This window comes from Balaenoptera ricei, chromosome 8 (assembly GCF_028023285.1).
Source record: "Balaenoptera ricei isolate mBalRic1 chromosome 8, mBalRic1.hap2, whole genome shotgun sequence".
NCBI classification, from domain to species: Eukaryota; Metazoa; Chordata; class Mammalia; order Artiodactyla; family Balaenopteridae; genus Balaenoptera; species Balaenoptera ricei.
Window position 1 is genome coordinate 111868110 of NC_082646.1, and position 115633 is coordinate 111983742.

Below are 115633 nucleotides of genomic sequence, written 5' to 3' on the forward strand. Positions count from 1 at the left end.
GAAACCCGAGGTGATAAGCAGGGGTGGGGGGCCTGGGAGCTGGCAGGAACCGGGAGAGGGCGGTGACTGCGTACCAGATACTTTGGGGGTGCAGATGGCTGGTGTGTGTGGGGTGGGGGGAGGAGCAGGGCTACTGGGGGATGGGACAGTGAGGGGGGCTGGGCAGCCCCAAAACAAGCCCCCCTGGCTGGGCTCCTGCCTTCCTTCCCAAGGAGCCCCCATGGGGCCCCCAGGTCCCACACCTGTCCCTGGGCCCGGACAGTCTGAGCGCAATGTCCCAAATCACTTGACTTCACCAGCCCTGGGGGTTCCCTCCTCCCCCAGACCAGACCCTCCCCGCCTCCTGCTCTCCAGCCCTGCGACACACCAAGGGTCAGGCAAGGCTCCCCCCTCCTCACGCTCCCCTGCGGGAGGCCGGCCCAGGAACAAGCATGTGCCAGACCCTGCCAGCCAGTGCCCAGGGCCAGGGTGACCCAGGTGTGTCCTGGAGCCCTTCTGGGCCTTCATTTCCAGCTGGCAACTTTCGCATCTCAGCTGTCTGGCTGAGTCAGGAGCCAGCGTTCCCTGGCTGGCAGTCCTCGGCTGGCCCGTCATTTGTCCTTGTCACAGACTTGTCGTCCTCCAGACCCCTGTGCAGCCTGGGAGCCCACGGGCCTGTAGGGGCCCTGAGGACCAGCTCAGCGGGAGGGCAGCTCACGTGCCAGGGAAGGAGGCCCCACCTCAGTAACAGAACCATCGCAGATCTGCTCTGTCCTCCTCAGGCTGGGGCCAAGCATTAATGCACGGGACGCACCAGACCCCACGAGGGACCCAAACCCCTGCTCTGACCAAAGCTCATGTGTCCAGCCATGAATGTTTTCACCAGACATTTACAGGCTTCACTCTGTGTTAAACCTCCTCGGGGGCCCAGGAGATACAGGAAGAGCCGGACACCCCCCGCCGTAGGCCTGCAGGATAAAGACTCAAAGCCAGTCATTAACAGAGCGATGCAGTGAGCAGGCTGGACGGCTGCAGCCAGATGCAGGGCGGGAAAGGCGTCGTGAGCTGCGCGCAGGCTGCTGTGATCATCAGGGAAGACCCCCCACCTCCACCTCCTGAGTGCAGCTCTCCTAGGGACTTCCTGCTCTCACCCTCTTAACCCCCACCCCCGCCTGTGAGTAAGGACTGTGACGGCCCTGTCGTAGCCGGGGAAACTGAGGCAGGGGAGGTTATGCAGCTAGTGCTGCATAACAAGTTGCCACCAACCTACCAGCTTAAAGTGCCCCCTGCCACGGCTATTATGTCCTGGAGCCAGCGGTCCAGGCTTAGTTGGGGCCTCTATTCAGGGCCTCACAGACAGAAATCAGGGCACCTGCCAGCCGGTTCCTTCCGCAGCCCTGGGGAAGAGCTCGCGTCTACGCTCATTCAGGCCGTTGACCGAACTCGGTTCCTTGCAGCTGTAGGACTTAAGGTCCCTGTTTCCTAGCTGGCCATCAGCAGGGCCACCCGAGTTTCCTACCACGTGGCCTCCTCCATCTTCGATCCAGCCACGGAAGCCTGCCTCCTGCCCCAGCCTCCTCAGTCTCTGACCTCTGGACCCAGTAGCCAGACCTACCACACTCATCGTTTGAGTAACCAAAGTCGACGGACCAGGGGCCTCAGTGATGTCCACAAAGATTCCCATTGCGAGGTCACGTGACATCATCACAGTACAATCTTGCTCACTTGTAATCACAGGTGCCACCCACACTCAAGAGCAGGATATTATGGGAGGGGGCGTTGGATCGTCCTGCAATTCTGCCCATCCCAGGGGTTCAGTAACGTTCAAGGTCAAACAGCTAGTAAGTGGCAGAGCTGAGGTTGCCCCCAGGGGGTCTGGCTCCAAGGAATCATCCCTTCAGGGAGGGGAGGGCTTCTTCCCAGGTAAGAGGGCACCTGAACTAGGGCCGCTGGCACATGTGTGGCAGAACCCCGGGGGCCAGCATCGGAGCAGGAGAGAGGGCCTGCAGAGCAGGGGAGGGGTCAGGCCCTGCGGGGAGTGCGTCATCCCTGCCGCAGGACGGGGGCATTCAGGGCCTTCCCGTCTCCCCCATCTCAGACCCAACAGGAGGCTGCACAGTGAGGGGCTGGCCAGACACCCCCGGGGCCTGAGCCGGGGAGAGGCCCCCGTCCTGGGCCGAATCCCCAGGGGTCTACAGGGGTCAGGAAGAGCACAGCTGCAGCTGCTGCTGCCCCTGAAGTTTGGGAGCGAGCAGGATTCCCAAGGTCCACCAGGGCAGCCTGGTAATGCCACTGCCCTGTCAATGCCACAGCCTGGTGGACTGACCGACTGCCAGACCACCACCCCGCAGCCCACCTGCAGCGCAGGCGGGGCTCCCAGGGGCCCCTCCAAGGCAAACGACAGCCAGCAGCCTGGCCATTCCCCGCGGGTCTGGCAGCCCGCACACCCTGGGACAGCAGAGGCCACAGTCACAGAACTCAGCGCCTCCTGCCCGGGCCTGGGGGCTGACCCACCGCTGGCGCCGGCGCCCTGCAGCCCTCTGCAGCCACAGGCCTGCTCTTAGCCGTCCTTGTCAGGCGTGTGAAGGGGAAAGTAGGTCGGGCCGCCTCCTGGCACAGACAGGGCCTGTCAGCTGCCTTAAATTACAGCTCACCCCACCCAGCCGGCAAGACCTGTCCCCTCCTTCTCTTCCTGCAGAGACTCTCACTCATTCTTCTCCGCCCTGACGGGGTTCCCTGCAATGTCCAGAGGGCACGGGACACAAGGTGTGGACCATTCCCCCACTCCTTGGAAGCCAGCCCCCTCCCCTTCTCGAGCAGGGGGCGGTGAGGGGAACACCCACCAGTGGAGGTCAGCGCATCAACGTGGAAGTCATGAGCGTGCCAGGCCCCCGGCCCAGGGCTTCCCACACACGCCACACTGAACGTGTGGTTGACCGGCCTCTGCAGCCACATTACAAGGCAGTGGGAGGAGGACTGGAGAACCGCACGGGCTCCACGCCAGCCTGGAGCGGCGCCCCCCCCCCCCCAGTCAAGACGGAAAACCAGCAAAACCACCACAGAGAGCTGGGGGGTTGGAAGGCGGACCAAACAGGAGGCTGCCAGGAGGCCTCCCTGGAGGAGGCGGGCGGCCCAAGGCCTGCAGATCCCAATAAGCCCCCACCCCTTTTCTCCTGCACCTGAGATGATTCCGCTTTCCTCCAAGATGGAAAAGGGGCTCTTTCTGTTTGGCCAATCACAGGCCACGGGGTCAAAGGCCAGAGTCACTCCTGTGCCACCAGCATCAGTGCCCTTGGGACACCTGCTCTCCACCTGAGACCCCTGTCAGAGCCCCGGGATGCCTCGATCTTCCCACCTGCACGATGGGTATGTATTAGTTTCCAGGGGCTACCGTAGCCGAGCACCACAGATGGCAGCTTAAACAATAGACATCTATCCTGTTGCTGTCTGGGGGCTGGAAGTCCAAGACAAACGACAGGTAAGGTTCCTGTCGTAGGAACAGGACATCTGCAGGGTTGGTTCTTCTGGTCCAGGCCCCTCCCCCAGCTCCCGGTGGTTTGCTGACGATCTCTGTGGTTCCGTGGTTTGTAGAGGGATCACCTGATCTCCACCTGGTGTCCCAGACTGGCTGCTTCCTGCAGGTGAGCTGAGCCGGCAGGTGTTAGTTGCCTCCTGGTCGTTCAGTGGGGCTCCCCTCTGCCAGACCCAGACCCATACACCCACAGGGGGACTTCCGGCCGGTTATAACAAAACCAAAAGACTCGAGCCCTTTGAGAAGCCCCTGGGTGGTCCAGGCTCGGGCCACCGTAGCCCTGGACACCGAGGCAGGACCAGCCTTCCTTGTTCTTGGCCCAGGGGATATGCCACAAGTTTTTCCTGCTTCCCCATCTCTCCCCAGAACATCTTCCTTTCTTCCCAACAGGGGTCACCGTGGAGCAAGGGTTTTGTTGCATCTCCACGTTTTTGGTGCCAGCACGGGGAGAGGTGGACTGACGGAGGGATGGGAGGACAGGTGTGGGGAGAGCTGAGACCCGAGCTGTCCCGGCTGGAGCCAGAGGCTACCATGTCCACGATGTGACCGCCCATGGATGGGGAGCTGGGGCAACTCTGTGAGTTAGTGAGTTAATGAGGATCGCTGTGAAGGGCCAGCACTGGGGCTCTCCCGCATCCTGACCGCTAGGATTAACGGAACGTTAATGGAGTACCTCCTGCATGCCAGGCACAGGAGCCCGCCGGTCACCGGCATTCCCTCACTTCACCCTCCTAAAGACCTGGACAAGAAGGTGTGATTAAAATCTCTAGAGATGGGGGAGACTGAGGCTCAGAAAGCCTGAACAAACTGCTGCATTGTCTACTAGACTGGCCTTTCTCCACCCCCTGTCTCCACAGCTATTCTTTGTGGGAGGAGATGGTGATCATACATTCCTTTTGGATCAGAATGATTCAGCTTTTGTTCCCCAGTAAGAATGCAAAGCTTCTTAATGAAAGATTTGAGATAAGCCACTAGCAACCACTCACACCCTAGTATGAATTAGGAGGACGTGCTGTTAGGACCAGTTTGCAGCAGAACAGGAATCAGAGCAGTGGCTATCCAGAGGCCCTTAAGCACAAACAGGGAACCCCATCCTGGATTTCAGAGGGGGCTCTCTAGGTAAAGGGTACACCCTGCAAGAGAGCCCCGGAAAGCAGCAAAAGCCCAGCTGGCTGGCCCAGCCGAAAGAGGAAAGTCGACCCTCAACCCTGCCCACCATGGGACAACAAGTATCTGGGGCTGGGGTGCAGGTGACCTGCGGGAGAGCCCCCTTCCTGCTGCCCCTCTCGCTCACCAGAAACGCAGAGGCCTAACCTCCGGTGGCGGGAGGTCAGGGCTAACAGTTCCAAGAAGACCTCTGCCCACCTTTCCTTCAGCCTCCTGTTTGTCAGAAAGGATCTCACGGAGGGTCCCTACAGATCTACCCTGGTCGGAAAGTGCTGGAGAGACCACATGGGCGGGTGGGAAAGGGTGGAGCTGGCCACAGGCCTGGGGGCCTCCCTCCCAGTTGCCCGGTCGGGGCCCCCGGCCATGCCCCCTTGTCCACACGGCACTGGGGCAGTGTGGCCCCCAGAGATTCCAGGGCAGTGACTTTCTGGGGCAACAGACCCCCGATGGGTCCCTTGACTCCTCCATGAATTCCTCCCCGCCTCGGGTCTGGAGCTGAAATCCCAGTGGCCCCCAGGGGTGGCAGAGATTACTACTCAAGTGCTTTGCTCCAAGTGACCTATTTATCTGGTAGAGAGGCAGGCGTTGGTGCATGTGTTGGGAACAGGGGCCACGTGCCCTCACCCACTGGACTTCCTGCTTCTGTGAAAGGAGAGCCACCGGGCCATCCCCCCTCCCCTGCTCCTTCCATTCTGAGACCCGACCCTCTGGGGGTCGGGGAGACTTCTCAGCCCAGAACCTGAGTGTCCAGCGCTCGGTTCCCTGGGCTGCGGCCCCGGCTCAGCAGAGGAGCCCACCACGTGAGCTGAGTCACTGGGGTCCTGCCTGCCACGTCTGGGGGGGGGGGGTTGGGAGCTGCCCCAAGGGACCCAATTCATCCTTGCAAGTTCTCCACCCCACTATGCATTGGCCTCATCTGGGGCGCTTGTAAAACTCCTGAGGCCGGGACCCTGCCTGCCCCACGGCCAATTAAACAGGAATCCCCGGGGACGGGAGGGAGACCCTCTCCCGCTGTAGCTTGGGGAGTGGCGGGGGGGTGGTCTGGGCCGCGCCTGTAGAAGGGGCTGAGGCTGTTGAGGGGAGGGGCTTTATGGAAGGAGGCAGGGGCTCCCAGAGCACAGGAGGCCGATGACCCGACTTGGAAAACAGGCCGAAAATAAGCAGGAGGGGGCAGAAGCAACCATGGGGATTGGGGGGCTCTAGAGAATAGCCGGTCAGTTCCCACACAGGCCACCACCCTGCCACATCCCACCTCCCCTCGCCCCCTTGCTCAAGGTCCGAAGACCCCGCTGGTTGCCAAGCTACGGACTGAGCCAGGTCCCTGAGGGAGGAGGGGAGACCCAGTGGGGAGGCAGGTGCCGGGGGGCTGCTGCACAGCTAAGACGTGCAGAGGTCCCCCTCCCCGCCCCACGTGATCCCCGTGCACGTGGATGCTGGTGCCTGCCCACCCATGGAGGGCAGATTCATATTTACACAACAGGCGTGGACAAATGGAAAAAAACCTCCCCAACCAGAGAAGGAGGGTAAAAACTCCCAAGGACACTGGGGTCCCCTCCGCTCTTCCCCATGCCTGCTGGACACTGAGCCCTTCAGACCCTGACAGACAGACCCAGACAGACAGGCAGCTGTCTCCCTGGGGCTCACGGCCACATCCGCTCAGCTCCAGGAGGCTCGGGGGAGGTGACTGAGCTGGGGGATGTCCAGGAGGGCTTCCAGGAGGAGGCGAGGCTGGAGCCAAGTGGGCTGAAGGAGGAGTGGGCTTACTAGTAGAAGCGGTGCAGGCTGGGAATTGTGTGGCCCTGTGGAGGGGGGCACCAGGTGCAAGCAGGGCTGAGGGGCGTGCCCTTCCAGTTGTATAATTCATTTTCCCTGAGTGTTCTTGACTCACGTGCAAACCAGCCCTGGAGTTTAAGCTCCACGCTCACACCCCTTGGCTTCATTCTAGGAGCGGCAGGTTCCCAAACAGCTCTGCCCATTCCCTTCCTCTCTCAGAGCCCCGCACGGTGCTTCCTTCCAGAACCTTCTCTTTCTGGTCAGCTGCCCTCTGGATCCCTGGATCTTAGGTTGACTAAGCATAGGATACTGACACCCTGGTCCCCTCCAGAAACCAGTGGGTCTCCCCAGGGACCCTGGAATCTGCATTCGGTGGCTCTGTGCTGGTGGGCCCCCAGGTCTTTATAACCGAGGCCGCATCTCTGCAGCCCCACATGGGACCGTGTCTGGTAACCAACGGGCATCAGCCCTTCTGAGGAAGCCAGACTGGTGGATGGACACAGCTGCCCCACCAGGCCTCTGCCCATGTGCAAATATTTACCAAGGTGGGTACGCAAAGACCCCCAATACTGCCCCCACCGCTGATCACAGATGCTTGTAGTAGAGCCTAGGGCCTTGTCACACTTTCCCAAGGTACGGAAAATTTCCACTACTTAGAGTGAATAAAACTGGAGTTCTTATGGTTAAAGTAAGGGAGCAGACCCTACATTGGCCCACCTGGCCCAGCCCAGCCCTCTCTTTATTCTTTTATGAGTACATCCACAGTCTTCAAACACTAATGTAGCAGATGAGCTAATTTTTCTGTATGATTTGCCCATTATGTTATAAAATTGCCGTCTACTCCAAAAATTGCATTTCACCGCACAGGATGCTGTCTGTAAGTGGCCTGTCCTTCCCGTCTCCCAGGCAGTGTCACTCCCCTAGACTTGACCACTCATCACCTCTCGGCAGCAGCGGGTTCCAAGGACGACCCAGCAGCCCGAGGCACCTGTCACCCACTCCTCTGTGGGGAAGCGGATGCAAGAGAGAGACCCCGGGCAGCTAAGCACGGATGCTGGGGTCACGGTGTCTCCAGCAGCCGATCTCACTGGGGATTTCAGGCTGTGCCATCATGTTCGCCTGGGCGAACTAAAGCTAGCACTTTAACTGAATTTTGAAGCCCACCGCACCGCCACCAAGATGCGTGGCAGTGCCTGGGCCAGCAGTCCTTGCCCAGTGACAGGACAGAACCGCTTACCCCCTGGAGCTAAAAGCGATTGACCAGGCAGGACGACAGCAAAGGAGGCCACAGCAGACGCACAGGGTGTCATCATCAGACACAGCTGCAGGGAGGCGGCGACGGGGCCCAGCCAGGTTCCCAGTCTCCTCCGTGTGCCCTCAATGGACCTTGCCGAGGACCACCCTACTGGACCCCCCCACCCCTACCCAGGCCTGAGATCCACACCCGGAGGCACACGGCTCTGGCTGACGCCTCCCAGGGAGCTTTTCCCCCTCGCCCCACAGGAAGGCCCTGATGGCCCCCTGCCAGGCTCACCCGCACCCTCACTGTGTTGCGGGTTCTACAGAGAAGCAGAAGCAGTGGGATGTGTGTAGGTCCGCGTAAGAGGACACCGAGTGTAGGAATCAGCTCACGCGGTTCAGGAGGCCAAGTGTTGCATCATCCACTGCAGTGACGTAATACAGCCCGAGCCTGAAAGCCCGCGAACCAGGAGGCCCGGTGTCCGAGGGCAGAAGATGGACATCCCAGCTCTAGAAGAGGGTGACTCCACCTGTCTACCACCTTTTTGTTTCATTTGGCCCCGATGGATCGAATGACGCCCGCCCACATCGGTCAGGGTGATCTTCCCTCAGGGTACAGAATCAAATGCTAATCTCTTCCAGAAACACCTCCCAGACACACCTAGAAGTCATGTCTTACATCACATACGTACATACATTCCTCCAGCCAGGGGTCCCCAACCCCGCGGTAGCAGTCCGTGGCCTATTAGGAACTGGGCCACACAGCAGGAGGTGAGCGGCAGGCAAGCGAGCAAAGCTTCATCTGCGCCTCCCCATCGCTCGCATTACCGCCTGAACCGTCCCTCCCCCGCCCCTCCCACCCGCTGTGGAAAAACTTTCACACACCGCGAAATCGGTCCCTGGTGCCAAAATGGTTGGGGACCGCTGCATCGAGCTATCTGAGCAGCCCTTAGCCCAGTCAAGCTGACACATAAAATCAGCCATCAGGGTGGGCATTTGTGACATCTTTTCTTCCCCACCTCCCCCAGCCTAAGAGCACCTTGAGGACGCAGCTGTGTCTCGCTCCTAGGTGTGTATAGAGCAAAGAGCTCATGAACAAAGGAACGAATGAACACGTGAGTGCGTGAAGATGTGCCAAGATGGTTAAACGCATCACGCATTCCACGGCGTCGTGTATGGTCTCGATTTGCATTTCCCTGATGACTAGCCGTGTTGAGCATCTTTTCACGTGCTCATTCGCCATTTGTATATCTTTCTTGGAACAATATCTATTCAAATCCTTTGCCCACTTTTTAAAAATTAATTTATTTATTTTTTTAATTTATTATTTGGCTGCGCTGGGTCTTCGTTGCTGTGCACAGGCTTTCTCTAGTTGCAGCAAGCGGAGGCTACTCTTCGTTGAGGTGCGTGGGCTTCTCATTGCGGTGGCTTCTCTTGTTGCAGAGCATGGGCTCTAGGCGTGCGGGCTTCAGTAGTCGTGGCACGAGGGCTCAGTAGTTGTGGCTCGCAGACTCTAGAGCGCAGGCTCAGTAGTTGTGGTGCACGGGCTTAGTTGCTCTGCGGCATGTGGGATCTTCCCGGACCAGGGATCGAACCTGTGTCCCCTGCATTGGCAGGCGGATTCTTAACCACTGAGCCACCAGGGAAGTCCCCTTTGCCCATTTTTGAATCAGGTTTTTCCTGCAGAGTTGTAAAAGGTTTTTTTTGTTTTTTTAATCTATTCTGGATATTAATTCCTTATCTAATTTGCAAATATTTTCTCCCATTCCATGGATTGCCTTTTCACTCTGTTGGCAGTGTCCTTTGATGCACAAAAGTTTTTAATTTGATGAAATCCAGTTTATTTTTTCCTTTCATGCCTGTGCCTTTGGTGTCATATCCAAGAAATCATTGCCAAATCCAATGTCATGAAGTTTTTCCCCTGTTTTCTTCCAAGAGTATTATAGCTTTAGCTTTTACACTTAAGTCTTTAATCCATTTTGTGTTAATTTTGTATATGGTGTGAGGTAAGGGTCCAACTTCACTCTTTCACATGTGGAGATCCGGTTTCCCAGCACCCTTTGTTGAAAAGACTGCCCTTTTGCCTTTTATTTATTTCTTTTAAAAATTTTTATTGAAGTCTAGTTGACCTACAATGTTGTATTAGTTTTAGGTGTATAGCAAAGTGATTCAGTTATACACACATACATATATATTCTTTTTCATTATGGTTTATTATAGGAAATTAAATATAGTTCCCTGTGCTCTATAGTAGGAACTTGTTGCTTATCTGTTTTATATATAGTAGTTTGTATCTGCTAATCCCAAACCCCTAATTTATCCCTTCCCCACCCACTTTCCCTTTTGGTAATCATAAGTTTGTTTTCTATGGAAAAGACTGCCCTTTTCCCCTTGAACAGTCTTGGCACTCTTGGTGAAAGTTTTTGGACCATAAACGTGAGGGTTTATTTCTGGGCTCTCTATTCTAGTATGTTGGTCTATGTGTCTGTCAGTACCACAGTATTTTGATGACTGTAACTCAGTAGTGAGTTTTGAAGTCAAGAAGTGTGAGGCCTCCATTTTGTTCTTTTTCAACATTGCTTTGGCTATTCTGGGTCCCTTGAGATTTCATATGAATTTTTGGATGGATTTCTCTATTTCTGAAAAAAAGCATTTTGATAGCATTGCGTTGAATCTGTAGACTGCTTTGGGTAGCATTCACATCTTAGTGGGTAATTCCTTTCTGCCCCGGACCCCTTCCACCTGCTAACCGGGCACAGAGTCTGAAGGCAGACAGGTCACCGTGGAAAAGCAGAAAGTGCTTTTCAGAGTCCAGACCTGCGCTGCCCATCAGAGCAGCCACTGGCCACACAGGGCTGTGTAAACTGACACCTTCATGAGCTAAAATTCAGATATTCAGAGGCACGAGCCACTCTAAGCATCCGGCAGCCCATATGGCCAGTGGCTGCCACCTGGGTCACATAGCGTATCAACATTTCCCTCATTTCAGAAAATTCGGTTGAACGGTGCCATCCTAGATGTTTTTAAGTGGCAAGAGGCCTGAGGCAGAAATGTAAAAATCCCAAATCTGAATGAGCTGAGGTTGTTCCCACAAAATAGGGCCACAAATAGAAACCAAGGCCACTGTGGTCAGTTGTGGGAAAGCAGAGCCACAGTGCTGGACGGGTGTCGACTGCGGGGAACATGTTAGGGAGTGGAAATGAGAGGGTGTGATGGGGGCTGGTGCTGTCCGGGCAGGGCCTCCCCCCCAGCCCCCTCCCACCCCGAGTCCATCAAGGCCCAGCCAGCAGCTGCAGGCCCAGCCCAGCCCCTCGTGCAGCCAGACCAGGAGACCCAGGCCCTGCCCGCCCTCCACCCAAGTAAACACTGTCCTCGAAGGCCCCACCTTTTTCTTCAGCAAATGGATTGGTGAGGAGCCCCCCTTTCTCCTGTGCCCCCCTCAGGCCACCACACGCCCGCTCTTCCTGGCCAGCAGCAGGAGGTTTTGACAGAGCTGGCCTGTCCCAGGACCCCCCCTACCCACACCCCTGGCACCGCAGCTCCGGAGAACAATGCCTGGGCAGGGCCTGGCCACTCGGCCTCGGCTGCTTATACCTGCCCCTGGGAACGGAGCCAGAGCCTGAGCCAGGGCCTCCGGGAGGACAGCCCCACACACACACGGGGCCAGAGTCCTCTGGAGAGGGCCAGACAGGGGGCCCCTTGGGCCTGTGGTGACAGGGGAAGCTCCCCTCCCAGCCCAGCACGAGGCCATGGTCATTTCCCTGCCAGGCACCCTCTCTCCAAGTTCCAGGGACCTTGAAGACACCCAGCATCCGTGCTCATCCAGCTCCCGCCCTGCCCTCTGGAGGCCACCGGCAGCCCCCCCAGGCCTGCTGGCATCGGCAGGCACCCTTGTCCTGAGCTGGCCCGACGGCAGGTCGCACCAGCCTCAGCTGTTAACCGACGTCTCTGGGCCCACCCCCAAGTCCTGGGAGCCATACCTTCGAGGGCTTGGATTCCCAGCCCCACCCTGGCAACGAGACCCCAGGCACACCAGGAACAGAAGCATCTCTGGACGGGGCCAGGTCTAACCATACACACACTGAGCCACCGCCCACCTCTGTGCGCACCAAGCCCATTCACACACACATCCCTTCAATGTACAGGTTGCCTTTCTTTACTTTCAAGTCGGTGCTTACCACGTATATATACCTTTTTCAATGCCCCATTGATATGTTTTTCTGAGGTGTGATTATATTCTGTAAAGCTCAACCTTTTCAGTGTGGGTTTTGGTAAATGAATACAGTTGTGTATCCACCACCACAGTCAAGATAGAGAACAGTTCCAACACCCCCCAAATTTCCTGGCATCTCTTCATGGTCAGTCCACCCCCACCCCCAGCCCCTGGCAAAACTGATGGGTTTTCTATCCCTAGACTTTTGCCTTTTCCAGAATGTCTTATGGATCCTACAGTGTGTAGACCTCTACATCTGGCTTCGTTCACCAAGCAGAAGGTTTTGAGATTCATCCATGTTGTTGGTGTATCTGTAGTTTGTTCCTTTGATTGTTGAGTACTTTTCCACTGAATGGACGTACCACATTTTTTTACCCGTTCGTGTTAAAGAACATTTGGGTTGTTTTAGTCCTGAGCGATCATGAATGAAGCCACTATAACATTTACACACAGGGTTTGGGTGGATGTAAGTTCTCATTTCACTTGGGGAAACACCCACGGGTGGAACGGCCTGGTCCCACGGTCAGTGTATGTTTTCCTTTACAAGAAATGACCAAGCTCCCAGCCAAAGTGGCTCTACCGTTTTGCATTCTCTCCAGCAATGCATGAGGGTCCTGCTGCTGCACATGCTGGCCAGCAGCGGGAATTTATTGTTTGTGGTGCTGGTGGTGGCTGTAGTGGTAGTTGTAGCCATTCTCACGAGAGGCAAGTGGTATCTCATCGTGGTTTTCATCTGCAATTCCCTAATGATCAGTGACGTTGAGCGTTGTTTCACGTGCTTATTTGCTTATTATCTTCCTTGGCAAAATGATTGTTCAGATCTTTTGCCCATGTTTTATTGGGATGTGTATTTTCTTAGTATTACATTTTGAGAGTTCTTTGTATAATCTGGATACCAGCCCTTTATCAGGTATGTGTTTTGCAAACACGTTCTCCCTGTCTGTGGCTTGTCTTTGTATTCTCTTAACACTGTCTTTGACAGAGGAGAAGATTTTCACTTTGAGGAAGTCCAATTTATCATTGTATTCTGGTATGGATTATGCTTAGGACTATTATATCTAAGAAACCGTTGGCTAACCCAAAGTCACAAAGATTTTCTCCTATGTTTTATCTAGAAGTTTTATAGTTTCACATTTTACATATAGGTCTATGATCCATTTTTAGTTAAATTTTGTTTAGGGTGCAAGGTATGAGTCAAGGTGTGTGTATGTTTGCATATGGACATCCAATTGCTCCAACACCATCTGTTAAAAGAATTATCTTTCCTCCATTGAATTGCCTTTGCATCTTTGTCAAACATCAATTGACCATATATGTGTGAGTCTGCTTCTGGACTCTCTATTCTGTTCCATTGATCTCTGTGTCTATTCTTTTGCCAATACTGTACAATCTTGATTTCTGTAACGTTAGAGTGAGCCTTGAAATCAAGTAGTATGAATCCTCCAATTTTATGCTTTTTCAAAATTGTTTTGGCTATTCTAGTTACTTTGCCTTTCCATATAAATTTTAGAATCAGCTTGTCAATTTCTACACCAAAAAGTCCTGCTGGGATTTTGATTGAGATTGCATCGAATCTATTGATCAGTTTGGGGCAAACAAACATCTTAACAATACTGAGTGTTCAAACTCGGGAACATGAAACGGAGCAGGACCCTATGGTCCTTGCCCACCCCGTACCCCATGTCCTCAGCCTGTCTTTTTGTTTGTGGAAAAACTTCAGCCAAAGAATAAGTTTAATCAGAGAGGCGAGAAAATGCAGAAACAAAGGAAAACAGTCAAAGGAGACCAAATAATAATAATTTAGTCATTAAGCGAAGTCATGGACCTTTAGCTCCTCCTCAGGGGCTAGAGATAATATTCTGAGCCGTATCCTGTGAGCTGACTTGTAGATCTGAAACGCCCACCAGGTGGAAGAAGTTAACTGCATGATGACCAGGCTGTAGCCATGACATAAGCTGCCACAATTCCGAGATTTGGCCTCAAGGAAATGGGAATTAACTGACCCCGGAACTGAAGACTAACTGTACTTAAAACAATCAAGATGACGCTGGTGAGACCACCTCATGATTAGTTTCAAGATGACCGTCAGAGCTGACCGTGCTATGTCTGCGTGTAGCCCCTTCCCTCTGCCTATAGAAGCTCGTGCCCACTGATTGTCTGCGGGGCCAGTTGGCCTTTGGACAGGAGTCCACCTTCGCCTTCCCTGCACCCCGTTGCCAGCCCGCAAAATAAAGCAAACTTCCCTTTCCACCAACCTTGCCTCTTTATTGGCTTTTGAGCGGCGAGCAGCCAGACGCCACTTTTGGTTACATAGTATGTCTATCCATTTATTTAGGTCTTATTTTATTTCTTTCATCAGTGTTTTGTGTTTTCAGCAGATTTTTTGCATATTTTATTACATTAAATTGAAGTACTTCATGTATTTTAGTGTTATTTTAATGGTATTATGGTACTGATATTTTATTGATTTTATTTTACTTCCAAGTATTCATTGCTAATACGTAGAAATACAGTTCGTCTTTGTATATTGACCTTGTATCCTGACATCTTGTACGACTCACTTACAGGTTTTTTAATCTGTCCTTTAGAATTTCCTACACAGACAAATGTGTCATTTGTGAACACAAACAATTTTATTTCTTCCTTCCCAAGCTGTATACCTTGTATTTCCTTTTATTGTCTTATTGCACTGGCTAGGACTTCAGTATGCTGTTGAATAGGAGTGGATAGAGTGGAGATCTTTACTTTGTTCCCAATCTGAGGGGGGAAGCATCGAGTCTGTCACCATTAAGTATGATGGTAGCTGTGGGTTTTTCACAGATGCCCTTTATCAAGTTGAGGAAGTTTCTAATACTAATTTTCTTAGAGTTTTTATCATGAATGGATGTTGAATTTTGTCAAATGCTTTTCCTGCATCCACTGAGATGATCATTTGGTCTTGCTTCTTTGGTCTGTTGCTGTGGCAAAGTACACTGATTGATTTTCAAATGCTGAAGCAGCCTTGCATTCCCGTGATGAGCTCCAGTTGGCGATGCTATGTTTTCCTTTTTATATGTTGCTGGATTGGATTTGCTAATAGTTTGTTGAGGATTGTTGCATCTATATGCATGAGAGTTCATAGTTTCACTCACCTGTGAAGCACCTGCCTTGAGCAAGGTGTGGGGAGACCCACTGGGGAGGAGGTCAACTCTGACCTCAAAGAGCTCATGTCTGACCCCCAGGGTCACACGGATTGTCTGACCTCATTGCAGAAGATGATGTGGCTCAAAAAGGAAAATGTGCTTCCCATCGGCTATCTCTCTGGAGTCTCAGTACTCCTTGAGAGCTGGGAGGTACATTATCATCTAAGGACAAGGTGGGGGTGGGGGGGACTGAGGCACCAAAAGATCATAGACATCTAGCTGGGGGCGGAGCCAGCGAGAACCCCAACTCCTATCCCAGCCCCTGCTGACTTAACTGCCTTTGACTGGAAACCTCTGCTGTGAACTGAATGTTTATGTCCTCCCAAGTTCATATGTTGAAATCTTTCCCCCCATGTGATGGTTTTAGGAGGAAAAGAGGTCGTGAGGGTGGAGCCCATATGAGTGAGATTAGTGTCCTTATAAAAATGACCTCAGAGAGCTCTCTCTCTTGGCTGTGTGAGGATACAAAGAGAAGGTGGCAGTCTGCAACCCAGGAAGAGAGCCCTCACTTGACCCTGACCATGCTGGTACCCTGATCTCAGTCTTCCAGCCTCCAGACTGTAATAAATACATTTGCTTAGAAGCCACCTCATCTGTGGTATATTGTTATAGCACCCTGAGTTGGCTAAGACACCTTCCCTCCCCATCCCTAAGGCCATAGGCTTGGGTGGATATCTGTTTTTCTTACTTTCAAAATATACCTGAATCTCCCCACCTCTCCCCACCTCCCCTTCTACCATCCTAAAGTAAGACTGGACGACACAAAATCTTTCTAAAAGACACCCTGCCTCCATTCTTGAACCTCTATATCCAGAGACATATTTTTTAAAAATCAGATCATAACATTCCCTTCTCAGAACCCCCCTGCAATGTCGTTTCCATCACAATCAGACTAAAATCAAACTCCACACATGACACAGAAAGCCATGCATGAGGGGCCCCCGCCAGTCTCCATGGCCTCACCTGGTACCCCTTCTCCCTCACTCTACCCCCTGGCACACTGACCTCTGGCCATTATGTGAACACACCAAGCTCTTGCCTGGGCGCCTGCTAGTCCTCTGTCTGGAAGATGCTCAGCCCCGAGGTGCCAGGGTTCAGTCCTTCACTCCGCACAGGTCTCCTGCTCAAAGGTCCTGTTCTCAGAAAGTCCTCCCTAGCTACCCTCTCCAGAGAATCCCCAACATCCCATGCCTCCTACCGGCCCCTTACACGACTACCTGTACTTCATAGCATGGGTCAGAGCAGGGGCTGCCTTGCTAGGGTCTGCCTTCATGCACTTGTTTTCCATCTTTGTTTGTGAGCAACATGCAGGGAGGTGCCTTGCTTTCCCATTCACAGTGGACTCGCCTGTGCCTGGAACACTACTTAGCACTTAAGAGATGTGCCATCGATATTCAGTGAGGGAGAGGAAGGATGGAGGGGCCCACTGGGAGCATCCCAAGTCCGAGAGACAGAGCTGAGCGGTGGTAGAGGCCATGCCCATCTCTGCCATCTCCTGCACAGGCCTGGCTCATCCCCACCCAAAGTCTCAGTCCCAGCAGCCTCAGTCCCACACGGAGGAGGGGGGCCAAGCCGATGGGGGCGAGCATTCATCTGGTGGCCCTCTTGCAGGCACTGGGGCAATGTTTTCACATGCAACTCACCTGCACCCAGATGGCCGTTATTTCAACGCTTGCTCTACATGACTGAGAGGATTAAGATAGTGTGGACAGGCACCTATCCCCGTGCCTGGGGCTTAGTGGGTGGTCAGTAATCGTAACTAGTATCGTTACAAATATTCCCAACTAGCAACTAACAAGTGGGGACTAAGCAAGCTTGAGCAACTTCCCAGGGTGTCCATGGAGCCAAATAGATTGGCGTTCGGAGCCCGCTCCGTCAGGTGATTTTGTTTAACTTGTATAAGCCTCAGTTCCCTCACTTGTAAATATGGGTAATGATGCCGACTTCACAGAGGTCTCTGGCAAGTGGAGATAATGACTATATATCACTTACTACAGTGTCTGACACATAGCAGATGCTCAACCAAGGGTAGATGTGATCGTGATGATAATGATGGTGATGGTGGTGGTGACACTGGTGGCGTTTGTGGTGCGGTGGTGATAATGATGGTGGTGATGGTGATGGTGTTGGTGGTGGTGACAGTGGAGGTGGTGGTGATGGTGGCCATGGTGATAAAGATGTGACAGTAGTAGACGAACAGGTGAGGATGGCAAAGCCTAGATTCACACCCTGTTCTGACTCCACTCCTGTTCCGGCTTTTTCTGGAATCTTTTTACTCCACCTTCTGGCTTCCTCTACATCAGTGGTTTCCAAAACTTTTAGTCTCAGAATTCTTTCCATTAAAAACAAAAATTATTGGGGCCCACAAAGATTATTTGTTTCTGTTGCTTAGTCTATCAATATTTACTCCAAGTTTTAAAAAATATTTATTTACTTATTCCTTTAAAAAGAACAATGATAAGCCCATTATGTTAACACAAATAACACATTATTTATGAAAACCAACTCTCTATTCCAAAGTAAAATTATTTAGTGAAAAGAGTAGCATTGTTTTACATTTTTTGAGTCTTTTTAACGTCTGGCTTCGCAGAAGCCAGTTGGATTCTCACATCTGCTTCTGTATTCCATCTATTGCAATATCACACATATGTAGCCTCCAGAAAGCTCCACTGTTAAGTTGTGAAAAAATAAAGGTGAAAAAGGAAAATAGCATCCTAGTATTTTGCTAACAGGAGCTTTCACGTCTTGGACCCTCGCAGGGTTTTAAGCTCCCACTTTGAGAAGTGCTGCTCTAAGACCCTCCAAGTCGAGTGGAGGCGTTCTCAGCTTCAGGTGTCCCGGTGTTCCCGCAGGGCGACAGAAGCGCCCCGGAGCCCACACATGCTCCAGTGCAGACTTGCCATGTGACCTGGGTGATGACCTTCCCACCTCGAGCTCTTGGTCACCTTTGCATAATATTGCTGGGCTTCTCCGAGTTCTGCCTGCTAACCAAACCCAGCCCACAAGAGAGGGACTGGTTGGTGGTGGGAGCAGGGTCCGAGACCACCGCCAGACCCAGCCCTGCAAATCTGCAGAGCATCCCTCCAGGACGAGTTTCCACATCTTGAGAAGAAATGGCAGCGTGGCCGCTCCGCACGCAGGTTCCCGAAAGCAGATCCTGCCGTGGAATCTTTTCCTTTGTTTCCGTGGCATCAGGCAGCAGCCCCAGGCCCTCCCCCAGATACCGGAAGGGAGAATGTGCCAGAGTCCCCATGGTCCTCCCAAAGTTAGGCTGGAGAGAGCCAGCCCTCAGCCCCAGTGTGGGTTTGCCAAAACCCTACGCTTCGGGATGCTCCAGGCGGGCTGGAAAGGCAGCCCCCAGCCGAGGCTCAGGGCTTCGGCGCCGGGGGGAAAGCCCTCACCGCCCTTCCATCCTCTGTAACTGAGGGCAGGGGACAGGCTTCTGGCTTGGGGCTCAGAGACAGGAAGGGGCAGAGCCTGGATCAGCTCTAGTCCACAGCTTTCAGGACCCCGAGGCTGTGTCCTCAAACGAAGACTCAGAACAAAAGCACTTAGAACAGGGAAGAAGTTCAACAAACTTTGGTCTGGCTCAGCAAAGCAGACCGCAGGTCTTCAAAGGGAAAGCAGATGCAGGATGCCCGAGGGTCCCTGTTGCAGTGGGCGAGTCGTGTCCGGCAAAGATACATCCGTGTCCAAACCCAGTACCTGTGCGTGTGACCTTATTTGGACATATGGTCTTTGCAGATGTAAGTAAATTACGGACTTCCATACGAAATCCTGGATTATCCTGGTGGGCCCTAAATCCAATGACCATATCCTTTTAAGAGAAAGGAAAGGAAAATTCAAGACAGGGACACACAGAAGTAGAGGACTGTGTCAATGAGCCAAAGAAGGGGGTTGGGTGAAGAGGGGCCGGTGTCAACTGAAAAAAATGCACAACCTAAAAGTAGAGAACTGTGTTTTATTTGGCGAACTTGCTGAGGACTTAAGCCCAGGAGGCAGCCTCTCAGATCGCTCTGAGGAACTGCTCTGAAGAGGCAAGGGAGGAACTAGGATGTACAGGGGTTTTTGCAACAAAAACCAGGTGGCAGGAACATCAAAAGACTGCTGTTAATGAAAGAAAAACCAGACATCTCAAGTTAATGAATTTAGCGCTTTTCTATGCATGGGAAGATGTAAGATTCTGGGCTCATCGGAATCATTCCTCTGATGGCACCTCAGCTATCTGGGGCCAGCATCCTGCTTTTCTCCATCCTGAGTCCCCTCAGGGTGCAGAGTCGGGTGGCTGCAGTGGCTGACAGCTTGGTGGCTGCGACACCTTTGTTTGCTGATATGGCAGGCGACATTCTTTGTCCACACCACGGGAGCGAGCTGCCCCTCCTCTCTGGGGAATGTCCACCTCATTGGACCTCAGGGCATTCCCCAGGCACGTCACCCCCACTCACGGCAGTGCCCACCACGGCCCACGCAGGAGGGCTAGAAGCAGAGGCTGATGGCCCGGATTTCACCTCTGTGAGCACGGGGAGGTCTGGGTGTGGGCACAGTGGCATGTCCAATGGCATCCGGCACCATGCGTTCCCCACGGCCACCCAACAGCCACTTCAGTGCTTCCTGTAAAGTCCCTGGAGGACTTGCCCTGTAAATAACATCTTCCTGTCCCTCTAGGTAGGAGATCAAGTACTGGGACCACGAGAGAGGGAAATTCCATGTCTTTATCTTTATTTACCATCAGGGGTTTGCCTGAATCAGGGGTTTGGATGTGACCTTCTGGAGGACAGGTGTGTGTGTGCATGTGTGTGTGTGTGACACAGAGAGACAGAGAAGCAAAGAGACAGGGAGAGAAAGAGACAGAGACAGAGACAGAGAGACGGAGCCATCAGGCAGCCGGCCTGCTCAGGAAGCCCCAGCCCGGTGTCCACGTGACTCAGAATTCCAAAGGGAGATTCTCCAGCTGAATTTCATAGGTTCCTCTGAGAAAGAACAGAAAACAGCCACTGCTCGGTCCCCACACCTGGCTTGGTGACTCAGCCCGGGAAGACATCACCAGACAGCGTCTCCCCAACCAGAGGCGGAGGAACAGGTCTGGGGATACAATGCCTCCCTGTGGGAGCTGAAGCCACAGGGTCAGGGCTGGAGGACGGCTCTTCCCCACGTGCCCAGCCCCGAGCGCAGGGAGGCTACAACTCCAGGCGTTTAGTCCTGCCTTGGCCACTCCCCAGCGGCCTGGCCTGGAGCCGGTCACTTAACCTCCATGGGGCGGGGAACGGTGACCCCGCCACCAGGCGGAGGAGGGGACGCAATCCCGCAGGCGCAGAAAGTGGGAACATGGTGCCCGGCACAGGACGAGTGATGGATAAATGCCGCGATTGTTTTTACAATTAGCTGCTGTGCTCTGGAGACCTCCACATACCCCTTGTGGGGAAGTTATCTCAGCCCTGCTGCACAGCTAAGGAAACTGAGACCCGGGCGCTGAGATGTTCTGGAGTTGTCCCTGAGAGTCTAGTCACACCACTGGGATGGATTTGCCCTCGGGCCGGCAGGCGACAGCGGGCCCAGGCTCACCTACCCTGGCTGAACCCCTGAGCCGCCCTGCTGCCACCCTGGGCCCAACTAGGAGTCAGGGATCCGGCTGCACCCCTTACTACTTGGGGCTCAGTTTCCTCATCTGAGAAACGGAAGAAATAGTCACTGCTGCTTCCGTTGGCTTGGCAGGTGTGAAAGCACCTGGCACCTGCCTGGCTCGGGCCCCCCACCCCAGTGGACTGGCCCAGCCAGCGCTGGCCCTGCAGGGGTCCAAGCCCCCGCAGCCCACCCGGGAGGCGCCCTCTCTGAGACGGGCGTGTGTGTTCCAGCGTGTTCTGGCTTCCCGCCCTTCCCAGTGAGGCAGCCAGTGCAGCAGAAGGGGCAGGGCCCCCCAGGGGTTCCCCTCTGAGCCTGTGGGTCTTCATTAACGGAGTGGCAGAGCACAGAGGCTTGGAGCACAGCTCTGGAGCAGGCTGCTGGGGGACGACTTACTTTCGGCTCTGTGCCTCTGTTTCCCCGTCTGTAAAATGGAGCCTGTCAGGACCTGCCCTCTGGGACTGTGGGGAGGATTCGAGTCCATATGTCTAGAGCCCCTTGCCGTGGAATCGGGGACAGGGTGGGGGATCCCTCAACAGGAGGCTGTGGGTCTCCCGCAATCCCCAAGGACCGACCACCCAGAAGTAAGGAGCAACCCTAATGGTGACAAGTGCGCTCACTCTAGAGCAGGGTTTCTCGGCCTCGGCACTACTGACATTTGGGGTCTGATCCTTCCCCCTGTGGGCCCCCGTCCTGGGTGTGGATGGGTGTTTAGCGGCCTCCCTGGCCTCCACCCACTAAATGCCAGTAGGACCCCCAGCTGTGACAACCAAGGATGTCTCCGGACAGCACATGATGTCACCTCCAGAGGGGAGGCAAAACTCGCCCAGCTGAGAACCACCGTTCTCCAGACTTGGATGGAAACAGTCTTAACTTTAATTGTATTCCGCCTGAGAAAGAGTAAAGTTCTCTGTATTTGCAAAGGCACTTTAAAAAAAATCTTACCTCTCACAGACAGATCATATGAATTATCATAAATTCAGAACCGAGTGAGAAGCCAGTGGCTATACTTCAGAGACGGTACCAGCCACTTCTTCCCCTGGGTTCACTTGGGGAGCCCGTCCTCCCGCCCCGGGGACTCACGGCAGCCTGCAGGGTGAGATGCTCTTGTGCCCCGCCCCCCTTGACAGGTGAGGAAACCTAAGCACAGAGCTTCACGAACTTGCCCAAGCCCCGGCAGCTCCTAGATGGTGAAGCCCACCCAGTGCGTCCCCAGAGCCATCACCGACAGCCCCCCCACTCTGCCCATCTCTGTGCCTTTTCTGTCCCATCCCTGCACTTGGCCACGTGTCCATTTGACCTCAGCAGTGTCATTTCATAAACTCAAGCTCGCTTCAAACAGCCAGCATCAACAGTGACTGGAAACTTTCCCTACTTTGGCCCTGAGACCTCCACCCCAGGGGACAGAGGCTTTGTTTTCTTCCTCAAATTCCCTGTGGATTGGCCCTGACAACCAGCCATTGGCCAGGCTGCCAGCAGCCGCATCCAGCTCCGTGCAGGGGCTTCAAAGGGCATCCAGGCAGGTCTCGTTGGCCCCGCGCTGCACAGACCCTCCCCTGAAGAGGCGGAGGGGTCCCACCCTGGCCCTGAGCATCTTGTCTGAGCAGTTCTGCATCCAAAGGCCTTGCAAGGTGACTGTGGGGTGGGACCGGTCCTGGGGGTGAGCCCAGAGCCGCCGAGGCAGCACACCCCACCCCTTAACCCGGGGTGCTTTGACGCCCTGGGGGAACCACCACCTGGCCCAACGGGGTGGGCACGATGCTGAGGTTGCGGGCAGTTTGGTCCGGGGCCACCACGCGGCTGGCGGGGGCAGAGCTAAGGTAGGACTTCCTGCAGCCGCGCCCCTGAGAGCCTGCTCCAGCTCGAGGGGCTGGAAGGGGCCTCCCTGGGTGGCCCCACGCCCCGCCTGGTGGTCAAGCTGCACCCCGCTGACCACCAGTCTCAAGGGCTGCCCTTAAGGTACTCTCCACCCAACATAAGGTGCTGGGGTTCTGCTGAGGGTCAGTCCTGCCCCTTGGAAGGGAGCAACTGACAGATTCCGTTTGGAAAAGTCCCCGCACCCTACCTGGTCTGGGATGCCTGACAGTGGGTGGGCGCAGCTCCAGCTGGTCTGCCCCTGGGGAACAGTGGCTGGAGGAAGTCCCCGCAGGCTCTGCAGACCGAGTCCCAGGGCACCTGCCTACAGGCGGGGGGCTGGGGGAGAGCCCCAACCTCCTCGGCTCCTACCTGCGGTTGTTTGGCGGAATTAGAGTGTCTCATCTATACAGGAAGGCTTCAGGGGTCTAAAAAGGTCCCTGGGGGCAGAAGGGGTGAGGGGAACACACAGGAGGAAATCCACAAGAAGGTGGGCTCCTGGCCAAAAAAAAAAAATCCTGAGAAAGAGGTGCAGTGAGAAACATGGGTGTGAGGCAGGGGTCCACACGTGGGACAAGGACAAAGGGCTCGGGTTTCTGGGTTCCCTCTTGCGTTCTGGTGGCTTCTACCTGGGAGAGAAATGGTGACAGTTTCTTGGGCTGAGAAAGAGAGGGGGTCCACCCCCAACTCTGGCTAGGGTGGGCTGGAGGCCTGCAAGAATCTGTGATCATGTGCCCTCCCGCACCCCTAACCCATGGAGGCTGACCCCACTCACCACGGCTCGCTCACCCCGTTTCCGGAGGAACGTCCGACCCCCGGGCGCGCCGCGGTGCGCGGGAGCCGCAGAGCGCGCCAGGAAGAGGGCGGCGAGGCAAGGCCGCGCCAGGCAGGGACTGGGGTCCCGGCGCGCCCGCTCCGCTCGCCGATCCCGCCCGGGTTTTGCGGCCGCCGCGCCCTCCGCCCCTCCTCCCCGCCTCCTCTCCTCCCTCCTCCGCTCCCTCCCTCCGCTCCCGCGGTTGGATCAGTCTTCTGGCATTTCCTGCAGCCGGGCCGCGCCGCCAGCTGAGCCCCCGCGCGCCCGGCACGGCCCGGCCCGGCCCGGCCCGGCCCAGCGCGCCCGGCTTCTCACGGTAGGAGCGCGACTGGAGGGCAGGGGGCGGCGGGGGATGAGGAGGGGGCGGGGAGGGACCGAGGAGGGGGCGGGGAGGAGGCCGCGGCCGAGAGGGCCGGGAGCGTCCAGCGGGCCGCAGCGGGGGCTGCTGAGGGGGCTGGGGGAGCCCCGCGCCGGAGTCCGCAGACCCCCGGGACTGGGGCGTAGCCCGGCCGACCCCGACGGTAGCCGGTGCTGGGAAGCCGCGACCCGGCCCGTCGCTCGGGGAGCCCGGGGTGATGCGGCGGGCGGGTTGGAGCGCGGGTGGGGCCCGAGTGTGGGGAGCGGCGGGAAACCGGGCTCCCCAGTTTTGGGGCTTGAAGGAGCGGGGAGGGGAGGGAGGGTGGCTGGGTCTGTGTCCCCAGCTCCGCCCAGACCCAGGGGGTCTTGAAGGGGCAGGGTCTGCGGGAAGGGGACCTGCTGCCGCTGGATGGGGTCTGGGATTAGCGTCTGGCCTTCCAGCTTGGGGCTTGGTCTGTGTCCACAGAGTGAGGGGCTGCGTGAGCTGAGGGGGAGGACCTCTGCTGTCACCCCCCCCCCCGGACCCTCCATCTCTAGGCCACTGAGCCCCTAAGACAGGGAGCCTTGGAAATTGTTCAGGGGACATGAGTCTACATGAGGATACTGTGCGCTTGAGGATTCCTGCGGGTCAAGGGACGGTGGGACGTGGGGGTAGCGGGCTGTCAGCAGTCCTGGGGGCCAGCCACTGCCCCTTGGAACCCCCAGGCTGGGCTGTGTGCTGTCGGAAGACCCTGGAATTGGGATTCTGAATGGCTCCTGGGGGTGTGAACAGGTCCCACCATGGGGAGGTGGGCTTCTCTGCCCCCGCTCACCCTTAGTCTGAGCCAGGCCCAGCCCAAGCAGCTGGTTGGATTTCTGCTCTTGTGCCACTTGGGGGTCTGTCTACACCAGAGATCTTTTATATGTGTGTCTGTCTGTCTGCCTGAGCCTTCAAGGTACCTTTCACACCCTGTGATGTTCCCCCAGGCCAGTTCCAGAGGCAGGCCCGGGCTGTCACAGCCTGGGCCGTGGGCACAGCCTTTGGGTTGGATGTGTATGCCCTTGGGTATGTGTGCACCAGGTGGATCCGGGCCCGACAGCAGAAACCCTCCCCTCAACAATGGCAGGCCGAGTGGTTTGTCGGGTGGCTTTTACCCACTTTCTTGGCTGTGTGAGGCCTTGCCGCTCCTTGAACTTGACAGGCTTGGCAGGCAGCTGGCAGTTCAGGGGCGTCAGGCATCAAGCTCCAGATCCGCAATCCCATTGTCTGCTTGCACGCGTGTGGGGCAGGTCCCGGGGTGCCAAGAGGGTAGGCACTGAGTGTGTCTGGCTGGTCTGTCTTGCCAGCTGTGTTTAGAGATGGTGACAAAGCAGATGGGCCAGGCAAAGGCCCTCGAGTCCGGGCCTCGTCCTGGGGAGGGTGCTGTGCAGATGTGGACCCATGGGCGGTGCTTCCTGGATGCCAGATGGAAGCCCCTCCTTCCTGGGCCCGCGGTCAGGCTGGCCTGAGTTGGGCCAGGGATCAGCTAAGTCCCCAGAGGTTTGCTCCCGGCTCTTTCCAGAATGCCGACTGCAGCCCCTCCCCTAGAATGGTCGTTACTGTGCTCAGCAGTTCCGGGATCAGTTTCTCTCCTGAAATCTCTCTTCCTGGAAGCTCCCTGAGCTGTGATAGTCATCTGACAAGCTGCACTTGGGGGTGGGAAGAAGGACTGCGTGACAGGCCAGTGGTTTGAAGACTGTGGTGTGTCTTTGGCAGCTGTGTTTGGGGGACTTGCACTTTCTGCTGATTCTGTGCTTAAGCCAGTGTGGGCGCACATGCATGCCTGCATCGTGCAGACACACACACACAACGCACAGGTAGACGAGAACTCACCCCAGGTGATGGAAGCGTGCCTGCCCCCCTTCCCATTCATTCAGGGGGCAGGTGTGCGGCCACAGCTGGGAAGCAGTGTAGCTCACGGTTACGTGGGTGAGACCTGAACCCCAGGACTGGGGGCTGTGCAGGGGCGCACGGTGTGTGTCAAAAGGATCCCCGTCGTCTGGACTTGAAGGGAGGTGTCGAGTGCGGGTCCCACCGTGGGGTCCACGGGTCGGGTGGAACCGCCTGGCGGCTCTCAGGAGGCGGAAGCCCAGGTGGGCGCTGTCACGGGTCGGGGGCCAGGGGTTGGGAGGCGCAGAAGGACAGTGCTGTTCCTCCCAACGGTCACCAGGCGTGCCTCTCGCGGCTGTCACCAAGGAACGGAGTATTGCTGTCCGTGCCGGATTTGCCCCGTGAACCCGCAGGTCGAGGAAACAGAACTTACCACGGGGGATGAGCTCTCTGTGGGTTTGTGGCTGCCCTTGGTGGCGCGGTAACCTTCACCAGCTCCCCAGCCGTGTGAGCAGATAAACGTCTCCAGGGGATGGTCGTGGTGGTTCAGGACAAAGGACTTGGACTTTGGATTATGTGTCCTCTTAGCGTCACAGTTGCTCCAGGCCAGGGCTCCTGTGTGCCCGTGGGTGTGAAGTTGGCATATATTGGCGTCCATGCTGAGGGCAGTGGGCACCCGCTGTGTGGTCAGGACCTGCCCCATTGAAGGCCAGGCTTGGATGGGTCTGGGATACGAGGTCTCTGGCTTAGAGCTCTCTGTCCAGTGAGGTAGCTGGGGAATAAGCTGTCAAGGTTAAGACATGCTGCAGGACCGAGATGTGGGGCTGCCTGGAAGTGCCCCAGGAATACCCAAGAAGGGAGTCCCTGCGCCAGCATCACAGACCCTTGGGATTCAGAGAGGGCGGCTCAAGGACCATTGGGAGGGGCCTCGGAACCACCGGGCCAGGCCCCTGGGGAGGTGCAGGGCCATCAGAGAATTGCCAAGGTTATCTGGGTCATCCAGCCAGTGAGAGACCGTCCCCACCGCTCAGGACATGAGCCTGGTTGGCCCGCTTCAAGGGACTCACAGGGCCTTTGTCGAAAACCTCAGAGCCAGTACTTTGCTAACTCCCAAGCCCACCTCACACCCACTCTTCTCTCCAGACTGGCCTCTGCTCCTGACTGAAGCCTCCATTCGAAGGTGCTGGTTTCATTTTCTTAGCCCCGTGATCCGTGCATTTCTAGAACCATCTCCATCCTGTATCTGTTCAGTCGAGTGGGCGGGCGCTGCTGGCACACGGGTCGTCCTTCACTCATTGCCTGGATGTCTGCTCGGGGCTCTGTCCCCCGGGCCTGGCACACAGTAGATGCTCATGTGAAGCTGTAGAATTGTCTTCGCCCCGGGGATGCCCCATCCTGCATCTCCCTCCGGCTCTGTGGACCTCACCAGCATTGACAGGCAGGACACCTGACCAGCCCGTGCCCTCTGTCCTAGATGGATAGATGTGAGAGTGTGCAGAGTGGCTTACCTGGGAGGAACGCCTGATGTTCACTGGGCGAATGGAGGTGGCCTAGACTGTCCGGGCCCTCTCTGGCCCTGGCTGGGATGAAGGGCTGCAGGAGGGTGTCCAGGCCTCACAACGGAGCAGCTGCCCCTATCCCAAGGAGAGGGATATTTTACAGGCTTAATGAGCACATGAGGAGGGGATTTGGGGCCGCCCCGTCCCACAGGCTGCTGACCCTTGTGACCAGCTGGGGGTCACTTTCCCTTATCCAAGGCCAAGGAGGGGTGGAGACCGGGAGTAGGCAAATCCCCAGGAAGGCAGAGGGAGGTCATGGCCCAGCAGGGACGGGCCAGGCTTCTGAACCAGGAGGGAGGGAGGCTGCCTGGCCCTCGGCCAACAGTGGGCAGGGGCGGTGGCTGGCTTGGCCACAGCCATCATGAACCCGTTTTCAGTGGCTTCCACTCGAGGAAAGGCAATCCGCCAAGGGGAGGGAACACGCGGCGGTATTGATGTGCCCGCCTATTGGGGTGAATGCGGCGCAGGGGAGGTGGCTTAAAGGGCCAGGCCTGCGCTGCGGCGCAGGAGTGGGGAGGATGGGGCGGTGGGGGATTCGGTGCCCGCCTATTGGGGTGAATACGGCAGAGTGCATTAAAGGGCTGGGGGTCTCCCTGGGGTCTGTCACCGGGGCTGCGCCGAGGCTGCTAGGGCGGCTCCAGGTGGCTGTGTCCTCTCCCGCTTCCCCAGGAGGCCAGAGGGAGGGGCCGGAGGGTGAGCAGCTGGGACAGGAAGGCCGACTGCCTGCCCTGTAGGATGAACCTCATCCCCACTCAGGAGTCACCCAAATCCAGCCCGGGGTGGGGGAGGGAGGGGGGGGGAGTGTGCACTGTGTCTGAGGTCTGCAGACTTGAGGACCAGACGTTCTGGGTCAGAGAGACCAGGGACAGGCTTTTTGTTATTTACCGACACGTTTACCGAATGTGTTTTTATCCCTTTGCTGCTTTCATAGACCAGAAGGATCTCTGGACCCGGGGTGGGGCGGGCTTCACGGTCAGTCCTCAGCCGCCCTTGGGGTGACACCCAGGGGTCGGGGGCCCTTGCAGGTCCTCCCATGGGCCCTGGGCTTGTGGGCTCCTCACCGCAGCCGCAGGAGACAGGGGATGTGGGCAACTCCACGCCTCCCAGTTGGAACCTAAAGGCCAGTGTGACATCTGGGGCAGGGCTCTGAGAATGTGGTCAGGGGTGGCCGTGGACAGAGCCCCTGCCCGTTCAGGACGCCTCTGCGTCCACCTCTGCAGTGGCCCTGACCGAGGCCCTCTCTGGGTCAGCACTCAGCCCCCCAGAGCGACAGGACAGACTCTTCTGCGTAACCCTGTTCCCGAGGGGAACCTGGATGCCCACCTCCCCCTCTGCCGGCCCGGCCTGGGCTGAACTGAGCAGGCCCCTGGTGCCCTGGTACAGGCCTGGGGCTGGAGGACGGCGCAGAGGCTGGCCAGGGCCTCAGGGATTGATGGTGTCAGGGATCACGGTGGATTTGGAGGCCAGGCCAAGGAAGCGGCTCAGGGATTCTTAACCCCAAGTCCTGGGGCCAGCAGTTTCTCTACCCGCTAAAGCTCTGTTTCCCTCTCTGTAATCCGGGCCCACAGCAGTCCCATGAGAAGTCACGAGACGGGTGACCATCGGCCCCGTGTTGGTGACTCTGGCTTAGCTCCTTGTGGGTTAGGAACCAGACCTCCTTGTAGGCCCGAGGCCAGGTGCACGGTAGGGCCTGAGGGTGCTGGGGAGGGAAGGGGGCGCTGGGGCTTCACATTAACAGCCAAAGATGAGCTCAGGTGGAGTGAGAACCCCACCCCCAGGGCTGAGAGCTCCAGCCCCCAGCTGACCTTTAGCATGTGCCCATCTCCTGGGCAAAAACTGACCCACGGAAAGGGACCTCGGTCCTGATGCTTTGTTCTCTGGCTTCAGAGTGAGTGCAAACTCTCACCTGAGCCCTCTCGTCTCCCCTGCCCAAACAAAGCCGAGGTTGAGGTCCAGGGGCTCACAGGGTCCACCCAGCTCCCATTAGAGAGGCAAGGAGACTGCAGCCCAGAACATGGCAAGACCACCGTGCTGTCCTCACTGGGCCTCAGTTTCCCCATCCGTAAGGCTCCCCGATCCCTGACATCCTGTGTTCCACATTCCTGTGCCCCCCAGCCAGGTGGTGATGGGGCAGGAGCTGGGAGGGAAGGGGCGTCCAGAGGCCCAGCTCATTGCCCGAGGCCCAGGTTCTCTGGAGGTCTCAGGTCCCCAGCACCTGCCCTTCCAGCTGTTTTACAGCCTGAAGCTACACAGCAAGTTTTTGGTGTTTTTTTTTTTGAATTTTTGAATTTTATTTTATTTATTTTTTATACAGCATGTTCTTTTTTTTTTTTTTTTAATTTTATAGCTACTTTATTTATTTATTTATTATTTATTTTTCGCTGTGTTGGGTCTTCGGTTCGTGTGAGGGCTTTCTCTAGTTGCGGCAAGTGGGGACCACTCTTCATCGCGGTGCGCGGGCCTTTCACTATCGCGGCCCCTCCCGTTGCGGGGCACAGGCTCCAGACGCGCAGGCTCAGTAGTTGTGGCTCACGGGCCCAGCTGCTCCGTGGCATGTGGGATCTTCCCAGACCAGAGCTCGAACCCATGTCCCCTGCATTAGCAGGCAGATTCTCAACCACTGCGCCACCAGGGAAGCCCCAGCATGTTCTTATTAGTTATCTATTTTATACACATCAGTGTATACACGTCAATCCCCATCTCCCAATTCATCCCACCCCACCACTTTCCCCCCTTGGTGTCCATACGTTTGTTCTCTACATCTGTGTGTCTATTTCTGCCCTGCAAACCGGTTCATCTGTACCATTTTTCTAGGTTCCACATATATGCATTTATTTACGATATTTTTCTAACTTACTTCACTCTGTATGACAGTCTCTAGATCCATCCACGTCTCACAGCAAGTTTTATACGGAAAAAAGTTTCCACCAATTTTTAAATGTGTGAAAGCCACAGGAATTCTCTGGCAGTCCAATGGTTAGGACTCCACGCTCTCACTGCTGGGGCCACAGTTCAATCCCTTTTCGGGGAACAAAGATCCTGCAAGCCACACAGCACAGCCAAAAAAAAAAAAAAAGGGTGAAAGCCACAAGACTGACGGTTGGAAATCTCTCCCCCTCTCCCTCAGGCACCACACATGACTTCCTGTCACCAAAGCGGCTGCCTGCTGCTGGTCCCTCACCCCTGCCTCCCTGTAGTCCGCCCACACGGGCCACCCGGCATGAACCCTTTGTAGAACCTGGTGCCACTTCTGGCATCCTCCGCCCCCTCCTCCTGGAGCAGAGAGAGAGCAGCCCACTTTGAAGGAGCCCTCGCCCACTCCAGCCCACCCACACCGTTTCCGCTGTGGGCTCCTGCGACAGAGCACAGGTGGCCCCTGCCCTGAGGCCTCCGTGCTGCCTCTGGACTGCAGCCGCCCCTGAGGGGCAGGACCCCTGGAAGGGCAGAACCCGAAGGGTAGGACCCCAAAGGCTGCCAGGAAGAGACCCAGCCCTTGGTCCCACGAGGCTGGGTTAGTTTGGGTTTGCAAGAAGATGACACCTTGACTCAGAATGTAAGACTTCAGCCCCACTGTGCGATCTGAGATTGAGGCCGCCCGGGGACAGGGCCTGGGGGCTGATCCATTCCAGTGGCCACTGTGGGTCATCCTTGCTGGTCAGCAGGCTGGCTCTGGAGGCTCGCAGGGAGGCGGGTAGAGGCGGTCCCCTCCGAGGGGCAGTCTCAGTGCTGGGCCTGGCCATTGGGACCCCCTCCATGCCCTGCATGCAGCCGTGCAGCTTTCTCTCCCTGGCAGTGGGCATCTACCATCAGCAACAGCCAAGGCCCGTCCTGCAGGAGAACCTTCCAGCTGCCCAGAGCTGGCCAGGCTGGGCCGGGTTTCCTTCGCCTCATCAGAGGGGAGAGTTCCTCAGTCTCGGGGCAGGGCCCCGCCCTCTGCTCTGCTCTCCCAGGTTGCCGGGCGCTCACCCTGATGTGACTCGGCACCTCTGTGCCTTACCATATGCCGATCCCTTGCCTGGAAAGCCCTCCCTCGGCTCCGTCTCGGGCGCTGACCCTCGGGCACAGTGGGGTCGGCAGCCAGCTGTTGTGCAGGGAACACCAGGTGCCCGGCCAGCGCCGCCCTGGCCAGCACTTTGTCTGTGGGCCCTGCATGGGTCCACCTCACCCCTTATCTGCCCTTCTTTTTTTTTTTGCTAGAAGATACTATATTTAATATTTTAAAGATTTTTTTAAATTGAGGTAACGTTGGTTTATAACAGCATGTAAGTTTCACGTGTGTATATAATGTGTACATTGTGTTTCGAGCTCTGTATACACTGCAACGTGCTCACCGCCAAAAATGGTCTGCATCCGGTCCCATCCTGTTGATCCCCTTTACCCATTTCGCACCCCCGTGCCTCTCCCCCCTACCAACCACTGCTCTGTTCTCTGTATCTACTTGTTTGTTTGGGTTTGGTTTGCTTTGTTCATTCATTTTGGGTTTTTTGTTTGTTGGTTTGTATGTTTTTTGGATTCCACATGAATGAGATCCTACAGTACTCGTGTTTATCCGTCTGACTTGTTTCACTTAGCATAGTGCCCTCGAGGTCCATCCGTGTTGTCTCAAATGGCAGGATTTCGTCTTTTCTCGTGGCTGAGTAGCCTTCCGTTGTGGACACACCACTTCTTTGTCCTCTCAGCCCTCTTCTCATGGGCTGGGGTTGGGTCTCCAGGCGGAGACCCAGGCCAAGCCCTCGCCTCCTTCCACTTGCTGGGAAAATGTCACTTGTTTTCCTGGCAAGTCAGTGAGCTGCTGCTTCTGTTTGTTTGGTTTGGGTGTTTCGTTTTTAGGCGGAGGCAGGCGGGTCGCGGGAGCGGGTTGCGGGAGCGCGTTAAGCCAGATGCCCGAGTCTGTAAACAGCGCCTCTGGAAAAGTGCTCCTGATCTGCCGTGGGGGCTCTGGAGCCACCCGTCTGACCACATGGACGCCGAGTGGCATGGTGGTTAGAGCGTGGGCTCAGTGGGAGTCCCCCCCCACTCGGACACGTCACTAGCCAGGGGGCCCTGGGCAAGTCCCTTAAGCTCCAGGCCTCAGTTTTCCCATCTGTGAAATGGGCATGGCAGCGCCGGCCTCAGAAGCAAGAGGAGGATATGTTTGAAGCCCAGAGCCGGCCCCCAGAGATGCTGCAGCCTCCGGCCCTCATCTGGCCGAGGCTCTGCCAGCAGGGAGGAACCATCTCCTTATCACTGATTAAAGCTTTGATTAATGATGAATGAGTGGGAAAGATTTACACATAGAAACCACAGAAAAGAAAAAAACTGATCCCGCCTCATCAAGGTCCTGACCTCTGGCTCTGCTTGCTTCGGGCTGGGAGCCCAAAGTTCCAGCGCAGGACAGGCCCCTGACCGCCCTCCCCCCGGGGGTTGCCAAGCTGACATCCCAATGTGTTTTTGTGCTTTTGCTATATATGGATGAATCCACAAACAAATACAGGACCCTTTGGCTCCTTGACAGATGTCGCATGACTGCCGCTCTCCCTTCACGCCCCTGCTTATTTCCCATAACTTCGGAGTCACGGAGAAGTTGCAAAAACCCGTATACGCAGCCTTTTGCAACTTCTTTTGAGCCATGCAGTTATGAGTGCCTATGCCTCGTTCACTATCCTTATTTTCTATAAATAAGTCAGGACTTATTTCCACTCTTCTGTCGAAGGACGTTGGGTTGTTTCCGTCTTATCCCTGGAGCATGTCCTGCGTTGGGTCTCCTGGGGCACGTAGACGGGTGCTTCTCTGGGATATTGGCCTGGGGTGGGGTCTCGGGGTCCCAGGGTGAGCACGTGAGCAGCCCACTGGATGTGGCCAAGCGGCTGCCACTGATGCCCCAGCACATGTGGGGGAGCCGGCCTTTCCCCTGGAGCAGATGGAGGAGGAGGGCACCCAGTGAGCGAGAAGTAACACAGCTCCGAGCACCGGCGTGGGGTGGGGCGCTCTTCCCGGGACCTGGCCCAGGTGGCTGGGCAGGGGCCGCGTCTCCCGGTAGGGCGGGGTCCTCGGCTCACCGTGCTGCCTGGGGTTGAGACGACCTTTCTTAGCCAGTCCGTCGACTCTCCTGGCCTTGGGGACCCGCCTGCTGTGTCAGTCCTCTTGAATCCCACTGGACGGACGTCTTTCTCCCCACCTCTGCCTGGGCTGCAGGCTGAACATCGACTCCCAAGGGCACGCGGAACAAAGATGTTTGCCAGGGTCTCCCAAGGGGTCGCTCAGCGACCAGCACGTTCTGTTCATTAAAAACAAGAACTATATGTAACATGATGTCTGTAGTTGAGGACTCTATTGTATAATTGAAATTCACTAGGAGAGTAGAATTGAAATGTTCTCACCAAGAGAAAGTAAATACGTGAGCTGATAGATGTGCTAATTAACTAGGTGGGAGGAATCCTTTCTCAGTGGAACGTGTTTCAAATCAGTGTGATGTACATTTTCAATATTTTACCGTTTTATTTGCTGATTATACCTCAATTAAGCTGGAAAAAAAAATAGGCTGAACCTGAGACGGCAAGGGTCCGGGGAGGGTGGGTCTGGCTGAGGATCTGCAGGTCCTGCCTGGAGCTGGTTAGAGCACAGAGGTGCCCAGCTTGAAACACAGCCCCACCCCCACATGCCAAAAATGGGGCACAGATGGCAGCCAAGTCCCAGACCACGGTATTTCCACGTGGCTGTTACACAGAAGCAGATCACTGGCCGGAGGGCTGCCGCCTGGTTGTCTGGTCTCCTGGGGCCTGGGTGCAGAGACCATTGGTGATGCTGGTGCACCAGCCCTGTGGGTGCTTGGGGCCACCCTGGTCCACAGCCACCAGCTGGAAAGTGGCCCAGGCAGGATTTGGGCCCGTCTGCCTGGCATCCATCCTGGGAGAGAAGCTTCATCTCCTCCATCCCCCAGGTATGGCCAGGGAGATGCCCCTTTTCCCAAGGGTGCTGACCCGTCCATCTCGGGGAGGCCTGCTTGTGTGCGTGTATAGGTCAGCCAGGGCTGCTATAATAAACACCATAGCCGGGGCGGCTTAAACAACAGACATTCATTGTCTCCAGTCCTGGAGGCTGGAATCCCAGATCCAGGCGTGGGCAGGGCTGGGTCCTCCTGAGGCCTCTCTCCTCGGTGTGTAGATGGCCGTCTCCTCCCTGTGTCCTTACAAGGTCGTCCTTCTGTGTGTGTCTGTGTCCTGATCTCCTCTTTTTATTTATTTATTTATTTATTTGGTTGCGCCGGGTCTTATTGCGGCTCGCTGGCTCCTTAGTTGCAGCAGGCGGGCTCCTTAGTTGTGGCATGTGAACTCTTAGTTGCAGCATGCGTGTGGGATCTAGTCCCCTGACCAGGGATCGAACCCGGGCCCCCTGCATTGGGAGCGTGGAGTCTTATCCACTGCACCACCAGGGAAGTCCCCTGACCTCCTCTTCTTATAAGGAACCCAGTCCTGTGGGATTAGGACCCACCCTAGTGACCTCGTTTCACCTTAATCACCTCTTTAAAGACCCATCTCCAGAAACAGTCACATCTGAGAGACTGAGGGTTAGGACTCTAGCAAATGAATTTGGGGGACACAATTCAGCCCTGACGGTGGGTAATGGGGCGGCCATAACCTTGGGCGCCCAGCACAGTGGGAGGGCTCATCAACGGATTCCTGGGCTGCGATTCTATTTTTATTTCCTGTGAGGCCCACATGTTTGCAGGGAGTAGGATTTTAAGGCCATCAGAGCCTTTAACACCCATAAATGTGCAGAAATGTTTTCAGATTTCACGCCCTTGGATCTTGACTGTTTTATATCTGCCCGGGCGCCCTTGGCCAGCATTTTCAGCGCGTGCACCTGGGATGGAGCCAGAGGCCCACACCACATGGTACGAGATTCACACACACAGACCCAGTTGCGCTTCCCTGGGTCTGAGCGCCACCTGTGGGCAGGAAGTCCAATCAGGCGAGTTGTGGGCGTTTGTAGGGTCAGCACGCCTGTGGCCGTCAGGTCCTGCTGCCCTCTGGCCTTCCCACCTGACAGGCCATCCTCTCCCGGACACAGCATCCCAGGCCCGGATCAGTTTCCCCATCACCATTGCCCGCTGTCCAGTTCAGCAGACACCCTCTGTGATGGCCCTTGGGAAACCAAATGTGGCCTTTCCTTCAGGCTGGGTGGGCAAGGGGCGCTGCAGCAGTGGGCCATTCGTTCTGACGCTCACAGACCTTCCTGTGCCAGCAGCTGTGTGCAGAGTCCTGAGCGCTGGCCGAGTCTGCCCTCCTGCCCTGTCCTCTACAGTGCTGGCGGGGGTCCTTCCCAGGGGTCCCCTGCCCCTCCCTGTTACCAGACCTGATGGGTGCCCGCTGGGCGCCGCGTAGGGCGCGTGGAGACCTCCACCCAGAACTCCGGAGCAGGTGCTCAGCTGTTGGTAGCAGGTGCTGTTTCAGGAGGTGGTCCCAGGGGTACCTACTAGGCCTGACCTTATGGGCTTCCTACTGAAGCTCCAAATGCAGCAGAAAAGGGAGGAAAGACTTCTTCCACGCCAAGTGGGTCCCTGAGGGGCTTCCCCCATGTGCGGCCACCACCAGCCCCGCTGAGCGCCCCGCCAGCTCGTGCCCCCGCCGTCCACCGGAGCTGCAGGCTGGGCTGGTGGTCAGTTTTTAAACTACAGTTTAACAAATAATGGGAGGAAGACACACAGGCAAATGACTCCCCTCCTGCCTGTTCATTATTTTTAAACTGTGTCTGCTTTTCAGTTTATTTTTAAATCTCGAAAGCACAAGGAACATGCTGTTTATCCCCGGCAAGCCTGTTCTCTCCGACGTGACCGTTCATCACTTCCCGGCCAAGTCTGGAGCATCCCACCTCTGGCCGGGCCCCAGTTGGCCTGCTGGGCAGGAATAACCCCGTGGAGCCCATGGACCCCGGACGCCCGCTCCTGCACGCCATGGGGGCCTCTCCCTGACCAGGGCAGCTTACCCGGCTCAGCACCTGACCTTTAAAAACCTTATCGTGGGGCTTCCCTGGTGGCGCAGTGGTTGGGAGTCTGCCTGCCAATGCAGGGGACACGGGTTCGAGCCCTGGTCTGGGAAGATCCCACATGCCACGGAGCAACTGGGCCCGTGAGCCACAATTACTGAGCCTGCGCGTCTGGAGCCTGTGAGCCTGTGCTCCGCAACAAGAGAGGCCGCGATGGTGAGAGGCCCGCGCACCGCGATGAGGAGTGGTCCCCACTTGCCGCAACTAGAGAAAGCCCTCGCACAGAAACGAAGACTCAACACAGTCATAAATAAATAAATAAATAAATAAATAAATAAATAAATAAATAAATAAAAAAAAAAAAAAACCTTATCGTGTTCAGGGGAAATCTTTCTACAGTGCTTTACCCACATGATGCCTTGCAGGCTTAAGGTATAAATGAGAAATAATTTAACCCTTTTCCTGGCGACTTGGGTCATTACAACGATTAATTTTTTATAATGCTTAACATTTTGTTGAAGGCTCTTGAAATGATCTAGCTCCTTTAATCTTTTTTTTTATTATTATTTATTTATTATTTATTTTTGGCTGTGTTGGGTCTTCGTTTCCGTGCGAGGGCTTTCTCCAGTTGCGGCGAGCGGGGGCCACTCTTCATCGCGGTGCGCGGGCCTCTCACTGTCGCGGCCTCTCTTGTTGCGGAGCACAGGCTCCAGACGCGCAGGCTCAGTAGTTGTGGCGCACGGGCCTAGCCGTTCCGCGGCATGTGGGATCTTCCCAGACCAGGGCCCGAACCCGTGTCCCCTGCACTGGCAGGCGGATTCCCAACCACTGCGCCACCAGGGAAGCCCTCCTTTAATCTTTAAAACCACCGTATGTGGTACGTTCTGTTACTACCCCCAGTTCACAGATGGGAACGCTGAGGCTCAGAGAGGTGAAGAAGCCTGCCAAAGTCACCCCCCGCCCTCACCGTGGTACATGACAGGCCGGGATTGGAGCCAGCTCACCTGATGGCGCTGCTGGGACTCCGAAGCCCTGGAGGGATGCTTCCTCGTGCAGGGCTGTTTGTCCCCGTGCTAAAAGGCCCCAGACACCTTTTCTTAAACTTCTTGCTGGAGGGGTTGCCAGTTATTTCCTTTCTTAAAAAAAAACTTGTTTCTGCTTCTAGTTCATCCTTATCTAGGCTGGACTAGATGAAGGAGATTGTTAGAAATGTGTGCAAACCAAGAGTGAGGAGGAGCTGAAGCAGGGCCGAGATGTGTCAGGGAGTCGTGGGCAGAACTGTAGCCGAGATGCTCTGTGATGCTTCCCTTTGCGGCTGCTGAGAGGCTTGCTTTCGTCTGTGCTCTGCATCTCGTTCAAAACCCAGTAGGGGGGCTTCCCTGGTGTCGCAGTGGTTGAGAGTCTGCCTGCTAATGCAGGGGACACGGGTTCGAGCCCTGGTCTGGGAAGATCCCACATGCCACGGAGCAACTGGGCCCGTGAGCCACAACTACTGAGCCTGCGCGTCTGGAGCCTGTGCTCCGCAACAAGAGAGGCCGCGATAATGAGAGGCCCGCGCACCGCGATGAAGAGTGGCCCCCGCTCGCCGCAACTAGAGAAAGCCCTTGCACAGAAACGAAGACCCAACACAGCCAAAAATAAATAAATAAAAATAAATTAAAAAAACAAAAAACAAAAAAAACCCAGTAGGGCTCCTTTGGGTTGTTAGCAATAACTGATGGGTATCAAGTGCCCACTGGAACCCAGAATTTCGGGGTATAGGACAGGCACCCCCTCAGTTCAAACTCAGGACAAGCTGTGAGGTGCCTGGCAGTGCCATCTTCGGGTGTGAAACCAGGGCTCAGAGACGGTCCATGCCTTGCCCGCTCCGCCAGCTGGTGAGTCCAGAAGCCCCTCGCAGGTCGGACACCGGGTGCCCCAGATCTATTGAAAGGCAAAGGAAGGGAATGAGGGGGACCGCAGATTAAGAGACTTAGAAGGGGGACTCACAGTTGGACCCTCGGGATGCACCCTGGATGATGAAATCGTAAAGATGAAGGTGAGGGCCTGGGAGGGCGGGCGGCGGGGCCGTGGCCGGGACTCGTGCCGGATGGGCTCCTGGGGTGACTGGGCAGTGCTGGCTTCTGACCTGGGTGATGGTGGCAGAGTGTTTGTCTAGAGAAGCTCATGAAGCCGAACGTCTGTGTGGTTTTCTGTATTTACATTTTATTTTATAATAAGTGAAGCTTATAAAAGAAGCTGCTCTGGGTGGAACCCTGGGAACGGGACCCATGACAACCCAGGCCGGGTCCCTGCTCTGGGTGAAGGGACCGCAGGGGCCTCCTGACCAGGATGGGCCCCCTCGGAGCAGCTTCCCGAGTTCCACCTCTGTGGTCCAAAACCACCTATACTGTTATTTTAGAACATGGTTAAGTCCACCCACTTATTTTTACTTAAATAAATGTGTATCTAAGAGAAACTTTAAATTGTTGCTGCAGTTAGAAAGTCTTCCTCACATGTAATAAATAGCAGGTAATATAAAAATGCACAAGCGAGCGCGAAACACCAAATTGTACCATCGGTCGCTCTCCTCGTTTTGTCTGCAGTAGCTTTGTGCCCGAGGCTGCCCTGCTTCTGTTAAGTAGAGAGATTCGCGATGATGGAGCTGCAATAAAGACCCAGACTTCTCTCCCTTGACACCGTCAGGAGGCTGGAAAGAGAACTGAAAACAGAGACGCTTTCCCACTGAGACCAGTGGTGACTAATGCACCCCTGCATCACCTGGCTGCATCCGGTGTCTGCCCACGTTTTAGAAACGTGTGCCGTGCTTATTTCAGGTCTGGCTCAGGACGCAGAGGGGGCTTCAGTGGCCGATTCGAGGGGCTTTGAGAGCTGGCTTTTTCCTAGGAGTGGGCAGGGTGGGACGGAGACCCTGCCTCTTGGAGACTGGGAGGTGACCTCAGCGACGGGGCCGCCAGGGTGCCCAGCGCAGTGTGGCCGCGTTGCCTGGAGACCCCTCCCCAGGGACGGGCTGGCATCTGCCGAGTCGTGGGCCCTTCTCCAGGGAACACCGGCTTCCTCTGTTGGGTTCGTGCCGGGATGGTGTGCCCCCCCCCTCAGCGTCGCTTCTCGTGGGGGACAGACAAGGCAGGGGCTGGCGTGGACGTGCCCCAGGTGGGGAACAGGGAAGAGGCGCCCAGGTCAGCTTCACTCGAGGTCTGCACAGTCTGTTGCATGGAGCAGTCACTCTCCTGCAGTTTCAGCAGTGCCCAGGGGCACACGGTCCCCTCAGCGGCGTCCTTGAAGTGTCCACACTCGCCTTTGGTTCAGGCCAGTCTTGAACCCCTAGTGTGAGTGTCCGGGGCGGCTGTAACAAAGGACCACTCGTGGGACAGCTTTTTTAAAAAAATATTTATTTATTTATTTGGCTGCGTCGGGTCTCTAGTTGCGGCACGCAGGATCTTCGTGGCTGCGTGAAGGTCCCACACGCGGGGCGGCTTTAAAACGACAGAAACTTGTTCTTTCCCGGTTCTGGAAGTCAGATTCTGAAATCAAGGTGTGGGGAGGGCCCGCTCCTTCTGAAGACTCTGGGCGAGGAACCTTCCTGCCTCTCCCAGCTTCTGCGGAAGCCGGGCATCCCTGGACTTGTGGCCGCGTCCCTCCAGCCTCTGCCTCTGGGGTCACCTGGCCTTCTCCTGTGTCTGTGTCCTGTTCTCCTCTTATAAGGACACGGTCACTGGACCAGGGCCCACCCTGCTCCAATGCAGGCTCATCTTCACTCGGTCACATCTGCAGAGACCCTATTTCCAAAGAAGGTCACCTTCACAGGTCCCAGGGGTTGGGATGTCGACATACATTTTGGGGGCGGGGCCATCATCCCACCCGCCGCACCCAGGAGTGGGTGGCCACGGTGGGCAGTGGCCAGGAGCTTGCTGAGACCCCTGGAGACGTGGTGGTTGAGAGCTGGGCTCTGACTGACCGAACGGTGGGAAGGAGAGGGGATGGCACTCCGGAGACACAGGGGTGACCTCACGGATGTGGCCACGTTGTCCTCCCAGCGATCCTGGATGCGGGGTCAGAGGGCTGCCTTATTATACGGATGAGATCGTTTGGGCCTCCGGAGAGGCAAGGACCGCTCGGGTGCCTGGCTGAGCTGGGTGTGACTGCTGGGGAGACCTCCCCGCCAAGGGATGGGACGTGTCCTGCTTCCCCTGGACCAGCGTTTGTCCAGTGAGCTCTCACAGCACCCACACCCGCGGGGCACAGGTCGCTGGCCCCGGCATCAGGAGGTGGGACATCGTGGTCCTTGGCCTCCTGGCCGCTGACCTGCCCCTGAGACATGAGCCCCTCCAGGCCCACAATTCCCTGGGTCCTGCTAAAGCGGTCGGCCAGGCCTGGGTGCACCGGGCATGCCCACCCCCGGGCCAGGTCCTCGTTTCGCGCTCAAGGGCCCCTGGTTCCTCCCCTCCTGCGAGGCTCTCAGCGGGTCCCAGGCCCTGGGGAGTGAACCCGGGGAGAGCAGCTGTGCTTGTGTCACCTGTGTTTACCTGGGAACCGAAAAACACTCTTTCAAAAGAGCCTCTTAGAAGGCAAAAAAAGTGCCAGCTCCTTCCCTGGGGCCCTGGGACTCTGGTTCCTGAGGGCAACTCCAGGCTGCCTGGCTGCGGGTAGGAGCTGCCCTGGGCACGCCTCTCCCTGGTCCTGCAGCCCCTTCTGCCCAGACCTGGGCTGCTGGCACCCCGGGCAGCAGGGACCACTCAGGAGGCTGGGGTGACACTAGCGGGGGAAACATTAGCTGATCGGGTTCAGAGGCCTACGTCATCGTGTGGGGGGCGAGGGGTGAGCACTCAGGGTGGAAAAGGGAGACAAGGACCTCGCACAGTTGTGTGCCAGCACCTGGCACTTAGGGCACACGCGGCAGGGCCCAGTGACCAGGCTGGCGGTACCCCAAGCTGCCTGGCGCCCGGCCAGGGCAGTGACTGCCCGTTGACACGTCGGCGAGAGCCGGGTCGTTTTGATGATCAAAGAGGAAGAAAGGGAGCAGGGTTGGGGGCTGCCTTCACCTTGGGGGCACACAGGCATGCCCGAGGGCTCGAGCCACCCGACCCGCTGGCCGTCGGCTCCGGTCAGCGCCTGGCCTCACCTCTTGGTGGTGGGGTTGCCCCCTAGGAGGTCCCAGAGGACGTAAACCCAGGAGCCTGGGAGAGGCGGCAGTGCGCGCCCGACCAGAGCGGGTACAAGCGTGCTGTTTGGCCGTGAACCATCCGTACGGGCTGCGCGGGCTCCGAGCCAGCTGACCGGCCACCCGGCAGCCCAGCGGGCAGGGCCGAGGAGCGGGGTCCTGGCGGCGGCGGTGGTGGGGAGGGGAGTGACGAGGGGCTTGCTGCCAGAGTCCCCTGCCCCAGCACGTGTCACAGTGGTGTCCAGGCCGCCCGGCAGGGCAGCCTGCTGGAGAGGTGGTCTCCGAGGGGTGACCGCCCCCAGCCCAGGCCGGTGGGAGCTGAGGGCGGCACCCAGGCCACCGCCCCCAGCCTCTGCCAGGTTCCCGGCTCGGGGCCTCTGGGGGGGTGTTGCTGATCTTGGGGGGCTGTTGTGAATCAGGGGATACGCCCTGGACAGCCGGGAGACCCACATCATCAGGCCGGAGCCTCTGAAAGGCCTAGGGCAGGGCTGGAGGGCCCCAGGCCGCTCTGCAGTGGGCGAGGCCGGGGGCCCAGCCGCTGGGGGTCCACGCTCTCTGGACGCTGCAGCCCACCAAGCGGTGGGCACTGGGGACCCGCGGCTCTTCTTCCCGCTCGTTACCTGGCTAACTCTGAATCTGGATCACCTCGAGGCTCTAACCTTCCGTGTTTCTGGGAGGGCGCTCTGGCTTTTCCCCGGGGTGCAGCCTCTGATCGGCTGGCTGTCACCTTTTCGGTGTCCTCAGAGGCACCTGGCTTGTTTTTAGTCTTTTAAGCTCTGAGCCTTGTTTGGGGGGTGGAGTGAGGATGGGACTCTAATGTTATGTGAATTTCTTCTCTCGCTTCAAGGCTTTTATTAAATTCTCCCTTTAAGCTTTCAAGAGAGAGCTTTGAGCCTCTCCCTTTTGACTCTGTATCAAGGAAAATGTGAAATACGAGGGCGGAGAGGACGGCGTAACAGAGGCTCCCTCGACGCCCCGCTGTCCCCAGAGCCGACCCCGGACGGGCGCCGCTGCACCGCATCTCCCTGAACTCGGGTTTAAAATAGACCTTCGTGCTCACCTCCTGACCTTCACCCCCCGCGTCCTCCTTCTTTAGCCGCCTGCCTTCATAACCGCTGTCAGAGCGCGTGTTCAGGGTGGAGGTGTCCCCAGGTTCCCCTGCAGATCTGTCTGTGCGGGGTTTCCAGGACAGGGCCCTGTGGCCATCCACACACCGCGCTGGGGAGCAGAAGGCAGTGGGGAAGGTTCTGGAAGGTCACACCCCGGACACCTCCGTGACCTTGAGGAACTCCTGGAGGGGTCAAGGCCACCTCTCCCTCAGGAGAGACTCCAGGCGCTGTTTCCTCCCTGCCTGGCGGAGTCCCGGGATGGGCCTCTGGGCCGTGCGTCCCCAGCCTCTGCCTCTGCTGTGCTCCCCCGCGTCCCCCCTGCCCCCAGTCTGTTCATGGCCCCTTGGAGCAGCTCTGAAGGTGGAGAGGTCACTTCCTTAGTCGGCCGAGTCTGGTTCCTGAGCGCCTAATGTATACACATCCCACTCGGTCAGATCCCCCCCACCTCCATCCCCCCCCCCCCCCAACCCAGGAGCATCACCGTTAGTACCTGCTACCTGCCGAATGCTCCCCGGGCACTGGGGCTGCAGGGACAAGCCGGGTGCCCCACCTGGGGTCCTGCCCCTAGGAATGGAGGAGATGCCGCAGCAGAGGTTCTGAGACCTGGGGGGTGGGGGTGGTCATGTGAAGAACAGGAAACGAAGAGCTAGGATGGGGGGAACAGCCCAGGGGAGTGGCCCCAGGCCAGACACCGGCCCTGCCAGGTGCTGGGAGCTGAGGGCCTCTCGGTGAGGCTGGGGCGGCCGTGGGCGTCTGGAGAGCAGGCTCCGGTCCACTCCGGCCTGGAGGTGGAGGGGCCGTGCAAGTGGGGGGAGTATGGGGTTGTTGGGTCCCAGAGAGGGGGTCCAGCTGGGCAAGAGGGACCCCAGGCCTCCCCACGCTCCTCCAAGGCCCTCGGGCCACCTGACCTTGCAAGACCACGTTCCCCCGAGTTCCCCGAGTCCGGGACAAGAGCTCCTCCCGTCCCCCTGGAGGCCCAGCATCTCTTGCTTCTTCTTGTTTATTTTCGGGCTGCTGACAGCTCTGCTGGGGGCGTGCTCCGCAGTAAAAGTGGCGCGCGCTCTTCGTGGAGACGCAGACGAGACAGAGAAAGTCGCATGGACTGATTTGCACACTCGCGGGTTGACGGTTTCCGTCACCGCGTCCTGGAGTCACTGAGGCACAGCCCACTCCTCGGCATCCCTTTCGAGTCCGCAGCGTGGTCTCCGTGGCCACGTTTAGCATCCGCTGCACCCACATCCCTTCGTTTACTTGGCACCTACCTGTCGACGGGTATTTTCACTCCTGAAAATAGCCCTGCAGAGCGAATCCTCCCACGTGTCTCTTGGCACAGATATTGATTATATGGATTTTACGCCCCATAGTAAATTTCTGGAAGTCGGATCATTAGCTCAAGGGACGCTCGTGCTTGACACTTTGATTCACGCTCACAAACGACCCTCCAAAGAGGCGGTGTGCCTGGCCCTCCCTCCCTCCCTCCGTCCATCCTCAGGGCTGTGTGCTCATGGGGTGTCCGCTGGGCTGACCCACAGGGCACAAAGGAGCAGCCTGAAAGCAGGGTGCTTCCCGCCGACCAGCAGACCATAGTCTGTCACCCTGGGCCGGCCTCGGTCTGTGACTGGCCCTGCCTGAGCGCTCAAGGTCAAGTCAGGCTGTGCTCAGCCCTTGGGGACACAGCGTGTAAAACACATCCGACCCCGAGGGCTGCAGCCGAGCGCCCCCTCCTCCTGGGACCTCTGTCAGGATCACCTGGGCGCCTCCAGGCCCCTGTCCAGCCCAGCCCCTGGAGCGGGCCTGACCAGGCTGGCCAGACCTTTGCCACTGGAGAAGGAAGGCTTCGCTGAAGCTACACGGAGGGCAGGCTGCCTGAGGCTCGGCTGCAGGACGACACCCACCCCCCCGTGCCCTGGGGACCCCGCGAGTCGTACACCTGGTCACACACGCCCGGCGTCTGCGCAGAAGCCATCTTTCCTGTGACCGCGACTCATTTTTCTCACTTTGGAGCTGGGGAGAGGGCTGTGCCCGTGGAGTCCTTCTCCCTGAAAACTGAAGCCTGGGCAGGATCCCCGGGGGCAGAGCTGGGGCCTGGACCCGCCCCACCACCTGGCCTCCCCCAGCCCCGGCCCGCCGTGCATGCCCGTCCCCTCTCTGAGGAGCACGGTCCTTACTCATCCCTGGGCTTTGCTGGGCACTGGAGCAACAAGACCCCTCTGTCCTCAGCCGAACCGCGTCTAAACTCTCAGCTCCCGCCGCAAAACAGGGGCGCGGGGGACACATGAGCAATAGAGGTGCCAGGCCCCCTCGGTTTACGGGCTCCATGCCCCTGATACTCTCGCGGTCCGTGCTTCTCTGTGCCAGGCCCTGCAAAGGCCAACGCCATCCTCTCCCGGGCCTTGGAGGGACCCCAAGATCAGCCCCCTTCCCGAGGAGAAACCTGCCTGCTCCCCATCACCACATGCCGGCGGCCCAGCGGTTCTGCTGAAGACACATAACCCAAAGTGCAGCGGAAGCCGAGGGCCCAAACCAGCCGGACGGTGGGAACCAGCCAGACGCCCTGTCCCCGGGTCCAGCAGCCATGCCCGTCGGGGGCCCCGGCCACCATGTTGTTGCAGCCCAGCCCCCTCTCAGGCTGGGGTGGCCACTTATATCTTCTCTCCCCCTCCCTTGCAAGGGCCCCCAGACCTTTAGAGACCCCTTGCCCCCCTCCCACAGGGCACACTGCTCACCTCCCGGGCCTCCACCAGCTCCAGGTGTCCGTCCGGGGTTCCCCGATGTAAGCGTCAGTTAGAAATGATCATTGGTTGCTCTGGGCTCTGGGGCCGATGCTGCTGGGGCTGGCGTGACCCAGGGGGGCAGCGGGGACTCCCCAGACAGCCCTCAGCCCACCCGAATCATCGGGGAGCACCGCTGGGCGGCGTGACTTTCCTCCAGTGATGACACAAAGCATGTGATGGACCACCGCTCGTTCCAGAAGGGCCACAGGCCTGGGTTCCATTCAGACCCCGTCAGTCTCGGGCCCCCCTCCCTGCCCAGGCCTCGCCTGTAAAATGATACTCGATTCTTGCCGGGTCGGGGTGGGGGGCTCGAGTCTGTGATAGCGCCTTGAGAAGTCGGCCCCCGAGAACACACCCCTGGGATGCTCGGGCTCCGGGGGACATGGCCCTTCCCAGCCTCGGGGTCCCCAGCCGGTGCTGGGCCGGAGCCAGAACAGATCTTCGCAACCCTCGAGAACCCTGGTGGTCCAGTGGTTGGGATTCCGCGCTCCCAATGCAGGGGGCCCGGGTTCGATCCCTGGTCAGGGAACTAGATCCCACATGATGCAACTAAGACCCGGTGCAGCCAAATAAATAAATACTAAAAAAAAAAAAAAAAAAAAAAATAGGAAGCAGCAGTTGGGGGCAGGACCAGCTTGCTGGAAGGCTCAGGGTCGGGGGTGACACCAAGCTGAGTGCTGGGGCCGGTGCCAGGTCTGGAGGGGGTGTCGGGCAGCGGGGAGGCACCGCTGGCCCAGGGACCCGGGAGACCAAAGGCAGGGATGCGTGAAGCTGCCTGGCATTTGGGACCTGGTACCAGGGCCGCCTGCATGGCAGGAGAGCTGCCACCTTCCAGGAGCTCGCTGGGGGCTCCGTGGTGGAGGGGCGGGGGCGCGAGGGTCTGAGCCTTCATCCAGGGATGGAGCCCTAGGAGGTTAGTCAAGGGGGTGACAGGGTAAAAGGTGGCTCTGCTGAGGGTGATGGGACAGTGGGAGGAGCTGATGGGTGTCGGCATGACCCAGGTGAGCGGGAAGGGCAGGTGCAAGCGGAGGGGACAAGGGGACGAGGGCCACTGGGACTCCTGCAGGCCAAGGGGAGCACTGCATACCTTCCCGTGGGTGGCCGCAAGGTGCTGATACGCCTCATCCCCACCCCAGGTCTCTGCTGGGCTGGGTGCCCCTGAAACTCCCTGCAGTGAGTTGAATGGTGACCCCCAAAAGATATGTCTTAAGTCCTAACCCCAAAAGCCGTGAATGCATCCTTACTTGGATTTAGGAATTTGCAGGGGTAGTTAAGGGAAAGGTCTTGACCGAGGTCATCCTGGATTATCTCGTGGACCCTAAATCCAGTGATTTAGGAGAAAGGGAAGGAGAGGGAGGTTTGAGACATGGACACGCAGGGGAGGCCACGGGAAGACAGAGGCAGAGACTGAGGGATGTTTCTGTAAGTCACAGAGTGCTTGGGGCCCCCAGAAGCTGGAAGAGGCAGGAGGGAGTCTCTGAGGGTGTGGCCCTGCCGACACCTTGATTTCAGACTCTGACCTCCAGAACTGGGAGAGAATCCGTTTCTGTTGTTTGAACTGCCCAGCCTGTGGTCCTCTGTTCCGGCCGCCCCAGGACACTGATGCAGCCCCTCTCTGTGGAAAGCTGTTAATTCTCTCCAAAAAGCCTCAGGACCCAGTGAAGCTGCCACTGTCACCGGCCACCTCTACAGTCAGCAGGTGACAGGGGACACTGTCTGCTGTGACCTCTAACCTCCAGAAGGAAGAAGGCCCTTCTGGGTCCAGCCCTGATGGGTAAAGCCACCAGTCCCTCTGTCTCCTTGGACTGGCCTTCACTGGCTGGGGGGCAGAGGGGGGATGTCAAACCTCCTCCCCAGTCAGAAAGGACAGCCTGGCGGGGGTGGCCCTGTGGTCTCAGCATGTGGGCCCCTCCCACACATCAGATAATCCAGGAGCCTGACCTCTCCTGGGGCCAGGGAGGGCGCCGCCCGCGGGGGCTGGGACGGGGCTGTCTGTCGAAACCAAGGGGAGGTGTTTTAGGGCGAATGATGGGGCCCAGAGGGAGCGCCGACTGGCAGGCTGGGTCCCCTGGGGCGTCCCCGAAGGCAGGCATAGACGAAGGGGCAGCAAGCTGTCTGGACAGGTATCTGTAAAGCTCATCCCGACCCAGAGGGACACGTTTGACCCCGAGCCGGCCTCCAAGCGGTCGCTGTGTCCCCCGTCACGCTCGGTCTCACTTTTAGCTGTCACTTTCTGCTCACGAGGCGCCCGATGCAGCTTCACGCTTTAGAGCTTGTCATTTCATGGCGTGACCAATGTGTCAGGGGACAGACCCAGATTTAGGTCTCAGAGCTTGGAGGACAAGCCCTGCCTTCTCACCTCTCCCACAGGGCCATTTCTCAGCCCCAATGGCCCCGGGGAGCCCTGACCTCGGGGGTCGTCGGGGGTCTCTGGACCCTTCTCCAAACCTCAGTATCTCCACTGGACAAGGCACGGTGGCAGGACTCGGGCTGGGCGGCCGCCGCTTCAGTGTCTGGAGAACGGGTCAGGCGTGCTGACTACACACCTGGTGAGAGGGCCATGGGTCCACTCCACAGAGCTCAAGATTGGCCGGAGGCTGGCAGGGCCACTGGCCACTGTGATTATGATCAATGGAAATGTGATAAGTCCTGAAATTTTGACTTTTTTTTAAAGAAACAGCATCCATCATCACTTCTGCATGGTGCCTTCTAGACGGTTCCTCTTAATGAATTCAGCATGAATTCCTTTTTCATGTTGAATAATATTCCCTGGTATGGATGGACCACAGTTTGGTTAGCCATTGATCAGCTGATGGGAGTCTGGGCTGCTTCTGCTTTTTGGACATGTGTGTGCACGTTGCTTGTGGATATAGGTTTTCATTTCTTGCTTGTTTCTCTTTTGGTCTCTTTGTGAGCCCTTGGCATGTCCCCCCGCCCAGCAATGTCTCGTGGTTCAGGCCGATGTCACACTGACACTTTGGCACCAGGAAGCTGGACACCCTCAAGTGGGGTTTGCTTGCGCCCTGACAGTGGGCTGGAGGGTCCAGTGAGCAAAAGGGTCTGGAGGAAGGGCCAGGGGTCCGCAAGCTTGGTGACCACATCCCTGAGATGTCAGGTCACCTCCCTGGACTGTCCCTACCGTGGCAGGACAAGGAGGGGGCCCTCGGCCCAGTGCCAGCTTGGTGCTGCCCGACTGGCAGGGCCACTTTCTCCGCCAGGCGCATGACAGCTGACGGAACGGGTTTCCCCAGAAACTAGCAGGGAGTGGCAGGTGGAGGCTGTGACTGGGAGGCCCACAGCCTGACTTGGGGGTCACTGGGTGGGGGGCTGCCCCTATTGGTTAGCCCAGAAGGGCCTGGAAGGCAGGGCTTCCATTCCCGCCCCAGCAGCTGCCCGCCCAGCGGGTCAGCGGTGAACAAGGCCTTGAGCTGGAGGCTGGAGGGGCGCCAGGAGCCGTGCAGGAAGACCCCGTGGGCTTCAGCCAGAAGTACAGACAGCCCCTCCCCAAGTTAAAACCTGCGGGCTGGGCTGCAGGAGGGCCAGGGCGGCGGAACAGCGCAGAGTAGGTGCTCACGGATCGGGCTGCAGGGGGAGTGGCAGGAGAAGCACAGGACGTGGGGGAGAGAAGGGCGGCCCATCCCCCCAGAGGGGTCCTGGGCTCTTGCAGGTGGCGGGGCCGGGAAAGCTGGGGACGTGGCGAGGAGGCAGTGGGCTTCCCTGCTGTACGGACCTGCAGCCCGATAAACGTTCTCTCTCCGGAGTTCCTGTTCTGGCTCTCAGGGCAGTCCCAGCAGATGTGGGCAGCCCTTCCCCTGGGGCTGACGCCGGGCGGGGGGTCGGGGGGCAAGCACGCCTGCCCCAGATGAGCTGGGAGTCAAGGGGGCGGTGCCACCCGGCCACATGTCCCCGGGTGAGTCAGCTCACCCTTGGGGCCTCAGTTACTGCATCTGTAAAATGGAGAGAAGGCGGGAAAACGGAGCACTGCAACGCTTGCGGTCTTTTTTGCTTCCAAGACCTAGGATCCTCCCAGGCCCTGGACAGGCTTGGAGGCCGGCAGGATGGGAGGAGGGGCACGGTGCCTGCCGCCCCCCTGCTGACTCCTCAGTGCCCTGCAGGACGCGATGCAGGGGTGCGTGCACCCTGGGGGGTGTGTGAGGATTGGGACCGTCCAGCAAGAGGGAACTTTCAGTTTATGCAAGGATTCGCCCTGGACATCAGAGAAGCCAGGCCCCCTCCTGCCCTCTCCGTGCACTCAACTTGTGACGAAACCCTCCAAAACCCAACTCCTGGAAACCTCGGTGAGCCCTGCACCCCAGGGTTATGTAAGAATGAGCTCCAGCCCTACTGGAAACCCCACTGGCCCAGTGCTGGGTGGGAGGGTGTCGGGGGTCGATGTCCTCCCCCAGTGCAGATTCTCCTGGAGGAAGCCGGGTGCCGACCATTCCCAGGTGAGCAGGAAGTCCGGGGTCTTCGCCCTCTGGTGCTTGGGTCCTGAGAGCCACGTCCCATCCTCACCAGGAGCAGTCATGACAGGGGCGGTGTCCTCCCAGTGAGTCCCCCAGGGCTCCCCGTGAGCGGGGAACCTGCTCGTCTGAAGGCTCAAGGGGAAGCAGTTTCCCCTAAGCGAGCAGACTGGGCGCACAGGAATGGGACCAAGGCTCTTAAGGGTCCCGAGAGACAGGTCATTCCCAGTGAGGCTCTGTTTCCCCCTTCAGCCTCGAGGAGCAGGGGGGGGTGGCCCAAGGATGCTCGGCTGTGTCCAGGGCAGAGAGGGTGCCCGGGCCCTGGATCCGGAGCTCGTTTCCTTCAGAGGAGAGATTCGGGGGGAACAGTTGGGAAAGGAGGTTTCGCCCTCCACCCAGACGAGGCCAGGGAGGGGTTTTGTGGAGTCCGAAGCCAGTTGGGCATTAAAGAGGAAGCAGTAGAATTGTATGTTAAGCCAGGTGGCGTGGCTTCTATAGTAAGTGTTGTTTTTTTTTTTTTAAATTTCGGACTTTTTTAAAAAATCGAAGTATAGTTGATTTACAATGTTGTGTTAGTTTCAGGTGTACAGCAAAGTGATTCAGTTTTACACATATATATTCTTTTTCAGACACTTTTGCGCTATAGGTTATTGCAAGATATTGAGTAGAGTTCCCTGTGCTATGCAGTAGGACCTTGTTGGTTATCTGTTTTATATATAGTAGTGTGTATCTGTTAATCCCAAACTCCTAATTTATCCCTCCCCCCCTTTCCCCTTTGGTAACCATAAGTTTGTTTTCTCTCTGTGAGTTATCGTGTGTGTTGTAAATAGTTGGTTCTTGGCATAAGTTCAGTTATTTTAACCCAGACTGTGATCACGCTTCTCTGTCTCAGCCCTCCGGGGGCTACAACGTCGACACCAAATAAAGGGGTGGCAGCCGCGTGTCGGGCTGCACATCCTATGGAGCGTGGGAAGCAGGGAGGCGGATCCGCTTCCCTGAGATCACATGCTCAGTTTTCCCACACGTTGTGCAAAGTCTTTTCCACCTGCAGTGTGGCCGAGGCTGGTTTGGGACAAAACTGGAGTATAATTACTGCACGGCGTCTGCCCGCCCGGATCCCCGGGGCCGTCGAGCAAACCAGCTGAGGAGCTGGCCACGGGCCCACGCGCACACGCCTGACTCTCACATTTGTGTTCCGTGGCCCCGTGGCGGTGTTCGCAGTCACACTGGTCTCCCCAGCTCTGTCGGGAGCCCACCTCTCAGCCTCAGTCCCCCAGAGGGCTTTGGTTTCCCCATGGACGGCTCCCCGGAAAGGGGACTGCGCTGTCTCTGTCCTGCCCCACGCCAAGCCTTCCCCGGTCCCGGGCATCGCTGCGCTCCTGATGTCAGGCTTATCTCTTCAGGGCTCCATGCTGCGAACGGTAGTAGTTCATGTTTGTTGGTGCTGCTATGCTAAACCCTCTGCGAGCCTTGTCTCCACAATAACCCTACGAGGGGTGCTGTCATCAGCCTGTTACAGACGAGGAAACCGAGGCACTGATAGGTGCGTGGCTGGTCTCCCCACCCCGTGGTGCTGCCTCACCGCCGGCTACACCCGTGCTCTCATCACGGGCCCCTGTGCTGTGTTGTGAGTGATCATAGCAGGAGGAGAGGGCAGCCTGACGTCCGAGTGTGTCGGTCAGGGTTGTCTGGTGTGTGTACCTGTAGACGTATAATCTATATGTAATAAACATGTATATACATAGAGAGAGAGAGAGGGAGAGACTTATTGTAAGGAATTGGTTCATACCATCACGGAGGCTGAGCCGTCTGAAGATCCGCGGGTGGTCGGCGAGCTGGAGACCCAGGGGCGCTGATGGTTTAGTTCCACCCCAAAAGCCAGCGGCCTCGAGACCGAGGAAACGAGCGGATGCTTCAGTTCAGGTCTGAAGGCAGAAAAAATCCAACACCCCAGTCCGAAGGCATCAGGCAGGAGAAATTCTCTCTTAGTCGGGGAGGCTTAGCCTTCTGTGCTATTTAAGCCTTCAACTGATTGGACAAGGCCCACCCACACTGAGGAGGACCATCTGCTTTACTGAGTCGACTGATTTAGATGTCAGTCTCATCCAGAAACACCCTCCCAGACACACCCAGTATTGTGTTTGACCAAATGTCTGAGCCCCCATGTGGCCCAGTCAAGTGGATGCATAAAATTAACCAGGTGCCCTTCTTGTGACCTCCTTGGTCTCAGAAACAAGGTGCCCACGGCCAACCCTGGGCTGCCGCAAGCCTGGGGGATCAGGGAACCGGGACGCCCCAGCCAGGCCCCCAGTCGCCGGCTCGATGCTGTACAGCGTGGTGGGTGGGGAGACATTGCCCGTCTCCGGGGGTCCAGGCTTGCTGGGTCCTCGGTGCCCCTCTCTCTGGTTGGGGAGGGACCCGAGGCCAGGCAGAGCTGGTGGACACCGTGCGGGAATTATGCTCCGTTTATGTCCCAGAACCAGCCTTGGGCACAGTCCAGCTGGGGTATACTTCGCGCGACTTGTGGGAAAAGCGGGCATTGGATTTCCGTGGACCTCACGCACCCAAGAGCACAGGACCAGGGGCTGCTGAGAGTGGGTCCTGCGAGATCAGGCCCTCATCTCCCCTGCGTGAGCCAGCGTGCGCCCCCGACCCAGCACCGAGCAGCCGGGGGCCAGGCTGGCTGGCATTTAAGATGACCCACCAGCGAGCCTGTGAAGGTGGCACGTGAGTGAGGACACCTTTTCTTGGCGAGAGGAAGGGTTTCTTCGCACTCAGAACTGGCCCGGGTCAGCCGGGCTGGGGTAGGAGGGAGGAGACGGAGGCTGCATCCCTCCCGATGAGGCTGACTTCCTGGTGCTCGTGTGGGGTCCTGAGCGGGTTTGGGGGCACCCTGGCGCGCCGTGCTTCAGCGTTCTCAGCCAGCGGACCGGGTAGCCACCTCCCTGCAGGAGCTACAGTGATGCCTGCTCAGGTGTGGCCAAGGGGTGCCCGACCCAATTCCAGGGACGCTGCAGGGCTGGGGCACGGGCAGGGGCTGGGGGCGAGGAAGGCTTTGCTGCACCCGTACCTCCGGATCCCACCACCATGACCTCTGTGGGAGACCTGAGCCTTTTCAGGGGTGGGGGCCCCCCACCCAAGTTGCGGGGGGGAACACTGCTGAGTCTCTTAGGGAGCTTCTAGATGCTTTCAGGAGCCCACCCGCCTCAGCGCACGCTCTGCCTTTTCCTGGGCTGTGAGCGCTGCACCTCCCCTTCCCCAGATGGCGGTTGTCTGAGCCCCACGTGAGCCCCGCCCTGCCCGGAGCTCACACCATCAATCACCCGAGGGACACAGAGGAGAGCTGGGCTGTGTGCGCCCTTCCCAGGTGGCACCACTCCCCGGCGGCACCGCCCTGGCCCTTCACGGAGCATTCCTTTGGGCCACCCCTTGCTGAGACACGCAGGGCAGAACCCAGCAGTCTGACCAAGGAGGGCCCACTGGAATCACCCCCTCCCTTTTTCTGGGGGCTCACTCTCTGTTAATACAGCCCAAGATGGTGGGTGTGCTCAGGGAACCTGGGCCAGATTCTCCCCTGCGGAGGGAGATCCTTGACAGAGATGCCCTGAGGTAGACCCCCGGCTGTGCCCATTCCCACCTTGCGGAGCCCGGGACCAATGCCCCCCTCTGGGGACCCCCAGCAGGCTTCGGGCCCACCCATCCGCTGGCAGCCCTCCTGGCCTCGGTTCCTTCTGTTTCCTGGACGACCGCTCCTCCAGGGGCTGCCGCCCTCACCTACCTAGTTTTCAGGCCCACTCAGCGCCCACCCCAGGGCCACCAGGGCAGGAGCAGATGTGGAAGGTCCCATGGGGGGAGCAGGGGGTGGGCAGGGGGAGAGGCTGAGGCTGGAGGGGTCTGGAGGGGAGTGCAGGCTCACTTGAGCCCCCAGGATCCCCTCAGGGTCGGCGATGACCCACCACTTCCCCTCTTCTCCCAACCCCCTCCACGCCCCTCCCTGCCCGCTGGGAGGGAGTTTGGGCCACAGCAGCCCCTGGCCCACTTGGTTCTCCTTTTCTTATTGGAATTTCCCGCCCAGGCTCGGCCCTGCAATGAGGGAAGATGGGCAGCCGTGGGGTCCAGATGGCGGGTGCCCATCTGTGGCCGAGTGCCCCAGAGGGCAGTCGCCTAACTGCCGTCCATCGGCCGCCACCACCCAGGCAGGCAGCGGCCTGTGGGGCGTCTCCCGGGCGAGGGGGCATGCAGGGCAGAAGCCCCACTGGGAGAGCCAGGCCACAGCGGGTGTCCGGGAGACATCAGCACCCCTGGGAGAGCCCCCCAGCGTGTGGAGGACTTCAGGTCAGCAGCCAGCCCCACAGCACGGGCAGTGACTCGGGCGTGCGGTCACTCCGGGGCCCAGATCCAGCTGCCTGGTTCAGATGCTGGGCCTGAGGGTGGGCAGCCCCGACCCCCGACCCTCGGCAGGCCCATCTCCTGGGGTCTCCTGCCTCCCCCTCCACGTCGTCCTCCCCACTGCCCTGCACTCCCGCCTGGTTGCACATCACCCGCCCTCTCCCCACCCCCTCCCCGTCCCAGAGCACTGCGGCCAGGATGCAGTTTGCGTCAGAAACTCAAACTCTCATTTGGGACAGGTGGGCGGGCAGGGTCTGGGTAGGACAGGGTGGGGTGGGTCAGGCCTGCAGCGGGGACCACATCCGATCAGGCCACAGTGGCCCGGCCTTCCTAGAACTGGGCAGGAGGGGCCTGCTGCAGAGGAAGTGGCAAGTGGGCAGTGCCCAGGCCAGCCGATCGTGGTACTGAGTGTGCCAGTTGGCCCCGTGTCGGTCAGGAAGCCAGGTGGGCGGGTGCCAGGGCCCGGCCCTTCCCACAGCCACGTGATCTGGCTGAGTCAGCCGAGAACACCCAGTCAAGGCCTTGAGCAGGGCAGGCCACTTCCTGCCCCTCTCCGCAGGGCTGAGCCACTCCGAGGTGGCCTGTCTGGGAACTGTCTCTCTGGGGGAGACCCGACTCCCAGCACCTCCCCCAGGATCCTGTACCCACTTCCCTTCTGTCCCTGCCCTCAGCCATCTTCAAGGTGCACGGGGACTGGGGGCTTGAAGCTGTGCCACCTCGCGGGGACCCGGGCATGGTTCAAGCCACTGGACCTCAGGCTGGTCTTTTCTGCTCTTGGGACCTCTTTAAAATGAGATCTGCATCTTTAAAATGGGATCATGAGATCTGCTACCCTCACCTCTCCGATATCATAAGAATCACATCAGGTGGAATAATGCATATGAAAGGGCCTGGGACGCGTCAGGGGTCCATAAGCACAGGTCCAAAGTTCTGAACACTGGTCTGGACCCGTCAGGGATGCGCCCACATGCCAGGGTGCGCTGAAGGGGCTGCTGCTCCCATGGGGGCTGCTCAGGCTGCCCAGTTTGAGCCCCAGATGCTAGGTCCAGCTGGGGGACAGTAGCCAGGACATGTTTCTGGACCCTCATGAGGGTCCTCTTGGCAGGGACTTCATGGTCACTAGCCTTGGGACCTTAGCAAGTTTCTGGAATGCAAATGTGTGGTGTTGACATGATGGTTGCTGTCCTTTAACTGATGGCTACTGTCCTTTAACTGATGGCTGCTGTCCTTCCCTGGGATCTGCTGACCTCTCCATTGGGTGTGCAGACAGAGAGCCAAGCAGGTGGGTTCACGTTGCTTCATCCCTGAGCTTATCTGTGATTTCAGAGCATTTTCCCCCTCGCCTTTTACAATCCATTTCGTTCAAGCAGAAGTGAGTGCACTGTGAGTGCAGGCACATTGGTGATGGCCGGGCTGCAAGTGCCTGCTTCTCCTGCACCCACCAATTAACAGAGAGCACCCCGTGGCCCGAGCCGCATCTCCCCTGCCCAGGAACCCTTGCCCTCCTACCCTCTAGCACAGCTGGGCCAGTTGTGACACTCAGCCACTGGTGAGAAAGCTAACCAGGCAGCCAGGAACTCACACTGGGTTCACCGTCTCGGCCTCTGCAGGGGACTTTGCCACCCCCACTCAGAGGAACCCCCCCCTTTACAAATAGGGGCTCAGAGACGAGCATGGCCAGCTGAGGCCACAAAGCCATTACAGGCAGGGCTGGACCTTTTCCCAGGCTCAGAATCGTCTCCCCCACCTCCGCGCCTGCAGGTGGGATGCGAAGTGAGTCCGGGATTCTGTTGGATTCCTTCTCAGAGCCTCAGCCCTTCCCAGCGAGAGCTGCAAGCGGCTCAGCGGATTCTGGCCCCAGATAAGCGGCTGGGCATCCTGCCTGTGCTGGCTGATAAGGCACCAATGACCTTTCTTTACAAAGATCACATTGTTCTGGCCCGAAGGTGGGCCTCTGGTGGTGGAGGGAGGGGACAGCGTTTAGAGGCAAATAACTGCTCGGAAGGCAGCTTCCAGTGGGGGAGGGGAGGGGCAGGGTGGGCTCTGTGCAGCTCTCCAGGCCTTGATGTTGGCCAGGCGGCCTTGGCCCGGGGCAGAGAGCTTGTCACCTACCAGGTGCCCGAGCAAGTGCTGGAACTCAGGGACACGGGGCTGGCCCGGGCAGGGCCGAGCCTGACCTATACCCTGTCCACTCTGGGCCAGCACCACGTGGGACCCGTCTGCCCCCGACGCTGGGGGACCTTCATGCCCCAGAAGGGAAACGGAAGCCGAGGAGCCTGCCCAGGCCGTGCAGGGTGAGGGCGGCCAAGCCGGAAGTCGGAGCTGCCTCCCGTCCTGTGCTCCCCTACCTGTCCCCCTCACCTCCCAGGTGGCACTCCCGGGAGTGGCAACGGGGCAGGAGGAAGTGGGGAGCCCTAAGGAAGGGGACCAGGAGGCACCTGCGGTTGACAGGACGGCTCCTGAGCCGGGGTAGAACTTGAAGGTCACCTTGTCCAGCCCCCTGCTGCCGGGCGGGGATGCACCCAGACACCACCCGTGGCTACGTCCCGGCTGTGGCTGCAGGACCCTGACGGCTACTGGCAGTGATGTTTCACTTGAGGCCCCCGTGGTGCCCATCAGCCCGGGCATTCTGCATCCTCGGGGTGCAGGCGGGGCATAGGGGTCTGGAGCAGGCTGCGGGGAGGCTGCTGGGGCTCAGAGGACGCCGGGGAGGCGGGTCCGGCCCTGGATGCCCGGACAGCCGCCACCTTGCCCGGGGCAGGGCTGCGGGAGGGGCCCCTGCCCTACTTGCTCTGGGCCCCCAGGGCTACTCCCTGACCCGCGACAGCCCTAGCCCCTCTCAACCCCCTTGCCAACGTGAGCTAATTCATTCTGGAAATGCTGCCTTGGCCCTACAGGTGCCCAGCTTGAGTGGGTACCCGGGGCTTCAGGCAGTCGAGGAATCAGCTGGGATGTGCCCCACAGCGGAAGCCCAGCCCGGCAGGGAGTTACCGCACGGCCCGAACTAAGACACGAGGGGTGTGTGCCTCGGGCCCCAAGACGGGCAGACGTGCTGCCCCCGAGAGGGCTCTGGGACCGGCATCTCCGCTCAGAGCCGTGCCTGGCGTCGGGCAGTGAGTCTCCACCCCAGGCCCAGGTTCTAAGTGCTTCCTTTCCCAAAGGTTTGGTGCCTGCCCCCCTCCTTCCCGAAAGGCCCTTCGGGGTCTGACTTTGTGGCGGCCAAGAAGGGCAGCCGCACAGGGTGAGCCAGGGTCAGGGTCCCTCTGCGGGGACCAGCCGGGAGGAGGAGGGGTAGAAGGCCAGCCCTGCCTCACCTGGAGCTTCGCGGGCCAAGGGGTGGGCCCGCCTGGCCGCCTGCCTCTATGGGGAGGAATGCTCGCTCAGACAAACCTGGCGCTCCCAGCGGCAGGCGGCTTGTCCCCCGGGGCACGTGTGCCTCCAGGGCTGGGATTCCTGCTTGCTGGGTGGGCCACGAGGGCTCCCGCAGCAAGCCACAGCCCACCGTCCCCCAGAAGTGCCACCACTGCCAGGGCCTGCAGGAAGCTGGCCACACCTGCACCCTACACCCAGCAGGTCAGCGTGGGAAACGCTGCCACGCCTTCCCAAGCCCCGAGGCTGGCTTGGTCTTGGGTCTGAGCAGGGGCGGCAGCGGCTTCCCTGCTGAGCTCCAGGCCTGCAAACCCCTCCCCCGAGGCTTGGCCAGGGCTGGGCAGTCCCAGGCCACGGACACCCAGTGACCTTCTCCCCAACCGCCGCCCCTCCTCCTGCTTCCTGGCCTCCACTATGAGCTCCCCCGTAGGGGGCCCGGGGGTCTCTGGGCTGGGGCCCCCCTCTTGCTGAAACACCCGAGGCTCCCGCACAGGGATGTCAGGGCCCCTCACACTCAGGCCCCCTCATGTGCTGTGTCGGGGACCGTCTTACCGTGTCGGGGTGCCCTTGGGCTCCTTCCTCCAGGCCCTGCAGTGTCCCCTCAGACACCTGGACTTCATGATAATAAGGACCAGGTGAAGCCACAGCCGAATGTCAAATCAGCCTCGTTTATGGCAGCGGGGGAGGAATTTGGGCAACTGTAGGCCGAGGGCGAGCTGTGTACAGACGAGCATCACCCCAGTAACCAAGGGTAACGGAGGGGTGTTACTGTGGTCGGGGCACAGGCCAGCCGTCAGAGGTTGGGGAGGCCAGTGAGGGCAAGGCACATGGCGGCCCGAGACGGCTCAGGCGGGCAGAACCCAGGCTCCAAGGGCCCAGGGCTGGGCCCAGAGAGCGTGCCCTGAGCCCTTGGGCAGCTGGAGCCCAGGCCGGGACAGAGGGAGAGAGCTGCCTGCCGTGGGTGTGGTCCCTGGTTGCTGGCTCAGCCTGGGAGTCTATTTCCTCATCCACCTGTTCTTCTTTCCCTCCCTCCATCCTCACGGACTGGCTCCCGTCCTCACGGGTCTGTGCTCCCTGGGCTACGAGCCTTCGGCTTTCCCTGCGGGGTGCAGAGCAGCAGCCAAGGGCATGGTCAGCCCAGCATCAGGTTGGCGGTCCTCCCGGCTTGGAGCCTCCAAGGGTCCGCAGACCTGCCAGGTGCCAGATTCCTCCTGCCTCCTGCCGGTGCCTGGAGGGCAGGGCCTCAGTCCTCGGCTGCACCAGGCGTGGCAGGAGGCCTGGGACAGGAACCTCACCAGGGTTACCGTGGAAATCGGCCCCCAAGCTGACGCTGGCCAGAGGTTCCTCCCCTAACCCGCGGAGAAGGAGGAACGAAGCCCAGGGGCGTTTGCTCTGCTGCCTCATTCACCCCGGGCTCTGGGGTCCCCAAGCCCTGGAGCGGAGTGGCACTCACGCCCGCTGCAAGTCCCTGCTCCCGGCCCTGGGGAGACGCAGCAAACGGGAGGGACAGTGCTGTCCCCTTTCCTGGAACTTGCATCCTGGGGTGGAAGAAAGTTGACACAGAAGAAGGAATGCAGGAGCGACACTCCAGCAACTTGGACTGTTCCACGGGGATGTGGCATTGTGTGAGACAGAGGGGTGGCAACCTTCTGGGAAGTGACATTTGAGCGGAGAGTGGAATTTGAGAAGGACCCAGCCACACGGACGGACGGAGATGTGGGCAAGGGCGTTCGGGGGGGGGACGTCAGAGCAGAGGCCCCAGTGGGCACGGGCTCAGCATGTTCAAGGAACATAACGGGGGCCAGTGTGTCTGGGGCAAGTGGGTGACAGAGCCAGGCAGGGAATGAGGTGGGAGGAGCGGGCAGGGGTCCTGGATGGCCTGGAAAACAGGGACACGGAGACAGAGGCCGGACTGTGCTCTAGATGCAGTGAGGAGCCTCTGGCGAGAGGGGCCCTGGATTTAGCTCTGAAATGAACGAAGCAGCATCTCCCCCTCCTTGACCCCAAATGAGATCACAGACAGCAGCCAGGGGTGGGCATTGGGAAGACCGAGGGGCTGCGTGTACACCCTGAGGCCTTGCCGAAGGAGAGGGGCCACCTCGCTGTCCGAGTGGGTCAGAGGGGGGGCCTTTGGGGGCCCGCGCCGGGTCTGGGGTGTCAGGACACAGAGGGGGTATCCACGGGTGCACGCCGGCACTGCACTCGGATTGGTGGGTGTCTGTTCTGGACCAGCTCTTCAGCCATTTGGATGTCACCTCTGATGTGTCTGATTATTGGGCAAATAGGAAGGAAGGGGGGACGGGAAATCAGGCTGCTCTGCTGATAAGAGAGATTCACGGAGGAGGGAGGGAGGAGAGTTTGGATGGATGGATGGATCGATCGATCGATGGATCGATGGATGGATCGATCGATCGATGGATCGATGGATGGATGGTTAAATGATTGGATGTTTGGGTGGATGGATGGACGGCTAGGAGGTTAGATGGATGGACAGATAGGCAGGTGGGAAGATGGGGGGATGGATGGATGGATGGATGGATGGAAAGGAGGGAGGGAAGGTGGGAGGATGGTGTATATGAGCAGATGGTGGGGCTCACAGACTAATGAGTCCCACTGGTCGCTGGTTGTTAGCTGTGCTGGGGGAGAAGAAAGGCAGCCAGTGACCTCTGTGCCCTCCCCACCATGCCCTGGTAGAGCTGGGGCACATGGCCAGATGGGGGAGCTGAGATGTGTGGGCAGGAGCCCCTCTCCCTGCCCCAAGTTTGCAAGACTCAACCCCTAAGAGACATGCAGCTCCAGGTGAGGGAGGCCTACCTGTGTCATCCCTCATCACCCGTCCTGGGGCCCCCAGGGCAGGAGCAGGTCTGACTCACCTTGGCTGCCAGCCGGGTGCTTGGAAGATCTCAGCTACATGAGTAAGAAGGCGGCGGGCCTCCTCTCAGGTGCTGGCTTCCTGGCCTGAGACACACGTGGGGAGTCAGCGAGTGACCACGGGGACTCTGCAAGCAGGGCCTGGGCTTCCAGACGCCCGCCCCCTCCTCCCCCGCAGTGGGTTTGCTAGAAGCTAAGCTGAACTGGTGAGAGGGGGGACCCGGGCCAGGATTGAGAATCAGCCTACTTGACTCAAGCACAGCTGTCGCCAATTAACAGCTGTGCGACCTGGGGCCAAAACTCCCAACCTCTCTGAAACCAGTTTCCCCATCTGTGAAATGGCAGAGGTAACAAGCTTAGCCAGGTGACACGGTAGTGATTAGGAAGGGAGGGGCCCCTGGGCCCACTGCAGCCTTGGAGCCCCCCTACTCTGACCCCTGGGCAGGGAGCACAGAGGAGTTTCTGGGGCTGCCGACGGAACCCTGGGCCACCCTGCCCACTCCTGAAGCCCCGCCCAGGTCCACTCGCCCACCTGTCACAACAGGAAAGGCTCTGTGTGTCTGCTGCCCCGCCCAGGAAGGCCCAGGGCCAGGGGAGAAAGCAGGGACTTTGTCCTGGGCTTGGCAGGAGGCCACCGGCCCACCCGGGAGGCGGCAGGAGGCACCCCTGGGCCTGGAGAAATCGGTCACTGGGCCTTTATGCAGCACGTCCTCAGGAAGTGGAAAGAGCCCAGGATTCAGAGCCAGTGTTCCTGCTCTGCCAACGTCCGCCAGGCCATGACCACAAGGCTAGGCCATCAGCTCTTGGAGCCATGATTTTCTCATCCATAAAATGGGCTGACGTCGGTGGCGCAGTATGGTCCACTGGGAGCTGCTTGCCCCGGCCCCACTCGGGGTGGGGCTGCAAGGGGGCAGGAGACAGAGGGAGCTGCCTCTTTCCTGATCTGGGCAGACCGGGGCAGTGGCAGGGCTTGGGAGGGCACGGCAGGCACCTGAAGGACTGGCCGTCGGGCTCCCCCGGGGCTGCTGCTTCTGTTGGAACCGGACGCTAGTTTGGGCAGTGCTGTGAAGCAGGAAGGTGATGTCTTGGGCGGAGCGTGGATTCGGGTGCACCTCACCATAAGCACACCTGCACTTCCTCTCCGAGTTAAGGTGCTTTGGGTGCAGGTATCAGAAACCCAGCCGAGGAGCTGAAGCAGGGGAGGGCAGGAGGCGGGGTCTCGAGGCATCCTTAGGCGGGATGGGCAGGCCAGGTTCAGGGACGACCCCAGCCTCCTGCCAGCTCCCCTGAGAGCTCTGTGGCCGCCTGTCTGGCCTGCCTGCGTCCCCCTCTCTGGGCAGCTCTTGGCCCCCTCTCCCGCGTGCACGGAGCTCCATCCCCTAGGGGGGGGAGGTGTGGTGGCCCGGCATGGGTCAGGGGCCCACCTCAGCTCCATTTCACCGTGTCCAGGGTCCTACAGAGCCGACTTAGTGCCGGGCCGGGGGGGCAGGGGGTCCTGCCACACCTGTGACAGCCAAACTTCCAGCGGGGCTGGTCCGGGCCTGGCTTCTGACATGGGCCCTGGAAAGCCTGAGCTTGGCCGTGCAGCCTTCCCTGGGTGACCTGCAGGCCCCTCGGGCCCTCGTCCCATTTCTGAGACGTCCCCTGAGTGGGGACCTGACTGTAAGACACGGTGGCCCCAGCCACTCGGCCCTGACTCTCCGGCGTGTCTCTGGTCCCCTTGCTGGGGCGGATGCAGGATGCCCACCTCCAGGCCCCAGGCTGCCCCGGCCTCGGCGTGAGGCGTGACCAGTGCTCTCCCCTCCTTCCTTCCAGAAGCCCCCCAGCGCCCACGCCATGAAGGAGGAGGCCTTCCTGCGACGACGCTTCTCCCTGTGCCCGCCCTCCTCCACCCCTCAGAAAGTCGACCCCCGGAAACTCGGCCGCACCCTGCTCTTGGGTGGAGAGAATGAGCTCGACCCTCTGGGTCCAGGTCAGCGTCCACACGGGAACCTGGTCACCTGGCACGTGGGCCACGGGCGGGGACAGCTGCCGAGCCTGGGCCCTCCTCAGCTTCGAGGCCCAGCTGTGTGGCCTCGGGCAGGTCCCTTTCCCTCTCTGTGCTGTCCCGGTTGGGGAGGGCGGGCGTCGGCCTTGCTGTGCTCACAGCCCAGCCCCTGGTGCCTCCGGGTCAGGATGGTGCTCCCCTAGTCATTGCTCCTCCACTTCCTGCAGGGACCTGGCAATAAACCACCAGCCACAGGGAGCGGGTGGGAGTGGCCGTCGGGTGGCCTCAGGCCTCCTGTGAGACCATCACCGTCTTCTTCGTGCCCGTGAACCTGAGCTTTAGAAACCTGCTTCAAAGCAAACGGAGCTATATGGAATCTAAAAAAAAAAAATGGTTCTGAAAAACCTAGGGGCAGCACAGGAATAAAGATGCAGTAAAGAATGGACTTGAGGACACGGGGAGGGGGAAGGGTAAGCTGGGACGCAGTGAGATAGTGGCATGGACATAAATACACTACCAAGTGTAAAATAGATAGCTAGTGGGAAGCAGCCGCATAGCAAAGGGAGCATCTAGAGGGGTGGGATAGGGAGGGTGGGAGGGAGACGCAAGAGGGAGGAGATAGGGGATGTATGTATATGTATAGCTGATTTACTTTGTGATACAGCAGAAATTAATACACCATTGTAAAGCAATTATACTCCAATAACGATGTTTAAAAAAAAAAAACAAACGGAGCCAGGCATGGGCAACCGCTCCCCCCAGGGTCGAATCCAGACCCCTCACGCCCCCCTCCCTCCCCTCAAGCAAGCTGGAGAGGAAGCCTGCCGGGAGGGGCGCGGGGACAGTGTCCGGCCACCTCCCTCCGAGAGCCCAGCACTGGGGAGCAATGGAATTCCAGCCAGCGGATTTGGGGCGTCGGGGGAAGCCAGGCGAGGTCTGGGTACCCTGAACTGAAAACAGGGGGCCTGTCTTACAGACCCCAGAGGATGTGCCACACCAGCGCCCAGGGCACCCGGGCTCCTCCCAGCGGTGACACCCCCTCATGACGCTGGCTGGTGTTGATTAGCTCTCTGGTCCCGCAGCCACCGCCTGGGCTGGCTTCCTGCCCCACCCAGGCCAGCCGTGCCCGGTGCCCGTGCCTCGCCTGCCACACACTGGGCAGCGGCGGAGGAGCTGCCCGGCAGCGTGCCCCGGTCCTCACGCCGGCCGCTCTCTTGCAGGGAAGGACATGGAGCCCAACAGCCCATCGCCGCCCAGGGATGAAGGGCCCCCGACCCCAGGCTCTGCCACGAAGGTGCCACCGGTAGGAGCCCGGCTGTGGGGGGACCCGAGGCAGGGAGCCTGCCCTGGGGACGATGGGAAGTGGCTGGAGGGAGGGGGCAGCAGGGCCGCCGGCCGAACCCAGCATTCCCAGCCCTTGGCTCTGAATCAGGGAGGCTGCTGGGGCCGGGGACGGAGTCACAGAGCTTGTGAGTTGTTTATCAAAGCCACCTTCTTGAGTAACACAGGTCGGGGATGCAGGGCCCGGAGAAGGCTGGGGCTGCCAGGGGGCCTCAGGGACAGAAAATCATGGTAAAAGGAGGCCCCGGGCTCTTCTGTCATAGGGAACCCACCCAGTATGAGCGCATCCGCCCTCTGCCTTTGTCTGTGCTGTGCCCTCCACCCGTGCGCCCTCTCCAGGGCAGCGCTGAGTTCGGGGAAAGGGCACGCGCACACACAGATACACACACAAATGCACGTACAGACACACACACAGATACACATACACACACAGATACACACAAATGCACATACAGACACACACAGAGATACACATACACACACAGATACACACAAATGCACATACAGACACACACAGATACACATACACACACAGATACACATACACACATAGATACACACACAAATGCACATACAGATACACACAGATGTACACACAAATGCACATACAGATACACAGATATACATACACACACAGATACACAAATGCACAGACACAGATATACATACAGATGTACACACACACACAAATGCACATACAGACACACACAGAGATACACACACACAGATGCACACAGCTATACACACACAGATACACAAATGCACATACAGATACACACATGCACACACACAGATGCACAACATACATGCACACACAGATGCACACACACACGTACACACACATAACACACATACACAGAGATGCAAATACACACAGATGCACACACATATACACAGATACACATACACACAGATGCACACATATACGCACAGATATACACACACAGATACACACACACACACACACACACACATCCCACGTGCTCCCCAGCCCAGCGCCTCTCAGCTGGGGCCCAGCCGTGCACCTCCAGGCAGAAGCTCTGGTCCAGGGAGGGTGCGGGGCCCCAGGTACAGGTGCCCGGTTGTAGGCACGCCCTTCCTTCCCCCGAGGGCCTCAGGCCAGGGGAGCCACGGCCCCCGGATTGGAGGCCCCGGTTCTGGCGGTGCGGCTGGGGGGCTGGGGGCACATAGAGGCCAGTTCTCCCCACGCTGGCTGCCCCGCGAGACCCAGAGTGACAACTGCCTCGCTCCTCTGGGACCCCACGCCCTCCTCTGTCAAACAGGGGGTGTGTGGCGGTCCTCACGGTATTCCCTGTGTCCACTTCCGGCAAGGAAGAAACCGGACCTTTCGTGGGTCCCCCCTCAGCCAGCGTTTCCCCGCCTCGGTCCCCAGGGCTGCCGGCTGCTGGGAGAGCAGTTGGAGCGCCTGCATTTGTGTGTGTGGAATTTTTTTAATTAAAAATTTTGTTTTAGATTACAGTAAAATACACAGAACAAAATTTACCATCCTAACCATTTTTAAGTCTACAGTTTAAGTACATTCACATTATTATGTCACCATCACCACCATCCATCCAGAGAACTTTTTCATCTTATAAAACTGACACTCTGTCCCCATTAAACACTCACTTCCCACCCCTCCCCCAGCTCCGGGCCCCCGCCGTCCTACTTTCTGTCTCTATCAATGTGATGACTCTAGAGACCTCCCATGAGTGGAATCACATAGTATTTGTCCTTTTGTGTCTGGCTTACTTCACTTACTATAATGTCCTCATGTTCATCCAGGTTGTAGCTGGGTCGGAATTTTCTTCCTTTTTTTTTTTTTTTTCCTTCCTTTTTAAGGCTGAATAATATTCCATTGTGTGGCTGGACCATACTTTGTTTATCCAGTCATCTGTCTACGGACACATTTATTTTTCTGAGACACAGATTTATTTCATGAAAACATGGTTCTTCCTTCTACAACCCAATAAAACATTAAACCCAATAAAACCAGAGCAAATGTTGTCAGGAACACTCAGTTCAAATTTCAGATTTCACCCATTCAGAAATGATGTCTGGGCATCCTCTCTGGGCAAGGCCCACACCGCTGTAGGTGCTGGGGATGGAGTCGTTGGATAAAACAAAGTCCCTCTCTCCTGGAGCTTATGTTCTAGAGGGAAGACAGGCACCAGACAAAACAAGTAAAGTCTAGTACATGTCAGAGGCTGAGGGAGGAAAGAAAGGACAGCACTGGACACCCCCAGGTTCTTTTTTTTTTTAACAGTTTTTTTAAATGTATTTATTTATTTTATTTATTTATTTTTGGCTGTGTTGGGTCTTCGTTGCTGCGCGCGGGCTTTCTCTAGTTGCCATGAGCGGGGGCTCCTCTTTGTTGCGGTGTGCGGGCTTCTCATTGCGGTGGCTTCTCTTGTTGTGGAGCACGGGCTCTAGGTGCACGGGCTTCAGTAGTTGTGGCACGCGAGCTCAGTTGTTGTGGCTCTCGGGCTCTAGAGTGCAGGCTCAGTAGTTGTGGCACACAGGCTTACTTGGTCCGTGGCATGAGGGATCCTCCCGGACCAGGACTCGAACCTGTGTCCCCTGCACTGGCAGGTGGATTCTTAACCACTGCGCCACCAGGGAAACCCACCCCCCAGATTCTTAAGAGCGACTTGAGACTGTTCTAAAAGGCACAGCTTGGGGAAAGATACAAACTCTAATATATATGAGATAAATATAAAGTATTTAATATATTAATATTAGATATCATATACAATATAATATAGCATAATACAGTATAATATCATGTAGTGTATAGTAACATATCAGATATGTAATATACAAGCAGTTCTTTACGTATATACACACACATATGCGTATATATATTATATAGTTCTTCCACGAGATAAAATTCAAATAGCACAAAATTAACCATTTTTGATGAACAATTCAGTGACACTTAGTGCATTCACAATATTGTGCAGCCACCACCTCTGTCTAGTTTCCATCACCCCAAACAGACACCCTCTTAGCAGCCAGCACTCTGCTTTACCTCTCTACGGATTTGCCTATTCTGGACATTTCACATAAACGGAGCCATGCGATGTGTGGGGTTTTGTGCCGGGCTTCTCTCCCTGAGCCCCACCCAGGCTGTGGCAGGTGTCAGTGTCCCTGGATGGATGGACCACAGTCGGCTTGTCCACTCATCAGTGGGGGGCACATTTGGGCCGTTTCCACTTTTCCGCTGTTGGGAACAGAGCTGCTACGAACATGCGTGTACAAGTATCTGAGTCCCTGTTTTCAGTTCTTTGGGTTTATATCTCAGAGTGGAATTGCTGGGCCATCATGGTGACTCTGTGGCAAGATGGAATTCTAGAAAATTCTGTAGTTGACTTTTGGGGGAAGTGCCAAACTGTTTTCCACAGTGGCTGCCCGTTTTACTTTACAGCCCCACTGGCAGAATAAGGGTTCCTGTTTCTCACATCCTCAACAACACTTGTTTCTGTTCTTTTTTAAACGCAGTAGGTGTGAAGTGATGTCTCAGTGTGGTTTTGATTTGCATTTCCCCGATGCCTGATGGCGATGTGCATCTCTTCACTTTCTTATTGACCTTTTGTAAGTCTTCTCTGGAGAAACGTCTTTCCAAGTCCTTTGCCCGTCTTTGAATCAGGCTGTTGTTGCCTTTTAGTTGCTGAGTTGTAAGAGTTCTTTCTATATTCTGGATACTAGAGCCTTGTTAGCTATATGATTGCAAAAGCTTTCTCCCATTCTGTAGGTCGTTCTAAATCACTTTTTTAAAGGAATTTTTACGTTTTTGGTCAGACTCCCGCGTTCATGGTTCTGAGCAGCGTGCCTCACTGCTGGGGGTGCTGCGTTATCGCCCACTGTGCCTTGAGGTTCAGTGGCCCTCGGGAACGAGCAGGAGGGGCTGGTGGGCCTGGGCGTGGTCCCCAGCATGGCTCTAGGATGCAGTAGTAGGGGCAGTGTCTGCAGCGCTAGGCAGGGGCCGCAGTGACCCGGCCCAGTGGGCCTGGGAGGGCCCAGGAGCAGAGGGTCGCAGGGCACAGGCGCCCCATCCCGTCCACCCCCCAGCCCCGCCGTCCCCAATCGCACCTCTCTCTTCCTCTGTTGCCCCAAACAAGCTCCTTTCAGCCGCATCTGGTGGAAAGCTGGGCGGCAGGGAATTGGCAGAGGGTTCATTCATTCATTCATTCATTCATTCATCTATTCATCCAAGATGCTCACCGAGCTCCCAGCTGCTGGTGCCAAGGGGATGCTGGGATGAAATCAAGCCCAGTGGAGCTCTCGACAGTAAGCAGAAACGTCTGTGTGGCTGTAATTGCAGGAGAGGCTCAGCCGGCCAGGGGTGGCTGGTGTCATCAGGGTCTGATGCCAGCAGGGTGGGCAGAGCCGTCTTCCTCCCGGGGAAGCAGCTCAGCGGGGCCTGAGGAAGGAGCAGGGGTGGCTCAGCAACAGGGAAGAGCATTCAGGCGGGGGGAACAGCATGCGCTAAGGAAGCTGGGGGCACCAGGGGCAAGAATCCCAGCTGCCCGGGAGCTGGAGGGTCAGCCCCGCCCCCAGAGGCCTGTCACCCGGGCTCCTTCTCACAACTCCCGCTTCAACTCAGAGGCTGCTTCTAGAACAGAGTCCCCCAGGCGCCTCGCCCCATGTCCCTGCCTTCCTGGGATCCCGAATGTCCTCACTTGTCTCAGAGAGTGCACTCAGAGTGAGACTGCCCGAGTTCAGCCCCAGCTCGGCCCCTCGCGAGCCGTGTGACCTCTGGCAGGTCCTGAGCCTCTCTGTGCCACAGCCCCCTCACCTGCAGGGCGTGGGTAGCAAGAACGACTGAAGCTGCGGTGGTTCCCGTGCACACACATGCTCTCCAACCCCCTCTCTCACCCCCCGTTCCCTGGGGGTGGCCTGTCCCTCTGTTCTAACCCCAGCACCCGAAGCCATGCTTGGCACGTAGTGCCATGGGGACAGCTGGTCCCCGGGACAGTTCCGGCCGCAGCCCTGCCCCTGGCTCTGCAGCCTTGGGGGTCACTGCACCTCTCTGTGCCTCAGTTTCCTCATCCATCGGATGGGGGTAGTAACTGGGCCCGCCTCCTGGGTGGTCGTGAGAAGTAGGTGAGCTAAGGCAGTAAAGACCTGAGAGGACCTGGCGATGGCGGAGCGGTCAAGAGCGTTGCCGAGACTGCTCACCTCGCGCAGGGAGGGAGCCGAGGGCCGTTGGCCTCTGGTCCTGCGGGCCTCCCTCCCTTGCCTGGAGGCGCGGGGTGGAGGCACTCAGCCCGGAGGACGAGCAGGGCAGGCAGATTTCTGCACAGGACCAGAAAGGGAACGTTTTAGGCTCGGCGGCCACACGAGCTCTGTCGCAAGAACTTGCCGCGGCCGTTAGAGCCAGTGCGGCCACGACAGCACGCCAACAGTGGGCGTGTCCGGTGCCACGATAACCGGATTGGTGGATGCGGAAATCTGAATTTCATCATTTTCACATCTCGCGTTGATTTTTTTTTTTTTTCCCCATCCCCTTAAAAATGTAAAACCTGGGACTTCCCTGGCGGTCCTGTGGTTAGGACTCTGGGCTTCCACTGCAGGGGGTGTGGGTTCAATCCCTGGTCCGGGAACTAAGGTCCCGCAAGCCGTGCAGCATGGCCAAAAAAAAAAAAAAAAAAAAAGTAAACCCCATTCTGGGCTCGCAGGCCCGCAGCCTTTAGTCCTGGCTTTTTCTCCCCACTCCCCCACCCCGGTCTCCGTTTCCCCGTCTGTTAAAAGCCTGAGGCCCCATCGGCTCCCAGATCCCTGGATGCAGCTGCCCCGTGGGTCTGGCCGGCTGCGCCTCCTCCCTGCAACCACCAGGGGGCTCGGGAGAGGGCCTGGGCATCGCCCCACCCAGCAGCTGCTGTCAGGGCACTAGGGGTGGGGGTCCCCTCCGCACACGTGCGCCCTCCCTGACCGGAGGCGGGGCGCCAGGTGGTGGCTAAGATGGACGCCTCCTGGGCCCCACGGGGAGGGTCATTGCCATGTGCCCAGTGCAGGCCCCCAGGGAAGGGGTCGGCCGCAGACACGCCCCCGCTGACCCACCCCAGCTCGTGTTCACGTGCTCACCTCGTGAGGCCTGTTCATCCCCCCGGGGCAGGGAGGGGGAGGGACGCGTTTCTCCCACCTCCTGCTTGCTGCGCCCCGGCACCACCCCCTCACCCCCTCACCACCGCACACCTGTCCTCTTCTCCCCTCCTCCAACAACTTGAGTCTCTCTTGCAGGCGGAATACAGGCTGTGCAATGGGTCTGACAGGGAATGTGTGTCCCCGACAGCCAAGGTCACCAAGAAGGAAGCTCTCAAGGTGGGCCCAGGCCTGGGGAGGGGGCACGGTGTGTCGTTTGTTGGATGAATGGGCACCCCAGCCAGTGAGGCCACACCTCCACCCCAGCCTGCCAAAGGGAGGGGGACAGACTGCACCCTGGCCACCTCCACACCCCCTCTACCTGTCCTCTCCCTGCCCCCCTCTTCGTCCCCCGGCTAGACGGTGGAGGCCCTCACGAGTAGAAGGCCCCCCGGGGAGGGCCAGCCCAGGGCCTTCTCCCCTGACCCACCCGCGGGTGCCCTGGGCCCAGGCACAGAAGGAGAGCTACCGCCAGGAGAAGAAGCGCGCCACCAAGCAGCTGCTCAGCGCCCTGACAGACCCTAGCGTAGTCATCATGGCCGACAGCCTGAAGGTGAGCACGTGTGTTTCCCAGCGTTGGCCAGGCTCCCTCGGGAGGCCTCCCCCAGGGACAGGGCAGGGTTGCCGGCCACTCGGGACACGGTTAGGCATGCTGGCTGCTGCAGATTGTATGTGTCCTGGGGCTGCCCTGACGAATGACCACAAGCTGGTGGCTTATAACGACCAAAGATGATTCCCAGGTCCAGAGGCCAAAGCCCAAAACCAAGGTCCTGGCAGGGCCAGGCTCCTTCCCAAGGCTCTAAAGGGGGGGGTTCTTCCTGCCTCTCCCAGCTTCTGAGGGCCCCAGACATCCCTGGACTTGTGGCCGCGTCCCTCCAGCCTCTGCCTCTGTGGTCACCTGGCCTCCTCCTGTGTCTGTGTCCTCCTCTCCTCTTATAAGGACACGGTCACTGGGCCAGGGCCCACCCCGCTCCAATGCAGCCTCATCTTCACTCGGTCACATCTGCAGAGACCCTATTTCTAATTAAGGTGGGGGGCCCTGACCTGCTGGCGGGGGTCCCAGAGTGCCCATAGAGCCCCCTGCTGGGATACAGGAGGGAGGTGAAACTCGGGCTTTGGGAGGAAGGACCGGGGTTGGGGTCAGAGGTCTGTGTTCAGACCTCAGTGAGGCAGCGAGAGACTCCCTCGCTCCCAAGCTTCGGTTTCCCCCTCCGTACAGAGCGGGTAAAGCTGCCGAATCCCGGGGCTGCCGCGAGGGGCAGAGGAGACAAGGGGACCAGGGAGCCTGGGCGTCTACAGAGCCCTGGGCCCACGTGGCTCCTTTTTTCTGCTCCACAAAATTATGAATAAAAAATTAAGTACAAAAGTGAATATTTAGGATGAGAAAAGAAATGATTACAGGTTTCAAAATCACAAAGCTGACAGTTGCAACAGTCATGTCTAATTGCCAGTTCCCCCCAGGGCCCTGGCAGGGCCTTGAACTTGAGCTCCGTGAACTTCACCAGTAAATCTGGCTACAGCATCTTCCTTTGGATTCACCATCATTCAGAGTTCCTGTTAAACACTAAAAGAGAACTCTGCCCGGAGCCCAAAGCCCTGTGTATCTGCCCCTCCCCCAGCCGTCCAGATGCCCCTGGGTCCCGGGCAGGCATGGACGGCAGCGCCCCTCCCCCCAGATCCGCGGGACCCTGAAGAGTTGGACCAAACTGTGGTGCGTGCTGAAGCCGGGGGTGCTGCTCATCTACAAGACGCCCAAGGTGGGCCAGTGGGTGGGCACGGTCCTGCTGCACTGCTGCGAGCTCATTGAGAGGCCCTCCAAGAAGGACGGCTTCTGCTTCAAGCTCTTCCACCCACTGGACCAGTCCGTCTGGGCCGTGAAGGTACCGCAGTGCGAGCCCTGGGGCTCGGGAGGGCCAGGCAAGGAGAGAGCCCCCGGGGGCAGGTGGCTGTGTGGGAGGAGAGCACAGATGGGCAGTGAGGAGGCTCATCCTGGGGCCCCAGCGGCACAGAGTCCAGAAATGGGCTGACAGTTCCAAGGGTTAAGTCACTCAGTGGCCAGGGGATCAGATGTGGTCACTGGCCTTCTATGTGGAACACGTGCGGAGGTTGGGGGCGCTCAGGGCCTGGGGGCCCAATGGGATGAGATCACACCTCGAGCCCTGTCCAGAGGCTGAGGAACGGGGCCATGGGAGGGCAGCTGCTCTGAACCCAGACCTCACCCTCATAACCTGGGGGCTGCCCAGCCCAGGACCAAAGGGGGTCAGGTTGCCAAGTGAAATCCTGAATGCCCAGTTAAATTTGGATTTCAGAGGAAGATCAAAAAGTTTTTTTAGGGACTTTCCTGGTGGTCCAGTGGTAAAGAATCCGCCTTCCAATGCAGGGGACGCGGGTTCAATCCCTGGTCGGGGAACTAAGATCCCCCATGCCGCAGGGCAACCAAGCCCGCGCGCCACAACTACAGAGCCCACGCGCTCTGGAGCCTGTGCGCCACAACTAGAGAAGCGAAAACCTGCATGCCACAACTAGAGAGAAGCCCGTGCGCTGCAATGAAAGAGCCCACATGCCTCAGCGAAGATCCTGCGTGCCACAACTAAGACCCGACACAACCAAATATAAATAAAAATAAATAAATAATAAATAAATCTTTTTTTTAAAAAAAGTTTTTTTAGGATAAGTATGTCCCCAAAAGAAACGAAATTGAGTTATCTGTAGTGGGGTGGATGGACCTAGAGTCTGTCATACAGAGTGAAGTAAGTCAGAAAGAGAAAAACAAATACTGTATGCTAACACATATATATGGAATCTAAAAACACAAAGTATTTCCCAAATATTTCATGGGGTATACTTATACTATATATGTAATTTTTCTGAGATTCAGATTTAACTGGGTGTCCTGGATCTGCACATGCTGATTCTGGCCACCCTAAAGTGGGGGGCTCGGAGCTGGAAAGCCAAGGGTGGGACCACCAGCTAAGAAGAGGGACAGAGCACCCCGCCCGTTCATCTCTCTTGCTGCCTGCCACGTCTGCGTGACCAGGGGCCTGACCCTGCCTAGGGGTCCTGAGGCCCCGGAAGCGTCCACGCGTGTCTGAGTGTGGGTCCACATGACCGCACGACCTGTGTTTCCACCCATCCCTGGCCCATCCCTCGGGTGACGCCGGGTCTCTGCCTCTCCAGGGCCCCAAAGGTGAGAGCGTGGGCTCCATCACACAGCCCCTCCCCAGCAGCTACCTGATCTTCAGGGCCGCCTCCGAGTCGGACGGTAAGTACCTGCCTGCCCTGCTGGTCTCCACGGTGACCCCACCTGAAGCACCCCTCCCCTTGGCGGGATTTAGGCCGGGTGTATGGGGCCCCGGTTCGGACTCCTCCACCGCCATCCAAGGAGGCAGCCTGGTGTCGGCGGACGAGCCCGCCATTCACCAGCCCCCTCTCTGGAGCCTCAGTCTTCCCCGTGGGCAAAAGATGAACCGTAGCACTGTCTCCCCAGTTGCTATGCGAATCTGATGACCTTATTTAAAAGCAACCAGATAACAGTTACTGGGTGCCAACCACATGCCAGGCACCACTGAATCAGCAGATGCTACTGTTACCATCCACGGTTGACACATGCGGAGATAGGTTGGGTGAACTGCAGATGAGAAAGTGCTGGAGCCGGGGACGAAGCCCGGTTCCCAAATCAGCGCACGTGTTTGGAGCGCCCTCTAGTGGCTGCCCCGAGTAAACGCGGCTGCCCACACACACACCCACCCCACCATCGCCAAGTCCTGAGGGCCGGCGCCTCCCAGGGATCTGGTGTAAGACTCCCACCCCACCAGCGGTCCAGGGCAGGCAAGGCCCTGCCCGAGGCAGCCTGGCCTGACCACTGGGCTCCGGCCCTCCCGGCTGGGAGTCTGGGGCAGGCGGCCGTCCCTAAGGTGCCACGCCACCCCCTGGTGGCCAGATGCTGCATCCACGCTCCAAGGGGCTGTCCTGAGTCGCTTGAATGCCACCCTCATCTCCCCAGCCCCCCACTCGGTGCCAGGCCCCTCGTGGGCCCTGGGATGGGCTGGGCAGCTAGTGCTCCCATGGAGTCTGCAGTCTAGTGCGGGAGAACACCAGCAAACCAGCAGACAGGGCTAACTGGGCTGAAGCATGAGCTGAGTCCCTGATGGGGTCGGGGGCCATGGTCAGGGAGGAGGGGCATCCACAGCCCCTGTGGGTATCAGGGTGGGCTTCCTGGAGGAGGAGGAGGAGGAGTGGGCTCGAAGGATGCATGCTATTTAGGATGTCTAGTCCCTTGTGGCAACCACAAAAAACGCACGTCAGGGCCCCAGGCCCCACTCAGCAGGTGTGGGTTTCCCAGCTCTCGCCTGCGGGTTCTGCTCTCAGGAGCTCCCCACCTTCCACCGCCATAAACTTTCAGCCCTGGCTGAAAGTTGGAAGGTTGGTATCCAACCAAGCCTGCAGTGAAACCCCCCGCAGGACGCCGGGTGTCCTCCTGAGAACCAGGAGCCACCATCCCTGCAAGCCCCTCCTCTGCGATCCCCAGCGCGCCCCTCCCAGCGCCAGGCCCCGGGGATGCACCACAGAGAGTTAGGGAAGGAAATTCACCATCTCCAAGAGGGTCACACTTTAAAGGCTTGGAGAAGGAAAGAACCGAGTTCAAGGTCCTTTAATCCCAGGTCCAGCCCGCGGGTGGCGTCTACCAGAAGGGCTGCAGGGCGCGCTGAGGACAAGGGCTGGGGGCTGGAGGCGGCCGGCTCTGTCCACCCCACCCTGCCTCCCCGCCCGCCTGGCCCTCCCCTCCTCCCGGAGCTGTTCCAACACCAGGCGCTGCCTCTCTGCCGCCTCGGCTCAGCAGCCCCTTCCCCAGCCTGCCACCCCCCCCCTCCTGCCCTGTGCTCCAGGCCAGGAAAGCCCTCAGCGCAGAGGCCCCCTCCTGCCCCGACCTGGGGGGGCCCGTTTCCATCAGGGAGGGCCCTCGCCCTGACGCCACAGGTGGGAGCTCGCAGGGCCTCTGGGTGCAGAGTGGCCTGAGCTTGCTACGCGTATGACCTTGAGAGGTCACTTACCCATCCTGGCCTTAGCCCTTGTCTGTAACGTGGGTGACTGACAGTGCGCTGGGAGTGGGGAGTCCGGCGGGGGGCTCCTTGTTGAGGAACGGAGGGACGGGGGTGGGCAGGGTCCCCAGTGCGCAGTGGGTGCCTCCCCAGCTGGGGGCTGCTCATCACCCCCAACCCCCCCCCCCACTACAGGCCGCTGCTGGCTGGACGCCCTGGAGCTGGCACTGCGCTGCTCCAGCCTCCTGCGACTCAGCGCATGCAAGCAGGGCCGCGACGGGGAGCCCGGGTCCTCGCCAGACGCGTCACCCTCCTCGCTCTGCGGGCTGCCGCCCTCGGTCGCCATCCACGACCAGGACCTGTTCCCGTGAGCAGGGGCGTGGCGGGCAGGGCCCAGCCCCTCCCGGGAGCCTGCTGGGGACTCCTGGGCCCGGGCTCTCCCTGGCACCACCGCACGGGGTCTCCTTGTACGTGGGGAGGAGATGGGGGGCAAACGCCGTCGAGGTCTGGCTGCCCAAACCCCAGGCCAGGAGGCAGGCCTCCTCCACTCGAGGTGGACCGGGGCACCTCAGGGTGTTCGCCTGTGAACTGGGGCTTATAGTGTCAAATGCCCATCGCTGAGGCTTTTCAACACAGGGATGGGGCTGAGGCGCCGGGCAGCGAGGGGTGCCCCGGGTGAGGCTACTGGGGGGTGTGCCCAGAGGTGGGCGTGCCTGGGCCTCACCTGTGACCAGCAACCCACGGGCGCCATCCCCCTTCCAGACTGAACGGGTCCTCCCTGGAGAACGACGCTTTCTCAGACAAGTCAGAGAGAGAGAACGCTGAGGACTCCGATAAGGAGACCCAGGACCACAGGCGGAAGGCGGAGAGCGGGAGTGACCAGTCGGAGGCCCCGGGGCGCCCCGTGCGCAGGGGGACCACGTACGTGGTGCAGGACCACGAGGAGCTGGGGGAGGTGAGAGCCCGCCCTGCCTGGAGCTCGGGCGCCGCCCGGCACCGCTCCCCGCCTCCCTGAAGCAGTGGAGGCAACGCCTGGCCGTCCCCTCGGGGAGAGCTCGCAGGGTCTGCTGCACCCAGAGGGCCAGGGAGACGGGAAGGCCAGGATGGCCGGGACCTGGGGAGGGCCGCGGGGCTCTGGCGAGGGTGGTGGGAAGGCCACAGGGGAGTTTCAGGTGGCGGCCTGCCGGGGTCCAGGTGAGACTTTCAGAAGGTCCAGGGGCAGAGGTGGAACCGGGGACCCGCTAAGGAGGAGCGTTGTCTGGACAAAGCTGATGGCGCCCTGGACCTGGGTCGGGGTGGGGAAGGGAGAAGGGGTTCAGGGCGCATCCAGAGGCAGGCGGGCAGGAGCCAGCCTGACGGCGATGCCACCCGTGAGACGGGCGCTCGGGAAGAAAGAGCTGGTGGCTGGGGGTGGGACCAGGCTGTGTCCCAGGCTTGGAGGTGCAGGGGAGACGCTGCTGCACGGGAGGGTCTGGGGCTCGGGGGGCCGTCGGGACATAGGGCTTGGGTGGGCAGCCCAAGGGGCCCAGGGGCCCAGGCACCCCAGCCTTCAGAGGCTGAGCACAGACGGGGCTCCGCAGAGGAACCCTGGGAGGCGTGGCAGGGAGGGGAGGGGGGGGCTCAGGGGCAGCTGTGCTGGGCGCTGGAGCAGGAGAGACAGGGTGACACGGGGCTGGTGGTGACCTTCACCAGGGCACTTTCGGTGGAGAGGAGGGGCAGAAGCCAGAGGGGAGGGTTAGAGGGAGTGCGGGCGGGGTGGGGGGTGCAGGGGATCCCCAGCTGCGGCAGCTGCCGTGCACGCCCCGAAGCTGGCCTGGACATCAAAGCCGGGGGGCCACAGCCTCGTGGGGCTCAGACGTGACCTCTGCCTCTGGGGGCTTCCCCTCCCCTCGGTGCCCAGACGAGCTGTCCAAGCGGGTGCCACTAGGCCTCCGCCACAGCTCTGCAGACACAGAGAGGCAGAGTGACTGCCTAAGGTGGCCCAGCAGGGTGGTGATGGGCCCTGATGCAGGGCTGGCTGCTGGCACCCCATTCTCCTGCCTCCCTGGGGGGTCAGGGGATGGGGATCCACAGCCAAGTCTAGCCACACCCCAGGCCCGAGGCCCTGGAGCCATAGACCGGGGGGCGGGGGGGGGGGGTCCACGGGGAGGGGAGAGGGGCTTGGCGTTGGCCCGGGAACTGCGGCTCGATGGCACTTCCCGAGAGTGGAGGGTCCCCGATGCACAGCCCTGCCTGGGAGCACCTGCCCCACCAGCCAGCTGTCTTTAGACAGCTGCATGACCCTTTCTGAGATCATTCTGCCCACCTGAGGGTTTGCTGCTTGGTATGGCCTGGGAGATGGAGCCCCCCACCCCCCAGCCCTGCCTCCCTGTCCCCCTGCCCCCTCGCTCCCTGCCCAGGCAAAGCCCAAAGCTCCGGGGCTCAGTCTCTCTGTGGCACGTGTTTGGAGCCTCGGTGAGGGTTAGACGTCTCAGGGAAGAGAGGAGGGGTCCAGGGCGGCCCCCTCTAGCCGTGCGATCCTGGACAAGTGAAGACCCCCTTCTGAAGGGGGTGCAGGCCTGAAGCACCTGTGTCACCCCATGAAGACAAGATGGGCTGGGCGTGGGAGGAGGTCTCCTCGAGCACGTGGCACCTGCTGCCACGGCACAGATCATGCAAAGTCCACAGACAGGTCTCAGCAGCCACGGTGGATGAGCGCCAACCGCGGGGAGGGCCCAGGTCGGCCAGGAACAGAGGCAGACGGGAGCCGGCCTGGGCCAGCAGCTGCCCCTCGGGCCTGCTGGCAAATGCAGGGCTCAGGTGGGGCTGGGACAGGCCCGCTGGGTGTGGCGGCCCGGCCAGGGGGTACGCCTGGCCGCCCTACCCCCCATCCCGCCCCCTCCAGCCGGAGCCGCCGTGCCATCCCGCCCGCCCGCCCCTGCAGGCTCCCCGCCCTGCTCTGGCTGCAGCCTGACCGCGGTCCCTCTGCCGGCAGCTGGGCGAGGCGTCGCAGGTAGAGACGGTGTCTGACGAGCACAAGAGTCTGATGTGGGTCCTGCTGAAGCAGCTGCGGCCGGGCATGGACCTGTCCCGCGTGGTGCTGCCCACCTTTGTCCTGGAGCCCCGCTCCTTCCTCAACAAGCTCTCCGACTACTACTACCACGCCGACCTGCTCTCCCGGTGAGCGACGGGGAGGTGCCCAGAGACCCCCCAGGCTCCCTCAGCCCCTGCCTGCCCCACAGAGAGTCCTCAGGGTCCCCAGGAAACTGTCCCTGAAGCCTCTGCCTCCAAGGGGCCCGGCCTCCATGGGAGGAGCTGGTGAGCAGGGAGGGCGGGGCAGCCCCACGTCCGGTCAGGGCCCCCGTCACAGGTGAGCCCAGCGCCTTCTGTGCGCCTGAGCCCCGGCATTGGCGCCCTCAGGCTGAACAAGGCCGAGGTGGGAAGGCGGGCTGCAGGCTCAGCAGCCCACGCAGAGGGAGCTGGGTGAGGGCGAGAGCATCCCGGGGGCTTCCTGGAGGCGGCATCCTGCCAGCCTCGAGCCAGCAGCGCCCTCTCTGCCCCAGCACTGGAGCCACCCTGACATTTTCCAGTTCTGTGGAAAACCCGATTCCCCGGAGTGGTGGGGGAGGGTGGGAAACTCCTCCTTTTTGGGGGCTGGGCAGCTGGGGAGGGGCCTGGGTTTTCAGCAAGTGGATGGAGGTTGAAACAGAAGGAGGGAGGGGGCTGGGAAAGGGCGGAGGTCGGCCCAGGTTCCCCGACCTGGAGTGAGGGCATTCCCCCACCCCATCGCAGGGCTGCCCTGGAGGAGGACGCCTACAGCCGGATCAAGCTCGTGCTGCAGTGGTACCTGTCTGGCTTCTACAAGAAGCCCAAGGTGAGAAGCACCGACCGGGGAGGGCGCAACTACAGCCCAGCCCTGCGCCCTGGCACCCGACCCCACCCAGAGTCCGAGGCCATCCCCTACCCCGCGTGACCCTGAAGGATCCTGGTCATCCCCACAGTGGTCCCAGGTCCTCAGAGATGGGGGACCAAGCCCTGACTTCCCACCCAGGGAAGTGACTGAAATAGCAGGGCTGGAGAATTTGGGCTTTAACTTGAAAGGTCATTAGAAGCCACAGGGGGCTTTGAGTGGGCTGTGCACTGGCTTCCCCTGAGGTCCGGGGAGAGCTTGATGTGGTTAGGGTCTCACGTGCCCCTCAGAGCCAAGAAGTGGACAGGGCACCTCGTGGGCCGTCCCCCCAGAGTGTAAACCAAGTGTGAAGCATAGTCTCCCCAGAGCAGGAGTGGGGCGCTGTTCCCAGATGCCGGTGGGACACTAGACATCCCTTCTAGAGACCTCCTCCCTGCAGGTGCCCGGGGCTGTGGGCAGCAGGCAGCCCCTCTCGTTGTCCCTCGGTCCACACCCCGTCCCAGCTGGCATCTGTGCCCCACCCCCAGCTTCTCACACAAGCCTCTTTGTTCACTGCCTGCAGGGGATCAAGAAGCCCTACAACCCCATTCTGGGGGAGACCTTCCGCTGCTGCTGGTTCCACCCCCAGAGCCACAGCCACACCTTCTACATAGCTGAGCAGGCAAGGGCCCCGGCCACCCTGGGCTGGCTGCTGGGCTCTGCAGCGGACGGGGCCCTGGCAGTGGGCAGGGGGCGTCTGACCCCCAGGCACGTTTCTGGGTGGCCCCACCTTCGACCACTGGAAGAGCTCTGGCCTCACTGCCGCCGCGGGCATTCTCCCAGGAGGCGCAGGCACCACCTCGGCTGTGACAGCAGAAAGTGTTGCCTTAGGGCGGGGGACAGCGCCTCCCATTTTCCTGGGGGCACCCTGGGGGGATGCGGGGATTGCAGTCAGCTCCCCCCGGGGCCCCAGGACTCAGGCCTGGCTTCCCTGGACGTTGGGGATGAGAGATGGGGACTGCCCGCACGCCTGCTCCGGGGACTGGGAGGGATGTGGTGGGGGACCGGGCCTGCCTGCTGCTGGGGCCGTCGCAGGAGCTGCCTCTCCACCCGCAGGTGTCCCACCACCCACCCGTGTCCGCCTTCCACGTCAGCAACCGAAAGGACGGCTTCTGCATCAGTGGCAGCATCACAGCCAAGTCCCGGTTCTACGGTGAGGGGGGCTCCCCTGGGCCTCGAGGAAATGGGGGGAGGACTGACCTGCCGGACTCGGTGGTCACCAAGACCTCCCCCGGTGGCCATGTTGGTGTCCCTCTCCGCCTCTCCTAGCCAGGGACCACGAGGGGTCAAGTGCTCAGAACCTGGGGTCAGGCAGAGCCCTCCAAAGCCCGCTCCCCCCGGCCTCTCATCCCTCAGCCGTGGAGTTTGCGCGGATGCTGGGAGGATTACGAGAAAGAGCCACATGAAGGTGCCACCTAGAGCTGGCTGTCCAGTTCAGCACCACTGGCCACATGTGGCTATTTTCATTGATTCAAATGAAATAAACCTTAAAATGCAGCTCCGCAGTTGCTCTGGCCACAGGGCAAGTAGCCACATGCTGCATGGGATAGAACAGTTTTATCATCACAGGGCATTCTGTCGGGCAGCAGCCCTCGAGAGCCTGGCACCGTGGGTCTGTCTGCATTTTTCCGTCCTGTCGACCTTCGTATTGTTCTCACTGGTGGGCAGGTGCTCTGAGTGCCTCTGTGCGCCCAGCAGACTGCAGAGGGCGTACAGGCTCGGCCCACCTTTTCCACCCCTGTGCTCCCGTCACTGACTGTGGCTGTGACTCTCAGCCCTGAGCGGGCCGTACCCCCTCTCCACTGGTGTTTAAAATCAGAGCAGAGGCCCTAGTTTGAAAACGTTCGAAGCCTCCACCCTAAGAATCCCTGCTTTAGTAAGTGAAATAAACATGAACACATGGCAACTTAGGTAACTCCTCAGGATGAATGACTTGTACGACCTGGACAGGACCTTTACAGAATCTGAGGCTCAGAGAGGTTAAGCGACCCACCCACAGTCACACAGCTGGAGGTGCCTGGGACTCTTTCCACCTGTTGGAAGGGATCTCAGGTCCTGTGACTTGGGGTGGAGGTGGGGGCCCAGGTCCCGAGGATCCGTCTCATCTCACTGGTCCCACTGCCCCGTCTCTGCAGGGAACTCACTGTCAGCTCTGCTGGACGGCAAGGCCACCCTCACCTTCCTGAACCGGGTGGAGGATTACACCCTTACCATGCCCTACGCCCACTGCAAAGGTGAGAAGCCATGGTACCCCCACCCTGGAGGGCAGAGCCCAGGCCGGCTCCCTCAGGGAGAGCACCCTGGTTCTTGTCTATTTGAAGGTATCTTATTTGACCCTCACTCTTCCATGACTTTTTAGCTGGGTATGGAATTCCAGGCAGATTGTCCTCTCCTCTTTGGAAGCTTGTTACCACCTTCTAATTTCCATTGTGGTTGGTGATCAATCAGCTGTTGGCCTGTTTGTTACATGGTCTGCTTTTCTCTGTAGCTGCTTTTAAGATCTTCTCTTGTCTTTGGTTTTCTGCAATTTCAGTGTAGTAGTTCAAGGTTTGGATTTGTTTTTTTTTTTCCTCTACGATGTTGTGTTAATTTCTGGTATACAGCAAAGTGACTCAGTTATAGGATTTCTTTTTTATTTTTTAATTAATAGACTTTCTTTTTTTACAGTGGTTTTAGGTTTACAAAAATTTTACCAGAAAGTGCAGAGGGTTCCATATACCCCCCATCCTAGCACACACACACACACACACACACACACACACACACATACACACACACACACACATACACACACACACACACGGATCCCCTACTGTTAACGTCTTGCATTAGTATGCTACATTTGCTACAATTGGTTAGCTGATATTGACACATTATTATTAACTTAAGTCCATAGTTTACATTAGGGTTCACACTTTGTGTTGTATAATTATATGGATTTGGACAAATGCATGTTTCTACCGTTACAGTATCACAGAATAGTTTCACCACCCTAAAAATCTCTTATGGTTAGACGTGAATAGATGAATTCACCTATTCATCCCTCCCCCCTCCCCTCAACCCTGGTAACCGCTGATCTTTTAACTGTCTCCATAGTTTTGCTTTTCTCGGAATGTCATAGAGTTGGAATCACAGGGTATGTAGCTTTTTCAAACCTGCGTCTTCGGCTAAGCAATATGCATTTAAAATTCCTCCATGCCTTTCGGTGGCTTGATTTCTTTATTTCTTCTATTTGTAAGGGCTTTTGTTTGTTTGAACTTTTTAAGCAGAGATTTCATGGTTTTGATCAAGTGTGGAAGTTTTTAAGCCATTATTTTTTAATCCTGCCTCACTCCAATTTCTCAATTTTTTTTCTAGAACTTCAGACATTCTGTGCCCTGCATCTGACATCTTTTATGTCTTTGTGTTCTAGATAAGTTCTTTAGAGCTACCTTTAACTATGATTAACCTAATATTTAACTCATCCACTGAGTTCAATTTTGAAGTTTTGGATTTTTTTCCCCCTAGAAGTTCTACCTGATTCCACTTCAAACCTGCCTGTTCTTTTATACTTGTATCTTGTTCCTTGATCAAGTTCACAATTTCTTCTCATAGATCTGTAAACATCATAAACGCAATTGTTTTCTATTCTCTATCTAGGAATCCTAATATTCTAGCCAGTTTGCCACTGTGTCCCCACTGCCCACAGCAGTGAGATTCTGGATAAACATTTGTTTAGTGGATGACTGTATATATTAAGACCTTGAGATCCTAATTCTGCTGGGGGTTTTCCCCTATACTAGGCTGTCATGTGTAGTAGGCTGTTTCTGGGCCACACAGGAAGTTTCAATTTGAGTCCCAAACTCACCTTACAAATTGAAGGCCAGGGATGTAGGGGGTGGGGATATTTTTAACCCCTAGAGCTCTGCCCAATACAACTGTTTCTTTTTTTTTTTTAATTTATTTATGGCTGTGTTAGGTCTTCCCTTCTGCACGAGGGCCTTCTCTAGTTGCGGGAAGCGGGGGCCACTCTTCATCACGGTGCGCGGGCCTCTCACCGTCGCGGCCTCTCTTGTTGCGGAGCACAGGGTCCAGACGCGCAGGCTCAGTAGTTGTGACTCACGGGCCTAGTTGCTCCGCGGCATGTGGGATCTTCCCAGACCAGGGCTCGAACCCGTGTCCCCCGCATTGGCAGGCAGACTCTCAACCACTACGCCACCAGGGAAGCCCACAGCTGTTTCCTTGACTCTCCTTTTGCTGAGAGTATAGCGATGTGAGAGTCCCAGTTTTATGGAAATGTCTCGGAACACACTTTCCTTGTTGCTCTGGCCCAAGCCCCTGTGTCCTGCACCCCACTGTACACCAAGGGCTCAGGTCAGCAAAGGCCTCTCTGCTTAGAGGGCAGATGCTCCTCTTCCTCTTTCTCCCCCTCCTCCTTCTCCCCCTCTCCTTCTTGTTTGTTTTTTCTCCCAGAAGATTGCCCTTATTTTCTGGCATACCTATCTGTTCATCAGTGCATTTAAAAGAGCATTACTTTTTCTTCAACTTTTTTTTAATTGAAAACTTCAAACACGTGTGAAAGGACGGTGACCCACCCCCCCGCAACGTACCCAAAACACAGCGAGCACCAATCTTGTTTCCTTTATCCCTGCACGCCTCCCACCTCATTCATTTGAAGTAGATCACAGATATCACGTCATCTATGCGTTTCACAGAGTGTCACTAAAGATAAGGATTCCCCTTCTTAACCACAACCGCGAGACTATCATTACACCAAAAATTTTAAAAAAACAAACAAAACTCAAGGCTCTTTCCCTAATACCATCAGACATACAGTCAGTGTTCCAAGTTCTCTGATTGTCATAAATAAATGTATGTTTACATACGTACATACACACGTATGTTACGATTCACTTGTTTGAACAGGATTCCAGATAAGGGTCACGCTTTGTGCTTGGTGTGAACCTTCACCTTTTTTTCCCTTGCACTGTATTTGTGGAAGGAGTAAGGTCATTTTCTTGTGGGGTTTCCTCTAGTCTGGATTTACTGGCTGCATCTGTGGTGTAGTTGAACGTGTTCTCTGTAAACTGGAAGCTGACCTCGTCCCTGGAGGTGTGATCACTTTCAGGCACAGTTTTTCCAACAAGACAACAGTAGGTGGCTTCCCGTCTTCCTGCCGTGAGGTTCGTGACGTCGGGTTGGCTCCACGTCTGGGATCTTAAGCGGCGTGGATTCTCAGCTCCTGGTCCCTCTAACCTGGTGACGGTCCATCGCTCCTTCATCCAGCCAGCAGGCAGCCTCCTGCAAAGAGAAACTCGCCCTCGCCTGCCATGTGCTTACCCACTAGGCCAGTACCTGTAGGATAAATGCCAGAGTTCTTCAAAATAGTAATGAGTTTTCCTTCCCCTGCCCCTGTCTCCTCCAAAGGGGATCCTTGGTGAGGTTGTTGTTGCTTTGAGTATTATTTGATCAGAACATGCATGGTCGATACAGAACATTCCAGCTAGAACTCTACCGCTGCTCCTTTTGCCATGTCGGCCAGCGGGAGCCCTCAGATTGGCCCCTGTGTCCTCTGTACCCAGCCCGAGTGGCCTGCCTCCTTTTGCCGTGACCCCGGGAGACCCGGACGTCTCCTGCTCTAGACCTTGAATTGGGCATTTCTCCTGGGAGACCCAGGTTCCTCCCAGTAGGTAGTGGTATTTAGACACCATTGTCTGGAGACGAGGTCTGCTTCCTACGAGTGGTTTGATCATCGTTTCTAGGGCTTTCGTCCAGTGAGCTGAAGATATAATCTTTTTTTTTTTTTTTTTTTTAAGATTAAAACAGGTGAGTTCGCACTGACATTTCCAATCCAGATTCAAGACAGCGGGTCCTTTTACGCCCCATTCACCTCATGTGTGAAATGTCTCCCCCCACGCCGGAAAGCCGCTTTCCGTGACCTCACCACGCTCGCTGTTTGTCCTGGCACCACACACAGCACTCAGAATGACACTCAGCCCCACCAGCAACAGGGTGATGGCTGAAGGCAGCGTGGGCTGTGATGTCTGTGCCCCTTCTTATCCTGAGTCGATCCCTCTGGGATCTGTAAGGTCATCAGATATACCCCTCTGGGATCACGCCCACTCTGGTCTTCTGTTTCATTTCACTTTGGATTTTTAGGAATTGCTTTTTTAACTTCGTTTTTTAAATAATTTTGTAAATGAAATATGTACCTGGTTCCAAAGTCAAAACTACACAACAAGGTATAGACAGTTCTAGGGTCTCTCAGACCTCCTCCCCCACCCCCCGCAGCAGAGAATCGGGCCCTGCACACCCGGCCCTGCAGCTGCTTCTCTGACTCCGCGTTGGTGTGTCCTGGAGAGACACCAGAGCAGCTCAGAGGCCCGACTCCCTTCCGTGTAGCTTTTCCAGCCTGTGCACAGGGGGATTTGGGGGTGATTCCAGCCTTTCTGCGATTTCAATTAGCTTGTCTTTTTAAATTTTTTTTTTTAATTAGTGCTAAATCTGTTTTTTTTTTTTAAATAAATTATTTATGTATTTATTTTTGGCTGCGTTGGGTCTTCGTTGCTGTGCGCAGGCTTTCTCTAGTTGCGGCGAGTGGGGGCTACTCTTCGTTGCGGTGCGCGGGCTTCTCACTGCGGTGGCTTCTCTTGTTGTGGAGCAAGGGCTCTAGGCGCGCGGGCTTCAGTAGTTGTGGCTCACGGGCTCTAGAGCACAGGCTCAGTAGTTGTGGCGTACGGGCTTAGTTGCTCCGCGGCATGTGGGATCTTCCCGGACCAGGGCTCGAACCCGTGTCCCCTGCATTGGCAGGTGGATTCTTAACCACTGCGCCACCAGGGAAGTCCGTTTTTTTAATTTTTGAAGGACTTATTTTATCCCACATCTCTAAGTGTTTTTGAGTGAGAATGATCCTTTCTTTCTTCCTTCTCCTTCCTTCCTTCCCTCATTTCTTTTTTTCGTTTAGAGTAAGCCCTCCATAAGACCAGAAATAGAAGACTCATGCTTTCCTTCAGTAATTAAAAAATCTATGTATTAAGTTAAAAAAAAATAAAACCACGTGGGCCCGTCCTGGGCGCAGCAGTGAGCAGGGAAGATGCAGGCACCCACATTGGGGCAGGAACTGCGGAGCGGAGTGACAGACCTTGACAAGGGTCTCCCGGGGGCAGTGGGGCTCCTGGGAGCGTGGAACAGGGGCTGCTGGAGAAGGTGACCTAGTAAAGGGTGGGGGTGTCTCCCAGACTTAGCAACTCGCATGAGCAAAGGCCCTGGGGCCAGAGACCCCGTTCGCTGCGGGGAGCTGGTCACTGCAGAATCAGGCCCGGTCATGGGCTCTGCTCACCTAACGAGATTCTCCCCCTCCTGGCAGCACTGCCCCCAGAGCGCCTGCCCCCTCCCTGCTCCCATCTCGCCCTCCGGGCCCTGACAGGGGCCTCCCCGGCTCAGTGTTGCTGGGTCAGGACTCGGCAGAGGTCTGGGGGCTCGGCTGGCCCGAGGGTGGCCCTGACCCCCCGATGCGGCTGTGTTCCAGGCATTCTCTACGGCACCATGACCATGGAGCTGGGCGGCAGAGTGACCGTCGAGTGTGAGAAGAACAACTTCCAGGCTGAGCTGGAATTCAAGCTCAAGGTAGCACTGGCCACAGCACCTCGGCCACCCAGGGGCCTTGGGGAACGTGGGGCTTGGGCCGGGGAGAGGCGAGGCCTTGGGGGGCCCCCTCCTGCCCTCTCAGTGCCCCAGGGATGGTTTCCTGAGCAGGTGCACATGGACGAGCAGCTCCTGGCTTCCCTGTAGCACAGCGGGGCCCAGAGAGGGGAAGGGGCTGCCCACAGGCCACACAGCAGAGCTAGGACAGGCCCAGGCCCCTTCCCCACCACGGGGCACAAAGGCCTGGCGGGGACCCAGCACCCTTGAGCTCAGGCTGGGCCGTGGGCGAGTGTGGCCACCTCCAGCTTCAGTCCCGTCCCAGCCGGCCCCCCACGCACTGGGGCTGGGAGCTCACCTCCCCCACCACCTGTGAGGAAGGGGCCCCTCCTCCCCAGCTCCACGAGGGGGGCGTGGCTGCCGCCCTCACCGGCGTCGTGAGGGCATCGTCTCGGGTGTGTCCCCGCAGCCCTTCTTCGGGGGCAGCACGAGCCTCAACCAGGTCTCCGGGAAGATCACGTCGGGCGAGGAGGTCCTGGCACGGCTCACGGGACACTGGGTGAGAGGCCGCCTCCGGGCAGGCGCGGGTGGGCCCGGGGGCAGCAGCGGCCACGGCCGGCACCTCTGACCCACCCGGCCGTCTGGGGCAGGACAGGGAAGTGTTCATCAAGGAGGAGGGCAGAGGAGGCGCCGAGCTCTTCTGGAACCCGAGTGAGGAGATCCGTGGGCAGCGGCTAAAGCGGCACACGGTGCCTTTGGAGGAGCAGACAGAGCTGGAGTCGGAGAGGTGAGGCCCAGGTGCCGCAGGACCCCTGACCCCGGCTGGGGTGGCCGGGCCGGCAGCTGCTGTCTCCTGGATGCACGTCCCCTGGATGTCCCTGGCAGGGAGGACGGACCTGAGTGGACCCTTCTTGGCAGAGGACACGTCCAGCTGTGGGCAGCTGGAGGGAGAGCAGGGGAGGCCTGGGGAAGAGCAGGCTCCGGGGCAGATGACCTGCAGTCCACAGGGAGGGCCCTGCTGGTGGCAGGTGTGCGTCCAGCGTAAGAAAGAACCGTCTCAGGGTAAATCAACAGTGCCCAGGAGACCCCGGCACCCTGAGAGGCAGTGAGCTCCCTGTCACTGGAGGCAATCAAGTGGAGGTTGCTCTGAGGCTCCCCTCTAGCATGAGGGGACGGGACTGCCCAGGTCCCCCAGCTCAGAGCGTGTGCTCCGCTCGCAGGCTCTGGCAGCATGTCACCAGGGCCATCAGCGAGGGTGACCAGCACAAAGCCACACAGGAGAAGTTTGCCCTGGAGGAGGCACAGCGGCAGCGGGCCCGAGAGCGCCAGCAGAACCTGGTGCCCTGGTCGCCGCAGCTGTTCCAGCTGGACCCCGCCAGCCGGGAGTGGCGCTACCGATACGAGAAGTGAGTGCTGGCAGACAGTGGCCTGGGCCCCGCCCTGGGCTGGGTAGCAGACCCCCGCCGTCCTGGCCCTGGGTGATGGGGACGGAGGGTCACATGGAGGCTGCACACAGGTGCAGGCAATGGTCACTCCCCTGGGGGTCTCCAGTCCTGCTGGGAGGCTGAGGGCTGGGCCGGGATGGGGCCCCCTCACTCCGAGGGCCACCGCCCCTGCCAACGGACACTCTCTGGACCCTCCAGCCACAGCCCCTGGGACCCCCTGAAGGACATTGCCCAGTTTGAGCAAGACGGGGTCCTGCACACCCTGCGGCGGGAGACCATGGCCCGCCAGACCACCTTCCTGGGCAGCCCGGGGCCCAGGCACCAGGTCAGCACCACCCCCAGGGCCCCTGCTGGGTCCCTCCAGGTGTGGCCCCATGCCCACCCTCACACCCACCTGCCTGGCCCCCCTCCTCTGGGTCCCCCACCCTGGCACACTCTGACCCACGTCCTAGCAGGGTCTCCTCTGGCATCCCCCTGCGTCCCTGCCCTGCCCTTCCCTGCCCAGCATGGGGCCTGGATGCCTGGATTTGCAGGACGCTCAGTTCCCAGGGCACCCCGGTGTTCAGGGCACTGTGCCGGGGTGTATGATCTTGGCCCGTCACCCCCCAGAGCCGCCCTCTGCGGTGCAGGCAGCACGTAATCCCATTCCACAGATGAAAAAAACGGAGGCTCAGGGCAGCCCAGGGATTCGCCCAAGTAGGAGGAGGAGGCGGGGCATTTACCCAGATGCCTGGGCCTCAAAAGTGTGGGAGAGAGGGTGGGAGGCGTGGGGGAGGGCAGGTGGGAGTGCAGGTGGGAGGTTCCAGGAGACACAAGGAAGGAGAGCTCCAGACAGAGGTGCCTTTTGAGGGAAGCCTGGAGTGGCCCCCACCACATGGGCAGGTTCCACGTGTGGAACAGCACCTGCTACACCAGCTGGGCACCCACTGTGCACACGGCCGGGGGGCACGGCCCACCCGGGGCAGGGAAGGGCGGACTCCCTATCTTGCCCAGGGGCCCCAATTTTCCCAGCAAACAGGGGCCACAGTATCTCACCAGCCACGTGTGTCCCACCCACCCTTCCGCCACATCCCACGGCCCCTCGGCCTAGACCAGATGGCCCCAGCCCCTCGCACACGTGTCCGCCTGACATCCTGCATCCTCCTCCTTCTCTTCAGCCTTTCCAGTCGGCTTGGGCCCCACCACACCCCTAAACCTGTCCCTGTGGCAAAGTCCACCTGGGTGGACTGCCCACTCTCCATCTCTGTCTGCACCTCCCATCGCTGACCCCACCCCCCAGCACTGACCCCACCCCCAGCACTGACCACACCCCCAGCACTGACCACACCATCTCTGACCCCACCCCCAGCACTGACCACACCCCCATCTCTGACCCCACCCCCAGCACTGACCCCACCCCCCATGGCTGACCCACCCCCATCTCTGACCCCAACCCCCATCGCTGATACACATCAGAGCCACAGGGCCCTAATGCAGAGCGTCCAGGCACCATCCCGGGCCCGTCTGTTGGACACAGGCCTGCTGTCACCTGGCCACTCCTGTACTCAGGGGGCTTGTTTGAGGCCGGCCAGCCTGGGGGTCCCCTAGCTGTCAGCTCACACACTGAGCGGGTCCCTGGCCCCACCCCCATCATCTCCGCATGTACTGGGCAGGACCTCGTGACGGTCCCCAGGCCACCACAGAGGGGCCAGCAGTCTGTATTACCCCTGAGGACACTGAGGCCCGGGGGGAGTGAGGCTCCAGCCCAGGTAGGGCAGGGCCAGACCTCCTCTGTGCACCCAGAGCCAGGAGTTCCCTCCTCTGCCGGCCACCTCCTCCGGAGCTGCCCTGGCATAAACCCACCACCACGTCCCAAGGCCAGCGACACCCCAGCAGGTCCCCGAGGGCACAGCGGGCGCACAAGGGTGCGGTGGGTGTGGGTGAGCTCCCGGCCACAGCTGCTCCATCTCCCTCCAGGGGTCTGGCCCCGACCGGCGGCTCCGCAAGGCCAGCGACCAGCCGTCTGGCCACAGCCAGGCCACCGAGAGCAGCGGCTCCACGCCCGAGTCCTGCCCGGAGCTCTCTGACGAGGAGGAGGAGGACCGTGACTTCGCCCCCGGTGAGCCCGCCTGGGCCGCGCCCTCTTCAGGGCGGGCGGAGAGAAGCCCAGGGGCAGATGGGGCTGCGGGAGGGGGCGGGGCTCCCGAGTCTGCACTCAGGGGGCGGGGCCAGCGCGAGGGGCGAGGCTGGGCCCTGTCCACCTGTCTGTGACTCTCCGGGTTGGCTCCTGCCTCTCTGCCCCCTGGCCTCAAGGGGGTGCCTGCCTCCCCAGCTTGGTCCCCGCCTCTGGGCTAATCAGAGGCCAGCTGAGCCCGGGGTTCCCTCTGGAAACATTCCTCGGCACCACGTCCCTGTATTATTAGCTTCACCTGAAGGCTCCTGTGAGGTGGGACACGGCCCCAGGACCCCACCTGCCGGCTCCCCAGACATCCCCGCTCATCCTCACTTCCCCCCCCCCACCCCGTGTTCCCTTGTCCCCCGGGTCCTGCATCCCAGGCTGCGAGAGCCCGTGCCCTCGGTGTGGGAAGGAGGCGTGGCGGCTGCAGTTGCTGCACGAGGGGATCCTGTCCGTCCGGGAGGCCCAGCAGGAGCTACATAGGTGGGCCACGCTCGGGGGTCCAGCCGGGGCTCCGGGTCAGAGAGCAGGAGAGCCAGAGCCGGCGGGGGGTGAGGGGAGGCGTTCACCTGCACTGTCACTTGGGCTAGAACCCTCAGGACTTCAGGCAGTCTGGCTGCTGGGCGAGGACAGGGGACCTCCTGGGTTCTGCCCTCTGCGAGGGGCGGGCAGGGCAGAAAGCGGCGTGTAAACAGGCTGAGCCGGCAAGGAGGATGCTGGGCCTGGCGGGGGCTTGATGGAGGCCAGGTGAACCAGGGCAGGGCTGCCCGTGCTTGTGGCGGGTGGAGCAGACGGAAGCTGGAAGGAGGTGCCGCCAGCACCGGCTCCCCCGAGGATGTCTCCTACCGCCCCGCGGTGGCCCCAGCTCCGAGAATAGTGGGTCCTCAGGCACAGCTGGGTGAGTCATCTCGGGGAAGACTGGGAACACACTCTGTTTCGCCGGCACCAGGAGGCAGAGCCCTGCTTGCCAGCTCTGCCCCAGAGCCAGGCTCCCGGCTCCAGCAGGGCTGCAGGACGCCCGGCCTGTGGGACCTCGGGCTGTCCCTGCCTCAGTCTGCCCATCTGTGAACTGGGGTGACAGCAGTGGCCCTGGGGCGGGAGGAGGATGGCGCAGAGGGCTGAGCTCTGTGCCTGGCACCCCGCGAGCACTTACCCAGCTGTTAGCATCGGAGCCGCCCTCGGAAGCCTAGAATTTCATGCCTGTGACCCACCCATACGTGGCACAGAGGCGTTTCACACCTTTTTAGCAACCCACTCCACTGCAGGCTGTGTGGGGCCGAGAGAGGGAGAGGAATGCTGTCTCCATGGTCAGGGAGGGCTTCCTGGAGGAGGATGCAGGTGGGCGGGGAGGAGCTGCAAAGGGGGAGAGCAGAGGTCAGCACTGAGAGCAGAGACCACCACAGGTGGGCTGCTGCCGGGAGAAGGGCGAGTCAGGTGAGGGGGCGGAGATGGTGGAGCTGAGCCCAGAGGCCATGGGAGCCGGGAGGGTCGGGGTGGCCATCTAGCACCACAGAAGGAGACTAGCTGCAAGGCAGGTGGCCGGGAGAATGGCCGGAAGCTTCTGCTGAGGTCCAGACACACACTGACGTCAGAGTCCAGGGCGGGGCTATGGGTTTCCTGGGCTGCCATACAGAGTACCACAGGGAAGCAGCTTCAACCACAGACATTTACCTCTCCCAGTCCTGGAGGCTGGAAGTCCAAGATCAGCGCAGGACTGGTTCCTCCTGAGGCCACTCTCCTCGGCATGTAGACGGCCGTCTTCTCCCTGTGTCCTCACGGGGTCGTCCCTCTGTGTGTGTCTGTGTCCTGACCTCCTCTTCTTATAAGGACACCAGTCCTACGGGATTAGGGCCCATCCTAGTGGCCGCATTTTACTTTATTCACCTCTTTAAAGGTCACATCTCCAAATACAGTTGCATTCTGGGGCGCTGGGGGTCAGGATTCCAACAGAGGACTTTGGGGGACACAGTTCAGCCCATAACAATGGAGGTGGGAGGGAGGATGTAAGAGGCCCAGCTCCCCCAGCCTTGACCCCCCACCCCTGGAATGTGTGCCCAGGAAGCGCAGTGCAGCCACTGTGCCCTGGGTCCCTCCCGTAAACGAGCCCTCCACCCCCATGTGCACCCCGGGGCAGGGTTGCGCCATCCTGCCTGGGCTGGCCCTGGCTGAACTGCGGCGCCCTATCGTTCCAGGCATCTCTCGGCCGTGCTGAGCTCCACGGCACAGGCCAGGCAGGCACCGGCCCCAGGCCTCTTGCACAGTCCCCGCCCTTGGTTCCTGCTCTGCGTGTTCCTGGCGTGTCAGCTGCTCATTAACTACATCCTCAAATAAGAGCCCTTTGGGGACGGCGCGGGCATCGCCTGCAGAACTCGGGCGGCCCCAGCCTCCCTCCCAGGCACCTAGCACTTTAAGCCAGCCCCGTGGAGGCAGAGACTCAGCGAGCACGGCCTCTGTGGACAGAGGGGCCCACGGCGGCACAACAGCAGGAGGGACCTGGGGAGCCACACGGGGTCCTCCCGGGGAGGCGCTGGCCTTAATGCTGAAGCCAAATGCCACATTCGTTGTGCACTGCTCTCCCTGGTGACCTCGTCCCATCATCCCCGGTCAGCCTCAGGGGACTGATGGCGGAGGGGCAGGAGGGCCCGCAGGGCTCTGGATGTTGTTCCCCAGCAGGGGTGAGTGGGGGGCTTTGAGGAGCAAGCCGGGACCCCAGGTCGTCCTTGGGCCTAACACACAGGCCATCCCTTCCTGAGACCCTGCCCACATTGGCCTGGAGGGGCCACAGGTGGGCTGGGGGCGCCAGCTGGGCTGCTTTGGAGAGGGCGCTTGGGGCTTTATTCTGCCTTTGTGCTGTTTGGACCGAGCCCAGTTCGTATACCTACAGGACCCGCCCCACTTCCCTCAGCCAGGATGTGCCAAGCTGGGGCCGGCACATGTGAGCATGGCGTGCCTGGGGGCAGCGTCCCCGGCCTGGAGCCTGAGTTGGACACTTTGCTCAGATTGATGCACGGTCTTCCCCTCCCACACGTTTTTAATAAATGCAATCGCAATATTTTAGGCAGGCTGCGAACAGCGCCTGGCGTCTGGCCTCCATTCCTGTGTCAAATGCCGGTGTGTGTGTGTGTGTGTGTGTGTGTGTGTGTGTGTGTGTGAGCATCTGCACATATAGATACACAAGGAGCCTTAAACTATGTTGTGGCGGTGTCATCTGAGCTGATTGTCCAGTTTATGTACCCATGTTCTTGCCCTCCCCCAGTCTGGGGACATGTCTTTGCTCCATCCCTTGAAATAAACAGACACACATATTGTGTGTGTTGTCTTCTTGGGGAACTTCTGGAAACTGGCGGGGGTGGGGTGTCTTTCAGGGGAGAAACTCAATGCCAGCAGGAGCTGTCTGGGACTGGAGGGGCCCAGGGAAGGCTCCGAGGCCCTGAGGATGGAGGGAGGAGGTCCGTGGAGGATGGGGGTGCAGTTTGCAGGGAGCACTTAGAAGCAGCCCACCCTGCTGAGCCAGCGTCAGGAAGCTGGGGTCCTGTCAAACAGCCGCTGAGCCAGCTGAGGACACGGGAGGGGCGCTGCCCACCGGGGCCTCCAGGGTGGCCCTCAAGCCCATTTGGCCCGGTCCCTTCTCCACAGTAACAGCCCCCTCCCTGCCCTGCTGCCCCCAGCCCAGCCCTTCAATTCCACTGTGGCCACCATTCCCGGTACTCACAAACACCAGGGCCAGGTGAGTGGGCCTCCCTTTTCTGGGACAGCCCAGGATGCCCCTGAAGGGGAGGGTGGGGACAGCTGACCACAGACCCCACGCACCACAGTACGGGGAGACTGCAGCCCAACCCTGACAGTACGTGAAGGATGAAAGACACGGAGAGGCCGCAGGACAGGATGGACTTGGACTGGGGCCGAGGAAGGGGCAGGTGGGCACTGCCATCCCAGCCCTCACGCCTGCACTAGGCAGACGGGACTCCCGGGATCCCGCATCGAGGGCAGTGCCCCTAGACTGGCTCTGGATCCCCATGTGGCTGTCACTCCCTGCTGAGGGTGGGTGCTTTCCAGGTGGAAGTACTCTGCACCTTGTTACTGAGGCAGGCTGCTCTGGACCCGAAGCCCTGGGCCACCTGCCTTGCACCCTGGCCCCTTCAGAGCCAGGCGGGGCCACCCTGCTGCAGCCCGATCCACCAGCCCCTCCAACCCCCGGCCCCTGCAGCCTCGGAATCTCCTCCAGAATTCTCTTTATGTCCTTGGTAGGCCAAGAACTACTCTAAATAACAGGGAAAAGAAAGCTGGGTGGGCATCGTCCCAGGGGAACAGGTGACCAATGCCCAGAGAGGTGGTTGCAAGGGCATCACGCAGCACCTCCGTGCAGTAAAAACCTGGACAGGTTTCAGGGTCCATCAGCCAACTCTTGGGTGTCCAGATGCTGGTGGTTAAATCTAGAATGATGTAGGGTCCAGAGCTGGGCCTCCCACCCTCACCTCCACTCAGTACCCATTTCCCCGCCCCACTGACAGTGTGTCTGGCTGGGCTCCCAGGGCATCTGGGCCGGAAGAGGATGTTGCAGCTGGACTAGGAGAGTGGAGGCTCAGGAGGGCCTGTGCTGAGGCCCCACCTCACCCTCTAGGAGACCCAGAGCAGCAAAGAGAGAGGCCGAGGAGATGCACTTCCTGGGGACACGGTGACAGTCACCTCACCTTGTCACCTCCTTGGGTGAACAGCCAGCAACCTCTAGTAGGAAGAACTCCTAGCAGAAGCGACCTGGGTCCCAGGCAGGGCTGAGGGACTCAAGCAGCTGAGCGGGCCCCCTGGAGTATGGGATTCCGGGTGGAGGCGGGGGACGGTGGAGGAGGTTTCGGAGATGAAGGGGCGCGAAGCCCCTGGTGGATGTGCCTGGGCTGTATCCTGCTCTCCCCACGAGGGAAGGGTCTCCTCCCCTTGAATCCCTCTCATCCACCTCACCCGCCTCCCTCATCAACGTCGCTCCCGCGGGCAGCTCGAAAGATGCTGTGGTTGCGGCGGGGAGGCAGAGACAGACGCTCGGCGTGCGGCGGCCACCCGAGCCCAGGTCGGAGCCCCTGGGGCATCTGGGGCCGAGGGCACAGGAGGAGCGGGGGGCGGGGGGGGACCGGCGGTTGGCAGCGTGCTCGCCCAGGAGGGGCTGGGGAGGGGGGCGTGGCAAGCGAGGCGCTCCGTCCTTTCCTCTGCGGCGGGATCTGTGCAGACACCCTGCCCTCCCCCGCCCCCTCGGAAGCGACTGGGCAACAAGTTAAACTTGGGGGGAGGGCCGGGAATGGCCGTCCCGGCGGCGCCGAAGCCCGAAGCCCATAGGTGGCCCCGGAGCGGCGACGGCCTGGGCTGAAGGCCTGGACATCCGAGGCGGAAGGCGCGGGGGCCAGGGACGCGCAGGACCACCGGTCCCAGGCGTCTCCTCCGCGTGGCCGACCCACGGGAATCCGGGAAAGCGGAAAGTACCAGTTCCAGCAGGGAGGCGTGGCAACTGGGAGGCGGAGCCCGTGGGTGGGGCGAGGGGAAGGCCGTCCCCTCCGGTCAGAAGCTCCCCTCCGATTGGCTGTGAAGTCAGAAACTCCTCATCGAATGGGGCCCGGGGGTCGACGGGTAGCCACGCTTGGAAGTGTGACCGCAGTTGTCCGCTCGTCCGCAGAGGCGTCGCGATGGTGCCCCGGGAGCGCGCTGTCCTGGCGGTGCTGCTGCTGTTCGCGGCGCAGGTGGGACGGCGGCGGAGGGTCTCCGGGGAGGGAGGACTCTGAGAACGGTAAGGGGGCTGTGGCCTGGGCGCGCGTCCGGAACGAGGATGACGCGGGCGGCGGGACATCCCGCATCCGGATTCCCATCCCGAGCAGGTGGCAACGGGAAGTTTCCTGCACCCAAAGGCCCAGGCGGGGCCGATCCCGCTGCACATCCTTGGTGACTGAGCGCGGGGAGCCCCAGTGGAAGGAGGTGGGGGGCATGCGGAGGGGCGGGGCTGCGGAGGGGCGGGGCTGCGGGGGGGCTGAGTGTGTGTGTGTGTGTGTGTGTGTGCACATTCAAATATATAATACAAAGATGTACACGTTCAGATACACATACACACTCAGATCCCCGTTCCCAACCCATAGACAATATCCTTTCTTTTTTTTTTTTTTTTTTTTTTAATTTTATTTATTTATTTATTTATGGCTGCGTTGGGTCTTCGTTTCTGTGGGAGGGCTCTCTCTAGTTGCGGCGAGCAGGAGCCACTCTTCATCGCGGTGCGCGGGCCTCTCACTATCACGGCCTCTCTTGTTGCGGAGCACAGGCTCCAGACGCGCAGGCTCAGTAGTTGTGGCTCACGGGCCCAGTTGCTCCGCGGCACGTGGGATCTTCCCAGACCAGGGCTCGAACCCGTGTCCCCTGCATCGGCAGGCAGATTCTCAACCACTGCGCCACCAGGAAAGCCCAGACAATATCCTTTCTTAACACAGTCTATATGCAACAGGTGAAAAAATTAACTATAGACTAGAAAAAATCAAATACTAAATTCCAGAGGATTACTACCACAAAGGGTCTAGTTCTGACCATGCAAATAAAATAGGCGTCCACCATCGAAGTAGTCAACAAATCCACATGCATTTGGGAACTAAAGAACATATTCCCCCCAAATAATACTGCTGTGTATCGCGAGTGGAACAGCACGGAGATGCTCCCCCGAGGAAGCCCACCCCGACGAGGGAGGCAGTGCTCCGGGTTGGCGGGTGACTGCCACTCCTTGTTCAGGGGTCTCGGTGTCTGCTTCCATCAGGAGCAGAGGTATCTTTTGATAATGCCAATCTTCTCTTTCTGATTGAAGGTGACCATGGCAACCGGGGAGACCCGGTGTAAACCGGGCGAGTATGAGGTTAACGGCCTTTGCCGCTCCAGCAAACTCTGCCCGGCTGGTGAGTCTGGGACCACTTACAGAGCCTTCCGGGGCAGACCCCTGCCTGGGAGGAGGGAGGCCTCAGTCCCTTTGAGCAGAGCTGGGGGCTACCTGTGGGGTGGGAGGGCCTCTCCTGGGCAGCTGCCCAGTGCCCCACCTCTGCACCCACCTTGGGGGCTCTCGTGTGAACAGAGTGGTGTGTGCTTGTTTTGAGATGGGTGAGGTGAGTTCAGCAGGGCTTGGAGGACAGAAGTGGGGATGCGTGCCCAGGCTGGACACGCCCACCTTCCCACCCGCACCCCATCCACACTCAGACAGGTGTGCCCACGTGATCAATGAAAGTCCCTTCACGGCCTCCTCTTTTAAGGGTCCAGCCACACACCTGTACCATCACCATGGGCATCATCCACTCACACACACCTGCACACGTGCCTCATTTTATCCAGGCAAGTGTGCCTTCCGGGCTCCTGGTTCAGAGACCAAACGCCCAAAACCTGGACACTCAGCCCCGTATCCTCCCCACACACGCCTGCACACCCACCAGTACACACACTACATACAGTTATACACACACATCCATGCATTCACACGCACACCTACATGAACCACAGGTAGGAAGGAAAGGGACACGGTTGGTCCAACATGAAATCTCGTGACCTCTGCCCAACATCCACATACTGCATGGCATCAGTAAAAGCCAAGGGGCAATTCAGGTCCCCGGTTTCTGGGACACCTGTGGCCTCGGATCAGTCCAGAATGTTCCAAGGAGAGGGGTGGGTACTGTGCAGGTGGTCTGGCCTCCAGGTGCCTTGGGACCTCCTCATGCAGAGACCTCAGAGACCAGGCGGGGTCTGCGGCAGAGCAGGAGAGCCCTGGACACCCACCTCCCCTCCGTGTACCACCTGCCACAGGCCACTACGTCCGCGAATACGTAGACCAGGACCACAGCATCAGAGAGTGCAGGGAGTGCGAGTCTGGAACCTTCCGGGCCCACCCCAGTGAGGAGAGCAGCTGCATGCCGTGTTCCCAGTGCCGGGAGGGTGAGTGGGTTGCCGTCCAGGCAACGTGCCCCCATCGACTGGCCCTGTGGGAACCTCCCCAAAGGAAATGATCACAGAGGAACACGGGGATGGGGCTGCCAGAGCAGGCATCACAAAGTGCTTGTTTTTATCATGACGCTGTGTGTATTGGCTAAAGAATCAACCTACAGGTCATTAGGATTTCAGAGTTGCTATGTGTAAGGACGGTATACAGAAGTTCTTCTAAATCTCTGTATATCGGTGACATTGTTTTTTAAAATGTAATTGAAAAATACCACTTGCATTAGCAAAAGAAAACCAAACAAACAAGATTTTTTGGAATAAATCTAGCATAGCATGCATAAATGTGTAAGTGAACAAACAACATTTTAAGGAAATCTAAATATGGAGAGAAATACCACAAGAGAGTAAGCAAGAAGGCTCAACGTTTTGTTGGGGTTTTTTGGGGCCGCACGGTGTAACTTGCAGAATCTTAGTTCCTGACCAGGAACTGAACCTGGGCCACAGCAGTGACAGCGCCGCGTCCTGACCACTGGACAGATAGGGATCTCCCTCAGTGTTTTCAAAGTATCAGTTTTCCCAGGAATGGTTCTTAGATTTAGTGCATTCCCAATGAAAATCCCAACAGAACGTATCAACTTATGCCATACACCTTAAGTAGATACAATTTTTATTTTTAAAAAGTAAACTATCCCAATAGGAGATTTCATAAAAGTGGCTATGCTGACAGTTGCCAAAACAGCTTCCTTCTTTCCTAAAGGGGGAAAACAAGACAGCACACTGGCTCCCCCAAGTACTAGGACTCTGTACAGAGAGACAGTTCAGCAGTGTGATATTCACGTGGGGGTGGACAGTGGGCCCCGTGGAAATAGCCCCGTAGAGGTGAAATGTGGGGTGTGGCCCCTTGACCAAGCCCGTCACAGGCGAAAGGGTGGAATCCCCCCGTGATGCTGGGAGAGACCCTTCATTGTCCACACCGAGTAGAGCTCTTCTGTTCTTCGTGGGGCAGACGAGATGGACAGAATGATTTGGGGGTGTTCCTGAGCAGTTGGCCCTGTGCCCCAGCCCAGATGGCTGGGGCACCCACGGGCCCCTCCACAGACACTCCAGATGCAGGGGATGAGGTCTGGCTGGTCCCCATCTCCATCCCTGCTGGGGAAGGAGGGGGGTGAAGATTCTGAGGCTTTGACTGTGAACCTGGACGTGGCCGGCGTGGGCAGGACAGAGTCCAGGCCCCGGTGACTGACCCTCGGCCTTCCCTCCAGCAGATCAGGAGGTGGTGACTGAATGCTTCCCAACCAGCGACCGGCTATGCCAGTGCAAGCAGGGCAGCTTCTACTGCGACTCCAAGCACTGCACGGAGAGCTGCTTCCGGTGCAAAAGGTGTTGGCCTGGGGTGTGTGAGCTGAACAAACAGGCCTGGGCGTGGGTTCCCCTCCTCCATTCACTGCCTGTTTGGCTTTGGGCCACTTATTCTTCCGCCCCCTTCCTGGAGCCTCCGTTTTCCCGTGTGTAAAATGGGGCTAATGGTAGCACCTGCCCCATAGAGGTGTCCTGAAATGAAGTCAGACAAGTCACCTGGATGTTTCCACCTGGTGACGGACTGGAGTCAGTGCTCATTCCTTCCTTCAGGTATGATCATGAGCCCCGCTGTGGCCTGCAGGTCATACGGCAGGCCTGGCGCCCCCAGCCATGGTGGAGACCGTCCCAACACCTATACAGTGACAAGCCCGTGAGGGACAGAGGGGATGCTAGAGACAGGTCTGTAGAGCAGAGGCCCCGTGAGGGAGGGAGGGAGGAAGCTCCAGGCAAAGAAAACCACAGGCAGAGAGGACGGCAGTACCACGCCCTGAGGCAGGGTGGGATGCCCACTGTCACGGTAAGAGTTTCCTGGGGCTGCTGTAACAAAGCACCACAAGTGGGTGGCTTTTAATAAACAACAGAAATGTATTCTTTCACGGTTCTGGAGACCAGAAGTCCGAAATCAAGGTGTCAGCAGCCCGTGCTCCCTCCGAAGACTCTCAGGGAGGAATTTCCCTCGCTTCCTCAGCTTTCCATGTTGCCGGCAGTCCTTGGCGCTCCTTGGCTTGTAGACGCATCACTTCAATCTCTGCTTCCGCCTCCAAGTGGTCTTCTCCCTTTGTGTTTGTGTGTCTGCATCTTCACGTGGCCTACTCTCTGCCTGCGTACAATTTCCTTCTTGTAAGGACGCTGGTCATTGATTCAGGCCCACCCTGATCCAGTATGACCTCATCTTAACACGATTACATCTGCAGAGACCCCATTTCCAAATAAGGTAGCATTCTGTGGTTTTGGGTGGGCATAGATTTTGGGGGGACTTTGGGGAAGACATTTACAGTGGTAAAGCCACTTGTAAAATTGCTCACATTTGTAGACTCTTAAATACAACTCAGACCATGTTAAACTGTTGGCTCGGGAACCGGACAAGTCCAAAGTAAGGACTGCCCTCAGGTCTGGTTTGATCAGGGCTCTGGCTTCTCTGGACTTGCTTGCCTGTCCCCTTCTCCATGAGCTTCATCTTTAGGCTGACTTCCCTCTTGGTAGAGATATGGCTACAGCAGGTCCAGTCCTCATAGCCACACACATCTCTATCCGGGAACAGAGACAGAGGGAGGCCCCCCCCCCCTATATATCAGAGAATCCCCAAGCTTTATTCTCATTGAGCCAATTTGGGCCAGATAGCCCGGGAAATGCCAGACACTGATGGCCTGAAGCCTGGTGGGGCAGCACAGGACGCGGGGCCGGTCCCTCTAACCCCTGACCGGTGGGTTTTAAGAAGGATGCTTTGGGCCGGGCCTGGGCGGGGAGAAGTAATCCGCAGGGTTTCTTTATTCTTCCTCTCAGGTGTGAAGACAGCACCATCCTTCAACCCTGCAACGCCACAAGGGATACAGTTTGCGCCGTAAAAATTCATCCAGAGGCTGGTAAGGGTCTGATTCTGTCTCTTAAATCCATAAAAGTAAAAAGTTGAGGCTCTGTGGGCCCTAAGGTCCCTGTTGTCACAACTCAGCTCTGCTGCTGTTGCTTGGCTGTGTGTGAATAAAACTTTATTTATAGCAGTGGGCAGTGGGCGGGATTTGGCCCATGGGTCACCGTTCATACACTCCTGTCTTGAGTAAACAAATAGAATCCTTGGGGACAAGCTGTGGCTCTGCCATCCTTGTCCCCATGTTGGGGCCGTGTTGGCTCAGGCACTATTCTTTTTTTTATTATTGATTTACAATATTATGTTAGTTTCTGGTGTACACAAAGTGATTCAGTTTTATATATATATACATATATATATATATACATACACATATTCTTTTTCAGATTCTTTTCCATTATGGTTTATCCCAGGATACTGAATATAGTTCCCTGTGCTATACAGTAGGACCTTTTTGTTGGTCTATTTTATATATAGTAGTGTGTATCTGTTAATCCCAAACTCCTAATTTATCCCCCCCTCATCCCCCCTTACCCTTTGGTAACCATAAGTTTGTTTTCTACGTCTGTGAGTCTGCCTCTGTTTACTAAACATGTTCATTTGTGTCGTATTTTTCGATTCCACAGGTAAGTGATTTCATGCGGTATTTGTCATTCTCTCTCTGACTTACTTCACTTCATGTGATCATCTCTAGGTCCATCCAGGTCACTGAAGATGTCTTGCCCATTTTTATATTCGGTTGTCTGGGGTTTTCATTTTCTTATTTTTGATGATTATTTATAAACATTGGTAATTATTTATAAGCTTGGGATACAAGCCCTTTGTATTGGATATCTGCACCCACCTCTGCCCCCGAGGGTGCCTTTTTACTCACTTTATGGGGTCTCTTGTGGACAGAGGTCCTTCTTTTTTTTTTTTTTTTTTTTAAAGAATGTTTTTGCTTATTTCTTTTAAATTTTATTTATTTATTTATTTATTTATTTATGGCTGTGTTGGGTCTTCGTTTCCGTGCAAGGGCTTTCTCCAGTTGTGGCAAGTGGGGGCCACTCTTCATCGCGGTGCGCGGGCCTCTCACCATCGCGGCCTCTCTTGTTGCGGAGCACAGGCTCCAGACGCGCAGGCTCAGTAATTGTGGCTCACGGGCCCAGCTGCTCCTCGGCATGTGGGATCTTCCGGGACCAGGGCTCGAACCCGTGTCCCCTGCATTGGCAAGCGGATTCTTAACCACTGCGCCACCAGGGAAGCCCCGGTCCTTCATTTTAATGAGATCAAGTTTGTGGCTGTTTTCCGCTATGGTTGGTGCTCTTCCTCTCCAGGGTGAGAAATCTCTGCTCACCCGGAGAAAGTATTCTGTTATGTGACCTGCCAGCAGCTTCGTGGTCTTACCTTTCTCTTTTTCACTCTACATGAACCTGGAATTGGTGTTTTGCGAGGTGTGAGGTAGGGGTCTAGGTTCAGTGTATGTTTTCCCACTGCACATATCGACTACCCCGTTTTGTGTTTTGAAGACGATCCCTCCCCCGCCCTCAGTGTTACTTGGTCATAACTGAGCGCCGTGTCCATCTGGGCTTCCTATCTGTCTGTTCTGGGGCCAGTGCCACTTTCCTGCCAGCCTTGATGTTGGAGCTGAAGTCCCCCTTGCCTCCTTCCACAAGGTCGTCAGGCCACCCTTGGACTCAGCACATCCACTGAGATTTAAAAATCAGCTTGTCAGTTTTCTTATGTTTTAAATAACATGCAAGGACCTTTTTTCTTTAAATTTTTACTGGAGTACAGTTGGTTTACAATGTGTTAGTTTCAGGTGTACAGCAGAGTGAATCAGTTATACGTGTACATATATCCACTCTTTTTTAGATTCTTTTCCCATATAGGGCATTACAGAGTATTGAGTAGAGTTCCCTGTGCTATACAGTAGGTCCTTATTAGTTATCTATTTTATATATAGTAGTGTGTATGTGTCAATCCCAATCTTCCAGTTTATCCCTCCCCCCCTTACCCCTGGTAACCATAAGTTTGATTTCTGCATCTGTAACTCTCTTTCTGTTTTGTACATAAGTTCATTTGTACCCTTTTTATAGATTCCACATATGAGTGATATCATATGATATTTGTCCTTCTCTGTCTGACTTACTTCACTCAGTATGACAATCTCTAAATCCATCCATGTTGCTGCAAGTTGCATTATTTCATTCTCTTTTATGGCTGAGTAATATTCCATTGTATATATACCACATCTTCTTTATCCATTCATCTGTTGGTGGACATTTAGGTTGTTTCCATGTCCTGGCTATTGTAAATAGTGCTGCAGCGAACACTGGGCTGCATGTATCTTTTTGAATTATGGTTTTCTTCAGATATATGCCCAGGAATGAGATTGCTGGATCGTATGGTAGTTCTATTTTTAGTTTTTTAAGGAACCTCCATACTGTTCTCCAACATGGCTGTACCAGTTTACGTTCCCACCAACAGTGTAGGAGGGTTCCCTTTTCTGCACACCCTCTCCAGCACTTACTGTTTGTAGAATTTTTTGATGATGGCCATTCTGACCGGTATGAGGTGATAGCTCATTGTAGTTCTGATTTGCATTTCTCTAATAATTAGTGATGTTGAGCATCTTTTCATATGCTTTTTAGCCACCTGTATGTCTTCTTTGGAGAAATGTCTATTTAGATCTTCTGCCCATTTTTCGATTGGGTTGTTAGTTTTTTGATATTGAGCTGCATGAACTATTTGTATATTTTGGAGATTAATCCCTTGGCAGTTGCTTCGTCTGCAAATATTTTCTCCCATTCTGAGGATTGTCTTTGTGTTTTGTTTATGGTTTCCTTTGCTGGGCAAAAGCTTTTCCGTTTAATTAGGTCCCATTTGTTTATTTTTGTTTTTATTTTCATTACTGTAGGAGGTGGCTCAGAAAAGATCTTACTGTGATGTATGTCAAAGAGTGTTCTGCCTGTGTTTTCCTCTAAGGGTTTTATAGTATCTGGCCTTACATTTAGGTCTTTAATCCATTTTGAGTTTATTTTTGTGTATGATATTAGAGAGTTTTCTACTCTCATTCTTTTACGTGTAGCTGTCCAGTTTTCCCAGCACCACTTACTGAAGAGGCTATCTTTTCTCCATTGTATATTCTTGACTCCTTTGCCATAGATTAGGTGACCATAGGTGCATCGGTTTTTCTCTGCACTTTCAATCCTGTTCCATTGATCCATAATTCTGTTTTTGTGCCAGTACCGTACTGTCTTGATTACTGTAGTTTTGTGGTATAGTCTGAAGTCAGGAAGCCTGATTCCTCCAGCTCCATTTTTCTTTCTCAAGATTACTTTGGCTATTCGAGGTCTTTTGTGTTTCCATATACATTGCAAAAATTTTTCTTCTAGTTCTGTGAAAAATGCCACTGGTAATTTGATAGGGATTGCATTGAATCTGTAGATTGCTTTGGGTAGTATAATCATTTTCACAATATTGATTCTTCCAATCCAAGAACATGGTATATCTGTCCATATGTTTGTGCCGTCTTTGATTTCTTTCATCAGCATCTTATAGTTTTCTGAATACAGGTCTTTTGCCTCCTTATTCCTAGGTACTTTATTCTTTTAGATGTGATGGTAAATGGGATTGTTTCCTTGATTTCTCTTTCTGATCTTTCATTGTTGGTGTATAGGAATGCAAGAGATTTCGGTATATTTATTTTGTATCCTGCAACTTTACCAAATTCATTGATGAGCTCTAGTAGTTTTCTGGTAGCATCTTTAGGGTTTTCTATGTATAGTATCATGTCATCTGCAAACAGTGACAGTTTTATTTCTTCTTTTCCAGTTTTTATTCCTTTTATTTCTTTTTCTTCTCTGATTGCCGTGGTGAGGACTTCCAAGACTATGTTGAATAATAGTGGTGAGAGTGGACATCCTTGTCTTGTTCCTGATCTTAGAGGAAGTGCTTTCAGCTTCTCAGCATTGAGTATGATGTTTGCTGTGGGTTTCTCGTATATGGTCTTTATTATGTTGAGGTAGGTTCCCTCTATAACCCACAAACACTTTTGAAGGCTATTATAACACCAGAACAGAAGGCAGAATGAGGAAGGGCCTGATCAGAGAATAAAGAAGAGCCTTTAAGCAGAACAGTGGCACCACGTGAAAGACTCGCTCCTTCCTCCTCTGTCCTTGGTGACAGATTGCATCAGGGTGGCCGAGCGTCCATGGCTCTGATGGGCCCGCCCCACCCCCGTGTCTGTGCGTCCACGGCTCCTGTTGGCGCTGGGAGCTTAGCAGGGTGAGACGGAGACACCCCAGTGGTCACGCCAGAGGTCTCCCCAGGGTGGACCCTGCCCTGTCCCTTGGGCCAGCGTGGCCCGGCCCTACTGCCATGAGGACTGGCCATCCACTCCCTCCTCCCAGCCTCCTCCGGGCTCTGCCTGCTGCGGACCCAGGAGTAAATCCTGCAGCTGCGACCACTCACACCTGAGCCCCATCCCAGGATGCCAGGGCCTCTTGCTGCTCTGCTGGCAGGTCAGACCTCCTGCTGCTTCCAAGGACGTGAGCAACAGCCCAGGGCCTCTGAGCCCAGGTCCTGTCTGAGCCTGTCGTGCTTCCTGCTGGGGAGGTTCGTGGCTGACAGTCATCAAGAGAGCACTTCGGGGCCTGGAGAACGGCGGTGCTGCCACCACGCCCAAGAGCAGCACGTCACTTGGATGAGGTGAGCGTGCCTGACCCTGCGACAGCATTCTCCGTTTTGCCTCCTTGCAGGAAACCTAAACTGGTTGTGGATCCCCCTTGCTGTGGCTACGGGCCTTTCCATCGCCGTGGCCATCATCACTGTCACCTTTTGCCACTATAGAAGAAGAGGTAAATCAGAGTCACGTTGATCCTTGAGGAAACCGGGTCAGCAAGAGCGTCAGGAGCTCAGAAACGGGGGCCTGGGGTCAGTGGTTCCTGACGGGAGCCTCTCGTTTGAACACAGCTCTGTTCGCTTTCCATCTCGGGGGGCCCCGCGTGTGTCTGAGCTCGGAGCCGCCTGCTGCGTGCTCCCCGACGTGCAGGGCTTGAGACCAGAATCGCAGGCAGCTGCTGGGGACGGGTGTCCAGGGGGCCGGGAAGCCAGGAGACACGGGTGCAGCTCCAGCCAGAGGGTCTTGGAGGAGGCGGTCCCTGGGTGCTAGGGAAGCTTACCAAGTAAGTGCCCCTCCTGTGTTTTCCCAGCTGCGTGGTTTTTCCAGTCGGTTGTCGGTTTTGTGAAACGTAAGTCCACTTTCTTGACTGTGAGTTCAAGGCACTTCCTCTCCCCACAGAAGTCGCTGTAATAGTTAATGTCAATTGTTTTCAGTTCTCTCTCTTCTTTTTGATTTGCAGAAAATCCAAAGGAGCCAGGCAGCCCTGTAAGTATCACCCTGGGATTTGTCCAGGGAAGCCCCAGGAGGTGGAGGGGTGGGGGGCAGCCCCAGGCCTTCCCCACTGCGTCCACACTTAGCCTGTGCAGTGGCGTCTGCGCCCACCTTAGCAGAGCCCTGGAACATGTGTGCTGGAAGACATAAATTCTGCTGAGGCACAGGGGACGAAAGGCTTTCTTTTGTTTCTTTTGTTCAAAAAGAAAAGGTTGTTCTTTTCTTTTTGTTACTATAATCATATCCCAGGGCTGCTGAGACAGATCCCCATAGACGGGGGCGGGGGGGGGGGGCTTAAAACATTAGGAGCTTACTGTCCCACAGTTCTGGAGGCCAGAGATCCGAAATCAAGGGGTTGGCGGGTTTGGTCCCCTCGGGGCTCTAGGGGCGGGTCTTTCCTTGCTTCCCCTGGTTGGGGCTGGACTTGCTTGGCGCTCTTTGGCCTATGGGCGCGTCACTCCAGTTTCTGCTGTCTTCACACAGCCTCTCCCCGTGTGTCTCTGAATCTCTCTCCTTTTAAGGGCACTAGTCATAGGATACCGGTCCCACTTTTATCCAGTATGACCTCTGCTGAAGAGACCCTATTTCTAAATAGGTCCCATTCACAAGTACTAGGGATTAGGATGTGGATATATCCTTGGGTGCCCACCATTCAACCCACCACAGGCTTCTCTTGGGATCCCCCAAGGAGTCGGTGGCAGAGCAGGGACCTGACCCCGTGCAGTGTTCCTCTCTAAAATTGCACAGGCCTTGCTTACCTATCAGACAGTTGGCATTTCTTTCCCTAAAAGTGGCTTGGGAAGGGCCTGTCCTGCAGGCTCCTGTCACCAGAAGAAATGACTTTGTTCCTTAGTCACCTAGAAGCAGCCAGCCCAAGGAGATGCAGATGCCCATTGACCTTGAGAGGGGCCAACCAGCCCCTGGTGTGGAGACCAGGCCGCTGTCGGAGGTGGAAGACTCAGCCCTGGCGCCCAAGGCCAGGACCCGCCTGGGGCCCTCCAAGGACGCTGGGGAAATCTTTGAGCTACAGGAGCTGGGGGCCAAAGGAAGTCCAGCAGCCCCAGAGCAGACACTACAACAGACTCAAGCTCCCGAGGCCCCCAGGCCCCCAGGCCAAGCAGAGGTGTCCCCTTCCCTCCGCAGCCTGGAGCAGGTAAGTGGACCGTTGGGAGGGTCTGAATGATGACCAAGGCCCTGCTCGCTGAGCGCTTGCTGCGTGCAGGGCTCTGTGTGGTGCTCTTGCGGAGTTCTTGTCTGAGTTTCCTGAGGCTGATATAACAAAGTCCCACAGCCCAGAGGCAGGGAGGGGGGTGTTTAAACATCAGACTTTTATTGTCTCATGGTTCTGGAGGCTGGAAGTCGGAGATCAAGGTGTCGGCAGGGTCACTTCCCGCCGAGGGCTCTGAGGGAGAATCTGGTCCAGGCCTCTCCCAGCTTCTGGTGGTTTCCGGCAATCTGTGAGGTTCCTTGGCTTGGAGAAGCATCCCCCCATCTCTGCCTTCATCTTCACGTGGCCTTCTCCCTGTGTGTGAGTCGCTCTCCAAATTTCCCCTTTTTATAAGGACCCCAGTCATATTGGATTAGAGGCCACCCTAGTGACCTCATCTTAACTTTATCGTGAGCAACAACGCTGTTTCCAAATACGGTCACGGTCACAGGTACTGGGAGGACTTCTGAACCTTTGCGGGGACACAATTCAACCCATAACCTTCCCCAACCCTACCTGCTGTCTGAGGGTGTAACAGGGAAGAGCCAATTCTGACTCCATGTTGGATCTGTTTCTTTGACTTTAGCCTTTGCTTTTCATTGCTTTTGTTACTATAATCATACATAATGGCCTGCCTCAGGGAACCCTGCCCCTCTGCCTGAAAGTTAAACTAAAGTGCCTCTGTTCATCTCACAGGAAGGCAATCTGACCCTGCCCACCTGTGAATGGCTGCAAGAAAGAAGAAATTAATGCACCCCCTCCTCAAGGATGGTCATTCCAGGAGCTGATTTGCAAGACTGATGGTCCTCTTTACTTCCCCACCGCCTCTCCCTCTCTCTCTATTCTGCCTTTTTACTTTACTTCCCTGTCTGATTCTATAAAAGAAACTGGAATCCAGACCCTGATAAGGTGGTTATTTTGAGACATAAGTCTGCCATCTTCTCGGTCTGCTGCCTTTCCGAATAAAGTCGTATTCCTTGTCTCAACACCTCGTCTCTGACTTATTGGCCTGTGTGCGGTGAGCAGCGCGAGCTTGGGCTCGGTAACAAGGGGACCGTGGCACCAAGGGGGGGCAGAGGCTCAGCGTGTGTCCTCGCTGGGCCCCGGGGCTGGGAAACAGCAGGACCGAGGAGGCACAGCCCGCTGGTGCTGGACCCTGCAGCCTCCTGCGCTGTCAGCAGAGCTGGGCCAAGCACCTCCTGGGTGCTGGGCTTGGCATCTGGAGAACACGGGGCTGCAAGGGCAGGGTGTGGGATGGATCCCGAGATGGGTGGGATGGTCCCCGGGTGGGCCGTGTCCAGCCGTGCACAGCAGGAAGCGACGGTTCCCATCCTCCGCTGTGGGGCTGCTTGGGGCTTTCCCGAGTGGGTGACACCTGAATGGGGTTTGACGAATGATCAGACACCCACTAAGTGGCCCCGGGAGGGAGGGCCAGGGTTGCTGAGTGGTGAGGAACCCTAAGGCAGGGCAAGGTCAGGGGTTGAAGAAAGGGGAGACTGGGAGGAGATCGTGGACCCCTGGGCCACCCTTGCACAGCCGCGGGGCTTGAGAAGTCCGGAGACTGTAGGTTCCATGGGTTGTGTGCCCTTATGCATCATTTCAGGAAGCCGGCCTGTGACTTTTGTCGGATTCTCCAGGGCTCCCAAGACGAATAAAATGCAGAAGTTGGGGCCCCTGCCGAGGGTCAGGTCAGGGTGACGTGCTGGTCCCTGGGTGTCCCTCCGGGGCTGTGCTGTAACAGGGCAGCTGTTCGTACCCTTTTTACCAGCCATGGGACGGAGCGGTGAGTCCTTGCCGGCCATGGGCAGAGGCAGAGCTGAGATTTGAACCACGTGGTCAAGCTCCTGGCCTCAGGCCCCGGCACCTTGAGGAACGCCTGGCCTCATCCAGGGAGAACCCCATGCTCGTGGCAGCTCCTTCAGACGGGTGGTCAGCTTTCATCTGTCTGGTGTCCTGTCCATGCTCGGATTTCCCTGAACTAGGAGGCTGCGTGGATAAGTCACTAATATTTGTCCACAGTGCATGTCTGTAGACCTGTGTCCTCTCCATTGTCTTATCCAGAGAGCAGGTCACCGCCAGGTGACATCGTTCAGCTGTTACCCGCACCCCCCAGGGGAGAAGGAGCAGGGCCGGGGTCTGGGAAGAGTCAGGAGCACATGCAGAGCAGCAGGGACCCCCGCCCGCCCAAGCAGGGGCAGTCGTGACAGCACGGTGTCGCCCGCACGCCCAGGCCGTGTCCTGGGGGAGTGTGACCCAGAGGACACGCTGGACTGTGAGCTCCCTGCTACCCATGGGGGGGACGGGGGGGGACTCCCCACGGGCTGACTCAGGGGTCTTCTCATGTTCATAGAGGCCCACCGGCCCCCACCCACGGCTCCCGCAAGAAACCAGGTTCTGGTTCTATTTCAGTAGAATTCCTCTAAGAGGCCGCACAGGTTTCTGCTCCTGGACCCATTTTATTCTCTTCTCTCTGCAGGAATGTGAACAAAAGTATTTTTTGAAGGACGTTTCCTGTGATGGTAAGTAGTCTAAATTCTTCATTTTCTTTTTTTATTTGTTAACCTTTTTTTTGTTATTTTTGTTAACAAATCTTCTCGTTTATTTGTTTAGGCTAAATCTTCCTAGTTGGGACTTCCCTGGTGGTCCAGTGGCTAAGACTCCATGCTCCCGATGCAGGGGGCCTGGGTTCGATCCCTTACTGGGGAAATAGATCCCACATGCCACAACTAAAGATCTCGCATGCTGCAACAAAGATCCCGTGTACCGCAGCTAAGACCCAGTGCGGCCAAATAAATAAACATATATTTTTAAAAAGTCTTCCTTCTTTGACATGAATGCTAAGGCCTAATGTCTTTATTTTCGAGACGGGGGACCACCTGCCTACCCGAAGCTTAGGGAACTTTCCTGTGGACTTGAGATCCACTTTTTCACATTCACCAATGACAGTAGAGAAACAGACATTTGTCAGATATAAGTTTTGTGGGGTTCATAAAGACGGATTGGATGTTGTTTTTATTTTATTATACATTCCTGTTTTTAAAAGAAAGTATGAGTGGGTGATAGGAATACTTATCTAACCCTAGATCAGTGGGTCCCCATGGCTGGGATGCTGTGGGTTTAGCGGCACAAAAGTCAAGATTTATCGAGCGCGTGCTGCGTGCCAGGTGCTTTTTATAATCTTATTCTAACAGCTCTGGGAGACTGCCCCATCTTACAGATTTAAAACACGACAATCCGAAGCTCAGAGAGGCTACAAAACTTGCCCCAGGTCTCAAGGCCTAACCTGGTCCCCCCACTGATGCCAGGAGGCCTACCCGTCCTGAGCACCTCACAGCCCGTGGCTGGGTGGCGTGTGAGAGGGGCAGGGCAGGGCGGACGTCAGCAGATGCTTTATCCACAGGGCTTCTGACTTGCCTGGGGTTCCTTGGTTCCTTCTCCCAGGTTCATTGGCTCCAGTAATGAATGAGCAACAGACGTGTCAAGAGACACAGCAGGTCGTGGCCAGACCTTGGCCTCCTGGCCCCTGGGCCTGGTCCCTTCTGTGGGATCATCTGGGCTGTCACAGGGCTTCCCAGGTCGTGGGCCGTGGCGTGCTGTCCGGCGCCCAGCCCTCAGGGCAGGTGGAAACACCTCTAGGACCACGCTCCCGGGAGCCGAGTTACAGAGGATGCTCCACGGGGCCTTCCAGGAATGTAAACAAACTCTCCCTTTTTGCTTTTATTTTTTTCAGCCATCAATAAGATCTATTGTGAATTCAGACATGAGGTTCCAGAAAGTAACTGGAAGATGTTATGGGGTTTACTGGACTTGAAGAAAATGACGAGATATGGGAACCCCAACATCCAGGAAATTTGGAAGAGCTCAGGCAGAGGAATGGGCTAGGGAGGGACATTTCTGTATTTAAACTCACCGCTGCCCTCCATAACATGGAGCTACATATATGTTTGCAAATTATAAACAAATTGGTTGCAGAAGGTATCTTAGGTAGGCATGCAGAGACCTCCCAATGAACTCTTTTTTGACACAGGGCTGTTACTTTATGCAGTGTCCTGGATGGGTAGGATCTGAGCTTCTTTTCCAGTTCTGATCCCATCAGAAACGTCATGAATCCCAGATGGAACTGCAGTCCTTATCCAAATGGATTCTGTATAAACTTCCAATGGGGACATCAGCTCTGCCCGCAAGCAAAGGTGCTTCTCTGTCAGGGGCACTGCCTGTGGCCAGTGTGGCAGAGATGGGATCCCAGGGGACTGCTGATTGCACTGGGTGGGCTCACGTTCCTCGGAGCCTCTCCCCAGGCTCTGCGGCCAGGAGAGTTTGGTGGTTGTCTTTCTGCCCCCACCAACCCCTTGATCTCAGAGTCACTGTGATGTCTGCATGACCTAGGACAGGGCATGGCATCGAGCAGGTGCTCCACGAATAGGTACAAGGAAGTCGATGACAGGCAACCCGCAGGCCACTCTGAGCAGTCAGAGACGCTGGTCCATACCTGGCACTGGGACCAGACTATCCCTATCAAAAATGGGCAGAAGGGGGGCTTTCCTGGTGGCGCAGTGGTTGAGAATCTGCCTGCCAATGCAGGGGACACGGGTTCGAGCCCTGGTCTGGGAAGATCCCACATGCCACGGAGCAACTGGGCCCGTGAGCCACAACTACTGAGCCTGCGCGTCTGGCGCCTGTGCTCTGCAACAAGAGAGGCCGTGACAGTGAGAGGCCCGCGCATCGCGATGAAGAGTGGCCCCCGCTTGCCGCAACTAGAGAAAGCCCTCGCACAGAAACGAAGACCCAACACAGCCAAAAATATAAATTAAAAAAAAAAAAAAAAAAAAAAAAATGGGCAGAAGGGGCTTCCCTGGTGACGCAGTGGTTGAGAATCTGCCTGCCAGTGCAGGGGACACGGGTTCGAGCCCTGGTCTGTGTAGATCCCACGTGCCGCGGAGCAACTGGGCCCGTGAGCCACAACTACTGAGCCTGCGCGTCTGGCGCCTGTGCTCCGCAACAAGAGAGGCCGCGACAGTGAGAGGCCCACGCACCGCGATGAAGAGTGGGCCCCGCTCACGGCAACTAGAGAAAGCCCTTGCATGGAAACGAAGACCCAACACAGCCAAAAAAAAATAAAATTAATTAATTAATTAATTTAAAAAAAAATTCCTAGTTCTCATCCCCTGGTTTAAAAAAAAAAAAAACGTGTGCAGAAGGCTCTGCTCAGTATTCTGTGATAACCTGTATAGGAAAAGAATCTGAAAAAGAATGCTTACATGTATATGTGTAACTGCATCACTTAGCTGTATACCTGAAACGAACACAGCATTGTATATCAACTATACTCCAATATAAAAAATAAATTTTTAAAAATGGGCAGAAGAAAAAACAAAACAAAACAAAAAATGGGCAGAAGACCTAAATAGACATTTCTCCAAAGAATACAAACAGATGGCCAATAGGCACAGGGAAAGATGCTCAGCATCACTAATTATCAGAGAAATGTGAATCAGAACTACAACGACGTTATCACCTCCCACCGGTCAGAATGGCCATCATCAAAAAGTCTACAAATAACAAATGCTTGAGAGGGTGTAGATAAAAGGAAACCCTCTTACACTGTTGGTGAGAATGTAAATTGATGCAGCCATTATGGAGAATAGTATGGAGGTTCCTTAAGAAACTAAAAATAGAATTATCATATGACCCAGCAATCCCACTCCTGGCCATACAACTGGAGAAAACTCTAATTCCAAAAGATACATGCACCCCAATGTTCACAGCAGCACTATTGACAATAGCCAAGACATAGAAGCAACCTAAGTGTCCATCGACAGAGGAATGGATAAAGAAGATGTGGTATACATACAATGGAATATTAACTCAGCCATAAAAAAGAATGAAATAATGCCATTTGCAGCTATGTGGATGGACCTAGAGATTGTCATACTGAGTGAAGTAAGACAGAGAAAGAGAAATATCACATGACCTAGAGATTGTCATACTGAGTGAAGTAAGACAGAGGAAGAAATATCATATGATATCGCTTATATGTGCTATCTAAAATATAATAGAAATGAACTTATTTACAAGATGGAAACAGACCCACAGACACAGAGAGCAAACTTGTGGTTGGCAAAGGGGAAAGAGGGGAGGGATAAATTAGGAGTATGGGATTAACAGATACACACCACTATATATAAAATAGATAAACAACAAGGATCTACTCTATAGCACAGGGAGCTATATTCAATATGCTGTCATAACCTATAATGGAAAAGAATCTGAAAAAGAATATATATATGTATGTATAATTGAATCACTTTTCTGCACACCTGAAACTAACACAAAATTGTAAATCAACTATACTTCAATTAAAACAAAAAAAACCCCCAAAAAACCTAAGACTATCCCTCTGCTCTTGTATCTGAGGAGAAGATTGGAATGTGACCAGGCCCCAGCTTCCTAAACCAGCACTAGCCAGGGTGGGGCATGGTGACAGTCACAGAGACCTTTTTTAAGTACCTGAAACTATTTTTTTAAGGAATGGATATCATTATAAACTTTTGGAGATAATCATAGATTTACATGCAGCTGTAAGAAATAATATGGAGAGATCTCCTCACCCTTTACCCAGTTTCCTAAAATGCTAACATTTTGCACAATTATGGTACAATATCAAAGCCGGGATAACGACACTGACACAGTGAATATACCCAAAATTTCCATCATCACAAGGACCCCTCATGTTGCCCTTTTTTTTTAAAAAATGTTGCATCTTTTTTTTTTTTTTACTTTTTATTTTATATTGAAGTACAGTTGATTAACAATGTTGTGTTTGTTTCAGGTGTAGCCACATCCACCTTCTTCCCGCATTAACTTCTGGTATTCACTTGTCTTTATTTCTATGATTTTGCCATTTCAAAATGCTAAATAACTAGAATCACACAGTATGTAATGTTATGAGATTTTTTTCTTTGTATTTAGCATAATTCTTTAGAAAAGTAGCCTAAACTGTTAAAGTTTTAATGCCAAAGATACGCTTTTGCCAGAAAGTTGTACAATTTAGCAATACTTGCTTTTATACTTTTTCTTTACCTAATAAAATTTCCATCCTAAGCAGTGTGTCTTTTCATTCCCTGTGTGTGCACAAGCTTGAGTGTGATGTCCTTGGGAGATGGTATCTTACACAGAGGAAGGCACAGGCCCCGAGGATGTGATCTGTGGGCTGAGGGACTCTAGAATGGGGATTAAACGCCAGAGAAGCCTCTTCTCCTAGTTTGTGTTATTCCCCCCGGGGCCTCTGTCTCTGGGAACAACCCTGTCCATACAGGGTGTGTGCCCCACCCTGCCCCCCTTTCTCACTCACCCCAAACATCATCAGTCCTTGGAAATGCTCACAAACCAGCTGCTTTCTTCCACCCAGCACCAAGTGTCTTCAACTTCAAGTTCATTATGAAAGGAAATGCCATAACCACCAGTCTCTCTCAGGACAGAAACATGGGTGTCATCCCCGGCCCTCACCTCCCTCACCACCCCCATCCCAGCATCTGCTGCCCCCCCTGGCTCTCCCAGATCTGCCTGCTCACCCTGCTGGTCCAGGGCACCGTCTCCTCTCCTACAGACTATCAAAAAGGCTTCCTGTCAAGTCTTGCTTTCCTCCTGGCTTTCCCTAATCCGCTCCACGGCCTCACAGCAGCTGGAATGAGAGGTCTACAGCACAAATCCAGTCAAGCCTGCTGGGTCTCTGCCATTCTTGACTTTGCTTACAAGATGCTTCAAGAAGCGCCAGCCCTAGCCTTTGCCCCAAGCCCCATCTCTCTCCAGGGCTGCTCCAGCCTGCCCTGCGGTCAGGCTGAATTTCTCAGTGGCTTGCTCTCTGTTGGTGTCACTTGCAGGACAGTACCCTCTGCATGGAATGAACTTCCCACCCATTCCCAATCCCCTCCTCTAAGCCTCCTTCCAACTGGTCCTCCCTCCCAGGACCCTGGGAGGCCCTCTCTGATCCCCAGGCTGGGGCTGGTCGCCACACCATCTGGTGCAGTGCTAACTTAAACGCCCAGGCATGAGATGATCTGTCTTTAATGCAAGTCTCCCCGCAGCGAGACTGTGCCTCCGCCCGGAGCCCCGCGCTTGGGCTGGTCCCGCGTCTCGTCCCCTGTCCCGACACGGAACGCGCGAACCTGGGATGCTCAAGCGTAGCGATCCCCAACCTTTTTGGCACCAGGGACCGTTTTCGTGGAAGACAATTTTTCCACGTTGAGTGGGTGGGTGGGCGGATGGTTCAGGCGG

The 115633-nt window shown here is 57.3% G+C and overlaps 2 protein-coding genes across 10 annotated transcripts; both read left to right on the top strand.

The window, feature by feature from the left end:
• The first annotated feature begins 23616 nt into the window (after positions 1–23616).
• OSBPL5 (oxysterol binding protein like 5) lies at positions 23617–93201 on the top strand. 7 transcript variants are annotated; one of them, XM_059932297.1, is made up of 22 exons: positions 23617–23688; positions 62053–62209; positions 63445–63527; positions 69809–69889; positions 70161–70262; positions 71386–71589; positions 72887–72971; positions 74944–75115; positions 75511–75703; positions 77723–77907; positions 78520–78601; positions 79200–79298; positions 79733–79829; positions 80812–80910; positions 86184–86281; positions 86766–86855; positions 86947–87083; positions 87517–87702; positions 87940–88066; positions 89698–89839; positions 90277–90379; positions 92089–93201. In XM_059932297.1, the coding sequence occupies exons 2-22, from the start codon at positions 62074–62076 to the stop codon at positions 92225–92227; spliced, it is 2640 nt and encodes an 879-aa protein (XP_059788280.1). In that variant the 5' UTR covers positions 23617–23688; positions 62053–62073; the 3' UTR covers positions 92228–93201. The 7 variants fall into 7 exon arrangements, with proteins under 7 accessions (XP_059788280.1, XP_059788284.1, XP_059788286.1 ...); XM_059932304.1 differs by lacking the exon at positions 23617–23688 and adding an exon at positions 48649–48707; XM_059932301.1 differs by lacking the exon at positions 87940–88066 and having other exon boundaries at positions 92089–92205.
• Positions 93202–95502: 2301 nt separating this feature from the next.
• On the top strand, positions 95503–108341 carry LOC132370103 (tumor necrosis factor receptor superfamily member 22-like). Of its 3 annotated transcripts, none has more exons than XM_059929854.1 (11): positions 95503–95619; positions 96720–96807; positions 97700–97828; positions 99094–99211; positions 100694–100773; positions 105518–105616; positions 105971–106009; positions 106121–106146; positions 107006–107305; positions 107504–107680; positions 108056–108341. In XM_059929854.1, exons 1-11 carry the CDS (start codon positions 95566–95568, stop codon positions 108107–108109), a joined length of 1164 nt encoding a protein of 387 aa, XP_059785837.1. In that variant the 5' UTR covers positions 95503–95565; the 3' UTR covers positions 108110–108341. The 3 variants fall into 3 exon arrangements, with proteins under 3 accessions (XP_059785837.1, XP_059785838.1, XP_059785839.1); XM_059929855.1 differs by having other exon boundaries at positions 99097–99211; XM_059929856.1 differs by lacking the exon at positions 107504–107680.
• The last annotated feature ends 7292 nt before the right edge of the window (positions 108342–115633 follow it).

Excerpts from the sequence above, each read along its gene's own strand:
- LOC132370103 (XM_059929854.1), top strand. The coding sequence starts at position 95,566 with ATGGTGCCCCGGGAGCGCGCTGTCCTGGCGGTGCTGCTGCTGTTCGCG. Across the intron at positions 95,620-96,719 it reads TGCTGCTGTTCGCGGCGCAG|GTGACCATGGCAACCGGGGA; the intron begins GTGGGACGGCGG and ends TTCTGATTGAAG. Across the intron at positions 100,774-105,517 it reads AAAAATTCATCCAGAGGCTG|GAAACCTAAACTGGTTGTGG; the intron begins GTAAGGGTCTGA and ends GCCTCCTTGCAG.
- OSBPL5 (XM_059932297.1), top strand. The coding sequence starts at position 62,074 with ATGAAGGAGGAGGCCTTCCTGCGACGACGCTTCTCCCTGTGCCCGCCC. Across the intron at positions 77,908-78,519 it reads CACGCCGACCTGCTCTCCCG|GGCTGCCCTGGAGGAGGACG; the intron begins GTGAGCGACGGG and ends ACCCCATCGCAG. Across the intron at positions 88,067-89,697 it reads GCCCGGGGCCCAGGCACCAG|GGGTCTGGCCCCGACCGGCG; the intron begins GTCAGCACCACC and ends ATCTCCCTCCAG.